Below are 144179 nucleotides of genomic sequence, written 5' to 3'. Positions count from 1 at the left end.
GGGAGTCAGAGCCCCAGGAGCCAATGGCAGATGGGAGCTAGAGGTAAATACTCTAGGCTTGCCACCTGGGGTGTGGTGAGGGGACTTTGAGATGTGTTCTACAGCGGCCCCCAGGGATGTTCATGTGGTGCATGGCTTCACAAAGCTTCCTTTTATTCCCCTCCCGTGTCTCTCCCATCTCACATTCTCGTTCTGCCTTGGTACTTTCTGGGGATCACCTGCCAACTAAACTACTTGAACTCACATCTTGTCTCACTGTCTGCTTCAGGAACCCAACTTAAGACAAAGATCCAGCTTACACGCAAGGGATACATGCACCCCTATGTTTATTGAAGCATTATTTACAATAGCCAAATTATGGAAGCAGCCCAAGTGTCCATCGAAAAATGAATGGATAAAGAAGATATGTATAAAAAAACGAAACCCTGCCATTTGCAACAATATGGATGGAGTTAAGAGAGTATAATGCTAAGTGAAATAAGTCAGTCAGAGAAAGACAAATGCCCTATGACTTCACTCACATATGGAATTTTAGAAACAAAACAAAGGAGCAAAGGGAACAAAAAAGAGACAGAAAGAGACAAACCAAGAAATAGACTCTTAATTATAGAGAACCAACAGGTGGTTACCAGAGGGGAGGTGGGTGGGGGGATGAGAGAAATAGGTGATGGGGATTATGAGTACACTTATCGTGATGAGCACTGAGTAATATATAAAATTGTTGAATCATATATTGTACACCTGAAATGAATAAAACACTACATGCTAACTATTTGGGAATTAAAATAAAAGATTAATAAAATAAAATAAAACACAATACAATTAAATTAAATAAGTAGGTGCTCACTGCTCATGACCACTTCAACAAAATCAGCCACATCTCTCTGATGGCATGATCTGTTCAATGGTTGATCCTGCTGCTAGTTTGGCCACATGGTTAGCAGCCCAGTCCTCTGCTGATGGGGACTGTTGTACCCTACCTGTAAGACTCTTGCTCATAGTCTCCTCCATACTATCCAGGCACCCACAACTTGAGCATATTTGGGAACTGGGGAGCTGGGATCTCTCCTCATCAGGATGGTAGTGGAAACTGTTCTCACTGAAGAGATTATTCCAGCAAAAAGATTTCAACCTAGGGCTCCCTCCTCTTGAGATGTAGAATTCTCTACATGAGGGCCAGAATTGCTCAAATTGTCCCATCCCCTCAAGACCTCACTGCCCATCTTCTTCCTGCCTTTGAACTCAGTATTTAGCCCAGGGCTCCGCAGAAAACTCTGCACTGGTTTCATTAACACGGATAACAACTGACACTTCGCATTAAGCTGATCTCCCCTGTGGAAGTAAGCATCCCTTATCCATGGGATTGCTTCCTGGACCACACACCCAGGGCCACCAGGCAGCCCAGTGCCCTAGGCACTCTACTGAGCACAGGGAGAAGACAATCAGTTACCTAGGGCTCTCTGTGACAAGTCCTGCTGCCCATCTTCTTTCTCAAAGGCAACTGCATTTCCTAGAATCTACCATCTTTTGAGAACTCCATTTAGTTTTCTTGGACATATAGTGAGTGAGAATATTTTTTAAAATTAATTGTATTTTTATATCCTAGGAGCCAATAGTCAAATTAAATTTAAGAAAATAATGTCATTTACAATAACATAGAAAAATATGAAATCCTTACAAATCCAGACAAAAGCTGGGTGAGACCAATACCCTAAAAACTAAACATTACTGAGACAAAGTAAAGACCTAAGTACATGGAGATGCGTAGCGCACTTATGGATTGGAAGACTCATTGTTGAGGAGTCCATTCTCATATCTATAGACCCAGCACAGTCCTTTTCAAAACTCTAACAGGTTTGTTTGCAGAAATATAAAAGCTGATTCTAGGGTGCCTGGGTGGCTCAGTCAGTTAAGCGTCTGCCTTCAGCTCAGCTCATGGTCCAATGTCCTGGGATCAAGTCCTGCATCAGGCTCCGTGCTCAGCGGGGAATCTGCTTCTCCCTCTCCCCCTCGCCCCTGATTATGCTTTCTCTTTCTCTCAAATATATAAATAAAATCTAAAAAAAAAGAAATTTAAAAGCCCATTCTAAAATTCATATTGAAATACAAACGACCTTAATGGCCAAAAGAACTTTGCAAAAGAGAACCAAATCAGAGAACTCAAACTTTTTGACTGCGAATTATTATAAAGCTGCTGTAATGGGGGCTGTGTGTGGTATTGGCTTCCTAATAGGCAAATTGATCAATGGAACAAAATGGAGAGTAAAAAAATAGACCTTTATACATATGATCAATTGATTGTTAATAAAAGTGCAAAGACAATTCAGTGGAAAAAAGATACTCTAACAAATGGTGCTGGGACAATTAGATATCCATATGCAAAAAAATAAAATACGAATTTCCATGCATGCCTCATACTATATACAAAAGTTAACTTAAAATGGTTCATAAGCCAAAATGTAAAATCTAAAATTATAAAATTTATAGAAGAAAACATAGGTGATAATCTTTGTGGCTTTGAGTTATGGATTCCTTAGATATACCACTAAAAGCATGATCCGTAAAGTGAAAAATAAGTTGGTCTTCATAAAAATTAAAAACGTCTAGTCTTTGGAAGATACCATTAAGAGAATGAAAAGTCACACCTCTGTAGGAGAAAATATTTGCATTTGAAAAGCATATATCTGATAAAGGACCTGTATTTATATACATATATGAATTATTATATATAATATATAACATGTTTATATATATATAATATAATATAATAACATGGATAAACCTCAACATAATTATGCAAAGTAAAAGTAGCCAGATTAAAAACTGGTATATACTTTTGATTCTAATTATATAAATTTCTAAAAAATGAATACTAACGTATGGTATTGAAAGCAGAGCCATGGTTACCTGGGGTTAGGGGATGGAGTGGAGGGGAAGGGATGGAGGTCAGGAGGGAGGGATCAAAGTAGCATGAGGAAATCTTTGGAGGTGATGGGTATGTTCATGTCAAAAGTTATCATACTGTGCACTTTAAACATGTGCAGTTTAGAGGTGCATGGGTGGCTCAGTTGATTAAGCAGCCAACTCTTGATTTCAGCTCAGGTCATGATCTCTGGGTTATGAGATTGAGCACCGGGTTGGGCTCCACACTCAGTGGGGAGTCTGCTTGAGGATTCTCTCTCTCTCCTTCTCTCTCTTCCCCCAACTCGTTTGCACTTTCTCGCTCTCTCTGAAGTAAATAAATAAATCTTAAAAAAAAAAAAAAAAGCATGGGACACCTGGGTGGCTCAGTCGGTTAAGTGTCTGCCTTTGGCTCAGATCATGATCTCAGGGTCTTTGGATCGAGTCCTGCATCTAGCTCCCTGCTCAACGGGAGTCTGCTTCTCCCTCTCCCCCTGCCCATCCCCCATCCCCCCAGGCTCTCTCTCTCTTTCAAATAAATAAATAAAATCTTAAAAAAAATAGGTATGTGTAGTTGATTTTATGTCAGTTTAGCTTCAACAAAACTGTTTAAAACAAAACACACACACAGCACCCATCTTAGGATATTATAAAACAAATCCCTTTTTGCTTTTCCAAGGTTTTGATATAACATACATACTATTAACACCCCAAGGTCCCTTGGATCATGACCTGAGCCGAAGGCAGCCGCTTGACCAACTGACCCACCCAGGTGTCCCTTCTGTTCATTTTTTAAATATTGCATTTTAAGGATGTATCAATTCACAACCACTTGAAAATTAGAAAAACAAAACAAAGTGTAAGACACAAAACTGGACCTTTACCGCAGATAGTTTGAGGGACGCTGACTTAATGGGGCTTGTTTATCTTTCCCATACATCTGTAAACTGAGCCACAGGAATGTTCAATGACTTGCTCAAAGGCTAACAAGTGGCTAGATCATAGGACCGGCAGATCATAGGACTGACAGATCCCTGGACCTGGGCCTTGTGTTATTCACTCCCCTCTCGCTATGGAATCACTTGCCATTAGCTCCATAATACATTGAGCTTCTTAGGTCATTCAAATGTGTGAGTTGTTAAACTCTGGCTCACGGGGGGACCAACAGTGTGCCCTTACTCTGAAAGTTTCCCCAGATCACTGTGACAGATGACACCCCAGAACCTGTGCAGCAACAGCGGGGTTCTAGCCCTGACTGGCTGGAGAGCAAGGCCTGGAGTTTCATTAGTGCTGGATTCGCCTTACTAAGTAAACATGCTTATTTGGTTTTAATATATTAGGCTTTGCTATTCAGAACTAGATTAAACTGTCAATCATCTCCCCCATATTTCATATTGTTTCCTCTGGGCAGGGACATGCGTGATGTTACACATGTCTCGCCAATAAAACAGCCCTCTGGATTGAAATCTGTTCAGGACTTATAGCAAGATGTCAAATTAATTGTACCGAAATAATGAGTTAGCACCAAATGCTAATTAAATATTGATGAAAGTCATACTTTCAATTATCTTCATTATGGCCCCATGTTTTATGTAGGCATTAAATGCTTGCAGTACGGCTATGTCTGGTAATTAGCTCTGCACTATGAAAAAAAAAAGCTCGAGTTATTGCCCTCCATATTAAAAGCACTTAGAAACCACTTGGAAAATGGAAACTCTGAAAAGAGGCAGTACTTTTTTTCTGAAAATGTTTGAAGTTCTCTGAATTCTGTACTTCCTGTTCATAGTAATGGATACTCTTTATTTTTTTTTTTTTTAACTTGGGCAGATTAGAAGTCAGAAGGTCCTTCAGAGTCCCCACTGAACTCTGCTGAGTCATGGCTTTTTCCACTCTGGTTAACTTCTGGAAGCCTCTCCTTTTAACCACCTACCCTGCCTTTTACCCTTTTCCTGCCTGGAGGTACAATGGCTCCCTCTGGCAAATATGAACACTGCTCCCATTTATGGAGTCGTGATTCAGCTGTTCCTCAGAGCACAGTCCTGGCACTGTGAGCATTAGAGTCACCGGGGTTAATATTTAACATGTAGACTCCCCAGCCCCCCACAGGGGACCCAACACAGAGGAGCAGGCCAGGGATGTGGAGGGTACAGTTTGATAACTCATACATCCCAGCATTTTCCATCTTGGCTGCATAGTTGAATAAACCTGGGGTCTTTTAACAGCGACTTCACCGATCTTACTAAGGGCCACGGTAAATATGTATATGTGTGAACATATGCGCGCACACAAACACATCTTACATGATTCTAATGTGTGGTTAGGGCGGGGAACCAGTATAATGGTCCTTTAAATAGTATGTATACTCTGCAATCCTTTCTGCTTGGAAGGTTCTTCCCACTTCTATGCTTGAAGATTTCTCTTTCCATTCACTGTTAGTGATGCACTTTTTTCGGAAATGTGAACATACTCTGCACTGGTTGGTCATTGCCTGTCTGTTTTCAGAACCACTCCTTTCAATATAAAACACCCTCAGGGGGAGAATCAGGTGCCACCAGGACATCTTATCAAAGAGCCATGGAAGTAAGATTTGGGCACAGGCGGGGAATCCTGACTCTACCATTTATTGGCTGTGTGACCTTACATAAGTTATTTAACTTCTCTGACTCTCAGTTTCCTGATCTGGGAAAGGGAGGTAATAAAATCCACTTCCTCGGTGGACATGAGCACCAAATGTGATACTGTACAAGCGCGTGAGCCAGGTGGTTGATCTCCAGCTAAGGTGTAATGCAAGGAGGCTGCTATCTGAACCACTTGACATGTGTGAAAGGGCCTGGAAGAGATTCATAGTAAATACTCCATAAATGTCACTTAAAAAAATTAATTGGATTCTACAGCTGTTCTATATTCATTCACTGAGTTGGCAGAGAAATGGGGGGAAAAAGGAGCATTAGAGAGAGCTGGTTCTGTCGATGAAGACTTCTGCTTCTGGCACAGCTAAAACATTCTGTCCTGTAGAACATGGCTCTTGCCACTCCCCAGCTCACAGTCCTCCAGTAGCTTCCGTGTGAAAACCAAAGTCCTCACTGTGTATGGTCCAACCCTGACCACTTGTTTAGCATCAGCTCCACCAGGCTCCACTTGCTCACTGGTTTCAAGCCACACAGGTCTTTATGCTGCTCCTAGAACAAGCCAAACAAAGGCCTCTCAGCGTCTTTATGATTTTCGGTCCCTTCTACCTGGACCCCTCTTCGCCATCATTGCATTTATGGCTGGCTTCCTCTTTTCATTCCGGTCTGCACGTAACTGTCACAACCCCAGAGAGACTTCCTTGGCCATCTCTCCTCCTCACCTTGCCCTATTCATCACTCATGTATCTAGAAGACTGCTCAGCAGGGATGGAATGAATTAATGACTGAAGGCTGGAGATGAGAAGGGAAAGCGAAGTACCAATTCTGAGCATCTGCAGGCTTTATAATCATTCTTCAGGATAGTCATGTTCTCACCATCGCACACATGGGCTAAAGACTCACAGGCGAGAAGTGGCTGCCACTGCAAAGTCACAATGTCCAAAGTCACGAGTATGATCTTTCCCCTCAGCCTGCCCTGCTCCCAGTGGATCCTATCTCAGTGAATGGTGGCAGCATCTTCCCCATTGCCCAAATTAGAAAGCCAGGAGTCTAAAAACAAAAACAAAAACAAATTAAAAAAAAAACCCAAAAACCCAAACCAGGAGTCTTGCTGGGGGCACTCCCCTCCCTCACTGCCCATGTCCAATTCATCAGGAGACTTAGTGACTTGCCTCCCAAATATCTCTCAAGTCCATCTGCTTCTCACCATCTTTAATAACACTCTAGTCCAAGAAATCATTACTTTTTTCCTGGATCTTATAGTTTTTTCTACCTGGTTGACCCTCTTTCCCAGGCTTGTTCTCCAACACCCCATCCTCTTCACAAAGACCTGAGCAATCATTATGAAATGCAGAACTGATTATGTCCTGTTGTCCTTCCCTTGCTTAAATATTTCAATGATTTCCCATTGTTCTTAGCACCCTACTGAAGTCCTAAATTTGGCCTGCAGTTTGGGTACCATCTTGCCCTTGCTTCCTTTCCACTGGTTTCCACTCTGCTCACTGTGTGCTGGCCAGTCTGGCCTTGGGCCATATTTCTAAATAATCCAGGCACCTTCCCAGCTCAACCTGCATTCTCCTATCACCCTCCTGCCTTGTCACCTGGTTGTGAATAGGTAAGCTCTCATCCTTTAAGTTTCAGCCCAGTTATATTTCAGAAACGTTTTCCGATCCCACAGGCTATGGACCGAAGTGAACCTTCACAGAGCAAGTGGCTTCTTCATCAGGGAGTTTACTACGGTTGCAACCAAGAGCTTGTGAACTTATGCCTGTCTCTCTTACTAGATTATAAACTCCTAGAGGCATACTACACATTTATCTTGTGGGTGTTATTCCATCACTTAGTATAGAGTTGTGCATAGAAAGCACTCAATAAATATTGTTGAATTAATTAATATGACCTCACTTTGAGTGGTGGACCTGCTGGGGTTAGAACTTGGCTTTGAACCTAAGGCTGTCCAACTCTTAACTACACTAATGTTCTTTCAACCAAGGGGCCAGAGAGAAGTGGGGGATTGGAAAGTCTGCCTGGAAGCTAGGGCTGGGAAGCATCTACCGCGGGGGCCCGTCTCGGCCCAGGTGTTTGGAGGCTGCTTGCTGTGTTCTTCTTCATCCCCGTCAGACTCTTAGACTGCTTAGAGTCTCACTCTTAGACTTTACCTTTGCTTTTTCACTTCTTTCAACTTTTAAAGCCATGACAGAATATCACCTTTCAGGAGGCACACTGCCTCATTTGGAGCTGGTAAGATAAGGGAAGAGAAAGCTTAATTGATGGTGAGTGACGAGGTAGATGCTCCTGTGTATCCGAAACTGAGGTGTGCGAGCCGAAATTGGATTTGCGGGGTTAGTGGCAGCTAAAACAGGGCCACGCTGCTAAAGAGCAGCTAAAACCTGCTCGTTCACTCATTCACTCATTCAGTCACTCCTTCAGGTAGTGATAGAGCTCCTATTATGTATGAGGCACTGATCTAGCATGAAATATACAGCAATGAAAAAAAAAACAGCTGGCACTGTCCTCATGGATCTTATATTGCAGTGTGAGAAAGACAATAAACACATAAAAATTAAGTATCTCACAATATTAGATGATGGTAAGCACTTTGAGGAAAATTAGTGTAAGTTAAGGAGATAGTAGAAAGGGAAATGGGGCTAGATTAGTTTATATTTATTTATTTATTTAGGTGAGTTTAGATGAGTAGTAGGAGAAGGCCTCTTGGAGGAGGTGACATTTAAGCAAAGATCTAATGAAATAGGTCACACGAATACAGAAAGAATTTTCCAAGCAGAGGAGGTAGGTGATATAGGAAAAAGTTTGGCTCACACTTTAGTTAGGGGAGGATACATGTTTTAACAAATGTTGGAGGAGGTCACAGAGAGTATACGAACACTAGATAACCTTGGAACTGGACCCCAGCAGTCAGAGACTCCTCACTCCCTTCCCTATCCTTGAAATGTGCGTTCTGCTTGCCCTCTCCGGTCCTGGAAACTGTCCAGGGACACAGCCTCAAGACGACGATGTGGTGCTGAGACTATCTGGATGGTATACATGACTGAATCCAGTTAAGACCGCTATGTAAACTTCTAAGATTTGACAAGTGGATGCAGAGATCTACTTGTCATGTGGCCACCCAAGACAAACCTCGTAAATAAGTTCCCTGCTTATTAAACCTGCCACCTACCTCTCTGGAGTGACCTGCCTCTCTCTTTGGCCTCTCCTGGCCCTACACATGGGCTGGTTTTAGATTATACTGGGGAATTTCCTGAAGAGATTAGGACCTATATGAACACCACCCGTGCCCATCATGGAAACTCAGTGGTTTCACACAGAAGGTGCTTATTTCTTGCTCATTGCAGAGGCCAGTGTGGCTCTAGGAGATGTGCTTCCCCATATTGTTTCCGGGACCCAGGACCCTTCCCCCGGGGGCTCTACCACCCTCTAGCGTCCTGAGTCCTCTGTATCCCATTGGCAGGTGATGGAAATGGGTTATATGGGAGGTTTCTACTGGCCAGGTCTGAAAATGGCACGTTTCACTCATTTTCTTGTTTCATCAGCAAGAACCCAGTCACATGCCACTTCTACCAGCACAGGAGGCTGGGAAATACAACTTAGCTGTGTGTTTGGGAAGAAGAGGATCCAGGTTTGGGAAGCAGCTAGCCCATCTCGTTCCAGCATACATAAAGGACATAGAGGAGCCAGAGTGACTGTTGCTGAGGGAAGACGATATTTGAGAGGTGGGCACGTGCTAAGGCAGGTACGGTTTCAAGTCATAGAATGGACTTTGTGTTATTTTCCGGAGTATGTCGGCATGATACCAAAGGATTTTAAACAAGGGAGTGATATGCTTGGATTTCAATTTTCAAAAAGAACTTGAAAGCTCTTCGGAGACCATAAAGTAGGGACAAGAAAGGCTATGATGATAATTCATGGAAGAGGGGCTGAGAGCGGGGACTAAGTCATGGCTGTGGTAAAGTGCTGAAAATGGTCTGACTGAACAATTTTGAAGGAAAAGCAAACAGGAGTTACTGTTAAATTGAATGTGGAGCCTGACAGAAAGAGAGGAATCAATAAAGTTTGCTCAGTGTTTTGTCTGAGAAACTAGGTAAATCATTTTGTCCTTTACTGAGATGGCAGAGACTGGAGAAGGAGGAGGGGACAGAAATGGAGACTTCTCTTCTAGACATTGTGTTTGTAACGCCTGTTGAACAGCCAAATGAGGCTATCAAGCAGGCAATTGCAGATGGGAAGCTCATGATGGGAGGAAAGGGTGGATAAGGGCTGGAGATATAAAATTTGGGGTTATCAGGGGGTGGGTATATGAAACCATTAGGACGTCCCTAATGTCAGTAAAGAAGAAAGAAGTTTGAGGACCAAGCTCAGGAGCATTTCAATATCTAAAGCTCAAGTCACAGACTCATGGACTCAGAAATAAAAAAGCTCTAAGTTGTTAATAGGTCAAACCTCTCATTTTTTCAGGGAAGAGACTAAGCTTGAATGATTCCATTGCTTACCTAAGATCGCATCATTTGTGTTCACGGAATTCAGCTACAATCCAGATGCTAATGGCGACTTACTCACTGCTTCCTCATCTATCTCATAATCAAAATATTAATTCCTGTGGTGAAAGATAAGAGAGGGGACTCAGTGAGATGCTAGAAAAAAGGAGGGAAATAAAATGTGCTGGAGAATATACTTGCCCCCCCCCCCCCATCCTGCTCGTCATTGTTCTAATCACTGTAGAACACATTTTATGTAAAGGTTAAAGTATTAGGTCACTTTCATATTATTTCAACTCTGAAGAGACTGAGAGAGTACTGAACAGTAACCAATCCTGAAACACATTTCAGATGGAAGGGGGGAAAATATGATGAGCTATTGGAAGAAAAAAAAAAGGGAAAACTGCATCCATTGTCCTTATATAGAAAGCAGAAGTTAATCAGTTTTGCCTTTTTTTCTGAGAGTTCTGGATTTGGGCTGTGGTTGGGGATTTGGGATGAAGGAAGGGAAGGCAGGTCAGACACGTGATGGAAGTGGTGGGGGAGCCCAAAGAAGTAGCATAGTCTCAAGGGGCTGGCCCCATTTAACCATACTGGGAAGGAGTCAAATTAGGGGACTGAAAAATAATACAGATGATAGTGGAAGCATAGATGGCCCGGGAAGACGATATCCAGAATGATAAAGAAACTACATATAGTGAAGAGAAAGATGAACCTTGCCAAGGAAGAGAGGAAGAATAACCCCATCTATCTGCTGTCTTTTTACCATAGTGGTTGAACCGTGCAATGTTGAATGGTCATTTTCTGACTCCATCATCCCTTCTAGATTTACTAATTGGCAATCTACTGTAAGGTGAAACTTTCCCTTCTTCTTTTATTTATTCATTTCTATCGGCATGTACTCATGGCCTCCTATTTTACTCAAGGGGTTGCAGCATGTTACAATGATTCTTTATTTTCATATTCTAATTGTCCCAGGCTATACCAATGGGAGCCCCTTTAAACTGATTTGTGTGGCCTTTTGATGTCTCCATCATTCTTGAGTGTTTCATTACTTTCTGGCACAAAAAGTTTTAGTTTTACTTTGTATTTTTCTTGTCCTAGTCCCGGAGAGAGCCATTTCTTCAAGAAGCCCTGGTTCCTTTTAATGGAGGATGGTATTAAGAAATCTAGATCTAACCTTCAGAATGTTCTTGCTCCTAGAGCCTCTCATAGGGCAGCACTAGGAAATCTACATATATATGTAGACATATACATCTGCATCTCTTTATCTCTTTGTCTATCTATCTATCTATCTATCTAGTACAAGGTGGTTCAATTTAGCACTATAACATTTATTAGCAGTCCCCTCTCCTTAATTGTAACTTCCTTATCTGGCAATAAAATACCTGGCTTCCATTATTCTCAATGTGTTTATTTATATGCTCAAACTCCTGACCATACCAGGTGAAAATTTGACCCTAGACACATTGCCCCTCCTATCATACCTCAAACCCCACTGAGCACAGTACCCCAAAGCTTGGACTCAAAGAAGGGGAGGAAAGAAGTCCCCTGTGTCTTCTAGGAAAGGAGTCATTGAAGGGGTTTCTCAGATTTGTTGTCAGCTTTACTGACACGTATCTACTATATGTTGTCAGTTGCCCTACTTACCCTCTGTGGTTCCTCCTCTATTACCCACTTTCACTGCCTGCAGATCCACCTGCCAAGGCCTCACTGTTACAACTGCCACAGGGTGCACAAGAGCTTGCCTGTCAGGAGCCAGTGTTGCTCAGTGAGCCCTCTGCAACCATGGGGCACGGTACTCACCTGCACTTCTCTGCCTTGGTTCACCACTCAGCCCCAAGGCCACTCAGCTTAAGCTCAGAGGTGCAGGGTTCCATCAGCTTCTGGCTCTCACCAATGCCCTGATGACTTTTCAATGTTCTCATTAAATAACAAACACTAACAAAGACAGTTCTGTCTGTTCTTGCCTTTACATTTTTGTCGTAGAGACTCAAGTGTAGCTTATTGGCTGAATGGGGAATGATGTCCTTCTGCTCCTGGTTTTCTAACTTCCCCCTCAGGTTTCCCCATCCATTCCCACTTTTACTAACATTCAAATTCTCCTGTCTTTTCTGAATAAGAAAATATGTGCCAAGTATATTGATGAATGTGAACAGGTCCTGGAAGAAAGAGGTTGGAGACACATCTGGTCTAGAGCTCTGCCAATCCCCAGTTAGGTCCCCATCTCCTTGATCTGATAATCTCTTCTACTTTTAATACTCAAAGGACAGGCTAACAACAGCTCCTAAAGAATGGACTGGGTAGCTTCTTATAACTGGCTGGGTTCTGTGGAACTCTCAAGAGAAACATTCCTCTCCAGAGCTCTGTCAACCGTATGTGACTCACACACTAGAACCAGGCTGAATGGAACAACAGAGGTGTGGGGATTGATGGATCATCCTTGGATCATACTATGAAGGTGGTCAGTTTCCATATTTTTTTCACTTAAAGCACAGCTCTGCGTATGTCCTACATTTCAGACAGTGCTGAGTAATGATGTTACAGAGTTGAATATTTATACTACCACTATTAATAAATCATCCTTTTCCTCAATAATAATTCACTGCCTAGTTTAAGAGACAAACAAATGAACAAATGATTGCAATGCATTATACCTGGTGAGGTGCCAGGAGTATGATAGAAATGTAGAACAAATAGGAGCTGGCAGAGACGGGTGAGAAATTGCTCTCAAGACGAGGTCATGAGCATTGGGAGGACAGCAGAGTTAGTCAATATAAAATAGAAATAAATAGAATACATACCATATAATGGAATATGAAGAGCATATAATAGAAATAAATAGAAAAATAGAAATAGAAATAGAAAATAAAGGTGACAGAGAACTTGACACCTGGAGGCGAGGGTGTTAATTAGCAAGAATGTCAAGAAACAGCACAGTCATACACTAAGGATCTGTTTGTTGTACAGTATAAATTGGTACACTCTTCCTGGAGGGCAAGTCATATTTCAACAGTCTTGGCCTGTGACCCAACCAATTCTACCATTATGAATATATCCTAGGAAAATAATCAGAGAGGTATAAAAATATGCACAAAGATGTTTATCTCATTATTATTTTTAATAGCTATTTATAATAGATAAAGTGCATAAAGTGAAGAGAGATGTTGGGATATTTCTTTCTCTGTTTCCTTCTGCTCCAGGCTAAGACTCTGGCGTGTCTTCATCCCTTTGTGGTTCCAGCTCTTATTTAAAACATCTCTTCTTCTGTAGTAGTTCCAACTCACTGGGTTTGTGTAACACTGTTCCCTTTCCTTCCCCTTTGGGCCGAAGAATAGTAGGCATTTCCCACCGATGCCTTCTCTGGGTACCTCAATATCCCTTGGTAGCTCCTCTCCCCTTGCAACACCTCCAAAAATAGTCCTTTTATTAAATTTTCTTCAAAATACCTCCTCAGGGTATCTTCTGTTTCCTGCTGGAATACTGACTAATAGATACATCACCTAGGCTTTTAAAGAACCATTTTGAAAGGTAGACTTTTAATAATTCTAAGATTATCGTCCTAAACGGATGGACCCAAAAGGTAGTCCCTCTTATTCTCAATTGAATATAACACAAGTAAGTGAGCCTACCAGGGGTCAGGAGCTTTTCTAAGTGATAGGGAAGAACAATGAACAAGAACAACGAAAAAAAGATCCGTGGTCCGAACAAGTTGACAGTCTAGTCACAAGGACAGTGCTTTGCTTATACAAATTATTTATCCCTTCTTTACCATTGCATCTACATTGTACCCTGGCCAGATATCATGTAACTAAGGTTGCATCTCAAGACAACATCTATTAACAAGCACATGGTCTCTAGACACAGCTGTTGTGCTATAGACTGTGTTATTCATTACCACCTCATAGAAAATCAAGTAAAAATAATATTTGATGATCTGTAGTTTCATAGACCTGTCCTTGGACTAAGGTGCTAATATTCAGTGTGGGATCTTCTATGTTGATACTCAGACAGGATCTATGTATGAATCAGTTGGGAAGTTTGGGGATGAAAGAGTTAAAAATTTTCAGTGGGGGAAACACCAGGATGTGTTTTTGAAATGTTTTATCCTTCACTTGTTTATTACACACATATTATTTGTGAGTGAGTTAATTGCATTTTGTCTTTTTTCTCCTCACCTCTCACTGCAGTGAAGAGAAAGGTGACCATTCTTTTTTTTTTTTTTTTTTAGATTTCTTTATTTGAGAGAGAGAGAGAGAACAGGGGGAGGGACAGAGGGAAAGGGGGAGAGAGAATCTCAGGCTGTGTCCACACCCAGCATGGATCCCGAAACAGAGCTCAATTTCACAACCCTGAAATCATGACCTAAGCCCAAATCAAGAGTGGGACGATCAACCAACCGAGCCACCTAGGCGTCCCAAGGTGACTATTCTTTCATTTGCAGCTGATAGAATTTTATTAAATTGAGTTAGAAAAGACCTGAAGAAACAACTGTTTTTGATTTTTACCAGAAAGAAGGCTACAGTTTATTTCTTAACTAAAGTTATCATTTTTGGTAAATGTCCTCCATGAGTAAAAATGCTTTATTGTGATATATTGAAATATGATAGCATTAAACTGGAACCTTGGGGCCAAAACATATGGAACCTTGGGGCCAAAGCAAATGGAACTCTGCATGTTTAGGATGATAAATATATGAAAGTATTGAGTGTTTGTGTTGATAGTAAACCTACATGATTTGTGTTGGGGTTTGTGTTGATAGTAAACCTACATGATTACTAAGAAAATTGGTGTGATCTTGGGTGACATTAACTCAAGAAGAGCATTGAAGATGACTGCTACAGGGTAACTTTTAAAAAAGAAGCACAAATACATTGTACTGCATTTGAGGAGAGGCATGGGAATGGATGAGGAGGCCTGAGAGTATGAAACATGGGGAACATGTGTTTTGGCTGCTCCTTCTCTCAGTTTGGTCCTCTGCAGAGTTTCTCCTTGCCTGCAGTAGGGGGTGTTTGGACCTTGTCCAGCACCCTATGGCAAGTTTTAACTAGGCGTGTTTGGTCTGCTTGTTAAAAGAAGCTAGACCCTATTTCCCCTAGAGCTGAAGTTTTGCAGCACTCTATGATCAGTAGACTTGGTGTGTGCCAGGGGTTTGTGCTGGTCTTCTGGGGGAGGGGCCGGCTGCGCAGATTTTAGGTGGCCCTGCCCTAGTGGAGATAAACCCGCAGGGTGCAGGGGGGTCGTGGCTTAGTGTAAGTGGCTCCAGCCTCCACTGGGGGGGTGCCGTGTTGCTCACTGAAGTGGGTCAGTGGGGAACATGTGAAGGACAAGCAGAAAAGACAAGAGAGGGCAAATAAGAGAGAGGTTTTTGAGTTTCATAAAGGTGGTCATGTTGATGAGTCTGCAGATGTGTAGTGTGGAAAGCAAGCACCATGACTACTGGGTGAGGGCTAAAGATAGGCAGAGAGGGGAAAAAAAGATGCTTTTTTGCAAATAACTTTTTTTCCCTTGGCATACATTTTGAAAACAGTTCGTTTTGTAGACTACATCAAAAAATAGCATTGCCAAAAAGTGGACAATCGGTTCTTTATTGAAAGTTTGTTTGGTGAAGTTCAGCTGTCTGATTTCCTCTGCTTTAGAATCAATGATTTTGAGGTTCAAACTATTGCAACCATGCTTGTGGAATAAAATGTTGAGGATCCCAAAGCTCACCATTTTATGTGTTGAAAAGAATTAAAAATAACCTTTGTAAGCTACTGTTCACCTGCCTTTGATGAACTTGTCCCAACAGGATCTTCTTTCATACCATCATTTTAGATGATTACACAAAATCCTATTGCATAGATGTGCCTCATTTTTCTTAACCAGTGTCCTATCTGAAAATCTCCGTTGTTTTAGTATTTCATATTAGTAATGGTGCTCCAGTGAATATCCTTGTTGCTCAGTCTTTGCTCTTATCTATGACTTGCTCCTAAGCAGTCCACTAGCAGGGTCAAAGAATAAGCAAAACCGTAAAGGCTTTGAAGATATTGCCAAATTGCCTTCAGGAAAGGCAGACTATGCGTACTTTTCTTTCCTGTATACCTTTTAACTTGAATATCAAAATCTGTTTTTAAATTTCCAATTTGTTATGTGAAAAAAAATACCTTAGTTTGTATTAATTCGATTAATGATGAGAAAGAAAACTGTTTTCACATACTTACTGTCATTTTTCTTTCTAACCTTCCTCCTGCCATCCCTCTTAAGTTTTTTTCTCCTTCTTTCATCCATCCCTTCCTCCCTGGTCCCTGTTGGCAAGATTACATCATGATGCTTCCATAATAGCCCAGATCACTTACCTCCAGATTTATATTACATGAGAAAAATAAAACCTCCATTTCCTTAAGCCATAATAAGTTGGGTTTTCTATTAGGTGCAGCTGATAATATTCTCTGTCCATATTTAATTGTGAAGACCATAATTTGGTTATTGATCTAGAAGAGGTCTTTAGACTTAAAGGGTATGAATGCCTGTTTAATAAGTTTTGTTAATCAATGATACTGTAATAGAGCTATAATGGGACAGATGATGACTATGCTTGCGGTGAACATAGCATGATGTATAAACTTGTCAAATCATTAGGTGTGTACACCTGAAACTAATGTACCATTGTGTGTCAACTATACTCACATTAAAAAAAAGTATTGGCAAATATTTTTATCTTTTTTGGGTGGTCTGTTTCAATTAGCAATAATTGCGCCTCGGATAAACCTCATTGGCTACGATACTGCCACTGCACAAAGCTGGGTGGTCTGTTCCAATATTAAAACATTCAATTATCAATTTTACCATCTTTCTTTATGGTTTCTGCCTTGGTGTCATATTTGGGAAGACCTTTAGCACATAATCATTTACTTATATTTTCATTTGAAGCTTGGCTTCATTTTCTGCATTAAAAAACTAGGATGGCATATCCATATTTTCCCCTCCCACACTCATGGCAGACACTGCTAACTGAATGTACCACTCAGTTTATTAGCCATTAGACCTATCTGGGCCTCTTTTACCAAACAATAAAGTTTCATGTAGCATAAAACTCATTTGCTATTCTTGATTTATAGTAGTTTATATTGTTAAAAAATCCATTCCTGTAAGCCACCTTAAATAATTTCTTGGACAAGTTGGAGCATCAGTAAATTGAGAGATAGACTGATCTACTAGTATATTAACAACATTGGTCAGGCATCACTAAGAGCAGATGACTGCTATTAATAGTTCATAGACCAGAAAAGAAATTGAGAAGAAATTTTTTTTTTAATTGAGTAGCTTCCAGTTTAACAAGAAAGTCAGTACAATTCAAATGATGATATCTCTCAAATGACAAAATCACTCTTCCATCTAAGGGAATCAAAAGCAATTATTTAGACAGGCGCATTTTCTTTTGGCCTCTTGCTTCTACTGTATATGCTAGTGTTTGGGTATTCTAAGTCTTTGTGGAGGAGTCTGAACACCTGGGTATTCAGAACCATGCCAAACTTATGGGAGGATATAAAGGGGAGATGAGCCTCTCTGCATAATAGTTCAGAAATAGGAAGCAATGATTCATGAATTAGAAACAGTAAGTACAAACCTTTAGGGAGCAATAAGTTCTTCAGCAGGATTCAATAAACTAAAACTAAAGGAAACAGTGTCCATGGACCCTAGAAGTAAATTATCAGGATTATGGCATTTGTGAGTCACGGAGATTTTTCTTTGACCTTCAGTTTGGCTCATTCTTTTCCTTCTTCCTCTTGTAACTTACCAACCTCCTATTTAACATACAATATGCTCATGCTTATTAGATTTTCCTTCTTGCTTTTCTTAGAATGGCAAACAAAGGGGCAATGTAGTTGTGGATAGACATAAAATGTAAAGGAAATACTTTTTTAAAATATGCATTCTATAGTTATTTTCAAGGTTTAATTTATATTATTGGGTCCTGAAAGGAAATGCCTAGAAAACCTCTAAAAGCTTCTCTCTGGCTAGGATTTGCCACTGTGTTGCTAACCGAAGATGAGTGGCTGGCTGGTCTGATGTTATCGATGGTGATACCACAGCATAAAGTAGGAAGAAATAAATGGGACTGGGCTTCATTGGTTTAACCTCTAGAAGAATCATGGAGCTAAGAAGAGAGGTTGTGGGAGGGGATCAATAGTTGACAAATGAAAAGAGTCTCGGTCAGTTGGAAAGGACATTTATTTTCCCATGACGTAGCAGAATAAATCACTAGTAGAATCCCACATCTCAGGATTGTCTTTTGCAAAATAACGCTCTCTGTTTTTCTTTACCTAAAATCTTTGAGTACTACAGTACAAAGTTTTTTCCTATGTTGAATAATCAGGGAAAATAGAAATACACCACCTAAACTGATGCTGGAAGGGAAGCGAATCTATCATCACCATCATTGTCCTGATCAAGTACTTATGCAACATATAAAGTATGTGGAACAATGCTAGGGATCATGGAATCTGCTTAATACGATGTGATTCCTGTTCACATCAAGTTGTTTTCCCCCAGTAAGGTAGCTGATAGCCCAGGAGTAACATGTGGTCTCTATGTTCTTTTCTATGGAGAGATTTATCTGAAATCATTATGTTTCTCTCACGTATTCTTTATGTAAGTCAAATTTATCTTTCACATTAAGAGGACTCTTGGTTGCATATAGTATAAATCTATTTGAGCTATTTCCTGGTTTATTCTGCACTTGCCATTCCCACTGTCTATCAACCCAAAGTCATTTTGGCTAGTGGTTAGTGGCTGCCATTGTGTTTCTCTATGCTCTGGGATGCTGAGCCCTGGGGACTCATTCTCTTGGACTATCTTGTTGATCGACTTCTGGTTGGGTTCGGCAATAGGAGGCGCTGTCAGATATGAAGGAGGGCAAGAAGAGAGCAAGATCTGGATGTTCATTTCTTCCCTCTGTTCTTCTTTGAGTTGGTGGCTGCATTCTTTTCACCACCACACCCACCAGGCTACACACAGCCCTTTCTTTACTACTCGAGCTCCGGCTGGCAATCAGCGTACTATTTCTTTCCTTATTTCTTTAGCCTAATGATGGTGATGGCTTCCAGCTGTTGTGCATCTATCACGATATTTGTCAGCTTTTAATGTGTTAACAAACAAAGGCAAAATTTCAGCAGCTTAAAATGATAGACTGGTTTTTTGCTCATGTAACATGAGGGCTCTGGGTCAGCTGTGGCTCAAATCCTGGGTGTCTTTTCATTCCAGATCCCTGGCTGAAAGGATACAATGTTTTCATGATAAAGGGCAGAAACTCAAGGAAGAGCCCAACCCAAACCCCACAATTACATGTAAAACTTCTGTTTGGCAAAAGTCAAGTCTACTCACATCTGAGTGCCCAAAGAATGTAACTTGACTAAGCTTAAAGTCAAACAAATGGGGATATACGCTTTTCCCACCGGATTCTTAGACTGAGTGATTCTGCTTTCTCCTGGGACTCTAATACAGTTATCTCTAGGGGGGAAAAAAAGGACATTTATTACAATGATATATAGAGTAGACTTACTGAACCCAAAGGCAGAGATTGCAGCCTGCCCTGGAAATAAACCAGAATGAGAGACTTAAGTACTCTCAGGACTTGCCTTTTCTCTTCTCTGTTCCTTTCTGTTTGCTTCTCTCTTGCTCTTTCATAGGATAACTTCATTTGCTTCTTTACCTGTATGTTAGAAAACATCATGGCCAACAGTCTTTAAGGGTAATATTCCACAATGAACTGTCTCTTGGTCCCAACTCTAAGTTCCTAGAGAAGTCTTCTGACTGGCCTAGTGGGCAAAAGATGCTCATTCCCAGTGCTACTGAAACAATCCAATGGGCAAGGTCATATTGTACAAAATAGCTGCTGGGATCCAGCAATGTCACTAGGTCGATTATACCAAAATAAAATTGTTAGGAAAAGAAGGGCTGGCAAGATCATCCACTAGGTGCCCACTACATCTGGACATCATTTTAGTTAAAAGTTTTCCTTTTGTGATGATTATTTTGTTAAATAGCTTTTATTCATTAAGTAAAATTAGTTTACTTCTGTTTAGGGCAATATCGAGTCTCTACTTAAAAGAAATCTGGGCTTTATATTATGAATATTATGAAGACAATTATCTCTTGTTTTTAAAATCTTTGATTTTCTTTATACAAGACACTATGTCTACATTTAAATTTTTTCTCAAATACAGAAAGAAAGGATACACCTTAAGTAGATACCTCTCTGCAGACACCTGAGAAGTCCAACTACCAGTCTACCTGCATATACAGTTTTGAGCCTCGTAATAAGGATGTTTTCACTGATACCAGGTAAGTTTGGAGATGGATTTTGAATAAAAACAATGAAGTCTAATCATTTGCACTGACTTTGGCATATCCACAAGGTATAAAAGTATTGGTAGCAAAAAAAAAAAAAATCATAAAAAAAGGGTTGTGCTTTAAAGTTCTTGTCATCCCTTACTGTTCACAATCTATGTGATACTTACTTTAACCTCAACACCACTATGAGCCAGGCATATAACTTCATTTTGTAGATTAAAAAAAAACCCAAGCTCAGAGAGGTTGAGTAATTGGTTCAAGTTCACACAGCTACGTGTGAATTTGCTAGTGGCAAATTCAAGTCATAAATCCAGGTTACGCTAACTCTAAACTCTGTGCTTATTTGTAAAGTATCTAGGATTGTACTGGACCCATAGCAGGCATTGATAGACATTAGCTCTCTTTCTCTGTAAAGACTCTCCCTTCTATAATACTATGATTTGCATGGTTCTTTCAGAAAATGAGTGGGGTGGGACTGTCATAATGACAGGCTCCACTTGCCACGTTAGATGCCACAGGGGCTCTGAGAGTGAGTTGGCTTCCTGGATTCTACTGTGAGTGGGATCCTCTTAATTAAGCTTTGTAATATATTCTTTGACACAGCAAGTTCTGCAGAACTGTTTTATGTTTCAGGGACTAGAATGCTTCTACACTCTATTTGTCATAGGGTAGAAGACAAAAAGAGAGAAGGCAGAGGGCTTCCCATTACATGCTTAGTCCCAGGGTATCCCATTTTTGAGTTCGCATTAAGCCATACACTAATTCCTACATGGTTTGTTCAGGAAATGTTCTTAGTGTCTTTTTATTCCAGCCAAGAGTTATGTTTATAGATAAGATATAATGCTTTATTTATTAATTACCATGCTAGACATAATTACAACTACATAAAAGCTATTCACATATATTCACACATACCCATATATGTGGATAAAGATGAGAAGGAAAATAGAAGAATAGATTTATCAGTGATGGAATTGTGGATAGCATTTTTAATTTTAAAAATTTGGGTATTTGAAAGTGATTTCTGAAATTAAAAAGGAAACAATAGCAAAGAAATGCATCATAATGCTTCAGCTAACCAGAATACACACCAAAGGGAGCATCATGGAAAACTGAAGAAAACATTTGTAATCATTTCAAACACTCCAAAACATATTAATATATCTCTGCCAGGATACACAAAAAGTTTATACTATGATTTTCCTCTCGAGATGGGAAAGGCTGGCTATAGAAAAGGGGTAGGAGAGAGGTCTTACACTGTCTACTGTGTCGATAAACTGGGAATTATAAATCCATGTAAGTGGATTACTAACAAAAAATAAAATAGAAAACAGACTTCTTCCCTGTCTCAGTGGGTGAAGTAGAATTAGCATGACCCTTAAATTGTTTCATTCTAAGAATTTTCCATCACTATTTTATGTGGGTCATTCTTAACACCAATTTTTCAAGTAAATAACTTCCTATGTTATCTTTGAATGCAACTTATCATGTATATACCACTTAAAAGGCAATGGCTTTATCTGGGCATTGTGGGACATTCAAATTAAGTACAAAATGTAATCTCTGGCTTTCCCAGAAAGATTTTCTTTCTAGGACACATGAAGAAGTACAAATAATAAGACAAGCTAAAACTGTGTGTACAGAATTATTACTGCAATGCCTAGCATAGACTGAAAGACACAATTTAAACAGATGGAGATCAGAATGGGCTCGAGTCCACAGAGAAGATTTTATGCAGTGTTTGTATTCGTTAGGTCAAGCTGAGGTGCAGTAACAAATCCAGCCTAATAATTCAGTGACTTCAAGGGGGATATATTGGTTTCTTTCTTTTTTTTTCTCTTTAAAGAATTTCTTTATTTATTTGAGAGAGAGAACGTGAGAGAGGTAGAGTGAGCACGCGCACAAGATGGGGGAGGGTCAGAGAGAGAGGGAGAAGCAGGCTCCCCGCTGAGCAGGGAACCTGACGCGATGCGGGACTGGATCCCAGGCCCCTGACATCATGACTCAAGCCGAAGATAGACACTTAACCGACTGAGCCACCCAGGCGCCCCTATATTGGTTTAAGTCTTACGTCGCAGTCCAGGGTGGGCTTTTTGTTAGCTGGGTGGCTCTATTCCATGGTTGGAAGGGCACTCAGACTGGCAGTTGCTTTGCCTCCTTCACTCTTCAGTATCTCAGGACCCTCGGGTCATCTTTCTGAGGCAGCCAAAGGGCAGAGGGCACAGAGACGCCTGAGTGCACTGTTATTTGAGTCTATTCCTGGAATGAGCACATCCCTTCCCTTCCTCCCATATTCCATTAACTGTAGCTCACTGCATGAGAGGCAGGGGCACACAATCTAGCTGGCCAGACATGTACTTGACCTTCTAGTGCAATGGGACAAGGAGGAAGGTCCATTCTGGTGGGCCGCTGACAGTCTCTGTCACAAATGTGGGGAACGTGGATGACTGGGAAAAATAAAAAAGAATGAATGGCTTTAGCCAGGCAGGAAGGACAATAACAACCATGCTGTTAAACCTCATCAGGCCTCCATTTCTTTATCTAAGAAGCAAAACGTATTCCAGATGATTTCTAAAATTGTTTCCAGCTTTTATGTTTCTGTAGTTCTGGGAGCTAGCATTCAATGGGCATTGCGTTCAGCTGGAGCAATGTGTTCATGTTAGAAACGGTGCACGATAACTCTTGTGTTATGTGGGAAGAGTGGGTCTTGACTAATCCTTATATTGCGCTTGAAATTTTTTAAAAAATCAAGTGACAGATATTGATCAAGTAACCACTCTATACCAGCTAGGTGATGTCGAGGACACAAAAGAGTTAATTCAGTCTTTTTGAGAATAGATTACATACTATTTATGAAGGAGCTGAGCTGGATGAAGAAAGGGGAAGATTAAAAATGAAGCAGAAGGTGGGGCGCCTGGGTGGCTCAGTCATTGGGTGTCTGCCTTCGGCTCAGGTCATGGTCCCAGAGTCCTGGGATCAAGCCCCGCATCGGGCTCCCTGCTCTGTGGGAGGCCAGCTTCTCCCTCTTTCACTCCCCCTGCTTGTGTTCCCTCTCTTGCTGCGTCTTTCTGTCAAATAAATAAATAAAATCTTAAAAAAAAAAAAAATGAAGCAGAAGAGGTTACATGCCTAGGATTCCGGAGCTCACCATATGGGGTAGGAGATGAAGGTAAATATAAAATGACCCTTTATCTTCTATAAGATTTTTGTGAAGAAACACATCTCTAAGGAGACCTTGTTTCCCTATGATTTGTCTCTTACAACTGCACATATTACATTTCCATTCATTGAAAGTTCTGATTAATTAAACTGGGGTTAACTGTTTTTACTGCAACTAAAAATGCATGACTCCATTCTCTATTTTATAGACCAATTAATTTAAGATTCTTTATAAGGTAAAATTGGACCTTCAGGCAATTAAAGTATTTCACACAATTTACCTAGTTCTATGAAAATATATTTTCAGGTGTTACAATCACTGGAAAATTCTGCCAAATGTGGCGTTTTACTGCTGTTAATTCTTAGCCAGTCATACCTCTAATATATCCCAGGACTCTTATCTTTGGATATAATCGCTCTATCCTGACTTTATTTTTCTATAGTGGTTAGTTTTTAAAAATTTTATGTTCATAGGGAAATTAAAACCCTGGCGGTTTTGGAGGGAGAACATTTCATTTGCCTCCTGCATCGTGTCTTGTTATACATTCACTGCAGTTATTTTCGTTTTGTCTTGAATATCAGTTTCAATTACTTTTTTTATGTATCAAAACCTGAGATTAGGAGTCAGGAGACCCTCATTTCAGTTGGGTCTGCCACTTACTACTGGGCATATTCTTTACTATGATGTGCCTCGGTCTCCTTCTCTGTCAAATGAGGGAGCTGAACTACAAGATAGGCAGGTTGCACTCTCTTTGAAATATTACTCTTCTATATCTTAATATTAGGTTGATCACTTTTTATTTGATTATCAATCTATTATTTTAATTTTTGTTGTTAAAAGGGTCTGTTCCTTTATTTATTCATTTATTTATTTTTGGGGAAGTATTTTCAGAAGCTTACTTGAACCAGCATAACCTAGGATGCTTATTAAGATGCAGATTCCTGGGCGCCTGGGTGGCTCAGTCGGTTAAGCATCTGCCTTCAGCTCAGGTCATGATCCCAGGGTTCTGGAATCGAGCCCCACATCAGGCTCCCTGCTCAGCAGGGAGTTTGCTTCTCCTCTCCCTCTCCCCTTCCTCCCTGCTCGTTCTCTCTCTCCCTCTCAAATAAACATAAAAAAAAAATCTTAAAAAAAAAAAAAGATGTAGATTCCTATAGTCAATGATATTGTAATAGCATTGCATGGTGACAGATGGTAGCTACACTCATGGTGAGCATAACATAATGTATAGAGAAGTTGAATCACTATGTATCTGAAACTAATGTAACATTGTGTGTCAACTATACCTAAAAAAAAATTTAAAGGTTAAAAAAAAGATGTAGATTTTCTATAAAAAGTATATGATCCCTGTAGTACATTCACTAAATCAGACTTTCTAGGGAAATACTTCTCTTAGTTGTTAAATGTATATACAGGTCACATGCAGATCTTGTTAAAAAGGAAAACTCTTAATTCAGTGTGTCGGGGGCTAGGACCTGAGATTCTGCATTTCTAACAAGCTTAGAGGTCACACTGCGGATCTGCCCACCGCACTCTGAATAGCAGGGCTCGCTCTGGGAACTGTTACTGCAGCTCCAACCCAGCAGAACCATGTCTTGAATGAAGACAGAATTAGCCAGATTGTGGAATGTTTAAAACATAGCAATCATGCCTAAAATGTAGCACGTAGCATCTGAGTCATATAAAGTAAAGAAGAAAGGTGTTGCAGAATGAAGATTAAAGACTATCATGCAATATGTATCAGGTGCTCTTATGGGTGGTCGTATCAGAGAACTACATCCTTTGTTGCTGTTATTCTAATCATGAGAATGTATCGCAATCCAAGTACCGAGCAGTAAGAAGAAAATTGTTCCCTTTTTACTGATTGCTGCTTTGCTGCGTGCTGTCCACAGGCTCTTTCTCTCATTTCCCTTCCACAGATCTTATAGAGTCTGTGGCTGGTGTGATCACATTGTTCTTAGTCATGGAAATATGGTCTCTCTCCTGATTCAGTGTGGTGAGTAAAAAGATTGTTTCTGCTGAGGGTGAAAAGGTCTTCAAACTAGTTTGCTTTCTAGTAAGCAGCAAGCCTGGAGAGCCCCCAGAAAGACGCCCAACATCTCCCTGAAGATTAAATTTCTGCTGTTTTTTTTTTTTTAACTTAAAAATTTTTTTATTGAAGTATAATTGACATGTAACATTATGGTAGTTTCAGGTGTACAATGATTAAATTTTCGTTTTTAAAAGCATCTATTCTTTAACTTTTGAAGAATTTGTAATTGAGTATAAAGTTAGCTTACATGAATGTCCTTTCCCTCAATTGCAATATTCAAAGGCAAAAATGGTTTTGTAGAAATGTATGCATTTGCATGTTTAAATGGGATCTGATTTATATTGTGCCAAGTACCATTACTGACAATTATGTAGTCTTTGAAATGAAATTATGACTTAAAAATGCATGTGGCATATGTTCTACTCCAATTAAAAAATATGCCTAGGGAAACTTTCTTTTTTTTTTTTAATTCCACAAACCCTGCTAAAATCTAAGAATTGTGTAAACGGTGATCTCCATTTTTACCCTTTGCATGGATATGTTTATATCACTCAACATTTGAACATCAGAGAGTTCTTAATCATATTTCATGTTGTAATAATAATATTAATTAATATCAATCATAATAGAAGCTCACACTCGTGGAGTTCTCACCAGGTGCCAGGCTATATGCCAAGTACTTTATATGAATTATCCTTTTACTCTACATTAACATCTTCATAGCCAAGGTGCTTTGTTTGATATATACATAAGGAAAATCTTAATGCTCACTTGGTGTTTTACACACATACACAAAAAACCCTTGTGAGAATGAAACCAAGAAGAGTCTTAGAAAAAAACACCCTGAAGTCATGTGACAGATTTAGCAAATTCTTTTTATTTACATAGAAATGTGTACACATACTTTCTCTGTACACAGAAAATTCCAAGTATATATACATATATGGTTCCCACATATTTTACAATAAATAGTATTTTAATCCTGTTTCTAGATGAAAATAAAAAGATGCCTTAAAATATTTCACACCAACCACAAAATTACAAAAGCACCTATGAACTGCAAGCTGTACTACCACACGCTAAGCCTAGTACATTTTTTACAAAAGACAAAATCAAACACTGTACAGAGATCACCAGTAAACAAAGGAATGGAGATGCAGAATAGAGAACAGAGCTGTTGGCTCTTCAAACAATGTAGTAAGAGCATTTTTGTTGGTTAGACTGGTCTTCTTTCAGTTTAATGTTTTACTTCAACTGATATTTTACAAATAAAGGGGCAAAAGTGAACACCTACTGTAAAAACAGTAACCACTCCTTGAGTCTTAAGAGTTCTAGAAACCTTATTAATGGCCAGCCAGACCCTCTTTCTGTGCTGATGCAAAGTTCATCCAGTTCTACGTCACAGGATGCCTGTTCACGCCCCCCTCCAACCCCATCCAGAGAAGATGATAAGGACTCCAACTGTGAAGCCACATTAATTTGGAAGTGATTTCAAAAGCCTGGTGAGCCAGGTATCTTGGTTGTTAGCACTTAATAATCAGTCATGTTTAAATATACTCTTTATTTCCACATAGAATTTGATCCCTCACTCAAATAATTAACTAAACACAAAGAGGACTTGAACTGGGAGGCTAGAAATAAGGAAACCATAATCCTGGAATTTTGTCAGTCCACTTCCAATTTTTCCCCCCTGTCCTTGCCTAGGGAAGAGTCACTTTCTCTCAATTTCAGAGATGACCTATGTGTGTATATAAACTCACACTATCAAATGAATAGAATGAGGTTACAGGTTATAGGTAGAATACAGATCTTACGGTATTTTTGGCAATCTCACGGCATTGAATTTGGCAAAAGAATCTAAAAACATCATGATCTTCATGATTGTGGGACTGACTTAAAATATATCCAGATTCGCTTTCCCAATGAGTCAATATTACTACTCGGATGAGAATCCTAAAGATGGTGACCAACACAGGGCTAAGTGTCTAAGTCACACCCCAGCCTCACTCAGATAACAATGTGTTTAGTTCGACTGGGCACTGCAACCGCGCACATGAGTTGTGAAACAGATTTACCCCTTCATCTCTCATATCAATAACAGCACAGATGTGGGGGGAGAGACCGCGATAAAAAAAGAATTTGATGGCAGAAATGTGATTCATCTATCAAATGCAATCTTTTCAGTTACTTTACTGAATCTGCTATTTTTAAGGTAACCTTCCAAAACATATTTCAAAGGCAGGCTCATTTCAAGAGCAAGCAATGTTTATCACATGCATAATTTGGTTCTTTCTCATTACATGTTGCTAGCATCGATGCTGCTTTTAGAGAAACAACAGTATTTCTAGGACTTAGCCATCCTACATGAAAGAGATGGCTTCACACACAGTTTGACTTTTTGGATTAAGGTACGACCGAAACAAACGCATTTCACGTTTAAAGGTGTTTCTTTCTCTTTTTCTTTCTTTCTTTCTTTTTTAAATTTGAAAACCTAATAGGGAACTGAGGTTCACTGCCAGAAACAAAAGGGATCCTTTACCATGAAGAGCTGGGCTTGGTTCTTGGTCATTCTAATTAAATATGTATTCACCTCTCGTTTATATCACTGTGGAGAGATTCAGCCAGAAGATAAGTATGGAGTCTCGCTATGGTAATTGTAGTCAGGACAGACTTTTTGCACAAGTTTATAGTCAACGCTGTAAAAGGCAATGTAAATGCAGATGACCTTGAAGGGTTTAGAGCACAACCAAGACACGTGGCTCTGAGTTTGCTCCTGGTAGCAGATCTTCGATGGGTCAAAGTTGCACAGGGCAGTCTTCTTCGCCCGATCTGTTTTCTCATATTCAATGCGACAATTGAAAGATTTGGATTCCTTGGTCTCCAAGGGAGACTGCGGGGAAACTTCAAATTCCACTACTTTGGAGGGGGGTACCAAACTCACTGAAACATTGCCTAGGCCTGTGGAATTATGTCGGAAATAAACACTGAAGGTTCCATTTCCATGGTCAACAATTTTCCCTGTGATGAGGAGGTTGAGTTTAACAGTTTTGATGTTGGAATGGAAGTCACCCCACCCGAACATCTTCTTAAATTTTCCCGTCTTTACTATCGGCCTCCGTTTAGTTCTTGCCGATGGCTCCTGAACCTCCGTGACATTGGCCAGCCAATCCCAAAAGTTTTCCATGCTGTCCGCATACGCCAAGTGTCCAGGCTTTGGGACTGGAGACTGTTTAACAAACAGGCGCAGAGGATTGATGATCCTTGAGTGCACCACGTTTCCAACCAATGTCCCGGGAGCATCTTTGTCTTCCCAGTCCAGCCCCTCTGTGGCATGCACCACCTTCTTACTGTCACAAAATAGCTGTTTGAAAAGAAGAAAGAGAAATAAATTTGAGTTTAGGCTTTGGGCACACATTTTAAAGCCAAAGCACAGGAGAAGTGCTTGCAGTATTACTTCAATTCTTGATAAATAGCATTTCACACACACAGCTGGCCTCAACAGTGTAACAAGATGAGCATCTCTTCAAGCAGTATAAAATCGTGAGTGCAAAATTCAAATTAGGAAGAAAGTATTGCATTGTAATGGGTTGATGTGGTTTTAGTCCCTGTTTCCTAATCTTTACAATACTATCATTCCGGATTAGAGGAAGTAATATATTTTGGTATCTCATTTGATAGAAACATTCAATTTGTGAAGTCTTCTCTTTCAGGTAGAAGACAACTCCAGAATGCTGAAGGTTTCTACCAAGAAGCTAGAAACCATCTGAATGTAAAATATTGGTAAGTCTCTTTTAAGTATACTTGGAAATAGTAAGAGTATTTTTATATTCAAAGGCTTATGTCAAATAATTTCATGGCTTTGGATATAACTCCATCTCAAACTCTGTAACAAAAAAAGGAGCGTGGATAGTAATAGAAAGTTCTACAAAAGTTTTAGTTGAAAAAACATAATTTCAAATTTTGTGGTCCTTAAAGAAACAGAAACAAATCGGAAACATCTATTTTGAATTAATAACAGACTACAGATTATCCGATAAATTTTATTACAATGGAATTATATACACTGAAAGAATTGCTAAGAAAGAATACAAATGTTTTATGGATTCCACAGAATGTGGTTCGGATCACACCCACTGAACCATAGTACTTTATCTGCATCTGATGTTTCTTTTTCTTCTTTCTGTAGTGTAAGAGTCCTCATAACTTCTAAAAATCATTTAGTTAAGCCAATATTGATTTTGAGGGACAGAATCATTATATATGAAACTGTTGCCTGGAGTGAATATTTATGGATGAGTTATAAAGTCCGGAAAATAGAGGTTTCTAGTGGAAACACAGATAGCCTCTTATCTCTAATGGCACAAACCACTCTGGTAATGATTCTCCAGAAAACTGTCAGCATGATGAAAAGGATGAGAGAGAAGTGAAGCTGTGTTTATGAACTGTTTCCCCAACCCTTCCAAACTTGGCAAAGCACCTGGTACAACTTGTCTCAGATTATTACAAAAATTACTGCTTTCAGTCCAATTTTTGAGAAAAAAAAGAAGACACAGCTTGGATTATAAATATTGTACTCGAACATACGGTAGAGCTTAATGACATGAGGTTATCTTCTATAGATCCATGGACCTTTAGGCGTTTAAGTTCTAATACAGCTTTGTGAAAACCGTTTTCACTATACCTTGTCCCCAAGACCAGGTTAGAGTCAGGAACCAAGGACTTCGATGTATCTGCGGGTTTTTTCTTTTTGTGTACTCTGGGTGGGGAGGTGGGGGTGGGGTGGGTTTCATAATATGTATTTGCCTCTGATTAATTTCCTGAAGGCTCTTCTTCTTAATGCCTAGTATTTTAAAAAAAAATTTTCCCCTTAAATTACTAAGATTTGGCAGAAGGGCAAATTGAAATGATGCACAGTCTTACTATTTTGAGAACATAAATCTGTATCCACCTTCTTAGGGGTTTAGGTATCCTGAGTTGATACTTCTTTCTTCTGCTGATGTCGAAAGGTGAGTATATTCACCAGGATAGGAAGAATCCTTACTCTGGATTTCTGGCTCAAAATATTCTGGGTATTTTTGACACTGTAGCTAGCTTCCTGCTTTTGAATAGTCTTTTTTTGTGTGTTTTTTTTTTTAAAGATTTTATTTATTTATTTAAGAGAAAGAGAGAGACAGCATGGGGGGAAGGGCAGAGGGAGAAGGAGAAGCAGACTCCCCGCTGAGCAGGGGGCCTGAGGTGGGGCTTGATCCCTGGACCCTGGGATCATAACCCAAGCCGAAGGCAGACGCTTAACCGACGGAGCCACCCAGACGCCCCTGATTTTGAATACTCTTAATTACAATGTGCAAATCTCATTCAAATCCTTTGCTACTAGCCCATGGGGTTCAGTGCTGGCTTCAATTATGACTTGAGTTTCTTAAGAACTGACTGATGAAGTCTGGTCCAACTGACATGGCCAGTCTCTCCCCAGCAAGACGTCCAAGGACACACGGGCAGATAAGAAATCCCTTGCTGATCAAGGTCTAATTTCTCTTTTCTATGGTTGTGATTCTTGTTGCCCAGAGCCTGCTATCTATTTTCCATCCATTTCCAGTATTTCATGAGATGTGCCTTGCTTGGTCCATGCTGACAGACATACCTTCCACTTGCTGAAAAGCTCATCCACAAGAACCTTACTTCATGATCTCTACTCCCCGACTTGGTACAACTTACAAACTTCTTTCCTCACTCCTGCTTTCCTTCCACTCCGGCATTTTCCCCTTCTAAATTGTTTTTAAAAAAAATCTCAGATCTTACCCTTATACACAGTGCTGCTGATCAATGCTTTATTAGCAGGACTAAGACCTTTTTTCCATTCAAAAATATTTTTTTGCTCAGAAGTATGAGAACATTCTTTGTTCCCAGCAGCAACATGATCTCCCCCCCCACCCCCCAAAAATGTTTGTTTTACATTATACATTTTCCTGAATTTTTTCTACCTGGATCATTTTTCCTCATTTAGTGCTTGGTCTGATTTTCTCCTTACTTTTCCGTTATTCAAAACCTATAAACAGTGAACCCATCATTCAATGACAAATAAGTTTGCAAGTTAACTGGCATTGGCCTTTTACTCATTGTAGATGCCATTATGAGACAGATGTTAGAAATCCTCTTATCTCTGGGACTTCTGCTGGGCTGGTTCTGAGATTACTCAATGATAATAACAAAAACAAGAAGAATAATACTAAATGATCGTTTATTGAATGTTAAAAAAATATGAAGACTTTCTTTGTAGTAATTTATGTCATAACAATTTGACCCAAACCTACGTGACTACCCTAAGAAATTAAAGTGTAAAAAAAAAAAAAAACAATTTTATCAAACATAACTTAGATGCAATTATTTGCTTTTAGAAAGCACCCTTCCCTGTTTATTACTTTAAAATACATGACAGTTGGGCGCCTGGGTGGCTCAGTTGGTTAAGCGACTGCCTTCGGCTCAGGTCATGATCCTGGAGTCCCGGGATCGAATCCCGCATCGGGCTCCCTGCTCAGCGGGGAGTCTGCTTCTCCCTCTGACCCTCCCCCCTCTCATGCTCTCTCTCTCATTCTCTCTCTCAAATAAATAAATAAATAATCTTAAAAAAAATAAAAAATAAATAAAATAAAATACATGACAGTTATCATGAATACTGATTTCCAAATCTAAACCCGAATCTCAGAAAGTTATCAGATAATGAGAAGAGTGTAATTAAATGGGTAAATATTTTGCTAATTGTCCTAAAAAGCTGACAATTATACCTCCTCTCCCAACTCACTCTCTCTTTGGTTTAACTTGTTCAGACTTCCCCCTGGAATATTTTGTTAAGATGACTGCGTCACTGCTGAGAGGGTACCCTCTCCTAGACCAGGTCTGCGAAGATGGTTGGATGATCTAAGTTCCCAAGGCTCATGCTTAACCTCAAAGACCTAATCAGGGATGACTAGGGGTTGGACGACCTATAACCCTGCTCCACACTCATCCCTACACTCCCAGTATGGAAGGAGCATGGTAGAAAAGGCACAAGGGTCCGGTGCCTGATGACCTCACATCCCTCACTTGAGTGTTTGACGCGAGCCCATTTTCTCACCTATATCTTCCTTGCTGATTGATTGTAAGGACCAAATAAAAGAATGGATGGAAATTACTGAGCCCAATCTCTGGCAAAAGGCATTCAATGACTGATGGCTCTTGCATGGTCCAGTGGATAGCACCATGTTTCCTATTCAAGAACTGTCTTCAAAGGTTTGTATGAACTCTCGGGCCTCCAGGAAACTGATTAATGGTTAATCAAGCAGCTTGTTCAGTGCCATATGATAAATTAGTGACCGAGTAGAAAACACCTTTCTCAACCTCAGAACATCAATCAATCGTTTCCTCATATGTCCAGTCTCACTGGCATCTGAGTCATAGCCAGATCACAGGCACAGGGGAACTCTCTTTGCCAACAGAATGTGTTTGTGGATCTTTGATTCCAACCTACTGAATGAGTCAGCAAAAGGACATACTGGGAGAGACTGGAGGTGGTTCTGAACCTGTTGGCAAACCACTCCGTCCAAGTCAGCGTTGTGAGATGTTATTGACAAAACACATGGCTGTAGCTCTTTGGTCATTTTTGTATTCGCTGGGGCTTTCGATGGCTATCACCGCTGCCATTGGTCCCATCGTATTACAGTAATAATGCAAAAGCATTTAACTGCAAGCACAAAATGGAGTTTCAAAAAGGGAGAAAAAGGAAGAATTGCTGTGCTTTATCTGTTTGAACATTCCTTGATTTCCACCCATTTATCAAAGTTTAAGTAATTTATGTCTTGGCAGGGTGTATCAGTTTCACAAAGCACACACATTAGCGAGATACAATGATATCATATTAGCTGTTTCTGCATCTTTGAGAGGCGCTCAAAAAGATTAACAAAAACTCAAACCTTCATCAATTAAATGAAGCAGGTGGAAGGAAGGGAGTAGAGGAAGGAGACTGTATTTCATTTCAGCTCTTTGTTTTTAGGGGGGAAAAAAGCCGACAGGTTCAAATCATTCATCATAACAAGCTGGAGTTGAATTTCGCTGATAATTAAATGCATTTTTTCCCAAGAGGCAGAGAAGCTGCAATGAATTTTATAGGAGCAGATGTGAGAACTGTCACGAATTATGGAAATAATTTATAAACTAAAAAGCATCTTCCTCTGCAAATACTATATCAGAAGATCCTTTTAAAAATTATATCTGTCATATACTTTTCAGTAAACATTTTATTTTAGAGTAGTTTTAGTTTATAGAAAAATTGTGTAATACAAGGGGTTACCATATACCCTGCACCCCATTTCCTCTACTGCCAACGTTCTAGCACACTTGTCACAACTAATGAACTAATACTGACACATGACTATGAATGAAGTCCATACTTTACGCAGATTTCCTTTGTTTTTCCTTCCTGTCCTTTATCTACTCGAGGATCCCATGTAGAATCCCACATTATGGTCATCATGAATTCTTAGGCTTGTCTTGGCTGTGACAGTTTCTCAGTTTTTCCTTTTTTTTTTTTTTTTTTTTAAGATTTATTTATTTATTTGAGAGATAGCAGGGGGGAAGGGAGGGAGAAAGAACCTCAAGCGGACTCCAGACCAAGCATGTAGCCTGATGCGAGGCTCCATCCCTTGACCCTGAGATCAGGACCTGAGCTGAAACCAAGAGTCTGATGCTTAACCGACTGAGCCACCCAGGAGCCCTGGTCTTTCCTTGTTTTTAATGAAACTGTATATTTTGAAGAGTACGGGTTAATGGCATTTTGTAGAATGTTCTTCAATTTGACTTTGTCTGATTTTTGTCTCATGATTGCAGGTCTGGGGAGGAAGGGCCATTTTCATCACTTCAGCTCAAGGGCACATGTTGGCAGCGCACTTCATTACTGTTGATGTTACTCTTTGTATTCTGGCGTAGGGAGAGAAGATCCGTCCTTTAAAGTTTTCCTTTCAGGATTTTCACAAGGCTTGTTCATTTTTGTTATCATAAGCTTAGTTTAATTCACATTTAGTTCAATGGCACTTGGTTTAGGTTTATTATTATTATTTTTTTAAGTCAGGAATTCTCAAGACTTTCAATTTATAACTATTGCACCACTGAATTATAAAATAAACTCAGAGTTGTTTAGGAAGTCATATGCTCCTTATAAAGTATTTCAGCAATATTGCATGCTATACATTTGTCTGTCCTCATTATTAGTTATTTTGTATTTATTTAATACTAATTTCTTAAACACTGGGTCCATTTCAGTAACTGCTAGCTCAGTCAGAAGAGCTTATTCTATCAATATCTTATAGAGAATGAGACGCTGACTGTATTAGATTCAAATGTCCCTTTTCTCAGGTTTGGAGCTCGCCCACCATACTTGACTCTACACACCCAGTGAGTCAGTATCAACTTTTAGATGGGGCTTTCTTTGCACCTGTTTAGCAAGGGGCATGGAGCTAATGAAAGAAAGCCTCACAAAATAGCGTTCTATATTCATAGTACTCTGGGTGCTACAGGATCATGAACATGGCACTATGTCCTCTCCCTTGGGATCTGGGGACAGTGAGTCCTGTGCCATAATTTTCTATATGTCCCTCATTGTGACAGCTTTGTTTTTTCTCCCTAGCTGCACTATATAGGGCTGGGGAGTGGGGAAGAGGGGAGATTTCTTGACACACAGTGAATAACAGAAAGGAAGTGAAGGGCATTTAAAGCTTTGAGTTTCTGGGGTTCAAATTCCATTCAATATATACCACGCCATTATCAGTCCAGGTAGCTCTATCTTTTTTTTTTTTTTTAAGATTTTATTTATTTATTTGAGAGAGAGAGAGAATGAGAGAGAGAGAGCATGAGGAGGGGAGGGTCAGAGGGAGAAGCAGACTCCCCGCTGAGCAGGGAGCCTGATGTCGGACTCGATCCCGGGACTCCAGGATCATGACCTGAGCCGAAGGCAGTCGCTTAACCAACTGAGCCACCCAGGCGCCCCAGGTAGCTCTATCTTATAGCACCTCTAACAGATGGTGTTTTCATTTGAAGAAATGCCGACGGAGGAGATATGTCCACCAGCCTCGCTATCCCAATCCGGTGTTTAACAATTATAACTGACACGCTCCTGTAGCACCCATGACTCTTCACTGATGTGACCCCAGGGGAGGAGGAAAGGCTTGAATTTCTTAAGCAATTGAAGCTTAGCACTTGAAGCTCGCTACCTCTATATGTAGTTCTCCTGACTTTGCAAGACCAGACTGGATGACATTAACACACCTTGTTTAAGAAAGTAAGAAGCGTGAAACAGCTTGGAAATATTTCCACACAAATTATTTTACTTTTGCAGGAGTAAATTTATTTCCTCACTGACTTTTGCCTATCCCTGCGGTCAGATGAATGCGACTGGACTCCCACATTGCATTTGCAAATGACTGGACTGGGAGAAAAAAATGAGGAGTCCCAAACAAGTCCGTGCATTGCAGAAAAGAATCTTTTGGCACATCATCCAGCAGCTGATTTTGCCCGAACTTTGCATCCAAGAGTGATGGAATGAATGAAAGAGGCAGGTACAAGGAATTCAATCAGAATAGGTTACGAATCACAGCAGGAAAGAACGAGGCACAGAAATAGCCATGCTTTGATTTGCGGGAAGGAGTTGGGGTCAGAGCACTGGGATGGCAATCTGGCACTGTCACTTACGGTCCCATCATCCTGGGCCAGTCAAGACCATTTTCTCAATGGTAAAACAGTCGGGCGGGGGTGGGGGAGTAGGTTGGAGTTGCACTTGGTTGAGAAAACAGAGATTGTGAGGTAGAAAGTGAATCAGAGTGAGGCCGCTCTGTGGGCAGGGCACTTGTAATGAGGTGAGTTCTGTAGTCCAGAGGATTGAGGTGACACAGAACCATGGCCGGAGATGCATGCATTCATCTTTAATCACTGACTCAACACCTATTGATCGAATGCCTTCCAGGTGTAGCATTTATGCTCTAGGTATTGGGAGCACATTGCTCAAGGGGCAGATAGAGTTTCTGCCTTCATGGGATTTGTAGAAGAGCAGGAAAAAGAAGCATCAATCATACATAAATAGCTCACTTATTTATAGTTGTCAGAAGGGCCTGGAAATCTATCTCTATCTCTATATCTGTATCTGTGTCTATATATCTGTATCTATATATCTACACATATCAGCACAGCAGGAAGTAGAGAGTGCTGGTCCTAAACAGGGCGAGCAACAGTGCAGGGAGTGAATAGAATTGGGTAATTAATAACCTTTATTCTGATGAGAGAAATGAAATCCAAGGTTTACCAGTTGATGGTTGATAATGAATGAATCAGTGACAAGAAAACGAATCGATCTTGGTATTTATACTCCTTTTTTCCTGCTCCATCCAAATTGTGTATTGATTTGTTTATAATTACTAATGAGAATGTGATAACATTATAAGACAACAGTTATATTTCTTCTAGTGAAAGGTTAATTTTTTTCGTTTTCTTCCCCCCCCCCAGCTTTACTGAGGTATAATTGACAAACAAAATTGTAATATATTTAAAGTCTTCCATGTGATGATTTGATACATGTTTACAGTGTGAAAGGATCCCCAGCATCCAGTTAATTAACACATCCATCACCTCGCAGTTACCTTTTTGGGGGGGAGGCGGGTGAGGACCCTTAAGAAAGGGTTCTTCGCAAATTTCAATTATACAACACAGTACTATCAATTACAGTCACCAAGCTGTACATTAGACCCAAAGAACTTATTCATCTTATAACTGAAAGTACATGACCACTTCTGTTAACCATAAGTGGACTCCAACGTTCAGTCAGTGCTGAATGCCTGATTAGGAGGTCTAGTGCTCGAAGGTGGCAACCCTAGCCGGCCTTGTCTTTCACCCTTAAACCTGAAGGTTTATAATACCATTGAGCCTGGAACAACAAGGGTTTGAACTCTGCAGGTCCATTTATATGCAGATATTTTTTGATAAGTACCGTAGAGGACTGTAATTATGAATTTCCTCTTCCTTATGATTTCCTTAACAACATTTTCTTTCCGCTAGCTTACTTTATTGTAAGAACACAATATATAACACATATAACATACAAAATATGTGTTAATCAACTGCTTATGTTATGGGTAAGTCATCCAGTCAATAGGCTATTAGTTCAGTTTTAGGGGAGTTAAAAGTTGTATGTGGATTTTTGACTGCATGGAGGTCAGCGCCCCTAAGCCCCCCTGCTGTTCAAGGGTCAACTGTATATATTCTTGGGTTCTGGGAGAGTCAGACTATTGCCATGATTATGTTATAACCCTTTCCTATAATACTATACAATTAATACAATATATATCAATGCTGATTGATAATGAACTAAGTATGTTCTGGATAAATAACAATATTCTGAAATAATGTAGGTTTGTCTTTATGTTTCTAGGTGTGTGAGAAGATGCTAATAGACACCAAATTTGGCTGATATCTATGATTTTCATAAGAAATAATGAATGTTCTAAATAAAAGGTAAAACAAAGCAAATAAGTTTTCTTTTTCCATAATCATAGCACTGAAGAGACATCTATACCTCAAGAAGATGTTTTCAGTTTTCTGTGTTTACACTGAATATAAAATATTTACAGCCTATCCGGCTTTACCATGAAACACTTGCCATAATATATATAACACACAATGCACAGATTGAATAGATCATCTCCCATTAACAGGGAAGGCCATACCCTTAACTGTTTTATACTGCACTGAACATACGTAGTCCTCTGTCCATTAAAGGAAAAATAAATTTCGACTTTCCAGGATCAGGCAGAATGAACTGAATGCCCCAAACCTGTGGATTTGTCCCAAGCTGGGAGGATTGGCTTTTCCTTCATAACAGGAGTGGCATACGCTACAAGAGAGAAATTGACACCAATCTGTACAAATATTTTTTAAAGGCAGCTGGCTTGCCCCCCTTGGACATCCTGGAAGCATTCATTCATGTTCTTTTCGAGTGACAATCATTGATAAGTGCCAGTTTGGGAGGAGAACTGGTTTGTTTAGTAGATCTGTTTATAATGTTGTTCAAGATGGAATCCATGTAGTTGGCCATTAATTATTTTACTTGGGGTATGAGTTTAAGCCAAGAACCCCCAAAGTGACCACTGTTATACAACCTAGAGGTGGCCTGCAGATCCCATTATAGAGCCAATAACGAAGGTGGTCTAAAGCCTCATCTTTGTTGCATCGATATAGCTTATATAATTGGATTGCTTTAACAATTCTGTCCTGTATCCTGTAGTTAAAACTAAAATGACAACCTGCTCAGCAGGAAAAAAAAAAAAAAAATCCCTGTCATGATCAAACTCAGCATCCCATTAAATTTTTTGCTTGTAAAGGAATCTTGGAAAGCATTTTCTCTGAGTAGAAATTTTACAGATTATTGTGGTTGCCGACGAAATAGGAGCACGTATCTGATGGACAACACACAATGTTATATTGATGATTAGTAGTCTGGCTGGCCCTAAAGTCATATTTCTGGGTCTCCATTACTGAACTGTCATAGCAGATTAAAAGAAGAATGACATAAAGGGAATGAAGGATGGTAGAATCAAACCTGTATCAATATACTAATTGTGCCTATTAATATTTTGTGGCAATAATGTGGCATTGTTTCAAAATTCATTTTGCAAGTTGGAAAACAAATGATTGCTTAGGAGAAGAAAGCTAAACAGTGGACATCTTTCCTTTCTGCTGAAAGTAGCAAATTCATTTTACCTTCCAGATAATCTTTTAATAGCTACCCTTTACATTTTTCTAAATTGATACAGGAACTAACAGGAAACATAAATGTGAAGACAGAAATCTTAGCAGTAAGAGCTAAAAAGCTAGATTGCAATGCTTGGCAGTAGTTTTATTGCTAAGATTAAATATGGCAATTCCTATTTTATCTTGATGACAGTAATCTGGAAAATCAATGACACAACTTCTGCAAAAAAATGTACACACACACACACACACTCTGATACACAGAAATATCACGTGTATAAACACATGTGTGCATGCACATGCCATAATTTCTGTAAACATTTAGGGGAAATGATGTGATAAGAAACTTAGATTTCATTTTGTATTAGCAAGCTGAATAAAAGGGGCTCTTAAACAAGCATGAACAGGCTAGAAACAAATGTTGAGGATGCCTCATGGAAGGGGGTTGCTAAGTGTCATGATATGACCATGTTTCCAGAGGGAAACGGGGTCAGATGTAGTCTCATTTACTGCAAGTTTTGCAAAGTCAAACAAGGTTTTTTTTTTAATAATCTAAGAGACGAAAAATAGTCCTTTTGCAGTTAAGGAATAAATGCCTTGGCATGCTAAGTGGTACTGTCTGTTTTCACCCATGTGTCCTTATAAACCTCACCCAAGTTTTTAATGAGAGAGAAGAGCTTCACGTGATAGGAAAACAAATACTTCTCAAATAAGATGCCTGGGAGAAACAACATGAATCTGTGTGTGTGTGTGTGTGTTTTAAGATTTTATTTATTTATTTGAACGAGAGAAAGAGAGAAATCACAAGCAGGGGGAGCGGCAGGCAGATGGAGAGGGGGAAGCAGGCTCCCCGCCAAGCAGACAGCCCGACTAGGGGCTCAATTCCAGGACCCTGAGATCATGACCTGAACTGACTGAGCCACCCAGGTGCCCCATGAATCTGTGTCTTGACCTCTAAAAGTTGACATTTGAAAAGGAAAGTTACAACAGAGGTAAAAACAGTCAAATGAGGAGTAGAAATGCCAGATATCATTATTTCTATCCTTTTTGGCAGAGTTTCAATGCGGGATGAGGAAACACGGTCGGGGGAGGAGTGCAGAGAGAGACAGGAGATGGGGGTTAGAAGTGCCCTTGTGCAGGGCTGTGTACTTTACCATCAAATCTGAACTGAAATTGATATTTCAGTCTTCAGGTACCATTAGTCTGGCAATTAGCATATACTGCCTGTGATGGTTAGTTTTAAAATTTCTTATATATTTTTATTTTTTAAAGTAATCTCTACACCCAGTGTGGGGCTCCAACTCATGACCTGGAGATTAAGAGTCACATCCTCCATGGACTGAGCCAGCCAGGTGGCCCCTGATGGTTAGTTTTAAGTGTCAACTCGGCTGGGTAATAGTGCTCAGTTATTCAAACACTAATCTAGGTATTGCTGTGAAGGTATAATGTCGATGTGGTTAAATCCACGATTAGTTGACCTTCTCTTTTTCAGTTCAAAATGTTCAGTGCTTATTGGTTACCTTCTTTCAACAAACATGACATTTATTCGTTTAAAATAAAGCTTCAAATGGTTTTGGATACGTAGTATGGTATTTGACTTAAATGCAAACATTCACAGTCTATTGGAGATTTTACATGATCCTACATAAATGTGCTGCTTTATTATGACCCAATATAACTGTTTTATAAAATCACTGATAATTTCCATATGATAAAATACCTATTTACTAAAGAACACAAATGCATATCATTGTGTATATGAAATTGATAATAATGTTAAAATTATTTTTTGCAATAATCATTCCTAACATTTATACTGAGAATTACGGTCTTCATAAATATCCTCATTTGATTCTTACACTTACTTTGTGAGGTGTGGAGGGTAGGAAATAGCCTTAGAGAGCTTAGGAGGGCTTGTCTACGGTCCAAGTATTGAAAGGCAGCAATAAATCTAGAAATCAAGTCTTTTTTTATCAAATGACTGTTTTTTCCACACTAATACTCTAATGGGTCTGACACCAAAAAACAACTTGCTCAATACAGTGCAAATAATATGATATAATATAACATATTTACCTTACAAATAAAAAATTTCTTTTCATTATGAAATGAAGTTTATTCTAGAAAATGAAACTAAGAAAACTGAAGAAAATTCAAGTCCAGTAACTGTGAATATTTTAATGTGTATTTATATTTTCTCCCTATGTAATATAGATAATACATCTTTTGTATAGTGTCTTTAATTGCTTTTAAGAAAATATATTGTATTCAGTTGCATAACAGTTTAAATGCTTTAGAAGAAAAATATCTCGCTATTACTAAGAGTAAAATCTAAATTCAAATCTGGGTCAATTTTCTCTAGACCTCCTCCCTAAATCTTCAACACTTTGCTGTTCCATCAGTTGTCACCCAAGGCCAAATCAGAATTATTTGGATCATTTTGGGCAGGAGCACACTCGCTGTCCTCTGGGGTGGCTCCACGCGTGAAGCCCAAGGAGGTCCTGTGGGCTCTGGTCTTTGCATCCATGGCTCTGCCCTCAGAGTCATTCTTTCTTCATCTTGTCCCTTCCCTCTCCTGTACCTTTCAGTCCAAGCTGGTGACATTTCTGGTGGTATGAATCTCTTAAACCTCATCAGTTTCCTGTGTCATTCACTGGGGTGCAAGCCATTAACAAGAGTGCCCTCCACATATCTTTTCTGGATAACTCTATCTCTATTGGTTTCTGCTGAGATAGTTTCTTGGATCCACAAGTCATACACCCAATGTCTTTAGTAAAAGTTGTCCATCCACACCTTCGGTGTTTTCTCCAGAGCACATCAGTTTGACTCTAAGTAAAGGAGATTATTTTTGTTGGTGTGAGTGGGCATTAACCAATCAGTTGAAATGTCTTAAAAACAAAATTGTGGTTTGCCCGAGGAAGAAGAAATTCTGCCTCAAAACTGCAGCATTAACTCTTGCGTGAAAGTTTCTGGGGTCTGTCCTCAAATGTTGGACTTGCCAGTCCCCACAATTGCAAGAAGCAATCCCTTGAAATACAGCTTTTTAGGTTTCCATTTATCTACCCACCCATATATCTTCTATTTATCATCTATCTATCCTGTAGATTCTGTATCTCTGGAGAACTCCAATACACTACCTTTTAATTTTAATAATTATGTTCATGTGTGAATAACTTATTTTCATGACTCATTTATGCCTCTTGCTTTCTTATATTGTAGGTAGTAGATGATTGTTGCAGTCATATCGGCCTCAAACCTAATAGAGGGGATACTTGATTGTGATTTCATCACAAGTTCAGATTTAGTGTCAAGTGTCTCCATGGTCTTCCAACAGTAACTGTACAGTACAGTAAACTGTAAATCACTTCACACCTGTCATGTTGTTTGTTATTATCATTATTATTTATTTTTTACTTGACTCTTCCTCCTGCAGACTCCTTGAAGGCAGCTACTCTATTTTGCCTGCCAATATGTCTCCAGTGCTTATCACAGTGTTGATTCATAATAAGTGCCCGATAAAAGCTGAGTACATAAATCTGACTGGCAGTGTGTAACATCCTGGACCTTTCACAACTTTTTATTCCCTTAGGCTTTATTCTTAGGCCACTTTGGAAAATGTTCCAAATCCTAAATAAAATGGAGTCGATAAAGTAGTCAAGTAGAAAAAACAGTGGAGATGGGGAAAGAGGAGCTATACTTTAGGAGTGTGGAACTGAATAAGCAGTAATGATAATGTGATAGAGGAAGAATGAAAACTAAATAGAAAAAAATTTCAAAATAGTATTTGAAAGAGTTGGCAGTAATTATTGAAAAACTTAATTTACCGAGTATTATAAAAAAAAGACTGAATTCTATTACTCTCAAGGGGTAATCATTACCGTGACTTTGTCCTCCACCTAGAAGCTGAGATTCACTAGCAGATCTCTACCTTTAGCCCCAACTTTACCTGCAGTTCAAGATCTATGGATCTAGCTTTCTAACAGACAGGTTCACTTTAAAGAAGGATAGTCAGAAGAAAAGCAGGCAAGGACATGGGGCCCCGTCCTAAGAGGAACACTACCCTTAAAAGGAAAAAGACCGCATCCTGTTATTCTAGGCTTTACTCCATGCCCCAGCTTTAAGTTTTCCTACTGGGAAGACTTAGAACATGTATTTAACAGTATGGAAGGGAATGGTCTTGGGTGTTTTAACCCAGGCCCGGGGGCCAGCTCAACAGCCAGTGGGATATTTAAACAAAGAACTTGATCTGGTGGCCCGTGGCTGGAAGGCATGCCTTAGGGCAGTGGCGGCCACTGCCCTCTTGATCCCCAAGGCTAGGAAACACCACCCTGGAAGGAGCCCTCCACCCTGTCCCACGTGAACAACTTCCTGATAGGTAGATGAGCTCGTGGACAAAAACCTGACTGGGTGATGAGCTCGTGGACAAAAACCTGACTGGGTGACAGGTACAGGGAGTGTTAATCAGATTAAAACAGCCCACACCAAAGAACCCATAAAACCCCCTAGATTTAAACACCAAATTGGCAACCCTCTAGGTCCCCTCCCTCTTTGGGAGCTTTGTACTCTCAATAAACTTTGCTTTATTGCTCACCATTCTTGTCTGGTCTACCTCTTCATTCTTCTAAGCGGCCTGACCAAGAACCGGGGGCACTAAAGGAAAAGAAATCCTGCAACAACTTTAACCATGGAAAATACACACCAGTTTCCCACTTTGTAAAACATAGTATTCCTCTGTGATGGTGTAAGTAGCAGTTAAAAATGAGGATAGAAGGTATTATTTAATGGGGGGGTAGGGAAGCTCTTTGTTACAACTCAAATGATTACAACGTTGCTTCATGTAGTCTCTACTGGGCAGAAGTTGTGCTCACAGGGCCCCATGGGCTTTGTACCTTGTGACAACTGGCACAGCTATGGACACCTAGGGAGCTGTCTTTCAGTCATCTGATACCGGCTAAGATCAGTCATGGCTTCTTTCTCAGTGTCTGCAATCATTTGCAAATAGGATCAAATCCAAGTCTTTTCTGTCTCTCTGGCAAATTCTTGAGTAGGCCTTTCCTCCAGTCTCTCCACCCCCTTCTCCCAACACATGGTTCAGAAGTCGTGGGGAAGGTCGAACAGGACTGTCCTGGGATGAGGAGCTGGTTTGGGCCCACAGGCAGTGGCCCTGGCTCCTTCTTGCCAACATTTCCGGTCAAGCCTGACCCATCAGGCATCTGGCCTAGTGCATTTTCTAAGATCTACTGTGATCTGATTGTGAGCCTTTAAAAAGCTCCTGGTTACCTAGGGCAATGTCTTCACAATTACAAAGCAATGGAGTCTTTTTTTGCTTCAAAGTAAGCTTTTGCAGAATTTTAATACATACAAGAGACACCAGTGTTATTTATTAATGCACAATTATATGTGAGTTCAAATGTGTAACAATTATTATAAGCTTCATGAATGAGAGTAATAAGGATCTTAAAACAAACATAAAATTTGAAATCAGAGGTAGTAGATGATTGTTGCAGTCGTATCGGCCTCAAAATAGTTCATGGCAATATCTCCACCATAGAGTGTCTTTGACAATCTAATGGACTTTGTCGTTCTGAGTAAGGGACAGGTGGTGCTAGGTAGGGAGAGACAGATAGGGAGCTATGTGATCAGGCTCACAGAAATCCCCAGAATGTGGAGGTGTGGGGAAACCAGAGATAAGGGAACAAACCGGACCACCCTGACCTAAGCATGTGGGATGGGTGTCTTTTTTATGATAATCACCTGTGACCAACAAAGAATAATCAGACCCTAAAAAGGACGTAAGCCGTTGAAGGTGTTATCACTAGTCCTTGCTCAATGGTGATACCAATAGAGATGTTAAAAGGATTTAAGTTCCCTGGTTAGCTTTCTGTAAAAGACCAACCCTAAAGGGCCCTCATTGGCAACCCTGTTGGGACCCCTCACTCTTGAGAGCTTTTTCTGTATCTTCACTTAATAAACTTCTATCACTTTACTCACTCTCCGTTGTCCGTGAGATTCATTCTTTGACTCCGTGAGTCAAGAACCTAGCTCTCCAGCTTCAATTCCCCACCTCTTGGTGGGCACACCATTATATTCCTATGAGAGCACCTGAGTTGGTTGGTGTCCCTTCATTAGGCTGAATTATTTTGAGATACAGACATTTTCTTAGCCTTCGTTATATTCTCAAGGCCCAGCATTTATTTTATGTCTAAAGTACACATGTGTAGTAAGCATACATTGCTGAAAAAGTGTAACCCTTCCCATAAAGTGCCAGTATAATTTCAATATTAACTGAATGACTTGGTTAAATTTTTTCAGGAGATTTCATATATTGTAAAATCATCCCTGGATTGTATCCAAATGACCATATCACATTTTTAGATTACTGGAGATCAAATTCAAAAGGTTTAACTGTTGTTTTTGTAGGAAACCTGGAAAGAAAAGCCATACTTGAGGAAGGAACAAAATGGGATGCTACAAACAATTTCTGATGGGATCCTGGCTACTCTGGGCCTTGGAGACTTAAGCATAATCCCAGCCTCTGGGATCCAGAAGACAAGGGTTGTTAGGCTTAGTTGAGGAGTACTGTCAGATTCAGGAAGGGATCTGCAAAAGGGATGTTGTAGCTTACCCCATTTAACCAGGGAAAGGGAAAAGACTACTGTGAAGAGTGTCCTCCAGTGACAAGGGGAGAATTGGTGCAGCATCCACTGAATTGCTAAGGAGAGAGTATACTTTTCTAGGAGTGGCCATGTCAAAGTAAAGGACCAGGGGAAAAGCTACTTAGATAAGTTACAGTGTCGTGGAGAGATCTGATTTTTTTCAGACTAAAAGTGCTCTGGACCTGAACCACATAGGTAAACGTTCCATTTCTCACTGTACTGCACTTGGCTTTGGTAGACATCTTTAACAATCTATGAAGTAAGCCAGAATACTTAATAACCAGTGGACACCTTCCCGATGTGTTATTGGGAAAGAGGAACAACCGGTAATTCACTAGGTCTTTACGTACAAGTAAGTATTAAGAAATAATCAACCTGTTAATTAAACTCGGTTCACATTAGTGCTTATTGAGCAACTATGATGTAAAGACCACTTGGGGAACATTCTCTCATTAAGAACTTGGCAGTGAAATGGATGGGGCACCTGCAGGTGGTGGCAGAGGGAGGAAGTGGTCAGAAAGCAAATAGCTAGAGACTGAGAAACTTGAAATGTAAACTTATCCTCAACAGTGCCCAACCCTTATGCAATAACTGGACATTTGTGCTTATTTCCTTTCTGATTTCTTTCTTGCAAATGTATTCTCCTCCCTTTGCTGCCTTATCTTTCCCACCTGGTGCATCTCCCTACACCAGTAATTCAACCCAGATCCTTGTGTTATCCTTGAAGCCTTCCCCCATTTTCATCTTCCCCCATCTAATTCATCACTAATTCCTGTATTCTGTTCCCAAATCTCTTTTATTTTATTTTATTATTTTTTTAAATTTTTTTTAAAGATTTATTTATTTATTTGAGAGAGTGAGAATGAGAGAGAGAGAGTGTACATGAGAGGGGGGAGGGTTAGAGGGAGAAGCAGGCTCCTCGCTGAGCAGGGAGCCCGATGCGGGACTCGATCCAGGGACTCCAGGATCATGACCTGAGCCGAAGGCAGTCGCTCAACCAACTGAGCCACCCAGGCGCCCCTCTTTTATTTTATTTTGTTATTTTATTTTTTGAGAGAGAGTGCGTACATGTCAGTGGTGGGAGGGGGGCAGAGGAGACAGAGAGAGACTCGCAAGCAGACTCCCCGCTGAGCATGGAGCCTGCCTCAGGGCTCAATCTCATGACCTTGAGATCATGACCTGAGCTGAAATCAAGAGTCAGGACACTTAACGGACAGAGCTACCCAGGTCACCCCCAAATCTATTTTTAAATCTGTCTCCCTCTCTTCACCTCTGCTGTCTCCTCCATCAACAAGGTGGTCTCTCTCCTGGACACCTTCAGAATCTCCCATGTCCCATCTTGACCTTTCACTCACTCTCTGCACGGTGACCTTTATACGACAGGGCCATGTCCTGCCACTGCTCAAACTCATCAGCATACTCCACTGCATTAAGAATAAAATTCAGACTCCTCAAATGGTGAGCAAGGTCCTCCGGCTATGGCTTCTTTTGCCTTTCCAGTGTGCATTCCACTTTCTCCTGGGCAGACGCCTTCTGTGACCGACCTTCTGTCTATTCCTCTTGAAAACCAACAAAGAACTTTCCTCATGGTTATCTTAAGGCACATTAATAGTCTGCTTCATTTTGCCTTCTCTCATTAGATTGCAAGTTTACTTTGGGTCTCCTATAACATCCCTTCCACACACACTTTGGGGGCACCCTGCATTGCAGGCACTGGGCTGGGCAATGAGGTGCAGTGGTAAGACAGTCCATGGCTCCCATTTTCTCGAGTGTTGTGTCTAATGGGGAAGACCGACAGGAAATTTCTAAACAAATGCATTTACAAAATAAATGCAAACTGTGGGGGAGTGCAGAGAGAAAAACCGACAGAAGATGCACCGGAGAATAGGGTAGGTCACTTTAGAGGGGGTGGCATTTAAGCTCACGTGGACAGAATTCCAGGGACATTGCAGACAGAGTGTTGTGGGCAGACGGGCAGCTTGTGAAAGGCCTCATGGCCAGGTAAAGCTCGGTGAATTCCAGGAACTATAATGAAGGTGGTTAGCGGCAGGAGGAAGGGCACGAGGTGATTTTGGAAGAGCAGGCAAGGGTCGGGTCATTTGGGCATCACGTTGAGCATCTTACTTGTAGGAAGTGCTTACTAAATATTTGTTGAGTTTTCATGAGATGACTATACACCAACTGCAAAATTCTACAGGTTAAGAAATCGAGACCCTTAAAATTAAAGAAGATCTAGAACTAAGGTCTCCTCATTCTCTGTTGAGAACCTTTTCTAGTACCCTTATAGACTATCAAATATAAATGAAGACCCAGAAGTAGTGTGGAGATGTGATTGCTCAGCCTCTGCCAAGGACAATACCAGCTTCTTATCACGCACAGATAGAACGTGACTGACGTGCATGAACCGACAGGCTCGTATCAGAATGTGTGACAGCTACTGATAGTTTCCCTGAGTCTGTCCTCACTCTAAAAGCAAATACTGCTCTCTGCCCGCATGCTCCCGCTTCCCCTAACTCCTTCGGGCTCATATGCCCTATGTTTTCTCTATCAGGAAAGTCTTTCCTCACTATTTGGGACCGAGTTACAACTCTCTAATCTATGCACTCTTGGAACCTGAGCAGGCAGGTAACAAGTCAAATTACTGTGCTGGCAAGACTGTGTGTAGACACTCTGAAATTACATGGTGAGGGCAAGGAGCCCAGTTGAGCCCAAACTTCCAAGGCCCCATGCACATGAGTAAAGCCATCCTGAGCTCTTCAGAGCCGTTCCAGTGCCACAGAATACCTCCAAGTGATCCCAGTAAATGCCACTCAAAGCAAGAGAATCATCAACTAAGCCCTGTCCAAATCTTGGATCCGCAATATCACGAGATATAATAAAATGGCTGTTGCCTTAAGATTTCCAAATGTTGAGGATAGTTTTTTAAGCAGTCAGTAATGGAAACATGGAGGGCGTGTGTAAGTCTGTGAGGGGACAGATTACGAGCCACAAGGTGCGAGCGCTAACAAGATCATCGGAACTTTGTCCTGTAGACGAGGTCGTCTGCATGTGGCGCGACCTGCAGCGTTAGCCTGGGTGATTCAGCCCCGACTCAGTCAGATTTATGGATCCCATACAGAGCCCCAAGGGCCTTCCTAAACTCTGCTTCCAGGATTTCACAGTCCTTGCTGAGATGGTTCTGGAAAAGCCCAGACTCAACCCCAGCCTCCCCTGAACATGACCCCCTGAGTCCAGACTGCTGGTCTGACTTCCACAAGACATGTTTGTACCACCAAGGAACCAAGGCTAGCTCCTCGCCAGCCAGTGCACAGGTCTGGTCAATTTATATGTTTCAAGGATATCAAAAAATGTGTACGGCAAGCTCCAATGCTAAGTAACCATCTCTCTGTTTTCTTTCGCTTAAGAATTCCTAGCTATCTTGGGTCTTAATCAGGCACCTTTTTGCCCTGAAAAGGATTCTTAAAGGTTAATTCTGAATGGATGTCTAAATAGAAGAAAATGATCGAGTATGTACTATTAAGTCAGGCCAGCAAAAAGCAGGTGAAATTCAGGATCGTTGGTTTTTATTTATTTAATGTACTCACAACAGACATTTTTATACAGGGCTTATTTGATCTTTATTTTTATTTATTTATTTATTTTTTTTTAAAAAGATTTTATTTATTTATTTGAGAGGGAGAATGAGAGAGAGAGAGCATGAGAGGGGGGAGGGTCAGAGGGAGAAGCAGACTCCCTGCCGAGCAGGGAGCCTGATGCGGGACTCGATCCCGGGACTCCAGGATCATGACCTGAGCCGAAGGCAGTTGCTTAACCAACTGAGCCACCCAGGCGCCCAGGGCTTATTTGATCTTTAACATATCTCACTTCTCATCTTGTTATGACCTAATTCTAAAAAGTGGGTGCTTCAGAATACTTGGAGATGTGCAATATTTATGAAGGAATCACATCAATAGAAAACGATAGCAGAGGAGAAAACATTTAGAAGAGGCCTGGTTTCTTGTTAGTTGTTAGAACCTCAAGAAAGTTTTCTTCAAGTAAGTTAGTTTTTCCCCCTCTTACACAGTGCAAGTAAGTTGCATTTCCATTTCATGCATATTTTTTAAAAGACGAGTCAAGCAAGGAATTAATGATTAATAACATTTAAAAACCCGCCTGTCTCTTTTCCATAGTATCTCCTTTTTACTGTCTTTGCTTGATTTGCTTTCATTGTTTGCCCCGTCAATGTACTTATGCTTCTCATACTTGGTCTCTCAACATAGCTCAAACACGTAGGAGCAGTCACCTGCTCTGGCCACCATGGTCAATGAAAAGGTGGCTAAAAAATAGAAATCACCCACTTCCTCATGACCTATGCACCTGTGGGAGAGAACTCACTGTTACAAACATGTGGGTGTTTCTCTATGACTGGCTTTTGGTCAAGTTAAAAATGTAAGGTTAAGGTCTATGCCTGTGAGTACGCTGGGTCAGGTATGATAAAGATCAATTCAGATACTCCAATATCATGCAAATCAGCAGAATTTGAGATTACACTCTAAGATAACTGGTGAGGATCAGGAAAAGGATATTGAAAACTCACAAGTCCTATCACCCAGCTTTATTATGTGCACCTCTGAAGTATCTTCTATCAACTGGTGATAAGGAGTTTCCATATAATTTACATATTCTTGATTGTGGCCAATTCTTGATGTCTTTCTTTCTTTTTCTTTTTTTTTTTGGCATCAAAGGTGTGACTATCTCTAAACAGTGAGCTATGAGGTTTTTGTACATCTGAAGGGCTGTCCAACAAAAGCCAGGTGAGATTTATAGTGGTTTGCCCTAGGTCTAAGTATGGAGACAAGAGGTAGGCAGACCATGGTTTGGTAAAAGGAAGGGATTTCTAACCAGAGGCCTACCCATTGATAGAACAGCCTGCTCCTATAAGAGTGTTATGGGTTGGATTGTGTCCCCCCAAAGACATGTTTGATATCCTAACCTCCAGTACCTGTGAATAGGATCTTATTGAAATAGGATCTTTGCAGGTATAATCAAGTTAAAATGAGACCATTAGGGTGAGCCCTAGCCCAACATGACTGGAGTCTTTATGAGAAGAGAAGAAAAAACACACAGGTAAAACTTGGGAAGGTAGAGACATACAGACGCAATCTCTCAAGACGGAGGCAGAATTGGAGTTACGCTGCCACCAGCCAAGGAACACCTGAAGCTATCAGAAGCTGAAGCAGGCAAGGAAGCATCCTCCCGTAGAGGCTTCCAAGGGAGCCTACTCTTGCCAACACCCTGGTTTCGGACCTGGAGCTTGCAGAGCGCTACGGAATAAATTCCTGTTGTTCTAAGCCACCAGTTGGTAGCACTTTTTTACAGACAGTGGATTCCTCTGTCCTCATCACTCCAGATATTAAAGCAGAGTGTCTGAGGTTGTAAGGGAAATTCATAAATTAACTAAGCATTAACTTAGACAAACTTTATATTTTTTTCCAGTCTCAAATTATCTTCATTTTTAATATACTTTCCTGTGGTCTGTAAATGATACTGGAGGCTTTGAGATTATAGAGCTACTATTACCGTTATTATTTAAAATTGTTGCCGAAGTTCTGACCAATTCAATAAGGCATAAGGAAGATAATTGGAAAAACTCTTGGCAATGAAATGACTACGTTATCACTACCTGCTGAAAAAAATAAGTTGCATAAATAAGGAATGCAAGGGAATCAAATGAAAGGATTCAAAATTGATACTAGTCCAACAAAGTAGCTAAATGATCAATAAATAGCAAAAATAAATAGTTTTCTATATTTTAATATTAAAAGCACTAGAATGTGATTTGAAAACGATGCTGTTCATGGTAGCAACCTAAATTTTGACATATGTAGAAGTGGCTTTAATGGGAAATATCTAGGACTTCTATGGGTAAATTTACAGAACTCTACCAAGAGAAACGAGGGAGGTCTGCACTCAGTGGAGACATAGCGTGTGCTTGACTGGGAAGAACGGATTGTGTGAAGAGATCATTTCTGGCCAAATAAATGTATGTATTTTACATCATTTGATCTACAAACCCTAATGGGATCTTTTGGAGAACATGAAAAAATGATTTTAAAGTCCATTCAGGGGGCGCCTGGGTGGCTCAGTCGTTAAGCGTCTGCCTTTGGCTCAGGTCATGATCCCAGGGTCCTGGGATCGAGCCCCGCATCGGGCTCCCTGCTCTGCGGGAAGCCTGCTTCTCCCTCTCCCACTCCCCTGCTTGTGTTCCCTCTCTCGCTGTCTCTCTCTGTCAAATAAATAAATAAAATCTTAAAAAAAAATCATTAAAAAAGTCCATTCAGAAATAAATATTAAACACCTCTTGATATAAAAAAAAGATTAATGAAGTTGAAATACAAGCACAAACTGATAAATTATTTTGAATAAATATGGTAGAAAAGAGATTCATATCTTACCATATAAAGAGATTTTATTTTATTTTTTATTTATTTTTTTAAAGATCTCATTTATTTATTTGTCAGAGAGAGATAGAGAGCACAAGCGGGGAGAACAACAGGCAGAGGGAGAAGCTGAGCAAGGAGCCCGATGCAGGATTCGATCCCAGGGCTCTGGGATCATGACCTGAGCTGAAGGCAGATGCTTAACCAACTGAGCCACCCAGGCGTCCCGAGATTTTAGATACCATTAGGAAAAGAGGTAAGAATCACGATGGCAAGACAAAGGATAAAAACATAAATTTCATAAGAAAAGATATACAAGTAGCCAATGAATATTGGGATAAATAGATAAATATCCACTTAAAAATAATGAGATAGTGTTTTCCAAAAGTTAAGTTGGCAAAGAGTTTTAAAAGTGACACAGTCAACATTGAAGGTTGGGAACATGTCTGGAAAAATAAATAAGATGCCATCTTTCTAGAGAGAAATTTAGGCACATTAACTAACAGCCTTAAAAACTTTGATACCCTCAAGCCCAATATTTCATGTTTAGGAATTTACCCTAAGGCAAAATGATGCCCAAAGCAATGGGACAAAATAGAGAGCGCTGAAATAAACACATATACATATATCTATAGGCAACTGATTTGCAATAGAAGTGCCAAAGCAACTGAATCGGAAAAAAGTAGTCTTTTCAACAAATGGTGCTGAAAAACCTGGATATCCACAAGGAATAAATGAATCTCTTACACCAAACACAATAATTAGATAAATCCAATAATTATTGGATCTAATGGATCTTAGATGTAAATATAAAAGTTAAAACTGTAAGACTTCTAAAAAAAAAGGAAATAATCTTCAACAGCTTGGCATAAGCAAAGGTTTCTTAGGATATAAAAAACAATAAGTATAAAAGAAAAAAATTAAATTGTATGTCACCAAAATTCGTATGGTCTGCTCTTAGCAAGATGCTGTTAAGAAAGTGAACAACAAGCCACACAGACTGGGAAAACATATTCACAATACATTTATCTTACAAAGGGTTTGTATCCAGAATATAGCAAAGAACCCATTCAACTCAATAATAAGACAAACCATTCCATTTTTAAAAATGGGAAATGGTTGAGCAAAAGAAGATATATTTCACTACAGAGATACAAATGGCCAATATGTTCATTACAAAATGCTCCACCTCATTAGTCTTTAGGGAAATTGAAATGATATCCACAAGAGATAGTACCACATATTCACGAGAATGGCCAAAATGGAAAAGACTGACAGTATCAGATGGTAGCATTAGAATTAGATGTGGATTCACTAAAATTCTTGTGCATTGCTGTTGGGGAAGTAAAATGTAAAATGCAGCTTTGGAATGCAATCTGACAGTTTCATATAAAGTTAAAGACATACCTATACTAAGATCCAGCAATTTTACTCCTAAGTATTTATCCAAGAGAAATGAGTATACAGGCATACCTCGCATATATTGTGGGTTTGGTTCCAGACCACTGCAATAAAACAAATATCGCAATAAAGCAAGTCAAATAAATTATTTGGTTTTCTAGTGCATATAAAAGTTATGTTTGAAAAAAAAGTAATGCTTATACTCTACTGTAACCTATTAAGTGTGCAAAAGCATTGTGTCCAAAAATAGGTATATACCTTACTTTGAAAATACTTTATTGGTAAAAAATGCTAACTGTGATCTGAACTTTCAGTGAGTTGTAATTTTTTTTTTTTTAAGATTTTATTTATTTATTTGACACAGAGAGAGAGAGCACAGGCAGGGGGAGCAGCAGGCAGAGGGAGAAGCAGACTCCCCGCTGAACAGGGAGCCCAATGTGGGACTCGATCCCAGGACCCTGGGATCATGACCTGAGCCGAAGGCAGATGCTTAACTGACTGAGTCACCCAGGTGCCCGAGTTGTAATCTTTTTGCTGGTGGAGGGAGAGTGGAGGGGGGGTCTTGCCTTGATGTTGATGGCTGCTGACTGATCAGGGTGGTAGTTGCTGAAGGTTGGGGTGGCTGTGGCCATTTCTTAAAATAAGACAATAGTGAAGTTTGCCATATTGACTGATTATTCCTTTCATGAAGAATTTCTCTGTAGCATGCAAGCTGTTTGATGGCATTTTACCCACTGCAGAACTTCTTCCAAAATTGGAGTCAATCCTCTCAAACCCTGTCACTGCTTTTAGCAACTAAGTCTATGCCATATTCTAAATCCTTTGTTGTCATCTTAGCAATTACCATAGCATCTTCAGGAGAAGTAGGTTCCATCTCAAGAAACCACTTTCTCTGCACATTCAAAAGAAGCAACTCCTTACCTGTTAAAGTTTTATCATGAGATGGCAGCAATTCAAATATAATAATAATGAAAAAGTTTGAAATGGTGCAAGAATTACCAAAATGTGACACAGAGACATGAACTGAGCAAATACTGTTGGAGAAATGGTGCTGAGAGATTTGCTCAACAAAGGGTTGCCACAAGCCTTCAATTTGTTAAAAAAAAAAAAAAGTGATTATCTGTAAAGTGAAATAAAGGGAAGTACAATAAAACGTGGTATGGTGTGCCTGTATATATCCAGACAAAGACTTTTACACAAATATTTATAGCAGCTTTCTTCATAATAGTCCCAAAGTGAAAACAATCCAAATATCCAAATAATGGACAATCAAATATGAATAATTAAATAATGGATAATCAAATGGAAAATAATGGATAATCAAATTGAAAATAAAAACAATAAAACCACTAGATAAAAAAGTAATTCTCCAAAGAGGAATATAAATGGATAATTTCATACAATGAAATACCACTTAGCATAAACAACAAACTACTGATTCAGAAAATAAAAGAGTCTATATATACTGCATGGTTCCATTGATAAGAAATTCTAGAACAGGTAAAACTAATCTATAGGCAGATCAAAGGTTGCCTTTCAGCAAGGGGGTGGTGATGCTGATTTCAAAGGGACTTGAGAGAAGTGTTCAAAGTGATGGAAAAGTTCTATACCTTGATTGTGGTGGTAGTTACACATGTGTACATATCTGTTAAAACTCTTGGAACTGTCCTCTTAAAATAGTTAAATCTATTATATGTAAATCATACCTCTTAGAAGTTGATTAAAAATTTAAAAGAAGGGGCGCCTGGGTGGCTCAGTCAGTTAGATGTCTGCCTTCAGCTCAGGTCATGGTCTCACGGTCCTGGGATCGAGCCCCACATCAGGCTTCCCTGATCAGTGGGAAGCCTGCTTCTCCCTCTCCCACTCCCCCTGCTTGTGTTCCCTCTCTTGCTGTGTCTCTCTGTCAAATAAATAAGTAAAATCTGGGGCACCTGGGTGGCTCAGTCCTTGAGCGTCTGCCTTCGGCTCAGGTCATGATCCCAGGGTCCTGGGATCGAGCCCCGCATCGGGCTCCCTGCTCTGCGGGAAGCCTGCTTCTCTCTCTCCCACTCCCTCTGCTTGTGTTCCCTCTCTCACTGTGTCTCTCTGTCAAGTAAATAAAATCTTAAATAAATAAATAAGTAAAATCTTTAAAAAAAATTTAAAAGAGGTGATGCACACAATTTATGTACAAGCATATCAATTATAGTATTATTCATAAAGGCAATAATATACAGTATATACATCTAATGGAAGCAATAAAATATAATTGATATGAGGATCCATTAAAGTAATGTAAATAAAGAAAATTTAATAACATGAAAAATGAAATACTACTAAGTGGGAAAAAGCAACACATTTTTGGAAAAAAATAGTTTATATACACATTAAAAGTTATTGGCAGGACCAAACAAGACGTACAGATGGCCAACAGATACACAAAAAGACACTCAACATCACTCATTATCAGGGGAATGCAAATCAAAACCACAATGAGATATCACTTCATACCTGTTAGAATGGCTAGTATCAAAAAGTCAAGAAGGAACAAATGCTAGCATGCATGTAGAGAAAAAGGAACCTTCATGCACCATTGGTGGGAATGTAAATTGGTGCAGCCACTGTGGAAAAAAGTATGGCGGTTCCTCAAAAAATTAGAACTAGAACTACCCTACAATCCAGTAATTGCACTGCTGGATATTTACCCAAAGAAAACAAAAACACTAATTCGAAAAGACATAATGTGCCTCTCTGTTTATCACAGCATTATTTACAATAGCCAAGGTATGAAAGCAACTGAAATGCCCACTGATAGATGAATAGATAAAGAAGATGTGGTATATATGTGCAATAGAATATTACTCAGCCATAAAAAAAAGAGTGAAAATCTGGCCATTCACAACAACATGGATGGGCCTAGAGCATATCATGCTAAATGTAAGTCAGACAGAGAAAGACAAATACCATATAATTTCCCTTATATATGGAATCCAAAAAAACAAAACAAATGAACAAATAAAAACACAGAAATAGATTAATAAATACAGGGAACAAACTCTGTATTGTACAGAGAACAAACTCGGGGGGATGGGTGAAATAGGTGAAGGGGATTAAGAGGCACAAACGTCCAGTTATAAATAAGTCATGAGGATGAAACGTACAGAATAGAGAATATAGTCAATAATACTGTAATAACTTTGTATGGTGACAGATGGTAAGGACACTTATGGTGAGCACTGAATAATGTACAAAATTGTCAATTCACCATATTATATACATTGTACACATATAACATTATATGTCAACTATACTTCAATTAAAAAAAGTTGGCAAGAGTAGAAAAAAAATATTGGCAGGACATATACCAAGACACTAATTGGTTGTCTCAGGATAATGAATTCTTGGTATTTCTTCTTTGTAGTTATGCTATGTTTCATTTTCTACATTAAATCTGTATTTCTTTTCTAATTTGAAAAAAATTTAAAATGCTGGTATTGAAGAAAAAATAAAAATTGTAACTGACAAAGTAATTCTCTTTAGACTAAGTATAAATGGATAATATTAACATTTAATAAAATATTCAACATTATTACTAATGGAACAAGTACAAATTAAGCAACAGATGCTTTTGGGACTAACAAATCAGCAAATATAAAATGTATGAAAACAAATTATGCTTTCAGAATGAGAATATCTACTGCTGGAAAGGATATTTTCCCTACTTTGTTATGGCAATATAAATTAATAAAGCATTTCTGGAAAGCAATTTATAATATGAACAAAAAACCTTAAAATTCCTTATTCCTTTTGATGTAATAATTGCACTTCTGAAGTACTAGCCTTAGGGAAATTTTTCAAAATACCAACTGTGATGTATGTACAGAGATGTCCACTACAGTGTTATTTATACTATGATAAGCTGCACACAACCAAAATCTCTAAAAATTTAAGAAAATTGTCAAGTGATTTTGATACAACTATTTAAAAGCTTATTAACTGACATTTAAAAATGATATGGATTTTAATGACATGGGAGAATGCTTACTTCTACAATGTTAGGTTAAAAATGCTACAAAATTGTCTACAGGTATTATTTCAACTACATTACATTAAAAATAAATGGAAAGAGGTTAGAATAAATATCCTAAAACACTTATAGGTTACAACTAGGCAGAAAGGTCACTGATAATTTTCCCCCATTTCTAAAAAAATGATTTTATTTATTTTTGCGAAAGAGAGAGAGAGAGCACGAGTGGGGCTGGGGGAGGGGAGGGAGAAGCAGACTCCCCACTGAGCAGGGAGCCCGATGTGGGACTGGATCCCAGGACCCCGGGATCATGACCTGAGCTGAAGGCAGACGCTTAACCGACTGAGCCACCCAGGAGCCCAATTTCTCCCCTATTTTTAATGTATTTGTATATTTTGAAAATAATCAACAATAAATATAGGTATAAATATAACTACTCCCAAGTAAAATTCTGGAGTTAAAATATGCCCAGACCAAGGTTAACAGATAGCAAATTGCTATCTAAGGTAGAATTCTTTAGTCTTCCAGAGTCTGATGAAATGGAAAAAAGTAATAAATTTTAGGAATCAAACTACTTCAGTGCCTAGACAGAAAACAACAAGGCCTTAAACAAAGATTTGCATATATGATGCCTAGCATAATATCTGGGACAAGATGGTTAAATAAGTGTGAGTTACAATGAATAGAAATGAAAAAAAATATTGAAGATGTATATGAATGTGTATGTACATAAATACACACACGATATAAAGCAATCTCCCAAATGAATCAACAGTATGTAAAGGGTTTCAACCCTATATGTAGAGAAAATTGGAATGAACACAAACCCCTTCCGTAGTTGTCAATGAGGTGCAAGTGTAATCTTTTGTGGGCAGAAGGAGTAAGTGTCTACTGAAACGCAGGCATTCCCCCAAAGCCCTGGGAGGAAGGTGCTTTTCCTCATCCAATCCCACCAGGGAGCTGTTGAAAGTAGAGGAAGTCAAAGAACAATACAACCTTGGTTATCAGTTGACACCTTGTTAGGAAGAATCATCCTTAATAGAGCAGAGGAAGAGAGGGCAAAATATTCCCTTCTTTGCTTTGTGCTTTATCTAATCTAGAAAATACTTCCTGTTCCAACAGCATCCAGTCCCTGGGATGAGAGCTGGCCTAGAAACATGGCAGTGAGAACAGATGAATAGGGTTCAAGATTTAAGTAGGTTAAGGGAGCTAGTCTATGGTGAGGTAAGAGTGAGGACAGATCTTGCTGTGCCCAGCTTCTGAGAGGGCAGATGAAAGATGTCAGCACAAGGGGGCAGAGTCAGAATTTTTGTGCGGGGATGAGACAGAGTCAGAATTTTGGGGGCGCAAGTATCCTACCTGATCCCAGCCAGTCTCCTGCTGAGGTGCAGAGCACGAGCTGGGAAACACATTCATTCTTATTTTCTTGTTCATAGCAACATTTAATCCAAAATTCTACAGGAGGCCAAAACATATTCAAACATAAATTGAGGCTTTTGTGGCAGATCTCATCAGTGCACACTCTATGCAAGAATGCCACACCGTTCCACACATGTGTTGGATGTGTCCTCGCGCCGGCTGGTGCTGTTGGAGGACGTTACTTAATTCCATTTTCCCTATTTCCCAGTAAGCCATGTAGGCAAATGGTAATAGCCTCATTTTGCAGATGAGAGATCAGGGCACAGAAAGTTTAAGGAACGAATCCAAGTTCTCTAAGCAAGTGAGCCCCGGAAAACAAACAGAACCCTGCTCTTTTTATGGCCCCTACAGGGATGCATCTAATCGTCCATTTTAGTCCAGCACTCAAACCATTTTTAACATGATCTATGCCTTTTCTTTTCATTGAATAGGTGGTATAACACCCAAGCCCTTAGTAAAATACGTATTTAGCACTATAAACATTTAAACCTTAACAATTTGACGATCTCTTCCCCTACTAACATCTGGTTTCTAATATTTCTATTTTGCTGAAACAGTTTATAATATTGCTAACAGTTACTGCTGGGTATCAGGCTGCATAAATATTTAATGATGTCATTAATTTCTGAAAGAGAAAAAGAGAACCTTGACATTAGGCTTAAATGAAGAAGGGATTTATTTCCCTAGATTTTGCACTGATATTTAATTTGAAGTTCTTGGATTGAAGCCTCAGATCTATGATTGATTCGACTTTGACACTGGTTTTTAGGTATTTCTGTTCACCTTTAAATATGGGCTTTTCCCTGCCTTGTGCAGCACATAAAAACTGGAACGTTCAACACTCTTATCAGACCAGCACCTGCTGACCATCCGTCTGTTGGATTTCTTAGTTAATGTTCTCCCTCCTGCTCCTTTCTTGAAAGCCTGGGAGATTTCACTTTACATTTGCTAAGACTGGTTCATTAAAATACTAATTTTAAACTGTAATTATCTGTGGGTTCATATCAGCGATTGAACCGCAGTGGTGCTATCTCCCAACTGCAGGAGAATTTCACATCTGTTCTCATCCCCTGGAGCCTCGAGCAAGAGTTACCTTGGCACTCAAATAAGGAGGCAGTTTGAAAGAGATGTAGAGGACTGTGTTTTAAGAAAAGCAGCAAAGACAGGCAGGAAGAATTGTAAATATGGTAAATAGACTCAATTGTAAAAAACTATTCAGGATCATACCTTCTGGGGGAAAACAAAACAAAACAAAACAAAAGCAATCAAATAGGAAGCATAGCAGGTAATAGTCCTGTTGTCAAGTTGGGAGGATTTTAACTGTGCATCAGCTGATCTAACTCCTGGAGGATTTGCAATCTGCTGGCCCACGTGGGTGGGAAGTGAGGTGGTGTCGGTTATTCCTTGCTTTTGGATAAAAGTCAATGATATCTTTACCCTGGGATGGCATCAACCAGCCTAGGAAATGCCCACTGGTTGGCAGAACTGAGTGCAATTCTCAGAATTATGGTATAAAATATGTGAGAAAGGAAAAAATAAAAAGCAAACTAAGGAAAACAGAACAGGTTTAAGAGAAGGGACCAGGAATAAAAGATGGACAGCATAGAGGATGACTGCAAGAGGAAGGAAAAACACATCCCTAGGAGCTGCTATAGTGTTTTCTGAGCACCCACTACTCACAACTCACTGCAGGTGTCAGACCAGTATGAAGGAGCACTTCCTGAATGTTCATTGTGTGCTTGAGTAAGGTCTTTGGGTTGGATGAGGAAACTGAGGCTTGGGGAGATGAGAATCCGGGTTTAAGACCCTGGTTGTCCAACACCAAACTTTAGGTGTTTTCCATTAAGTGATGCTGATTTTCAATCTTTCAGAGAGAAAGAGATGAGTAAGACACAAATCCTTCCTTAAAGATCTCTTGGCCTATAGTACACATCTTTTTTTTGTTTGTTTTAAGATTTATGATTCTATTTTATGGGGGCGCCTGGGTGGCTCAGTCAGTTAAGCGTCTGCCTTCGGCTCAGGTCATGGTCTCATGGGTCCTGGGATCAAACCCCACTTCGGGTTCCCTGCTCCGCAGGAAGCCTGCTTCTCTCTCTCCCTCTACCCCTCCTTCCGCTTATGTGGCTCTTTCTTGCTCGCTCTCTCTCAAATAAATAAATAAAATCTTTAAAAAAAATGTGTATTTAAAAAAAGATTTATTTATTTATTTGAGAGAGAGGGTGCACACACGTGTGCTCCTGCAGAGGGGAGGGGCAGAGGGAGAGAAAGAATTCAAGCAGACTTCACACTGAGCATGGAGCCCGAAGCGGGGTTCGATCCCAGGACCCTGAGTTCATGACCTGAGCCAAAATCAAGAGTGGGATGCTCACCCCACTGAGCCACCGAGGTGCCTCTGTAGTACAAATCTTAAAGCAGTGTCATCTGTATACTACAGAAACTCACCTCACGCAGCTGAGGGCTCTAGCCTGCTTATAGCACCTGTGTTGAGGCATTTAGGGAAATTCGCTAGATAACATTTCACTTCCATGTGAATGCTCACATGCAGGGATCCACAGAGCTAGCTTTGGGAGGGAGTAGGTCCTGCCTGTTGCCCATCACAGGAGAGGAGAGGTGGAGAGGCATGGTCTGTTACTCCGGTTTAGGGCAAGGCTAGTATGCAGGAATATTGAGAGAATTCTCTGCAATGCAGAGGTTACTTTATGATTTTTCAGAGGCAGTTTCTTTATCTTTTAATATATTCCAGACTCAGGTCCTGACTTGCGTAAAATTATAAATTTGGCCTTGGCGTCATATTGCCACGTGGCTCCTACCCACAGCATCCACTCCCAGAAGAATTACAGATGATTCAAAATTTTTCTTGAGTTTCCTTTCTATTCCACCCCCACCTGCCCCCTGTAACCTGAATAAATTAATTTGGGGAGTGAAAACTCATGGTGGAAGCCCAGAAACAAGGGGGCCAGAGGGACAGACTACTTTCACAGGGAATATCCAAGGCTTCAAATACAGTGTAAAATGTTGCTGCTTTTGTCCACATATGAGGAGCAAGCTGCCAGGGAACAAGAACAAGAGGCGTGAAAGATCTCTGCCCAGACCAGTAAGAACTTTAACAGTGGACAACTAAAGGTAGGACAGAGAAGCCTAGGAGGGCAAAAGACCTCTCCTCTGTTGCGAGTATAGAACGTAAAGCAAATGAGAGTTAAATCAAGCTTAATGAGAGCTGAATCAAGGAATGTTCTATTGACCAATTAATTTGGAAATCATTCAGGAAAAATAGGGCGCCTGGGTGGCTCAGTCGTTAAGCGTCTGCCTTCGGCTCAGGTCACGATTCCAGGGTCCTGGGATCGAGTCCCACATCGGGCTCCCTGCTCGGCAAGAAACCTGTTTCTCCCTCTCGCATTCCCCCTGCTTGTGTTCCTGCTCTCGCTATCTCTCTCTCTGTCAAATAAATAAATAAAATCTTAAAAAAAAAAAAGAAAAAGAAAAGAAATATTTATTAAAAAAAAAAAAGAAAGAAAAATTGTGCCTCAGCCCTTATTTATATCTGCCGGAGAGAATGGGCCATGTTCTCTCCCCTGTGTTAGATAACAAGTATTTAACCCAGGAACTAAAAGTCCATTTTTCTTTTATATCTCCAGGACCCGGGGACTTGGTTGTTAATAATTTAGCTAATTGAGTAAAACCTAATGCTTCAAATCTTGAAGCAGGGAAATAGAAATTCAAGATTTCCTGTAGATATGGGATGCATAATATTTAATGCTTCAGAGATCATTAGTAAAAGAAAATATTACAGCCATACACACCCTCTGAGAGTCTAACTAATGAACGTCTCCCAGCTGCCGTTGAAAAATCAGCAGCAGCCGACAGATGTTTGAAGGGATAAATCAGGCTGTACAAGGATTAAAATAATAAGTCCCCAGCGCCTTTTAAAGGCAGAGGTGCCACAGCAAACTGTTCTCAGCCACTTGAGTACAACTGAAAGACCGGGGGTCATTACCCAGCAGCCTGGTCGGCGCGTGAGCAGTATATGACTAAAACCTAGCACAGGCTCTAACCGCACCAAGTTTTAAGTAAGGAACAGCTTTTACTGTTACCTCTGTTTTAAGGGAGTCTCAAGGATTCTACTTCAGTTACAGTGTTTGGGATCTGACGTGACAAATGTGAAGAGGGCCGATTAACGAAACACAAATGACAGCGATCCTTCATACACATTGTCATGGGTGCTCAGCATGGTGAGGCACCTATTGTCCAAAGGGTGGCAACGACCTCCTAACTGAGAAACACGTGCCTACGGGGGCTCTGCTCTGTGCCTCTGCCTATTTATCATTTAACAAGGTAGGTGAGGGAGACTTTTGAAAAAATACGAATGGTTCGGCTTCATTCAAAACTTATAGAACCCTTGGGAGCTACGGGCCTCTCCTACCACAACACCCTGGATACGACCTCATTGCAACATGTACTCAGTTGTGTTGTGACGGTTCGAATGCATGTTAGCTACATTCCCCTCGCTCATAGCCCAGTTCACGCAGTGAAGTGACGGTCGGTGAAACCCAATCTGAGTCACCTTGTGTCTCTCAGAGCCTTAGACAATGCCTGTGGTGCAGCATATTTAATAAAGGGCTAGCATTCTGTGTCACAAAGCGACGGTTACTTTTATGGTCAACTTGACTGAGCCACAAGGAGCTTAGATATATGGTCAGACATTCTGGGCATTTCCTAAGAGCGTTTTTGGATAAGATGAGCATTTAAGTTAGTAGACGGAGTAAAGCAGATTTCTCTCCCCAGTGTGAGTGGCCCTCATCCAATCCGCTGAATAAAGCAAAAAGGCTGACCCTCCCATGAGTAAGAGAGAATTCTTTCCGCCTGATACCCTTTGAACTGGAGCACTGGCTTTTTTCCTGCCTTCAGACTTAGACTGGAATGTTGGCTCTTACTGGGTCTCTAAGGTGCTGGCCTTTGGACTGGAGCAACACCATTGGCTCTCCTGGGTCTCCAACTTGCCGCCCCACCCTGCAGACGTTGGGGCTTGCCAGCATCCATAACCACGTGAGCCAATTCCTACAATAAATGATCCCGACTGAAAAAAAATGACTTCGGGCTATTGAAGTGTAAAATACAAGTAGGTACGTAAGAAGTTACATGGAAGGGGGGGGCGCCTGGGTGGCTCAGTCGTTAAGCGTCTGCCTTCGGCTCAGGTCATGATCCCGGGGTCCTGGAATCGAGCCCCGCATCGGGCTCCCTGCTCAGCGGGAAGCCTGCTTCTCCCTCTCCCTCTCCCCCTGCTTGTGTTCCCTCTCTCGCTGTGTCTCTGTCTGTCAAATAAATAAATAAAATCTTTAAAAAAAAAAAAAAAAGAAGTTACATGGAAGGCAATGACTGGCAGACAAGGCAGGCTCTCTAAACCTGTGGTTCCTTACTCCGGCTTTGGTTAGAATCAGCGCTTCTTAAAGTATGAGCCACAACCTGTTACCAGTCCAAGATAAACTCTTCTGTGTTTAGAAACTTTTATAGCCATTTGACATTGCAACAACACTCAGTTGTATGGCTTTTCATTTTACACAAGTATCAGAACTTAAAACAAGCCACAGCAAAAACAACCACTGGTCATTTACAAAGATGGTTTGAGAAAACTGACCTAGAAAGCTTATGTCACCTCAGACCGATTAAATCTGAATGAGGGAGATGTGGAGCTGGAGCATCTCCTGGGTATTACCCTTCTCAGGGGATTCTAATGTGGCGCTGCTAAATAGGTCCAACAACTGGTTCGGCACAGTTCCTAACCGGCTGAACGGAAGCTGGTCAGAACCCACCGATCAGAGCTGACACAGCTGTAAACAATCGCACTATCGTACCAGTACCAGTGGAAGATCAGCCTTTCCTGTTACAGGGTCCAAATGGCATGAATCACTTCATGAAGAAAACTGAGTTAGTATGGACAGGTGCAGCCACATGTGATGGGAAGATATTTTTCCAGTCCATATAGATGTGCTTTAAAGGGATTCAAAATTGGAAATTTATAGCTACACACTGGCCTTGAAGTAGAGTAAAACTCCATTATGGCACGGAGCGAAAGATATACTGGGGCTCAAATTATAGCCCTCAAAATGTGACGACCACCCAGAGTTAAAGACTACCATAATGTAGCTATTGTGTCTTGTCTCCTAATAAAAAAGTAAAGGGATGTCTATGCTTTTAGATTTCTATACTCTGACAGCTGCAACTCTATCAAGTGGATTTTTTTCAACAGAGTAGGACCCATCATAGTTTTCAAAGTAAGCATGATTAAGCATTATCAGACTTACATATTTCTTTTTCAGATTTGTAAGTCATTTTAAATTCATATAACAGATTCATTTAACATACCTTCATGTAGTGGAGATGTAAAACTACCCTATTCCAGGAAAAAATTATTGTTAATAATATTAATAGGATCTGTGTTTGTTTCTTTTGCTTTGATTTGAGATATGGAATTCTCATACTGAAAGAATATATACACACATAGACTCATACATATGTGTGTATACATATACGCATGTATAGTCTTAGTTTTATTTCCAGTATCTTGACACAATAATTATTCTTTTGAAGAGAAGTTTTTTTTCTTTTATAAATTAAGCTAAAGCCCAGTGATGGGCATTAAGGAAGGCACATATTGCATGGAGCCCTGGGTGTTGTACGCAAACAATGAATCATGGAACACTACATCAAAAACTAATGATGTACTGTATGGTGACTAACATAACATAGTACAATAGGAAGTGAAAAAAACAAACAAAAATTAAGCTGAAGCAATGACATTTAGGACTGCCCTTATTTTGGCAATGTAAAAGCCCAAGGAGTGTCTTCTGCTTAATCCTTTTTAGTACAGATTGTCCTAAGTTATGATTTCCTGGCATTGCCATTATGATTTGAGAAGTTACCGTCATCTAATTGAATTTCCCACGCTATCCTGTATTTGTTCTATATCATCGCTGCCAAGATGGTCATTCTGCCTGTGTTTGAACATATCCAGTGACAGATATCTCCAAGACAGCCTGCGTCATCTTTAAATTCTCTATTAAAATTCATACTGGTATGAACTGAAATTTGTCTGCCTATAACGTTATTTGGTGATCTGTGTTCCCTTGCTCTTTCTTTCTCTCTCTCACTCTTTCTCTGGAGTCCTAGAGAAGAAGCTCAATGAGTCTTCCATGTAATTAACACTCCAACAGCTGAGGATATCTGTGAATCAGCCCCTTTTTAGACTAAATGCCTCCCTTGATCAACTATAAGCCGCCCTTCGATTGCCATACCCATCCTGGAGCCTTCCCTCTGATTACGATTCTGTTTCACAGTACCCTGACTGCTCACACCTTGTGGGCTCTTCTCTGGTACCCACCTACTTCTTTTGAATTGTAGGTGAGACAGCTATTTGTCTCCATCTTGTTTATGCTAGTTATATTGGTCATTTTAATTATGTAATTTAATAAAATATTATATAGGCTGATGAAATATGAGTGAGAAAAGAAAATTATGTAAAAATTAAGTTGAATGCTTAGAGAAACTTTGCGGATGAGTCTCTTAAAATATTGCTGTTAAAATAAGTGAGAACAAGAGAACTGTAAAAGGAAAAAATGTAAAAATTGTAGAATGATTTGGATTGATTAAAAGATGTCTTTAAGTACATGCTCCATTAAAAAAAAAAAAGCAGCAGCTAGAAATCTTAGATAATTCATTAAGGACGGGGTTTATTTAAATGAGAAAATGAAAACTCCAGTCGGGGGACCCATATTTAAGGGGATGATATTACGAATACCGTTATAACCAACAAGAACACACACCTAGGGACAGAAGTCCCACCAACTGTAGGCATGGCCATAGCTGTGTGCACCAGCTGAAGGTACGATCCACCTCCAAAGGGAAAGGTTTGACCCTACACCAAAAAATCTATGGAAGAATGAACATGCACAGTGTAATTTATTTATTTTATTTATTTTTTTAAAGATTTTATTTATTTATTTGAGACAGAGAGAATGAGAGAGATAGAACACATGAGAGGGGGTAGGGTCAGAGGGAGAAGCAGGCTCCCTGCCGAGCAGGGAGCCCGATGCGGGACTCGATCCAGGGACTCCAGGATCATGACCTGAGCCGAAAGCAGTCGCTTAACCAACTGAGCCACCCAGGCGCCCATGCATAGTGTAATTTAAAAAGTTTAATGTACATTTGATATTTTTATGAAGCACTCCTAAAGAGCTTCTACTACACGATGAGCCGGAGATGATATCTGAAAAACGGTTGTCTGATCCCAAAGAGCATGTGCTTGACATCTGTCTATAGTGCCCGCAAAGGCTTTCTGCTCTCGCTGTTCTCTTACTAAATACCATAGTCTATTAATATAGTCTAGGATTGCATAAGCATTCTGGAAAGCTCAAGCACATTTGAAAAGTGTTCACCATATTGATGACTCACAACTTTAGTTTATTTCAGCTAAAACTTTTCCGTACTTGCTAACCATACATCCTTCATCCCCTGTTGGTGGTTCTTTCTGTATCCAAGTACCCGACATCAAAATGGTCCCTTTTAACTTTCTTCCTTGTGGATTTTCCCCATCATTCTAATCTGCTGAGATCCTTTTGAATCCTGTCAGCCAACACATCCCGCCCCCCCCTCCCCGCCCCGAGCCTCAAGTCATCAGCTAATTTAATAAGTAAGACTTGCGTCTTGTCTGCCCTTTTAAAATCTGACCTTGTCAGAAGGCTCCCTGGGCAGTCAAGATGATTACTATAGATACTTCCTCCATTTCTTCCTCACTGGAATCATTTGTGATTACAGTCACAACTCTGGCTGCCCCAAGATGCCAGGGCTGTCTTCCGGCAGAGCCTCATGCGTGGCTCTGTGCTTTTCTCGAGCCCGAGTGCATGTAGTCTAAACGCAGGGCATTTAATAAGTGCGTTTAAAGCAGAGAACTTAACTCTTTTTCTGGCATAGGATGACAAGGAGGGCCTATTTGGAAAAAAAAAAAAGAAAAACAAAACAGCTGCTACCTTCTCCAGCTGTCATACACACAAACCGCTTTGTGACAATCACCAAAGCCATGAACCTAAACGCGGGAGAAGAATGAGCATAGACTAATTAAGACGTTTTAACAAGTATCTGAACATGCAATTGAGCCAGTGCTATCTCTTACACCGTGACTTGAATATCGTAGAAGACTGTATTGATTGCTTAAATCTAAAAATAATTTCATTAATGGGGGCAGATGTAATATGCAAATTAATGCTGCACTCACTGAAAAATACTAAATCACCCCACTTAGCAATTTGACTGAAATTAACTTATAAAATTCAAGACAACTTTGTTTTCCTTCACAATCTTACTGAAAACTCTTGAAAGACAATAAATGTCTTTGAGTTCTGAATATTCTACACAGCAGTCTAGAAATAGGCCCAAACTAATGTGAGGTATAGTGCTCATTACTCTTTGAATGTTGTTCTAAATTAAGGAGACAAGTTGTAGAAAAGTTAACTGCTGTGAACTGGAAAACCTCCAATTAAGTGGTTGGATTCCAACCTCTCCTTGACTCAGAGGCTGGAGGGCGAAGGGAAATCAAGACTGAAAGCAAGGGCTGGCTTATATAACAAAAACCCCTGATTCACTTTTGCCATGTTGACAAAATATATTCTATGCCCACAAACGTAGGCTGTGTCCACGCATCCACAAACCAATTTGAAACAAAAACAAGTGAGTATTTAAATTTAGACCAATTATGACAGCAAAAGCTGTGTTCTCTGGCATTCTACCAAACAAAAGCTGCGGAAACCAGCACTTCCAATATTCCCCTGGTCCCCATGTGTATTCTAGCAGCAGGGACTGGCAGTGGAGCTAATTGCAATCAAGATGAAGCTATTTAGACCCCACAGAATTGACTCTGGGAGCCGCTGGGGGGAAGTTGGAATGTGGGCTGGTGGTTCCCATTGTGGTTATGGTGGGACAGAGGGCGCCTCCCATTCTCTCAGGCAATAGGGGCAGCTGTGGGGCCCGGCATCCCTGAGGAGGGCCCCTTAGGAACTGGCAGGCTCAAACTGCATTTTCTCTCTCACTCTTCCCCCCACAAACAGCCTTTGCAGCTTCTCTTAAAAAAAAAAAAAAAAAAGTTTTTAAATTGCAGTAAAATAGACATAACATAAAATTCACCATTTTAATGATATATAAGTGTATATAATTTAGTTGCATTAAGTACATTTCACGTTTTTGGGCATGGAACCATCACCAGTATGTCCAAAACTTCTTCATCACCCCAAACAGAAATGCTGTCATCTTTAAGCAATGAATCCATACCAAGGCCCTGGTAACCTTCTTTCTGGCTCAAAGAATTTGCCTCTTCAAGATATTTTTTATAAGTGGACGCATACAATATTTGTCCTGGCTTATCTTACTTAGCATAATGCTTTCAAGATTCATCCATGTGGTAGCATATATCAGAACTGTATTCATTTTTATGGCCAAAGAACATTCAATCGTACCTATGTACCATGTGTTGTTTATCCATTCATCTGTCGTGGACACTTGGGTTATTTCTACCCTTGGTTACCATGAATAGCTTTTTCAATGAACGTTGGTATACAAGTATCTGTTTGAGTTCCTGTTCTCAATTCTTTTCAATTTTCTTATTTTTCAATGTCTAGAAGTGGAATGCTAGGTCACATGGTAATTCTATGTTTAGTTGTCTGAGGAACCGCCAAACTCTTTTCACAGAGAATGCACCATTTCACATTCTCACTAACAATGTACAGAATTCCAATTTGCTGCTGATCTTGAGACCCAAGCAGAGTGGTAAGTTCACCCGCGGGTTACTTTGAAGTTACCTGGCATCCTTACTCCACCTCAGATTCTGTAAGATACATTTTACCATAAATTATTATCGTTTACCAGCCCTACACCTACAGTTCTCCCCTGGAGTTCTCCTCACTGAGACCTCCTTTTTTGTGTTTCCGGTCAATCACTGTCCCACTAACACAGCCTTCATTTTCTCACTCTCCATCTGAAGTGTCTAATCCACCTCAGACTCGAATGCATCTAAACCACCCAGGCTCAACACAGATCCAACTTGGGACCCCCTCACCCCTCCTCAGGCTTTGCCTGATCTCCCTTGGGCTACTCAGCGCTTCTTGCTGATATGTTCCCTGCTCCCTAGTTCTATGCATCTTGCTGCCCTCTTCCTAGAGCCAGCTTCTCACCTACTAAAATGAAGTGAGATGCTCCTTTTGACTCTGATATGGCACAATGCTGTCTTATGACTGGCATAATTCTATTTAAAAATCTTAGCCTGAGAAAGAAGGCTGACTAATTAACGAGCATTTCGATAGGAATTTCCTTTATGTTTCTTCTAGCATTTAGACTTTCCTTTCAGTCATCCATCCTACTTGATGGCGCATAGTTATCTCACAACAACAGCTTCCAAACTTGTCCAAACCTGTCCCTTAGCCTCTAAACTGCACCTGAGTCAGATACATGACCTGAGCTCATGGAGCTGGTGCTTGTGTGTATGTATGTGCACTGCAGAATGTCATTACATGAATTAATTCAGTTGAATCCATCCTGTCGATGGCAATCATAGCATATCTCTTACAACACACATTGTTTTACTCAAACTCTTCAATTGTTCCTTAGTTCCTATTCAGAATGATTCAAACACCTGATTCTAGAGGCTCAGTCCTCCCACAGTGGCCCAACACACCTGTCCCACACTAGCTCCCACTATTTCCTAGCAGCTCCAATCTGCACAGCCCATGCATGTCCCTCTGCATCTGGCTCATGACTTGGCCTTTGGGTTCCCGTTCACCAAAGCCCTTTGCTTAATGAACCTCTACATTTGTTCAAGGGCAGAGCTTCTGTGCTAATTCCAGTTAGAGGAGAAATGTATACCCTTTGCTGGTCTCATGTACTTTGTAGCACTTGGTTTATGTTTTAGCTTGATCTGAAAAGCATCCAGTGAGCTTGGGGTGTCACTACAAGAGGGCAGATGGCTGTCTGCCAAATGGTCTCAATCAGGAGACCTTGGGGCATTCACCAATGTCAGGGTCTAATCCTCAGTATGGGAGGTGGGGAACCTGACTTTGAACAGTGCATGCTGGGAAGAATTGTTTCTTAGGAGATGCACATTACATGAGCTCATGGAACTGGTGTGTGTGTGTGTGTGTGTGTGCGCACTGCAGAATGCTATTGCGTTATAACCTACATGGATAGAAACATGTATGTCACATGAGTAGGAAGATTCTCTCCCTGATGGATAGACTTAAACTAGAAGCCAATTTATAATCAGAATATTAAGTGAGTATAGAATCAAAACAAGATGCTGGGGGCGCCTGGGTGGCTCAGTCGTTAAGCGTCTGCCTTCGGCTCAGGTCATGATCCCAGGGTCCTGGGATCGAGCCCCGCATTGGGCTCCCTGCTCGGCAGGAACCCTGCTTCTCCCTCTCCCACTCCCCCTGCTTGTGTTCCCTCTCTCGCTGTGTCTCTCTCTGTCAAATAAATAAAATCTTTAAAAAAAAAAAAACAAAAAAAAAACAAAAAAACAAGATGCTGGTTCATTGAAGGGACTCATTCTTCTGCCTAGGGTCTGAACTGCTCATCTTCTTAGGCCAGTGAGCACTGGATTTTGGAGTTCTCTCCTCTCTGGGCTGACTGTATTCTCTTGATTCAGTTTTACTCTCAACAGCCTAAATACAATTCACCACAATATTATCCCACCTGTCCTCCTCCCACCCTCCATCCTCCATCCTTGAGATATTCAGACACCGGTGAGTCTTGTTTTACTTTTCCCCAAATCCACAGCAGTGTACCATCTTTGGTTTATCCTCAAATCAAGTTCAACCTTGTGAATGTGGCTAAGTGTATCTTCCTAGTTTAGCTCCGAGAAAGCAAAGCTTATTTCTCTGTTCTTTATGTTCTTAGGTATTATTTTACTCTTCTGCCATGCACTGATTACTCTGTGCCACTGAGCAGAAAATCCATTGCACTATATGTGCTTGGGTTCAGCCCTTATTTCCATGTATGAATGGAAAACTCCTTGAAGACGAGGTCCATGTCTCATATATCTGTCTACACCCTACCATTACTAATTGTTTTGAGACAGTTTCAAATGTTGGATGTTCACAAAAAAATGCTCCAAATGAAAAATAAATTAAATAAATTATCCAGTGCTTCCAAGCCTTACATAGTTGACTGTGGAGAAACAACTGCTGCTAATTCCAAAAGGGGTTTCCTGCTGGGAGAAAACTGGATTGGGAGGACACTCAGGGTTTGTCCCCACCCTGCAAGGTGGCTCTTCCTTGGAGTTGCTGCTGACCTTGACTTCTGCCCTTCTTTTTTTTTAAGATTTTATTTTTTAATTTATTTGAGACAGAAAGAGAAAGCACGCACACGAGCAAGGGGAGGAGCACAGGGAGAGGGATAAGCAGATCTGATGCTGGGTTCGATCCCATGACCCTAAAGACCTGAGCTGAAATCAAGACTCGGTCACCCAGCCCACTGAGCCACACAGGCGCCCCGACTGCTGCCCTTCTGATTGGGGTCTGACCTGCCTCAATTCAAGTAGCAAGCCTCAGAAAGTCACAGGAGAGCATGCTGAATGTTCTTGGCTCTATGGCTGGCCCAGTCTGAAGAGGAACCCTTATCCACTGGGAGCAACAGATTAAATTTTATTGTTTCCTCTGCCATCTTTAGAAAAGCCTCCAAATGAAGGGAGACAAAATAAAAATGGAGCTAACTCTGGTCACAGCTTTGCTGCTTAGTGCTGGGTTATCCGGCGTGCTCAGTGCTCATCTCTTGATTTCAGTGAGGGAAACGGAATGAATCGGAAATGAGAACAACAGAAATATAAAACCCTTTCTAGAGACTGGTTTAACTGCAAAGTCAACGGTAGAAGCCTTTTTTTTAAAACTTGCAAAATTAGTGCAAGCAAAATCTCCATTTGCCCAGGATCCCAAGAGAAATGGTGCCATGATGTGTGTTCTGTGATTAGTCTGTGGACCTGGACAATAGGACTGGGACAAGACGGTGGGCACAGGGGATCCTTCCCAGCCTTTTGTTTCACACAGACTCACAATGTACTCGCCAGGGGAATCCAATGTGTTTCTTATCAAAGCTTTCTGTTTTCAGTGTGAATTACCAAACAATCCTCCAGATACTGATTTTTATCTCCTCACAAGATAAATTTTAGTTCCTACTGGCACATTCCTAGTCAGTGCACCACTCTCAAGTTATGTAAAATCAAAACAGAACAAAATAAAAAAGCTACAGTCAGTAGAACAAAATAGGCCAGAAAAATCAGTGAGAAGGGCTTCTTTCTTTTTGTTGTTGTTATAAAAGTATATGAGCTTAAATATATGTCCTAATGCAATAGGTCACTTATTTGGACTATAATTATTGGTTATTTCTGGCCTCAAAATTCACGCTGGAATAAATTAAATTTATTTTCTATCCCTGCTTCTCTTGCTGTGTGTGTATGTATACGTGTGGTGGGATGGGAGCATACTAAATAAAAGAGCAAATAAAATCTCTCCATGAAATCACTACTAGTAGGATAGTTTTGTATTATTGGTTCTCTATTTTAAAAGAGTCATTCATTTATTTTTTTCATTCATTCAACAAATAATAAATATTAAGTGTCTGTCATGTACCCTACTCCATGCTGAATATGCTCTCATTTAGGTAAAATTCATATCCTGAATTTCTTTGAATTCCTAGAAATGGAGCAACCCTTCTCACATTGATATAAGATTTCCCTATTCCCAGCACTTTAGGAAGAAATTTCAAATCTTTTTGAAGATGGTGTGCCGAGAGAATGCTGGACTCTTCTAAATGCAGAGGCAGGAAGCAGGCTGTGTTCACTTCCCCACAAATTGGAAATGGAACACTTTGCTGTTACTGGCCTGATAAAAAATAAGAGGTGAGGTACTGAAGAACTAGGTCCACCTCTGAGATAATGGTGTTAGGTCCACCTCTGAGATAATGGTGTTAAGTCATTTGGATTACTTTACTTCCACCATGGGCAAAATAGCACAAGGACAAAGGTCTAGCACCTGAAAGAAATTAGACCATGTGCTAAAACAACCTAACTTCATGCCATATATTATAACATCAAAAGACATATATATATATATATATATATACAATATAGATAGATACAGTGGTGGATGCTGATACTTTTCTCTTTTCAAATTGTTGATGTCTATTAGCATAACCTCTATGTTTTTTTTTAGCCAGAGAAACACAGAAATCAGAGGAAGCATTACATATGTGCCATAAAGTTACTTGCCACCTTAGTTAAAAGGCTTACTAGCACTTTTGTCACACTTTTTAATGAAAATCCATAAAACACTGTGGCCAAACAAATTAATTTAGGAATTAATTAGAGATGTTAAAAAAAGAAATGTTGGACTGATACAAAAGAGCTCAGACAGAAAGTTATTTTCACTATATTAATATGATAACCAGCTGATTACAGTTTATCCTAATCACCAAGCACATTCTCCCTTGCTGTGCTCATTTACTTTTGATACAATCATGCTTGGCTCCCCCAGAACACTGCTGAAAATATTTCATAAAGATAACTGCTTCCAGCAATATGGTTGACTGTAATTGTTGGGAGGGACCCTCCTGCTGTAGAAAAGACCCTAGCTGGGGCATGCTTCCTGGTGGTCACAAAACCCCAAACCACAAGCCATTGGGAGTGGCAGTGGCAGGGAGGGGCATGGTTGCCCTGAGGTCTTATGCCATAAATTAGATCTTGAGCCTTGGGCCAACACCATAAACAAGCTGAGCCTGAGAATCCTGCTTTGAACTCTGATTCTCAGAGGCACCACATGGTCCCAGGTTGGTGCAGATCCTTAGTTCACAGCAGAAGCAGATATAGGAACTCTCTTCGGGAAAGCATCCCCACAGGATCCCCACAGAAGAAGAACAAACAGAAAGCTTAAAATCAAAGCGCACCAAGCACAAGAGAAGGCAAGCTCCAGGAACAAGAGTCAGAGCAAATGACAAGGAACAGAGGTGACCCTTGAGGATTGCGGAGACTGGAACTGTCAGATATAAAATGTAGAACAGTTATGTGTGGACAATTTAAAGAAATAATATAGGAATTAAAAAAAAAAATCAAGAAAGAAGGAATTACCAGGAATGACTTTGTAGACTTGTAAAGGAATCAAACAGAAACTCAAAAAATGGCAAATATTTGGGGGAAGAAAAAGGCAAGAGTGCCATTTGGATAGAGCTAAAGAGAGAAACAGGAAGAAACATCTGAAGAAAAGATCAGCATAGAGAGAAAAAAGATGGAAATATGAAAGGTTCAAAAATATGACGTGAAGAAAAGTTTTAGCGTATGTCTAATTAGAATCTCAGAAGGGGAGGCGATTAGTGTCTTAGTGTCTTAACATTATATTTCTTTCTCTCTAAATCAAACAGCATAATTTGTTCTGTAGTAAATATTGATAGGAGCATGATCTCATCGATGTCTCTTAAATCTAGGTTAAAAGCTTTGCATTGACTGACAGACTAAACAAGTAATACATAATCATGGTCACAGAACAGCAGATGTAAGGAAGTGGAGGAGGTAGGAGACTGAGCAGACACTCAGTAGATGGTATAGTTTTTGTACTAGGAAGGCAAGAGCTACTCTCTAAGGTCAAAACAACAACAACAACAAACAAACAAACAAAAACAAAATGCAAAGAAAGAGGAAAATGTCATTTAAGCTGCAATGGTAATCCCAGAACTATAACACAGATCCATTTTGTGTTTATTCCTGGGGAAGAATGTTGGAAATAGAGCCAGAGGGAACTTGACTTTTCATTTTTGTTCCTTCTGTATGATTTGACTTCTAACAATATATTAAAGACAACCTTATCGATAAAGGACTACTTAAATAAATTGAAGTTAAAATCATATAATGGAATACTGTCTGTAACCTTTGGAAAGATTGAGATTTGTCAATATATATTTTTTGTGGAAAGTCGTCCACAATAATACATGTAATGTAAAAAATATAAAATTTGTGAAATAATATCATGTCATCCTCATTAAGGTAAAAAAAAATGTCCCTCTGCATGTGTATATGTAAATGCATATAAAAATATTAGGGAGGAGAAATTATAAACTGAGGGTACTATAAAAAGGAGTTTTTCAGTATTTACTTTTATAACCTCTGAATTGTTTTAATGTTAGGAACATGCAATATACAATATGCAATATGTAAATATTACTTTTAAAATAAATCCTAATTCTTTTAAATTACAAAGGTAATATGTGTGGTAACAAGTCAAAAATGTAAATTTATAAATGTATAGTGCTATTCTTTCTTTCTTCGGTTAAGACTAAATTATTAAAATTCAAACTATTTTTTGATTTTGATAACCAAATAATGCCAATATTATTTATTAAATGAACTCTCTATTTCCCCTGGAATGGAAATACTCTCATTATCATAGAGTAACTTCCCACATTCACTTATACACGTTTCTAGATTTGATTCTATTCCACTGCTCTATTTGCTTTTTCTTGTGTAAATAGCATTTTTTTTTTATTACATTAGCTTTAAGGTAAATTCCAATATCTGGTACTACCTGAACCACCTCATTATTCTCTCTCCCTCTTAGATTCTTGAGAATTCTTGCATTTATTTTTCCATACGAACTTTCAAATCATCTAGTCCCGTACAAAAAATAAATCTATTGAATTCTGGGGGGAGTCACAGGAAACATACATTATCAGTTATAAAAAAATTTAAATAAAGCAGTATGTTTGAATCAACAGAGGTCATTTGAAAGGACAATGCAAAGCAGGTGTGAGGGTGACTGTATGAAGAGTACCAGCAATAAGTATTAGAGAACCCTATCTTTGTACATAAAACAAAATCCTCAGTAACAGAAAAAAGTATGTCTATAAACGTCCTCATAGACAGACAAGAGCAAGCATGAGTGTTTATGGATGGCTGTGTTCATAGATCTGTGGTCATCAAAAACTGAATGAGCAAACTTCTGTGAAGTGTGAGCATTTGTTAGCTCTGAATGGGTGGTGAGGGACAAGGCCACACAGTCAAGATGAGGGCTGACTGCCCCAAAGCTGTTGGTGTTCACACGTAATCCCTAGTCACGCTCTTTTTCACAGATAATTAATCCTATTTATGCAACTGCAAAGTTGATGACCCTGTCACTGAGGCACTATAGCTACAAAGAGAACGAGAAAGCTCTGCCAGAAAGGGGCCTGCAGTGTTAGCAGGAGATGCAATCACAGGCACAGACGCGTGGCACCCAGCATGGAAGAAGGATGACACGCACTGGGGTTGTGGCAAGAAAGTGTGGCTCGGATCCCTGTTCTCCCAAAGTTTAGTCATGGGGTCTTGGGCTCTCTGAGCTGCACGTCCTTCATCTGTAAAATATGGGCTAAACATGCTTGTGAGCAGCGCTGTTGTGAGCATGAAACAATATATACATTTATGTATATGGACAAACTCCACCTGATAGACGCCAGTGTTAATGACAACAGACAGAAATTGGGCAGAGAAGGTACTGTTTCAGAGTGTCTAGAGTAGAAGAAAGTGTTGAAATGTGACACTGAACGATGCATGCAGGGCCTTATAAATACTTTTGGGTTGTAAAATTAAAAGTTGCCAGAGGGGGCAAGCCTAGGCAGAGGGCTGTGAGGGACGTGGGATTTCAATTAGCAAGGGCCTCACATGCTAGTGTGCTAGGTCAAGCAATCTTGATTGTAGATTATAGCAGGGTTGTTTTTTTTTTCCTTTTTCAAAACGGAGTAAAATAATAAGATTCATGTCTTATAAAGATCCTCCTGGCAAGAGTACGGAGGATGTGCTACAGGAATCTGGAGGGAGGGCTTTTCAGCAATATTGGAGGCAGAGGATCATTGTATTTCAAAAGAAGCATCTAGGCCTGTTCTTCTTCTTCTTTTTAAATTGCAATGGGAGAGAGGTGAAGTGTGCAGAAAAAAAGCTACTAAAAAAAGAGTATGCTGATTAGCTAGAGAGGTGACACAAGCTCTCGGAACTAAGGAATTCCGTATTGTGTCCGGTCTTGTTCTCTTAACCTTCTTTCTTCTCCTGCAAACCTAGGACTGACAAAGGCTTCAACTTCCCCAGGCTGAGTAACCTTGTCAGCAAGTGGGTAATGCTGGAAGTTTGCAGGATTTAGATGCAGCAGGTAGGTAGAAAAGTGTAGTGCACTTTGAGCATCCTGTCTTCACTGAATGTGCAGACCCACAGTAGCGATGGATGGAGCATGGCTAGTTTTGCTTCAAAGTCAGCGGCTTGATGGAGCAGAGAGCGCACAGGCGGCAGAGACTGCCAGACTGGAGGCTGTGGTCCCCCTGCTCCATGTACATCATGGGGAAGTTCGAGCCTCTCAAACTTAGTCTCATTTGTTGGTGTCTCTTTCATGAAGTTTGCATACGAGTGGATGCGGATGGACACAATAAACAAACATATGCCAAAGATGATGTGTGCAGTAAAGAGGAACAAAGCAGCACAAGGGATTAGAGAGTAACTGAGAACTGTTTTTTGTGTAAGGCGGTCAATGAAGGTCCCACCTGAGCACGTGCTTGCAGGAAGTGAAGAAGTGAGTGTTGAAGACATTTGGAAAAAAAGAGAATTCTGGGCCTAGAAAACAGCAAGTACAAAGGCCCTGGTGTGTAAGCAAGCTGGGCACGGGGGCAGGAACCTTGAGGAGGTGAGTATGATCGGAGTAGAAAGCCGTGGATGTGGGAGCAAGCAGGTGGGATGTGTGGGCTGCGTGGAGGCTCAGCCAGTCAGCACAGATAGGCATCCAGTCAGCCCCTCTCTGAGTGCTCAGAGACATGGGAAGCCGTCCTGAGCAGAGTAAGGCATCCCCTGACTTGCATGAGCATCAGGAGGCTGCCGTGCTGCATACCGACTCCAGACGTGTCGGAAGTAGAGACCATTCCAACCATGAGGAGAACTGTGATGGGCCAAACAATGGAGATGAGACTAGGAGGTGGAAGGGTGGAAGAGTGGTTATATCCTGGATTTTTTAGCAGGTAGTCCTACCAGGATTTGCAGACAGGTGGTCAAAGTGTGATCTTTGGCTCAAGAAATTTTGGCTGGCCTTATAAGAATAAAACAAAGTAAATAATAATAATAATAATAATAATAATAATAATAATAATAATAATTCCTAAAATTTGATAGTTGCCCAAAAACTCAAGTTCACATCCGTCTTCCTCGGGAGTTCTTTAGCCTCTCCGGCTGTTCGTAGTAGAACAGCACAAGGGGCAGAGGGGGAGAAAGAAAGAACAGTATGAAACCCCATATCAATTAGATCTGAGTTTAGATTTTTCACCAGAAGTTCCTCCTCATCAGTAGATGCCCAAATTAAAAATGACACAGAGAAGGGAGAATAAAATAAAGGTGGTGGGGTGGGGGGCGGAGTGCCATACGGCCCTTCTTTGTTTCTTCAGCTCCTACCTAACTGCCTCCTGTGTCTTTGACTGCTTGTTTTCTGGGTGAAGAAAAATGAAGAGGTTAAACACCACATTATTTAATATCTATCACTAGGGCAAGCAGAGACAAGAACTGCTCGAGACAAGATATTTTCTTTCCCAGAACAACACTGAGGAAATGCATTATAGGCTTTCACATTAAAGCACGGCCAAGCAAAGCAAACAGTGTTTCTCAAGGCTCAAAGCCTTAATCCAAGTGGCTTTAATGAAGCCTTGAAAAGCAACAATTGACAGTGGTAGTGGATTTCATTCCAGAAGGAATCGATGAAAAAAAGAAACTCATTGAACATTACAAATACTGGAAAATGGATGGAAAAGCTATGGTTAAGTACTTAGCAGAACACCTGGCATTCGGAAAGAAACCAAACCATTTGGCTCAAACCTGTCCCTAAAATCTAGTTTTCAGTGATTAAACTGTAGGGCCTCTCTTCTCCAAGTGAGGTTTTCATGCTAAGCCAAGTGTTAGGAGCACAGCCTTGGGTCTTAGCATCCTAGCTTTTCCTAGCTGTTTCTCCTTGGAAAACACTGAACCTGGCCCTTTCCTAAGGCATCTAAAAAGGTCCTTAGGTTTTACATCCAAAAAGAAAACCTACATTTACTGGGCATCTGCCTCCTGTCAGGTCCTTGGCATCACTCTCAGCTCTCACAGTGCCACTCTGGGCTGACTTTCACTATCCCCATTTTTCAGAGGGGGTACTTGAGACTCGCCCCAAGCCTCGCAGCTGTTACACCATGAAGCTGCGGATGGCTGAGCTGACGTGGAGCCCAAAGCCTCTCCTCTCTGGCCTCACATGTCCTTCTCTCCCCGTGGCTTGGATTTACGCTCCCCGAGCCCCTGGATTCTTTCACCATTCCTCCAAAACCAACACTTCATGGTTTACTAATATTTTTATGAGGCACGACTTCAGGTACGTAAGGACATTTTATCAACTTTAGGGCACGCTGCATCACACTTAGCATGACTGTTTTCCCTCATGTCTTCAGTTTGCAGTGCGTGTCTTGCAGAGCGAGTCACGCGCTCGCGTTGGCCCTAACTTCACCAAACCCCCGCTGTCCGACGGGATGAGTGTAGGAGTGTGGTCTTCCGGACCTTGGATATGGCAGTGTGATGGCTCGATGGGGCAGAGCTCAGCAGATCATTGCTCGCTGTTCAATACCTGACCCTTCCATCCTGATTGTTTTTCCCCCAAAACTATTTACTGTTATTTCCACCTGTAAGAAAAGCACAGCCTCCCCAGAGAAAGTGGGGGATACAGTGAATAGCTCATAATATGTGACTGCTTCAATACTAAAGGGATTTGGTGAAATGACAAAACTCCACTACTGATAATTGTTTGTGTGCATGTGTGTCTGTTTCTTGTCTAAATTAGTCTGTTAGTGGCTCAAGAAGATGAATATTATAATTGATTAATTAAACAAGCAGCAATGGAGAGCTTATTATGCTGTCTTTGGAACCAGGCACTCAGAACACAACAGGATTACACATAGCTGAAAATCAATCTGTGAATGGAAGAAGCTACACCAGACAGCCCGTTGCTGTGCTTGCTATCACTACTGAGCCCTCCCTGCTGGGGTCCCACGTTGTGGAGGCGCCACGATTTTTTTGTGCTAACAAGTGGGAACAGTGAAAGATGAGCTAAGACATAGCGTGGTTATAATACAATTGCTATTTGCTTTGAAAAAGTAGTCTGAAAGATAAACATGGATTAGGTCTGTTCCATAACAAAAGAGTTGAGAGGACAGTTAGTTACTGAATATTTTATCCTACTGTTTTAAACCTCTCTAAGTTTTTAAATGTGCAGGTATTTGAGGCAACTCACTACAAATATTTACTAAGTGGCTGCTTTTTAATTTTTTCATCTGATGCTGTGTTAAATGGATTCTGCATCCCCAAAGAGGTAAGACTAACCCATGTATCTACCCATCCTCTGCTCAGATTTTACCATATTTTACTAATGTTCCAATCTGGGAGAGATAGGAGGTCTGTGGGAGGGAATAGAGAAAGGAGATGAATCCAAAAAGCTATGATTTCTCATCTGAGGGTCTGAGTCAGTAAACGTGTGTTGACCTGAAGGCAAATAATTATTAATAGATGTTAAATTGTGACTCTTTGTTTTAGGTAAATTTCATGAAAGCAAGCTTTTTTACATAAATAGTTTTAATTCAAGATTGTAACAAAAGGATATTCTAGGCTTATGTTACATAATATTTGGCATTGTAGATACACTGCTTTCTCTTCTTGAATTTATCCCACATTTGTTCCACCAAGCTATGTATATAGTTGCTCTTTGTGTTTCAAAATAGTCTCTGACAATGAATTGTACTTCCCAGCTTCAATGATCAGTGGCTTTCTCTGACATTCTCTGTGCTTTTTTAATTTTCTTGCATTAAAAAAACCATTTACTGTGTGTAAAGAATTTTCAAGTGCACAGGTAAGAAGTATTATCATTGTTCCAGTATGCCTGCTTCTAGTATTTACTGCCACTCACATTATCTACATTTATATTCTTTCATGCATGTATGAGTTTGTCTCATCTGTGCCACAATTTCCTGACTATACCTTGATGCTGTAACTATTTGCATATTGACTCTTTCTCTTCAGCACCATTCATAATATCTCCCAAGGTACGGCAAACTAAGAGTTTAATTAACATAATGTTGATATATTGCCCTCTAGATTATTAACCTAGATACAGAAATTGTGTTACTGAAATGGACTATTATTATTACTGCTATACCTTCCTTAGGATTTCTGGAGATTAAAAATATTCAATCCATACTGAAGTAAGTTGCTTTTTTGGCATCAATTGGAAAAAATAAAACACACACACACACACACATACACACAATATCTTCAACACAGAATGAAAGACCAAAATGATTGGTTGAGTACATGAAACATGTTTTCATGTTATTTGACCTAAATAAATTTTTGCTGATTGCATTGCTTCTAATTTTTGTGTACCTGCCAAGGTTTCTGGAAGACAGAGACAGAGATTACCATATCAGGCAAAGTGAGTGAACACGTAACACAGAGCTCTACAGTTAGACTTGCCTGGGTTCTAAATCTGGCTCCCATATTTCCTGGGTATATGACCTTGGATGAGTTTCTTAATATCTCTGTATGGACTGTACTGGGTTCTTCAAAAAACTCACATGTTGAAGCCCTAACCCTCGATGTGACTAAATTTGGAGATAGGGTTTTCAAAAAGGCAATTAAGATTAAATGAGGTCATAAGAATGAAGCTCTACTGTGAGGGCACTGGTGTCCTTGTAAGAGGAAGAGACTCCAGAGCTCTGTGAGTCTTAGACGCTGACCCTCTGAGGAAAGGCCACACAAGGACAGAGAGAGAAGATGGCCACCTGCAGGGCCATGTGGAAGAGAGGTCTCACCAGAAACCAACCCTACCTCGATCTAGGACTTCCAGCCTCCAGAACTGTGAGAAATTAATTTCTGTTGTTTAAACCATCCGGCCTGTTGTATTTTCTTATAGAGGCCCTAGCAGACTCACATAATCTCTAAAATGGAGTTTTTAATCCTCTGGATACAAAAATAGCACACACCTGATAAGAAGTATTTGGATGAAAAAGAAAGTCATTTCAATTACTTAGCATAGTACCTGACATATAGAAATGTCCCAATAAATATTAGCTATTATTATTTTTAATGAGCAGGTGCTTAATCTAGCAGAAGTCAAACAGAAGTCTTTTAACTGAAATATATTTTTCCTTAAGACATAAAATGATGCTTATAAACATAAAGTATACATAAAAATTCCTATCTGAAAATACCGCTGTAACAACAATGTAGACATACTTATTCCCTCATAAAAAATGTCTGCCATTATCTAGACATCAAGCTGTGCATAGTGAACAAAGTCAAAATTATAGATTAAAATGGAAAAAAAATCAGTAAAAAAATCCAGATGTGGCTTTATAAAACATTTTAATCACTTTCGTTTTCATTTTTCAGTCTAAGTGTTGGGAATCATGTAGACACAGTTTTGCTAAAGAGTTTTAGCCATTTCCTTGTAGATATTATTATTTTATGACTCTCATTAGTTTTCATTAGTTTTCTAGGGTTAAAAAGATCAAAACTTTACTTGTATTTCTTTTTTATATTTCCTTTGATGCACATTGGCCTAAATATTATACTAAATTACCCGCTTTCCAAAGAAAGTCATAGACTGTGTCTGGGTCCATTCTTCTCCCAATGTTCAGAACTCTCTTTATGTTTTGCTAAGTATTTCATTATTGAACAGCTGATACCTGTTGTTCTTAAGAAGAAAACATCTTAGTTCTTCTTTAAAAAATGAGTTGATATTGAATTCTACTTAGAGTTCTATTCTTTTCTAGATGTATAGAGAGTTCTAATATATTCTGATTATTTTCCTGGACAAATTGGATTTACTTGTTTCTTAAAAAAGTGGTAGTCCTTCTTTTATAAAGTGAGACTGATATTTTTCAACAGGTCTAATCTTTTCTTTTTCTTTTTTTTAATTAAAAACACAGTTGTTAGTACTTACTTACATACTTGGAGTCCACCTTCAACTGGGGATGAAGGCAGGCAGAGCTCTTAGAAGCTGGAGATGACATTTGCCTTGGGTAATTCCAGCTAATTTCTTTCTACTCTACTTATGTTAAAAGAGAGAAACGGGGGGGCGCCTGGGTGGCTCAGTCGGTTGGACAACTGCCTTTGGCTCAGGTCATGATCCTGGAGTCCCTGGATCGAGTCCCGCATCGGGCTCCCTGCTCGGCGGGGAGTCTGCTTCTCCCTCTGACCTTCCCCTCTCTCATGTGCTTTCTCTCATTCTCTCTCTCTCAAATAAATAAATAAAATCTTTAAAAAAAAAAAAAGAGAAACGGGAATAAAATTATGGGCGCTTTTTCACTTTTGGATATTTTTTCTGGGGAGATTTGTTAACTTCCATTTGAAGAAAGTTCAAAAGATGCTTTATGTGTCCAAAATAAAGCCTTTAATTTGCATTCACCTTCCTATCCGATCTATCTTGTTTTTCCCATCCCAGAAAATAGCATCTTTAGTTTCTCAAGCCGTAAATCTGGTAGGTGATCCTCTGTACTCAGTTCCCTGCAAACTCACATTCAGTTCTTCATCAAGTCTTGCCAGTTTTACCTTCAAACCCTCTTTTGTACCTACCTGTTCCTCTCTATCTTCACCACCAGTCCCTTCCTCCAAGCCAACGACTTTGTTCACCTGAACCCCTCAGTTCACGTAATAATCAGTCACTCTGCTTCCAGTTGTCCTCTTCCTCACAGCTGCGTTAGTGCTTTTCAAAAATATAAATCAAAACATCCTTCTCCAGATTAACCTTCTAAAATCCTGCTGTACTTAGAGCACAATCTGAATTCTTTGCCAGGACAAAAAAGTCCTCAAATCGTTGATCCCTGCCTACCTCCTGGCGTTTACTTCTTCCCACATGACGCCTTGCCCACTGTGTCCAAGCCACATTGGCCTTTAGGTCCGCCAACTGCCAAATTCCTTCTGAAACGCTGCAGTTTTAAAACACTGCCCCATAACTTTCAACATTCCTGTCATGAAGAAGTGAGGTCCACGTCTCCCTTGTTTGAATTTGGGTGGCTTTGTGACTGCTCTGACCAAGAGAATACATGAGAAGAAATGCTATGTGATATATCAGTTTGCTAAGACTTTTGTAACAAAGACCACAGACTGGGGGTGCCTGGGTGGCTCGGTCGTTGGGCGTCTGCCTTTGGCTCAGGTCGTGATCTCAGGGTCCTGGGATCGAGCCCCGCATTGGGCTCCCTGCTCCACGGGAGGCCTGCTCCCTCTCCCACTCCCCCTGCTTGTGTTCCCTCTCTCGCTGTGTCTCTCTCTGTCAAATAAATAAATAAATAAATAAATAAATAAATACCACAGACTGGGTGGCTTAACCAACAGAAATTTATTTCCTTGCAGTTCTGGAGGCAGGAAGTCCAGGATCAAGGTGTTCGGAGGGTTGGTTTCTTCTGAGGCCTCTTTCCTTGTCTGTCTAGACATGGTCTTACTGTGACCTCACTTGGTTCGTCCCTTGGTCTATGTTGTCTGTGTCCTAATTTCCTCTCATAGAGACACCATTCATAGTGGAAGGCCACTCATATGATCTCATTTTACCTTAATTACATCTTGAAAAGCTTTATCTACAAAGCTTTATCTCCATTATCTTCATCTGAAGTACTGGAGCCCAGGATTCAATATATGAATTTGGAGGGACTTAAGTCAGCCCATAACACATCTGAGGCCAGGTTCTAGAAGGCTAGGCATCATCTGTTGTTTACTCTGAGGCCCTAAGCCACTATGTAAGAAATACGACTCCCCTGGGGCACCACAAGTGGAAGTCCAAGCCACTGGACAGGTCACGCGTAGATACCCGGGGGCTCATGGCCCCAGCTCCGCCTAGACCTTGTGTTGTGCCAACACAAGAGCCAGACATGGGAGCGAAGTCCTAAAAACTCCAGCTGATTTCAGCCCCTAGCCATCCAAGTCACCCAGATATTTTAGTCTTCCCAGATGAGGCCCCATACTTTGTGGAGCAGGAACAAGCTATCCTGGCTGCAGCCCATCCAAATTCCTGACCCACAGGACCTACGAACACAGTAAATTGGTTGTTTTATGCCACTAAATTCAGGGTGGTTTGTTACACATCAATAGATAACAGTAACTCCATCTCGGGGCTTCACATATGTTCTCTTCTCTCCCTGGAATGCTCTTCCCTCTGCTCTTGGTCATCGTCCTCTCTCTCACCTTAAACATCACCTCCTTAGAGAGGTCTCTTCTGATGGCCAGTATAAAGTGTCCACCCCCTTTCATTTGTCTTAGAGTTCCTTATGCTTCCCCTTCAGAGCATCCATAGATACTTAAATGGCATTTAATCATTTATTTTTATCAGTCAGTTTCTGCCTTCTCCATGAGACTACTTGCTTTTTAAGAGCAGGAACCACTTTCCATTTTTTTTTTCCCCAGATCAGATATGTTGTATGTGCTCATAATCAGAGGTTGCGCAATACTTGTTGAATAGATAGATGACTATCGGTTCAGCATTACTGTTTTTGTTGGAAAAAAATCATTGAAAGTAAACTGATGGTATTTAGGAAGAGGTTTGCTTCAATTTAAGCAGTGCACTTTGATTGAGGACCTGTTCTTGCTGGCTCTAATCTAGGAGCTGACAATGCAGTGACAACCAAAGAAACCCAAATGTCAAATAAATCCACCAGTGGACAGCATTGTGGCAACTCACAAATAGTCTGTTCTTTGGCACAGTCTCCCCAGGGCTTTGGCAACTTACCGTGGGAGTCAAAGTGATGAAACTACTGGCTCAAAATGTCCATGACGGTCTGCCCTTGGTGGGTGAGGCTGTTTCCAAGTTCTTCCAGAAATACTAGGCTGAGCCTTTAGAAGTCTATGCACAGTACGGATGATGAACAATTTAAGCAAATCTTTAGGGAGATCTGTTAGAAATCACAGAGGTCAACCCGAGGAGAGGGCTGGAGTCTTAGGGCCCAAGGGCAGCATTCTGGTCTTAACACAGAGCAGCACCATTAAACCATCACAAGGAGGGGGCAGTATCATGGCCTTGACAGGCCCAGCTTCACGATTCCTAAAACTCACTTCTTTTCGTAATAGTACCTCTTTGTTGTTTTTGGCCAGAAGTTTTGCAGTTGTTTCTAGTTAAGCTTCTTAGGTCTCATGATTTATATATTGCCTCAACCTATGATCTGTGTGTATGCACCTCTGCCAAAATCTGAAAATGATGTCTGCGTAGGCTGTTATGAGTAGGCAGGTGTGGATGGTATGTGGATAAAGAGGAAACAGAAACAAGAAAAATGTGACTAATGAGGCAAAGAAGGTTAAGGAACTAGCTGATTCTTCTAGACATCTTGGTTTACATCCAAAGTATGCCAAATTAGAAATAAATCATGGACTACATTGCTTTCCAAGTCTGCTGATCTCGTACGTGCTGTGTCATAAGGGGGGTTCTATGATTAGGGATACAATCATCTCAGGCAATCAAAAATGTTTCCAGAATCCTGTAGAGACATTTGGCCCATGCAAAGTCCTAGAGAAGAGGAGGGGGTTGGGAAGCTCCTTAGGTGACCTGTCATATATATGGCCCTGGAGGAGAGTCAGATGTCTAACTGGACTTTTTAAAAGGCACCCGCATGGTGAGGTAAGGAGAAACAGTTAAAAAACTAACTTTGTTAAACTGTCAAGGAGGGAGCTCCTTTCAGGAGAAGGTCTCATCGAAAGTTCTGTCAGTGTCAGACCTGAGGATGTGGACTTCTTTCTAATGAGGGGAGATCCTCAGCTATGCTGACCCAGCCTTTTGAGTCCTGCACTTTAAAGCTGCACTAGGCGGGCTCTGCCCTTCTCCCACGTTGCCATGTTGGCTTTATGAACGTGTGCCGTGATCTCTTTGACCTTTCTTTTGGAGCCCATGGTCTTCTCAGTGTTCCTTCTGCTGGTATTCTGGTTTTAGTTTGTGCCCTTAATCTTTTATTTAAAGTCTTAATAACTGGCTCTTCGTAATTCTAAGTAATATGGCTCTTCCTAGTTCCATTGCTTAGTCTTTTTATTTCACTTGTAGAGGTTTGCTCACTGTCATTGATTATATACATCATGGCATATTTGACATAAAGCCTCCAGATTAAATAGAAAAAACCTGAGGCAAATCACAAATATTTGGTATTGTGCAAAACAGGCTTTCAAGCAATTGACTACATTTCCTCCTTTTCAAAATGCAGCTTCTATGCTCTTAAATCATCTCTCGTCCTGTTTAACGTGCACAAATCCTTCAAATACCTTACAGGACTTGTTTCTTTTTTCTATCTTTAAGAACTTGAGAAAAGTGAATTTATTGAAATAAGCTGTGTTGTATGTTCTAAAAATTCTTTCTCATTCCCTGTATCAACATGGCCTATAATGAAATGATATGAAGGAGAAATTCCCTTAAAGATGATTTTTCTATTGACTGAAAAATTTCTATGAGCTTGTTTAGTAAGGGTGGTCCAGTGATAAGTGTATTTAAAGAAATCAAGATAAACAGAATTTTATTAACTGGGGATAGCTTAGAAAGAAAGAATGGAAAGTTATAAAGACTTAGAGAGAATATCTGACTTAAAACAGGGGTTGAATAAATATCTAGATATTTTATTTCTGTGTAAATCAAGGGGGAAACCGCTTATTAAATCTGCAGGTGACTCCAAGCTGGGAGAGATTATTAATCCATCAGATTACAGAACCAAGAATCAGAAAGATCTTGAAAGACAAAAAGGAAAGATAATGAAATTAATGGAGAGAAATGTGAAGTCTTTGCACTTAAACCTGGAAGATTTTTCTGTGGAAATTGTCATTTCATGTGAAGAAATATCTGTATGTTTGGTTGTCCTCTAGCTATGCTTAAGCAAGAAGGGGATATAACATCTAAGAAACTGTCCCAAATACTGGCTGCATTATAGAAGCAGATTATATGGGGCGTTCAAAGGAGGTTACTGTACCCATGGACTTCAGATCATATCTTGATATTCATACTTGGTTCTAAAAGGGGCATTAAGTAATGAGCTGTCTCCAGAAGATGAAGACCAGGATCTGGAAGTTTCCAGAAATTAAAGTCAGGGGTAGTGAAAGGATTTGCAGTTATACATCAGGAAACAAAAAGACTTCAGAGACAATCAGAATGTTGTTTGTAAATACTAGAGGAAGTGTCAAATAAAAGAAGGAGACATTTGGGTAGTTGTAAAGGGTAGGTCTAGAAGAATGCATGGAAGTTACTGAGAAGCAGAACTCAGCTTGGGGATATTTGATTTAATAAAAGCTTAACTACCTATTATGTTCTGAGCATCAGGAATACAAAGCTCAAGAGGGCTCCATCTCTGTTCTCAACTTTGTATTTTAGAAGGGGAGTAAAGTTCTAAGCACCCAATTTCAATGTATGTGGGGTTGTTTTCTCCCCGCCAATAAGCAATGCTCTGGCACCAGCTGGGTGTCCTCCAATTTAACTCAAATCTGACACTATTGTGGAATTATATAAAACTTCCAGGCATGAGAGAAAAGCTTCATTTCCCTTTCTAAAACAAATGGCTAATGAACTCTTTGTGAACTGGGCAAAAAGACCTTTGGACTGGGCCAGAAACAGCAAGTATTTTACAAGCAATTGTTTATAAAGTCAACAGGACAATGGGCATTCTGATCATTAGACCGTGGGTTGTAGACAATGAGATAAAGTAACTATTCAATGTGATTGGTGACAGAGAGGAAGAAATGTCCAAGCTAGGGGAAGCTTTATGAACACGGTTGTGTTTAAGCTAAACCTTAAAAAGTGATTGTGTGCTTGTAGAAGAATGGAATATGGACTAGAGGGAGTGAACACCAGTTAGAAAGATGACAGTAAAAAGCCAGATGCCAGGAGTGGTAGGAGATTTGGACAGGGCAGAATGGATAGGACCTAGTGCTGGTGGGGGTGGCTAAAGGAAGTGAAGGAGAAATGCACCCAGAGTGGTTCTAGGAATTTGTATTTGGATGCTCAGATGGCTGATGGTACCATTAATGAAGAGAGGCAATATGGTAAGCAGGGGATGTTCAGGGACAAGAAGAGAAAACAGGAAATTCACTGAGCTTGTGGTAGCTCAGAAGCATCTTAATAAAAATGTAGAATCAAGAGATGGAAATCAGAAAAATGGTCAAAGTCAGAGGTATAGATCTAGAAGCCCTCAGTTTGTAAGTGGTAACTAGTCTTGATAGTGGGTGGTATTATCTGGGGTGTGGTAGAGAAGATTTTACTAAGTGAGAAAGCCAAGAATAAAATCTTGGGGAAGTCAGTTGTTTGAGGTCAGGTGGGAAAGGAGTTTGTGGCAGGCAAAAAGCCGTGCTTAAACTTAAATATGGTACTATTCTGGAAAATCCATGATATCGGATATCTGAACTTGGATACTGGTTTTTATTGATCTAAAGGGTCATAAATAAAAAAAAAAAATTAAAAAAAAATAAAGGGTCATAAATCTCCTAGGTACTATAAGTACCAAAAAAAAGCTGCTGGTTGAGACTGATTTTTGTAGGAGGTTTTAGAGTTAGCATCCCACTATGGTATGCTTGTTTTTTACTTTCCCACATCACCAATCCCCACACATTTTACTACATATTTCAGAGCCAATCTGTCTCTGGAATGTCTTGGCCTTCCAGGGATATTCTCTCTCAAGTCGAGAGCAATGTGTTGGAATTAGTCAGAACTGGATGGCCCCTCCAGCCCTCGAAATTGCTGGTATCCTAATCACTATCGGTAAAATACACAACACACAACTTTCAGGCAACTAATGAGGAGAGTGCTTCCTTGACTCATTATGTAGTGTGTCATCCTTTGAAAGACACTGCCAGTCTAATCTGTGGTTAATAATCCAGTGACCAAAACAAAGGAGTTGTTCTACTGTCTGGTTCAACTGAACACCTTCATTCTCATATGTAGACGAAGTCCAGTGTAGTAGAAAGAAAGCAGAGTTTGGATTAGGTTTTGGATTCCAAACCCACTTTATCACTTTCTAAAACTTATTTTCTTTATCTGGAAAATGGTAACGATATGGGGCTTATGGGCTTGTTCTTGTAATTAAATAAAACAATGAAGAAAAGGGCGCCTAGGTGGCTCAGTTGGTTAAGTGACTGCCTTCGGCTCAGGTCATGATCCTGGAGTCCCGGGATCGAGTCCCGCATCGGGCTCCTTGCTCAGCGAGGAGTCTGCTTCTCCCTCTGACCCTCCCCACCTCATGCTTCCTCTCTCTCTCAAATAAATAAATAAAATCTTTAAAAAAAAAAAAAATGAAGAAAAAAACACTTGGAATAGTGCATGACAATTAATGCCCCCCCCCCCGCAAATGGTAATCACTATTTCTAATTTTATTTTCATCTTCCCTCACTGTGTGCAAAAATCTTTATCTAACCTTTAGAGATATACCTATTACCTCAGACTACAAGGGATAAAAGACTTTAAAGAAAACAAAACACTGTGGTTATTCAAAGGATTTTCATGGCACTGATAAATGGGTCTTTTGTCCAATATAGATTTCCTCGATCACTTCAATGCTCATTATAGAAGCACCTCTGTTCTATTCTCTCTTTTACGGTTTTGTTCCTACAACAAAAGAAATCAAAGCACCCCAGTTCAATGTGATGCAGTGCAACCCTAATCTAACTTCATTGAAACAAAGAGGCAGCACCGAGGGGACTGCCTGCATTTGCTCCCCTGGCTCTGCCCGGTTAGTGCTGCTTGCGGGAAATATGTTATCACACATGCCATGTGCTGCGGCATCAAAGGGGGCAGAAGCAGGTGAACTGGGCATTTTGTCTCTCATCGGATTCTTTGTGGATGGACACACTTGTGACACCATCCTAAGAGACCTTATCTGCCTGCAACCCACAGACTCACTACACAGTGCAATGGGGGCCAGCAAACGCTCAAAGGCTTCAAAGGCTTCAAAAATTAACAAACTCTGGGGAAACAGGGTCTAATTTGTTAAGAGGAAAAACTTCTTAAAGCAATAGGTTAAAGTTCACACTGGATACAGGATGGTGAATAAGGTAGCAATGATTGCTTCCGTGAGCAATGTTTTATTGCCCGAGGAGCAGAAACTACAAAACAACTGTATAGTCATACCTCATTTTATTGCACTTCAGTTTATTGCATTTTGCAGATATTCTGGGGTTTTTTTTGTTTTTGTTTCTGTTTTTCTACAAACTGAAGGTTCGTGGCAACCCCGCATTGAGCAAGTCTATCGATGCCATTTTTCCAATAGCATTTGCTCATGTTGCGTCTCTGTGTCTCATTTTGGTAATTCTCACATATTTCAAACTTTTTCATTATTACTGTATTTATTATGGTGCTCTGTGATCAGTGATCTTGTGTGTTAATATAGTAATTGTTTTGGGGCACCATCAAACATGCCCACATAAGACAGCAAACAATATATAAATGTGTGTCCTGACTCTTCTGCCAACCAGCCAGTCCCTTTTCTCTCTCCTTCCTTTTGGGCCTCCCTACTCCCTGAGACACAACAATATTGAAATTAGACCGGTCAATAACCATACCATAGCCTCTAAGTGTTCAAGTGAAAGGGAGAGTCACATGCCTCTCACTTTAAATCAAAAGCTAGAAATAATTAAGCTCAGAGAGGAAGGCATGTTGAAAGCCAAGACAGGCTGAAAGCGAAACCTCTGGTGCCAAATAGCCAGCCAAGTTGCAAATGCAAAAGAGAAGTTCTTGAAGGAAATTAAAAGTGCTACTCCAGTGAACACATGAATGATAAGAAAGGGAAACAGCCTTATTGCTGAAATGGAGGTTTCCTTGGTTTGGATAGAAGATCAAACCAACCACAACATTTCCTTAACCAAAGCCTAATCCAGGGCAAGGTCCTAGCTCTCATTTCCATGAAACCTGAGAGAGGTCAGGAAGCTGCAGAAGAAAAGTTTGAAGCTAGCAGCGTTTGGATCATCAAGTTTAAGGAAAGAAGCCATTTCCATAATATAAAAATAGAAGGTGAAGCAGGAAGTGCTGATGCAGAAGCTACAACACATTATCCAGAAGATCTAGCTGAGATAATGAATGAAGGTGACTACACTCAACAACAGATTTTCAATTTAGTCAAAGCAGCCTTCTACTGGAAGATGCCTTCTCAGACTTTCATAGCTAGAGAGGAGAAGTCAATGCCTGGTTTGAAAGTTTCCAAGGACAGGCTGACTCTCTTGTTTGGGGTGAATGCAGCTGGTGACTTGAAGTTAAAGCCAATGCTCACTTACCATTCTGAATCGTAGGGCCCTTATGAATTATGCCAAATCTACTTGGCCTGTGCTCTATAAATGGAACAACAAAACCTGGATGACAGCACATCTGTTTACAACACAGTTTACTGAATATTGTAAGCCCACTGTTGAGAGACTTACTGCTCAGAAAAAAAAGATTCAAAATATTACTGCTCGGTGACAATGCACCTGGTCACCCAAAAACTCTGATAGAGAGGGACAGTGAGATTAAGGCTGTTTTCATGCTTGCTAACCCAACATCCATTCTGCAGCCCTTTGATCAGGGAGTAATAATAAGACTTTCACGTCTTATTATTAAAAAAAAAATATTTGCAAAGCTATGGCTGCCCTAAATAATGATTCCTCTGATGGATCTGGGCAAAGTCAATTGGAAACCTTCTGAAAAGGATTCACCTTCCCAGATGCCATTCAGAACATTCATGATTCACGGGAAGAGGTCAAAACATCAAGCATCTACTGGGTTTGGAAGAAGTTGATTCTAACCATTGTGGATGACTTTGAGGGGTTCAAGAATTCAGTGGAAGAAGTGACTACAGATGGGTTAGAAACAGCTAGAGAACTAAAATTAGAAGTGGAGCCTGAAGATGGGACTGAACTGCTGCCATCATGAGAAAACTTTCACGGATGAGGGATTGCTTCTTATGGATGTGCAAAGAAAGTGGTTTCTTGAGATGGAATCTATTCCTGGTAAAGATGCTGTGAAGATTGTTGAAATGACAACAAAGGATTTAGAATGTTACATAAACTTAGTTGATAAAGCAGTGCCAGGGTTGGAGAGGACTGACTCCAATTTTAAAAGAAGTTCTATTGTGGGTAAAATGCTATCAAACAGTGTCACATGCCACAGAGAAATTGTTCATGAAAGGAAGAGTCAATCAATGTGGCAAACTTCTCTGTTGTCTTATTTTAAGAAACTGCCACAACCATCCCAACCTTCAGCAACCACCTCCCTGATCAGTGAGTAGCCATCAACATCTTGCTGAAAGTTCAGATGATGGTTAGCATTTTTTACCAATAAAATATTGCTTAGTTAAGGTATGTACATTTTTTTAGATGCAATGCTATTGCACACTCAACAGACCACAGTATAGTGTAAACATAATTTTTTTAAGATTTCAGTTTTAAGTCCTCTCTACACCCAGTATGGGGCTTGAACTCACAGCCCTGAGATCAAGAGTTGTACGCTCCACTGACTGAGCCAGTCAGGTAACCCCTAAACATAACTTTTTTAGGCACTGGAAAACTAAAAAAATCATTTGACTCGCTTTAATATGATACTCGCTTTACTGCAGTGGTCTGGAACCGAACCCGCAGGATCTCTGAGCTATGTCTGTATCAGTGATAAAAACAAAGTAGCAACAATAATAAGCATAACCACAACCACAGTCATAATAATGTGCTTTAATTTATGCAAAAAGTAATCATCGAATACCATCTCAGGTTCCAGATTTCATTGCCGTACTAGGAGGCATGGGGGTGGGGGTGCGGGGTGGGGAGAGAAGGAGGGCCACAGCACCCGTGTAAATAAAACTAGTAGACACAAACAAACATTCACAATATTTGCCCCCCAAATTTTACACACACATACACACACACATGCAGAAGAGGGAGAAATAAGCATTGACCCCGATGATCAGAAAAGGCTTCCTATGGTAAACAGCAATGAAATGTGGTGAGGAGCTACTGTGGAAATAGAATAAGGAATGAGCTAAGGTATGCAGGGCACAAAGGAGGAGGAAGGGAGTGGCCGAGGGAGGAAGGGGCAAGAAGTCCCACATGCCTGTCACCCGCAGCGGGGTCATGTTAGGCAAGGCCAGAGGAATATGGTGGGAGCAGGTTACAGAGGGACATGAATACCAGGTTAAAGAAATGTGATTTTTTCCTCTGCAGTTGAGCTGATGAAAAGCCATCTGCTCTCAAGTAGGGAAATGACGTATGATCAAAGATGCAGTGTAAGATTAACCTAGCAGTAGTGAATCTGCCTCAGGAACGAGGCAGGAACTGTGCATATGTATAAAGAAACAAAAAGATATAGCATATATATCGGCACTGTATGGAATAGGTTAGAATGTGAAGGGGGAAAAAAACACAAGCAGGGAGAACAGACAGGGTGTAGGGGAGAAGATATAGTTCTGACCCTAGAATTATTAGGATATGTACACTTTGAGTTGCTTTTGTAACAGTTGTGGCAATTTTTCCCTAATCCATCCATATCTGCTCCCTAAAATCCTCTTTTGCTGATATGGTACAAATCTGCACACCGGTGTTGTTAATCCACAGAAAAGAACCATGCACACTGGGCTCAAGTCCGTGCTCAGTTCTTCGCCTTAGGGCCCTGGTGGCATGAAAGGCCTGACCACCTGGAGATCATGACTGCAATCTGCAGTAGAAAAAGGAGGGACAAGTCAGGAGTAGATTTTAGTAACTAGTTCCTGGTTAACTTAGGAAGAGAGGGTCCTAGAACTGCAGACGTCTTTGAGAAAATCTGTCCATTGGAAAACAGAGTTAAGAGCTTGAGTTAAAGTATTATTTTTCAACTTTTTGGCTACAGGTACTCTGCTACTCCATTTTTTTTCTCATTTTCTCTATTAATCAACATGCCACATCAGTATCCAATTGTTCTTGAACTTTGCTTGTTTGCCTGCACACCTTTTCAGAAGATTATCAAAGTGTGATGAGGGGTTCTAGTCATCCTGAAATGAATCAGCTAATTAAATAAATTTTATCTCAGGTATATTGCTTTAGTTCAATTAAGTTGCTAAGCCAATCACATCAGAATAAATCAACCATACTGTTAAATAATTCTTTTTTTTTTTTTTAAAGATTTTATTTATTTATTTGACAGAGAGAGACACAGCGAGAGAAGGAACGCAAGCAGGGGGAATGGGAGAGGGAGAAGCAGGCTTCCCGCTGAGCAGGGAGCCCGATGTGGGGCTCGATCCCAGGACCCTGGGATCATGACCTGAGCCGAAGGCAGACGCTTAACGACTGAGCCACCCAGGCGCCCCTACATAATTCTTTTTAATAAACAGAGTTATAATTATATGAAGGCAATTCTGAGGATTCCATATGCTACAGAGCAGGGAACCTAATTTATTTCCTTGATTCGGAGAGACAAACTCACTCATGTGTAATAACTTTTATCATCCAAAATTTTAATTCTTATTGTATTATAAAGTTTAGAGTCTCTTGCTTGCTTTATAGATCACAGTAAGAATGAGTTCACGCTGGGGCTTGTGGGGGAAAGGGAGGCTTTGACACAGATCTGAAAGGATGAGCATAAAGCCATGCTGCAAATTCGCTAGGCAGTGTCAGAAACGAGTGCTGATGCCTCTGGTGCTTTTGAACAGCCAACGTAAGGAGAGAAGTGAGTGGGGGTTGGGTGGGGAAAAGATACGAAAAGAAACAGATCCGTGGAGAGAAGAGCCATGTTGGGACAATCCCCTTGCTTCCCACATCACCCTCCACGTTTTCCTGGCAAGTCATAGGCGTCATTATCAACTCCTGGTGAAAATGACTTATTTTAAAATATAACAAAACAGAAATCCACTTAACAGATCTGAGACCAGGAATGAAAACACCTTTGTTTAACAACTTGGCCTGATTCTCCGCGCATGTTGCTGACGGCTCGGCTTTGTTGTGGATGGGAACGAGTGAAGCTTGCAAGGGGAAGCTTGGTAACATGATGTTCAGAGACAGCTACCGTCTCCAACCAAGATGGTGTTGGCGGAGCGGCAGTCACCACTGGCCCAAGGGATGGATGGCCTGCACAGCCGTGCACACACTCATTCTTCCAGCCACTCAGACAGGGATGAGCGCTGGGGAGCTCCGAAATAATGAAGAAATGGTTGGCCGGGGTCCCTGAGAGCTACCTTGGCTTACCTTCTCTTTGAAGTGATTTTTTGGGAATGTCAGAAAAATAGGCAGTCATCCCCCACTTTTTTGGTTCCTATTTCTCACTATTGAAGTTCTGAAATTGTATGATCTAAATCCCAGTTATTTCTGGAAGAGATGGATGAATAACCCAATTTCTCAGTTGGGGATGGCACCTCTTATCATTTAATTTCCCTATGTGCAGAAGTTGTACCACTTGTAAATGAAATGAAATGAAATAACCTAGACACAAATATCCTAATTTCACGAGAAAAAATCTAGGTTAAGGCAACAAAAGTAGCAAAAATTGATGTGAAAGCAAGGCATTTAGTGTATTATATACTTTCTGTAGTGGTTACATTTAATTCCATTCTGGATGGCTACTAGAAATGTTTGGATATCAACTACATTTACTTCCGTTTGCTTCCAGCCCTTATATAATTACCTAGATGCCGAACAGAGAGAAGTAGAGGATCCCCAAAGCAGAGAAAGCCCTGTGTTGCACTCGATTTGAGCATTAATGGGTAGAATGTTACCATGGTAAAATGCACTATTGTTAATTCACGGTTACACATTCCACAGAAGCTAGCATATTGCTCTCTATTTATGAGCCTGAAAAGTCAATCCCATGCCATCATTAGCCCATAATTCCAGCCAACTGTCAGCATTCCAAATGAAAGAGAGCAACACAAAATTTGGCTCGAATTAAACCAGTTCATTACTAAGGTATTAATCCCAGGAATAATGAGTCTTGGGCTCAGAATTCAGATTGTTTTATTTATCCTCCACAACCTCAGAGCTGGGTGTCTCACAGCCTCGTAGATGTGAGATGTGTCTGAGCTAACACTTGAATCTATCTTCAGGTGCTCCTCTGGGATGAGGGGCTGGAGCCCTGGAGGAGGTGTGGATTTTTTTCTGGAATCTACATAGGTTAAAATACTGAGGAATCCTAGGAGAAAGTGAGTGCTCTCTAACAGAGCATAGTGAGAAAAACAGCAGTTGTTTTTGATAACGAAGAGATGAATTTGGATCCTGTGGGAAAGTATCGATGCATTTTTGACAGGAATTTTCTTGCTAATATTTTTGCTGAATATTCATTTCAAAAACACTCTGGTATGCTATTGTAATAGCAGGGTATGGTGACAGATGGTAGCTACACTTGCAGTGAGCTGTGCATAGCATAACATACAGACTTGTCAAATCACTATGTTGTATACCTGAAACTAATGTGACATTGTGTGTCACCTATATTTCAATTAAAAAAAAAAAACTCTGGCATTATTATAGAGTCATATAAAATGGGATTAAAGGTTTCTTCCTAAGATTCCCAAAACATCGTAAGTGTCTGCTGACAACAGTCGATGCCACGATGTATGAACGTGACAGGAGTGTGTGTAAGACACCGGCTGGACACCCCAATAGCAATGCAGATCCCTCGCTTGGCTGAAACTGTATTCACTCCCAGCAAGGAGGCACAACCGCCACCCCGACCCCCACCTTTGCTGGGCCCAGAGCAAGCCAACTTTATTCCATGAACTCAAAGAAAAGGAAATAGTGACTTTTTAAAATCTCGACTCAAGTTTTGCCATGCCGACAAAGTGTTTTTAAAGTTTAGGTTCCAAAGGTATCCAGGAGCCATACAGACTGATCTGGAACAGAACTGTCTACATCACAATAGAGACTAGAGATATGGTAGTGATTAAAAGTAACAAATATTGCTTGACCTTGGATATGGCAAACACAAACAGCAATAATGTTTTTATCATGCCTTTTCACTTCTAAATCAATGTGAATTGGTATAAGTCCATGAGACCATTTCTTATGATCTTTCTTCTAGTAAATATTGGTGATTCACATTTCAAAGAGCTGGCCAAAAGAAAGCATTCTCAAATATATTTCAAGGGAGTTACCATAGCGTCAAAGTAGTTCTTTTGATTGCTTGTGACTAAGGCCGTTAGTCTGTACCCAATGCAGGGAGAAATGGATTTACAAATGCCATGAGGTATCTCTTTGAGATCATAATTATCTGGCCAAGACCCACTTCTAATTGAAAAAGACAGCTAATGCCCATCGACTGGTGAATGGATAAACAAATTGTGGTATATCTAGATAATGGAGTATTACTCAGTCATACAAACGGATAAGTACTGATACCTGCTATAACATGGATGAACCTTGAAAACATTATGCTCAGTGAAAAAAGCCAGCCGTAAATGACCAGAAATTATGTGATTCCATTTGTATGAAATGTCCAGAATAGGCACTCCATAAAGAAGTAACTTGAGTTGTCTAGGACTGGAGAGAGTGGGCGATAAAGAGTGACTGCTAATGGGTATAGGATATCTTTTGGAGGTAATGAAAATGTTCTAAAATTAGATAGTGATGGCTGCACAACTCTGTGAATATAATAAAAAAACACTGAACTGTACATTTTTGAAAGGGTGAATTTTATGGTCTGTGAATTACATCTTAATGAAACTGTTATAAAAATGACTAAAGCTAGGGGCACCTGGGTGGCTCAGTCGGTTGGGTGTCCAACTCTTGATTTTGGCTCAGATTATGATCTCAGGGTTGTGGGACTGAGCCCTGTGTCTTCGGCTCTGTGTTCAGCGGGGAGTCTGCTAGAGATTCTCTCTCCTTCTGCCCCTCCCTCCCACTTGCTCTCTCTCAATAAATAAATAAATAAAATCTTAAAAAATGACTGAAGCTATCCTGTTATTTTATTTTTTAAACCATATCTTTGAATATCTTACTCTCTTTATGATCATTACTAGTAGAGGAGTGGCTTGGCCATTAAAAAAAAAAAAAAACTGTATGTTTTCAGTAGGCATAATGTTATGGATTGGCTGTGACTATCAGAATATACTGTTCTAAGGATTTTGTCTCCATACATAAAATAGATGACAGCATTTTTCCCCTAACTAGTACAGACAAATAATCTGTGAATTGGTGACTGACTCAAGAACGGATGTCTTTTCTGTCCAAAGAAAAGAAACTGAAAAAAAAAAAAAAAAGGACAAAAAGAAAGGCTCTCTCAGAGGGAAGGAGGGGAGTAATTCATTGTTATTTTTGGCACTGGTCCTACTGTTTCACATTAGTCTTTAGAGGCCTGTATAAACAGGTTGTTCTATCAGTGTCCACCACCCCCTCTTAGACTGAGCTTTGCTTTGATTAGCTCAATGTTTTGGCATTGGCTAGGTGTCCATCTGATCCTCCCTGCAGTTACTGATGCCCTCAATCTGCTACTCCCTGCCGTCATCTTGCCTAGGTCTCCCTCCTTCTGGTGTCCAGACGCCCTTCCTCCTCGTAAGCCTCCCTTCCTTTATGGACCAGCTTGAACCTGTTTCCAGGGTACTCTCTCTTGGGCACAACTCTGGTCCTTTTGGTCTGGCTTTTTCCACTGCTGTGAAGGGAATAGTTCTTCCTGGCTCTAGCCCCACCATGGGAGGACCGACGAGCCAGGCTCATTCTTCCCAGGTTGGGTGGGGATCTCTGAGTGCAGACTACCACTTCCAGAGACTTCCTCCCATCTCCATGTCCATATACAGTGGACAATTAAGTGGTCACCTGTTCCTCAAGAGTCCAGGACTCTTAGGCATGCAGCCCTTAGGGTGCATATGCAGACACATGCATCCAGTGGTCACTTTTCCATGTGTGGCTGGCAAAGCTACAGAAACAGCTGCATCTGCTATGATGCCTCTCTTTTCTCCAGTTTTAACTTACTCTCTTGCTCTATCCTCGCTCAGACTTGATTCTGCCTCCACGCCTCTAGCTCTTAATCCTCTCACCCCGAAGCCCTCCTTGCTCCTCTCATTGTTTCTAGGTGATGTTCACAGCCTCCCTCTGACATGATATATTTGAGGTTAGGTGACTGGGTTTGGAATCAGATGCCATGGATTCCTTTTGGCCTTGACATTGACCAGGGCAAGTGACTTCATGAAGTCATTCATCCAATGTCACAGGGATGCTGCTAGGTACCTGCTACTGTACTACATGCTAGTGACCCTGCCGTGTGTCAGGAAGGACGAGGAATGACAAACAATTAGTTTGTTTAACCTCACCAGCCTGTTTCCTCCTCTGTGGCACAGGGACAAAAGGGTTATATCAATCTCAGAGGACTGCTGAGAGGACTGCCAGAAAGTTCTTACTTAGCTTGGTGTTTCAGAGTGAGCGCTCATTAAAAGCTAGCTCAGTGTCATCATTTATGTATCCTTTATAAGTCTGCATGGCATGAGTATCCTGTTGCCCAGTGGGCCACTAACAGGGCTGCCTCCCCATCATGGTCCAGTCGCTGGACGAGAATGACAGAACAAACAACAAAAAGGTGTGCAAACGTTATGGTGTCAGCTAAAAAGATATATTACTAAAATGCGTAGAGATGAGCTGGAAATGGAAAATGCCTGCATTTGAGATGTATGCTCACATGCGCACACACACACACACGGTAATATATGTGGAAAATGTATCAGGAGAGGAAGAAGAAATTGCCATATCTAAATAGTGGACATGAAACTTCTACTTACTACCAGATTTGCTTTTAGAAATCAAAGATGGCATCTTACTGCAACCCTAAGAATAAGGGGAGTCAATATACAAAACAGAGCTCATGGAGAAAGGCAGTTTTTTTAGAAAAGTATGCACTGTGGTCAGCAAGCTTAAGGACTTCTCTGTGATTATGTAATAAAATGGAATAAAAGAAATGTAGGTTTGCATTCTTGCTCCTACTTCTTCTCTTACCAAAAGGCTGAAATGTATGACTTTGTTCATTTAGTCCTAATTTTCAGATTTGATTTAGTAAAGTTATTAATAATACTTTATATGTTCCTTTATTTTTATCAAATTACTTTCATATACTTTGCCTTATGTTATCAATAGGCTTTTGTATTTTCTAATGATGGATCCTGAACATATATTCAAAGAATAAACTCTTTATTAAGAAAACAGAAAATCGGGGCACCTGGGTGGCTCAGTTGGTTAAGCGACTGCCTTCAGCTCAGGTCATGATCCTGCAGTCCCGGGATCGAGTCCCACATCGGGCTCCCTGCTCGGCAGGGAGTCTGCTTCTCCCTCTGACCCTCACCCCCTCATGCTCTCTCTGTCTCATTCTCTCTCTCAATAAATAAAACCTTTGAAAAAAAAAAGAAAACAGAAATTCTAAAACAAATTCAAGAATTAGATGTTTCCCTATACCTTACCTTTCATTTGCCTCTTTATCCCAAGCTGAATTCTTAATTTAAAAAGTAAAACAGCAAAAACATTTAAAGTTTTGAGGACAGTTGCTTGAACTACAGGGGAAAAAGTAATAATTTTAAACCACAAATAGTTAAGAGTACAGTTTATAATGTCAGGATGCAATAATAAATTTTACCGACATGAAATATTTCTCTTATGAAAACACCACATTTAAGTTTTGTTCCTCATAAGGATGAATTTAAATGAGCAAACATTCCTCTACCAACTTAATTTAAGACCCGTGTGTTTCCTGGTATCTTAAATCAAACCAGTAGCAGGGACTGTGTTGCTTCTATAAAGGACTTGTTTTGTTTTTCATTTCAAAAGATGCTTACACGTCAGGTTGAAGCCAGAAACCTAAGGGACAGGTGTCCATTCCCTTTGAATCTCAGGGAAGATAGGGAAATGGTAGGCATTTCAGCTCAAACATTTTTTCCTTTTGGTCTTAAACAGGAAACACACAAGTGATACACACACAATGGGGTGATGTGAGGCTCATAAAGGATGAAAATAATAATGCAATCTTTTGTTGCATCCAAAATGTGGGTCTTATTTTATTCTTCTCTATGGTGATGACTGAAATGTTTCTTTTTATAGTTCACCATTTACTATGTTCAAAAGAAACATTTTGTGAATGTGAAAGTCATCCATGTATTCTGCTTTTAGTATCTCCCACGGAATAAAGATTTCAAAAGCCCCAAACTTGGAATGTATGCAAATGATCTAATTCTAAACATTAATATACAGTCCAAATTCAGCCAGTGACATATGTAAATGAAGAATTAAATAATTCGATTTAGGCATTAAAATAAAAGAAACTCATGAAATAAGAAAAAAATCCATTTGGAATATATTCTAGATATCACCAACATCATGGATCTAGCCCAGCAAGCAGAGCTATAACTGGGTAGCAGCAGAGTGGAGACTCATCCATCTGTCCATTCATTCATTCACCAAACACTTATTGAGGACTGCTACGAGGACAGGAACTATGCTTAGGTACCAGTGACACAAAGGTGAATAAGAACCAGTGTTTACCCATGAAGGCCTTTCAGACAAGTGAATGAATAGATATTGTCCCCAAAATCTATCGGGCAATAGTATGACTTCAAAAATTAAATTAAAGGGAAAAAGAGATGCATGCATAGCCTCAGCCACGTCAAGACAGCCAAAATTGGGGCGCCTGGGTGGCTCAGTTGGTTAAGCGACTGCCTTCGGCTCAGGTCCTGATCCTGGAGTCCCGGGATCGAGTCCCACATCGGGCTCCCTGCTCGGCAGGGAGTCTGCTTCTCCCTCTGACCCTCCCCCCTCTCATGCTCTCTCTCTCTCATTCTCTCTCTCAAATAAATAAATAAAATCTTTAAAAAAAAAAAAGACAGCCAAAATTAAAAATCTAAATATTACACGCTATGGTAAAATCAGAAGTGTTGGGGCCCTCATTCCAAGTTACAAATAATAGTGGTGGTTTCTATTGCCAGAGGCTATTTTGTGCCTTCTCACATTGTCTGGGACAGGACAGACCTTTCGGCTGTAGGACCTGGCAAGCCTCACTGAATGAGAACATTCTGTGGCCAAATGCACCCCCTGAACATGATCATACATTTTTAGGTTATTTAAAAAGCATACAGAAGAAACTAACCAAGAGTGAGTTGACTATACTGAGTTAAATTAAACAATTTATTTTACTCAATATTTTCTATCAAATGCTTTGTTACTTTAAAAAGTATAAAATAAACCCCCATGGGAGGCACTCGGCTTAACGCTTAGAACTGTAATAAGTTTGGGAATATATTTACTTGGTGAATGGTGTGTGACATAACCTTAAAGTAATGACATAAAGCTCTTTAGTGCATGGAAATATGCTTCAGAATCCATGGTCCTAAGCTTCTTGCTAGATAAGGCAAGAAGGCCTCATTAAATACTTCTTTCTGCTAACACCTAAACCCCTCTATTGGCCACTCGCAGATTATTTTCCTCATTTTACCCTTTAGTTCAGAGATAATTCCCTGAACATAAATTAAAAGTATAATTAAAATGAGCATACATTTTGGTGTTTACAATGGTAAGCCCATGAATTTACTAGATTCTTTCAATACTGCACTTCAGTATTATTCCTAGCTTTCAAAATTTTATTTTTAATAAGCAGCAAATTTACATCTCTTGATCCAATATATTTTTTTTAGAAGAAGCAAGCCTGTTCCCATTAATATCTTCCTCATCTTATGGAAAAAATATTCCCAGAAAAATGTAAGTCTATTTACATCTTTCAAGGACACAGTCTCCTGTTTTATTAAACTTCTCTTTCAAAAGCTGCATTGTGGTAACACCACCATCATGGGAGGCAAAAAGGCTTCCTGCTGAGCCAGATAATGTTAAAAGGTGCAGTGCCAGAATGAGTCTAAGCATCCTTTGTTTAACATTCATATTTTACTATTTCAACGTTGTTACACAACCTATTAATGCCTAAAATGGGCAAAAATGAGCAAAATGGGCATCACTGCATCTTCTGTTCCCTCTTTCTGGGAACAGATTCTCTTTTCTCAGGTATTTCCATGTCTGGCAACTTATTAATGCCTAAAATGGGCAAAAATGAGCAAAATGGGCATCACTGCATCTTCTGTTCCCTCTTTCTGGGAACAGATTCTCTTTTCTCAGGTATTTCCATGTCTGGCTTCTTTATTTCTCTCTGGCCTCGGCTGTGATGCTAAGTCAGAGAGGCCTTGGCTTACTACCCTCTATAAAACTTTGCCACCTGCTCAACCCTCCATGCATCCCACGGCCACCCCCCATCCCCCCTCTGTCTCATTACCCTGGGTTTTTTCTTGCACAGCACCTTTTACTGTCTGCCGAAATCCTGAGGGCTTATTTACTTGCTCTCTTCTGTCTTTCTCACTAGAGCACATGCTCACGAGAGCAAGCGTCTGTTGTCAAATGAACCAGGATATCCTGGGACACCGAAGCTACTCTGCAAGAAATATTTGTGCAAGAAATCAATGAGCAGTACAGATCACATAGTAGAGAATATACCATGCTCTCTCTGAGACCTAGCTACTCACAGAAACCCAGATGAGAAAGATAATATTTAGAGAGGATAATTTTAGGAACAAGCTATATATATATACATATATATATATATATGTATATATATACACACACTCTTACTTGTCTAACATATTTTCAAAGTGAATTAGGATTTGGAATCTCCTACACTATACATGGACTACATTACAATATCATCTCAAATAACTATGTGCATTGAATTACCTTTTATTGTTATGACTCCAGTCTTTTAGTCAGTTTTTATGAGAAACAACTATATAAATTTTATTTTCATAATGGCTGTGAAACTATTGTGAACAATTCTTTTATTTTACCCCCTCAAAATACCCTAAATAATAAATTCTTTCAGAATCTGAAACAAGGGAAAGTTTTGCCTAAGTATCTGGTATGTTCCCTCTTCAAAGGAGACATATAACTTAATCACATTTCCTTGTTTTTCTTGGCCACCAGATAAAACAGTGGCAGCTTTCATGATGAATTTTAACAACTCTATTAACTTTTATAGCTAAAGTATTTGTTTATCCCCTCATAACTCTGTTCAGGTTTTTCTTAAATTAATTTTACTATATTCTTCTTTCTAGGGTAACTTCAATTCTTATTTGAAAGGTTGTGAGGAATACTGAATTTAAATTGTAATGCTAAATATTAAATTTAATACTCAACACCAAATACTCCATACTAAATTGAGTAAAAGACATCATTGAGATTATGGGGTGATAACTTTAGGAATATTTGAGATGCCTAAATTACTTTGTGTTTGGTCTCAAAGATACATTAATGAAATGGAGGCCTGAAGGGATTAAAAAAATAAATTTTGAGAATAGAGCAACAAAGAATGATTTAATTCTAGCTAACAACATGGCTTTAAAAGCTTCCTGTATCTAACAGAGTGAAAAGGAAATGTAAAGCGAAAAAGCCCACATATGATTTCTTTTCCACCCAAATCTTATTTGTTAGAAATAGAATTCTGACAAGCCCCCCATTTTCTCTCAGCATCAGACTCCTTATTCGTAGATCTGAAGAAAAACACTCTCCCCACGGTGTCGTGGTGGGGACCGAATAAAATAACAAAAGGAAGGCCTCTAGTAGAATTTCGGGTCCTGAATTAATGGCAGAGCTTTCCGGAGAAGGCCTCTGATCTGATGAGATTAGGCCCTGCCCTTGGCCAGTTTAAAAGAGATGGATGTGGACATTATACATCACAAACACCTTAAATGTTTCTTAAAGAAACTTTTTAGTTTATAAGTTTTTAATTTACAGAAAACTGTGAAGATAGTACCGCATTCCCATCTACCCAGTACCTGATTTCCCCTATTATTAACATCTTCCATCAGTATGGCATATTTGTTGTATTTAAGAAGCCAATACTGGTACATTATTATTAACTAAAGCCCCTACTTCGTTCAGATTTCCTAAGTTTTTCCCTAATGTCCTTTGCCTATTCCAGGATTCCATCCAGGATACATGGTATTTTTAGTCATGGTGTCTTAGGCTCCTCTTGACTGTGAGTTCTCGGACTTCCTTTGTTTTTGATAACCTTAGTTTTGAGGAGTACTGAGCAGGTATTTTGTGGGATGTCCCTCCATTCAGATCTGTCGGATGTTTTTCTCACGATGAGACTCTGTTTTTAGGAGGAAGACTACACAACTAAAGTGCCATACGCGCCCCATTGTATCAAGGAAATACACTATCAGCATGACATCCATGTTGAGTTTAACTTGATCTGGCTGAGGTGGCATTTGTCAGCTTTTTCCACAGATCAATTTTCCCCTTTCCATGCAGTATTACTTAGAAGGAAGTCACTATGCACAGACCAAGCTTAAGGAGCGGAGCTATGCTTCACCCCTTCTTGAAGGTGGAGTATCTATATAAATCATTTAGAGCCCTTCTGCATGTGAGATTTGTTTATTCGGTAATTTGTATCAATAAAGACTCACTTATTTTAAGCGTTGGGTTACAATCTAATATTAATTTATCTTGTTGCTCACATTACCCAGCTTTAACCACTGGAAGTTCTTTCAGTTGGCTCTTGTGTCCTTTGGACATATGTTATCATTGAAGATTTCTTTTTTTCTCTTTTTGAGCACTTTCTTAACTCTCTGGCTGTACAAGATGCTCCAGATGTGAACTGTGTATCTCCTGCCTTAGTTCTAGAATTGGTTGTTTTTCTAAGAAGCCCTGGTTCCTTTTACTGGAAAAAATGGTATTAGAAACTAAGATGTGGTTGATAGGTGTGCTCATGGCTACTGGAGTGTTGTTGCAGCAAGGTCCTCTCAGCAGGCAGAGCAAGGAAACACATGTGTGTGTGTGCTAACCTGTGTATGCACATCTATAAATCTTTAATATTTCTATAAATCTATAAATCTATAAATATTTCTTTTTTTTTTAAAGATTTTATTTATTTATTTATTTGACACAGAGAGAGAAAGCACAAGTAAGCAGAGAGGCAGGCAGAGAGAGAGGGAGAAGCAGGCTCTCCACTGAGCAGGGAGCCGGACATGGGGCTTGATCCCAGGACCCTGGGATCATGACCTGAGCCGAAGGCAGCCGCTTAACCGACTGAGCCACCCAGGCGCCCCCATCTATAAATATTTCTAAGTACAACATCTGTATTTATACTAAACATGAGCTCATCCTGATGACTCCAATTCTAATCCATTACCACATGGATCATTCTAGCCTCCTCCCCTCCCTTATCTATAGATTCCAGCTCCTAAGTGAGAAATCTAGCTCCCACATGCACCACACATTTACTTAGTTGATTGATTCCAGTGTACATGTATAGTGATGCAAGGACTATTGACTTGGACCTCCAGGGGAAACAACTTTATCAACTAGAGTACAGTGCTTATGAACAGTTTCTTGCCTTTAGTTTTGCAGACCCCACTCATTTGTAGTTACTTAGGTCAGCAACTCCCCCTGACCCCCATCCTCTTCAGTGAGGTCACTTCATACATTTGTAATGCAGTTAGATTGTTTTGTCATATTCTGCATTCCATCCCAGAATCTCTTGACCTAAACTTTTTTTTTTTTTTTTTTTTTACATGCATGAAGATTCACTCTCTGTGCTGTAAAATTGTATGCCCTGTAACAAAGGCCTGGTGTCATATATTCACCATTATGGTATCATATTGAATAGCTTCACTGCCCTAAAATTTCTCCTATGCTTTGCCATTTGTATCCTCCCCTGCCCCCTGAACCCTTACCAATCACTAATCTGTTTACATTCTCTGTAATTTTGCTTTTTCCGGACTGTCACGCAATCATAAAGTGTGTGTCCATTTAGCCTGGCTCCTTTCACTTAGCAATATACATTTAAGATTCATCCATATATTTTCCTAACTTAACCACTCATTTTTTTTATTATTGAATAATATTCTATTATACATATGTGCCGTTATCTGTTTATCTGATCACCTATTGAAGGGCATCTTGTGTGCTTCCAATTTTTGGTGATGATGAATAAAGATGTCATAAACATTTACATGCAGGGGTTTGTGTATAAGTTTTTAATTCTATTGGGTAAATATGTAGAAGCTCAATTGCTGAATCCTATGACAAAACTATGTTTAGCTTTGTAAGAAGCTGCCAAACTGTTTTCCAAAGTGTCTATAGCCATTTCACATTCTCATCAGCAATGAATGAGAGTTTCTGTTGCTCCACATCCTTGCCAGCAACTGGTATTGGAAGTTATTTGGATTTTAGGTATTTTAATAGGCGTATAGTGGTATCTCATAATTGTTTTAATGTGCAATTTCCTATGACAAATGATACTGAGCATCTTTCCATATGCTTATTTGCCATTTGTAGGTCTTCTATAATGAGATTCAGACCTTTTGCCTATTTTAAAATTGTTTTTATTGTTGTGTTTCAAGAATTCCTTGTATATTCTGGATACAATTCCCTTATCAGATATGCACTCAGCAAACATTTTCTTTCAGTCTGTGGTCTTTCTTTTCATCTTTTTATTAGTGCTTTCACCAAGAAGTTTTAAATTTTAGTAAAGACCAAATTATCACTTTTTTCTTTCCTGGATTGTGCTTTTGGTTTTCTATTTAAAAATTCATCAACAGGCCCAAGATCACCCAGACTTTCTCCTGTTTTCTTCCAGAAGTTTTACAGTTTTGCATTTTATATTTAAGTTTATAATTTTTAGTTAGTTTTTATGAAAGATGTAAACTCTGTGTCTAGTTACATATTTTGCCTATGTATATCCAATTGTTTCATCATCATTTGTCGAAAAGACTGTCCTTTCTCTGTTGAATTGCCTTTGCTCTTTTTTTAAAGATTAGCTGGCAATATTTATGCAGGTCTATTTCTAGGCCCTCTATTCTGTTCTACTGATCCATGTGTCTATTGTTTTACCAGTTCCACACTGTCTTGATTACTATGGCCTAATAGTAAGTCCTAAAATTACAGTAGTATGAATCTTCCAACTTTGTTCTTCTTCAGTGTTATGTTGGTTTTCTGGGTCTTTGTCTTTCTATATAAACTTTAAGACCAGTTTGTCAATATCTACGAAATGGCTTGCTGGGTGTTTTCAATGGTATTGCATTAATCTGTAGACCAAGTTAATAAGAAATTACATCTTGGAGCACCTGGGTGGCTCAGTTGTTAAGCGTCTGCCTTCCGCTCAGGTCATGATCCCAGGGTCCTGGGATTGAGCCCCGCATCGGGCTCCCTGCTTGGCGGGAAGCCTGCTTCTCCCTCTCCCACTCCCCCTGCTTGTGTTCCCTCTCTCGCTGTGTCTCTCTCTGTCATATAAATAAATAAAATCTTTAAAAAAAAAAAGAAATTACATCTTAACAATATTGAGACTTCCAACCCAAGAGCACAGCATATCTCTCCATTTATTTAGCTCTTTTTTGTTTTCTTTCATCAGTGTTTTATAGTTTTTCACAGATAGATCCTGACATACTTTGTTCGATTTTTTTATATAAGTACTTCATTAATTTTGGTGCTGTTCTAATGATATTATTTTTTAAATTTCAAAGTCCAATTATTCTTTGCTGGTATATAAGACAGAAATTGACTTTTGTATATTAATCTTGTATCCTGAGACTTTGCTAAACTCAATTATTAGTTCCAGGATTTTTTGCTATTGTTGATTTTTTGGGTTTTCTAGTTATACAATCATATCACCTGTTTTATTCATCCTTTTCTAATATAAACACTACTTATTTTCCTTCTGTTAATGCACTAGCAAGGACTTCTAATATAAACGTATTTTTATTTTGATCAAAATGTAAATATGCCAGTCTTTCATTGTAAGATCAAGAACTTTTCTCTGAGAATGGGCCCATGATCGCAGTTACATGTCATATTTCTTATAAAAAAACACACTTTCTCTAAGATTTACAGTATCAATTCCTTTAAGTACCTCCCAAATGAACATACTCGCAAAGTAATCTGGATGCAGAACCTGTCCTTGTGAAATTACTGTAGAATCATAGAATTTTAGGTCTGAGCATAACTTTAAAGTTCATGTAATATTTTCAGGGAAAAACACCAAGGTTGAGTGATATGACTTGCTCAGAATCACACAGCTAGTCAACAAGAAGAATCTAATTTTCAAGTTTAAATTCCTGCCCCCAATCCAGAGATCCTTACACAATACTCTTTCTGTGCTTGACACATGTCTCTACTTGATTGAGCCCCGTGAACTCCTCCTACATAAGCCTTCTGGTTGAAACACGCCCTGCCTCACTACAAAACATCCTAAGTTTGTTAAGTCACATGCTTGTTTTTCTAAATTCCAGTTCTCAAAATTGAAAGACTCATAATTAGAGGTGCAGTTTGTAGATCTCTTTCTCTGACTGGTTTACCAAGTCTGGAGACTTCTTAGGTACTCAGATTTTGTTTACACCAATTGTACCTCACCAAGAACCCCAGCAAAAAGTTCACTGAAAGTTGTTCTGGAACATTCCATTCTCAGTCTCTGAGTCTGAGGGGATGAGAGCTGGTCCAGTTCTTACATCATAATACGTTTATGTCATGAAAGCGTTTTCTCTGGCTACTTTATAAGATGTAGAACTCACCATCTCAGATCCTGAGATATTTTGTGGCCACTACCTCAAGTTACAAAGCAATTTACCACCACATGTGCTATTAAGAGGAACAGATTGTCATTCAAAACTCCTTGTAATTCCTTCTGAATCCCACCAGGCTCTGGTGCATGGTCTGTAAGGACATTTTTCTTTCTTCCTTTCTTTTTTTTTAGATTTTATTTATTTATTTGACAGAGACACGGCGAGAGAGGGAACACAAGCAGGGGGAGTGGGAGAGGGAGAAACAGGCTTCCCACCAAGCAGGGAGCCTGATGAGGGACTTGATCCCAGGACCCTGGGATCAGGACCTGAGCGGAAGGCAGACGCTTAACGACTGAGCCACCCAGGTGCCCCTTCTTCCTTTCTTTTTAACTAAGGTGTGTCCTGTTCATAATGGTTCACAGCTATCTTTGATAATGGGTATTTTTATTTTTAGATTTTTTTTTAAGATTTTATTTATTTATTTGAGAGAGAGAGTGCATGAGCAAGGGGAGGGGCGTGGGGGGGAGAGGCAGACTCCCTGCTGAGCAGAGACAAAGATAATGGGTATTTTTATTAAGGTGGAACATTTCATGAAATGTTTTAGTATCCTGTATCAATTAGGACAATATGTGGCTTAAATAGGCAGGTACTCAAGAAACAAGAAGTCCTGAGACAGGCTGGCAATGGCGGACACAGATGCTCCACAAAGCCATATGAGACCCAGGCTTTGTCACCATTCCTCTCTGTTGTTCTCAAGATGTAGTTCTCTGACCATGCTTGCTGCCTCATGTTCATAGGATGGCTCCTGCACCCCTGAGCTACAATTGTATAATCCAAGTGGAAAGGGGGTAAAGTGTGAAAGGGCAAAAGGCATTCCAACCAAATCTATCCTTGTTTTAATCAAAAAAAAAAAAAGGTTTCCTGGAAGTAGCACTCAGCAAATTTTTACTTACATGCCACTGGCCATAGCAATGTCTTCTAGGAATTGTAAGAATTTTACAATTCTACTTGTGCCAGAATTTTACAAAGAACAAAGAGGTTATAGACGGTGATTATGACACCAGCCAATAGTGTCTGCCACAGACTCTTATGCCACTATTCTTCTATAAAGTGTTTAAATTAACAATCATCCCGAAAAAGCCTTCAAAATCATAACCCATTCTGAACTTTTTTTTTCCAAATCGAAAAGCTAAAGCTCACCTGCAATTTGTTCATTCTCAAAGACAAGTGAGACAATTAACAAGCCCAACCCTACCATATGTCTAAGAAAGACAACAGTAAAATAAATGGGCCACCACCACACCAACTACTGGTGAATGATAAACCTATCTGCAAGACACTCTCCTTTTTGCTCTGTTGCATATTCAGAGTCCGTTCACATACTCAATATCTGCTTAAGTTTTAAGATGACTCAGCCTGACCCTTCAAAACAGAAAGGACTATGTGTTAGAAACATGCTTACCAACAGTGAAATCCTGGGAAGTTATAATGAGTATGGGGAACTACATCTCATTCATTGCAGAGAGTCCCTGCTTTGGAGGACAAATTCTGTCAGGATCCTTAGGTAATGCTCTGTCACTAATGGGCTCTAGAGCAATAGTTTCTAAAACGAAGTAGAACCAGCTCCCTTTAGGCTAGTGTTTCTCCAGTTATCTCTAAAACCTGCGTTAGAAACCCTTTAGATGTTGCTTAAAATTCAGGCTCCTGGGCCTCACCTTACACACCTGGTATCTATCTCGTGGAGCGGCAGCTAAGAACTTGCAGTTTTAGCCATCTTCCCAGGTGGTCGCAAATTAAAAGTTGAGGACCACTCTCTTAGATTAATATGCCAGACTCAGGGACTGAGTGGACAGGCTGACCGAGTTCTCAGTCGGACCAGACCTGGACCTTCTTTCTGAAGCCAAATGCTGAAAGAGCAATAATTTCACTTTTTTACAAGAACCAGGCTGAGGATAAAGTCCTGAGCTCCCTTTGCTAAGCAAATATCCAGGGCAAGGGCAGACACTAGACTAAACCAGGCTGTGGCACGTACAAGCCTCCAACCGACAAACACTGCCACCAAGTAAACGCCTGCCCCACGGAGATTTTCAGGGTGCTGGAGCTAGCTCTGCCTGAAGCTCAGAGACCCATACGGTCCAAAGCTTTTGTCTTCGTGCCTGACCTACTGCCACTACCTGCCCCAACCGCCCCCCCCCCCCCCCATTTGAACCTCTCCAGATCATTCCAGTCTTCCCTGCCTATGCTCTGCCTAACCTCAGTCATTTCACCTGGCTGCCCATGGCTAACCCCCATACCACACATTTTTTTTCTGATCTGTAGTACCTGATCTTACCGCTCACCTATGGCTGCCCGTTGTTCTAGCAATGGGACAACCTTAACACACAGTTCCTTGGCCAGTTCCCCAACAGTCAGGGGCCACATCATACTCCCAGTCACATTTATGCGTCGGAGCTTTTCAATGTCAGGTGGCTGTATTTCTTCATAGTTTCGTAATTTCTGTGATTTACTAATACATCTGCTGTGCCTCCTGTTGGCTCTCAGCAAGAAGCTGAAGTGTGTTCTATGGCACAGAAATGAAAGCTATTCTGAGAGAGCATGCTGGAAATCTGAAGGGGGTTTCCTGTGCCATTTGAAGCTGAGAAAGGAGGATCCTGGCTTGGGCTTTAGTACCCAAGTACATCTTCCTCCACCCCCAAAGTTCACTAAAATAAAGTGGGGAAAGTGGTTTTCTGGCCGCTTGCAGATACAAGAATATTTAACTTTCAAAGATTCTGATTGAAGTACCTATCTAGAGCAAAATATGTTTCGTCGTGTGCATTCAAATGTATGGATTACCTGAAGATAAAAAAGAAGGTTGGCAGATTCAGCTAAAGAGAACCCTAGCAGCTCTGAGATTTAGAAAATTAAAGGCCAGGCATCTGAAGCTAACCTTTTAAGATGCTTGCAGGTGTTCAAGAGGGTGACATGGGAGTCGAGCTAACCACACAAAACGCCGTCCCATTTCCGAGTATAGGGTTACAAAGGTTGAAATCCTAGATTAGGCTTGTTAAAATCCAAAGTAGCGTACAGGTTAGGCACAATTGATATTTAGAAAGCTTTCTTTCTTGACTTAGAGAATTATGGTATATACAGAATTGGAAAATAGCCAGGACCACATGGGTCCCCGGAGAAAAAGCTTAGCAGAAGTTTCTCTTAGAAAGCATATTAAGTAGATTCAAAGCTGAGTGTATGTGAGGCGACAGAAGGCAACAGATGTAAAGAGAAAAAGCATGGCTTTTGCTTCTTTTATTGCACACCCTGTAACCTCTCTCTGACTTATCTGGAGACACGAGCCTTGAACTACACTGTATTATGTCATCAACAAGGTCAACTCGAGATAATGGGAGTCCACAAGCTACGACATGTATTACATCACTAAAGGAACCAGATTTCACACCAATACTGGCACATCTCTCCCCATGATTCACACTTTACCCAGAAGCCTCTAGCACCCCAGAATTCTTCACAAAAACTTTAAGTCTCTTGTTAATAACATTCAAAGATGACAGTTTTGCTTCCTGCAGGCACTCATCAACTACCGTTCTCCGGCTACGGGCATGTCATTTAATAACCACTTGGATACATTTGATTTGGTTCTACATCTCCCCAGTATAAACCCAAAGACAAACAAATCAAAACCAAATATTATAAAAGGAATTTGCTTAATGATTTGGTCACGTGCCTTCACTGAGTCAATTTTGATGTGCTAACTTAAATGTTTGACAACATTTAAAAAGGGCTTCTTATACCATAATATTCTGTTGTTCAGAACCCAGAAGAAAAGCTGTTCCAGAATGAAAATGCAAGAACCTTCCCTGACAGCCTTTATGGGGATGCTGTGGATAAACAGAGGATGCCTTTATCACACGGAGTTGATGAGCTGTATCCTGCTTAAACCGTAACTATCTACAAATGATACTCAGCTGAAAGTAGATCTGCTCCCTTATCTGCTAGAAATATGCTTATTTAGTATAATGAGATGAGGCACCATTCCCTACAGAGCCATGCTTGGCTCCTCAGGTCAGGCCATGCCTACTTACATGCACCATTATGTTACATTACATCTACTTATATACAAGGTGGGAGAATTGGGGCATATCTCATTGTTACAAGAAGGTTACAGTGCTTACTGATAGGTAAGGTGATGATTGTTAAAACCATATGTGGTCTTTGAAATTTTTTAAAAATCTCAATCATGAGGGGCACCTGGGTGGCTCAGTCATTAAGCGTCTGCCTTTGGCTCAGGTCATGGTCCCAGGGTCCTGGGATTGAGCCCCGCATCGGGCTCCCTGCTCCGCGGGAAGCCTGCTTCTCCCACTCCTGCTCCCCCTGCTTGTATTCCCTCTCTCACTATGTCTCTGTCAAATAAAATAAAATCTTTAAAAAAAAAAATCTCAATCATGAAATGATCACCTTAATTAACACTAAATAAAAATCTGATACATGGTGATTACAATTTGAAAAGAGGATAAATTAAACTATACTAAGAAAGTGGCCTTAGTATATAAATATCAACAAATTAAGCCTACTATCTCACAAAATAATAAATAAATGAAATAAGGAGATTCATGTGGAAAAGCACTAAAATAGCAGAATTAAAAACCAGATCAGAAAACTTGATCATAAATTTAAAATTGTTGGATGTCTAAATCCTTATTTTCATGATATTTTTTCTATCAAATGATTGATTCTAACCTTTAGAAATAAAAATTTTCCCATATTATCTATTTCTCTAATTATTTAAATACTAATATATTAAAAAGAACAATAGCAAAGCATACTTTACTAAAAACACATGAGTCACTGATAATGATAGGAAGAGATGATAAAACATTATAAAGTGCATATTTGCAAACGAATGTCAAATTTTAATTGTGCTTATCTATATTTACTTCTAAAAGAGTAAACTATGGAATCAATCAGTTCCTTGGCTATTGAGAATACCCTTCCTTCTTTCCAGTATAAGATAACAGACAGAGCAAATAAATAAATTTTTGTATGGTGCTGTAACCTAGGTGTATAAGTTTTGTCCCAAAGGATCCTTGTGATAATACCATTAAGAAAATTTAAGGGCCTTTTCCCATATAAATCCAGAGCTCCAAAACAAAGGGGCTTCAGGTACACTTTGAAGGAGGTCAATGACACTGACATCTAAGGGCTTAGATTTAATTTGCCACTCAAATGTCTTCCTTGTAGTCTGTCACAGGTGGTTTTCCATTAGCTTTGAAGCATAGCTTAGCAGGGGGGTTACTGAGTGATTTCTCTCAATAGTTCATTCATTCAGTCACCTGAGCATTTATTGGATGCCTACAGGGTGGTTGGCTGTGGATCGATGTCCACATGCTCTGTGTTTGTAGATTGCCCTGGAGTTGAGTGGAATATACAAAGGTTCACATCCGTAAAGACCGGACCATCACATAAACGCTCTCATGGAGGTGTGCCTCGTGTGCAGGAGCCCAGATAGAAGCACTTCACATGCCTTTGGAGGAAAGGTCTGCAAAAGCTGGGAAAACAGCTGGTGTGTGTCCCGAGGGATCTCCTTCCTGTGATGGTGGCAGTGTAATCAGGAGAGCTGCAGCTCCTTCCCTCAGGGCGGGCTTATATTCCACCCACCAGGGGCCATGGCTCCCAACAGCATCATAAATTCATAAAGCCAAAGAACATCTAGGAGACCATCTGGTCCAGGGGTTCCTAAATCTGGCTGGGCTCCAGCAGCACCTGGTGCCTTGGCCCCAACCCAGAGACACTGATGTAACATGCCTGAAGGCTCCAAACTGAATCCAACCACCTAAGAAGGAAAATTTTCGAGGAAATTCATACCTACAGGAGTGAAAAGACTCTCATCAAATTTCAGGAACGTTAGAACAGCAATGGAGAAACATCTGGCAAAGAAACTTTTAGCACAAATACTTTCAAAAAGTATTTTCAAGACACATGACCTAAACTATATATAATAGGACTGTATGTAAAAGAATAGAAGGTCAAGAACTATATAGTGGGAGAGAAAGACTTGAAGAAAATTGAGTTTAGTAAAGGTACTTGTTGCTATGAGCTGTAAATTAGCTCTGCTCTTCCTGGTAGAAAAAGTTAATAGGAAACACTGAATTGAAAATTCTCATTCTTGGGCACCTGGGTGGCTCAGATGGTTAAGCGTCTGCCTTCGGCTCAGGTCATGATCCCAGGGTTCTGGGATCGAGTCCCACATCAGGCTCCTGGCTCAGCGGGGAGCCTGCTTCTCCCTCTGACCCTGTCCCCTCTCATGCTGTTTCTCTCTCGCTCTCTAAAAAATAAATAAAATCTTTAAAAAATAAATAAAAATAATAAAAAAAATTTAAAAAAATATAAAAAAGAAAATTCTCATTCTTTAAGTAAGGATTTTTCTTTTTTTATATATTTATATATTTATATATATTTTTCTTTACCAGGAAAAATACTTTTGTCCCTAGGAATATATTCTAAGGAAAAGCTTGGCCTAATACTATGCCTACAGTAGACCTTTAAACTGGCAAACAAAGCAATGAATGAAAATATGAATATATGTGTTACCAAAAATATGTTTTCCTATGGCTATTTCCTACATTAACCTTTGAGGGAAGCTAAGAGTATATCAGTAAATAATGGCTTGTTTGGGCATTTGTAGAGAGTGATATTAGCACAATATGAGCAGGTCTATAACCGCCAAGGTAGAGACTAAACATCCTCCTGCCAATGAAAAGATACCACTTTTGACTGGCATGATAAATTCAGAGCACTAAATGAGAGAAATATGCAGCCAAGAATACTATATCCAGCTAGGCTGTCATTGAAAATAGAAGGAGAGATAAAAAGCTTCCAGGACAAACAAAAAATAAGGAATTTGCAAACACGAAACCAGCCCTACAAGAAATATTGAAAGGGGTCCTCTAAGCAAAGAGAGAGCCTAAAAGCAACATAGACCAGAAAGGAACATAGACAGTATACAGTAACAGGAACCTTACAGGAAATACAATGGCACTAAATTCCTATCTTTCAATAGTTACCCTGAATGTAAATGGGCTAAATGCCCCAATCAAAAGACACAGGCTATCAGATTGGATTAAAAAACAAGACCCATCGATATGCTGTCTGCAAGAGACTCATTTTAGACCCAAAGACACCACCAGATTGAAAGTGAGGGGATGGAAAATATTTACCATGCTAATGGACACCAAAAGAAAGCTGGGGTGGCAATCCTTCTATCAGACAAATTAGATTTTAAACCGAAGACTGTAATAAGAGAAGAGGAAGGACACTATATCCTACTTAAAGGGTCTATCCAACAAGAAGATCTAACAATTGTAAATAATTATGCCCCTAACATGGGAGCAGCCAATTAATAACAAAAGCAAAGAAACACATTGACAACAATACAATAATAGTGGGGGACTTTAACACCCCCCTCACTGAAATGGACAGATCGTCTAAGCAAAAGATCAACAAGGAAATAAAGACTTTAAATGACACACTGGACCAAACGGACTTCACAGACATATTCAGAACATTCCATCCTAAAGCAACGGAATACACATTCTTCTCTAGTGCCCATTGAACATTCTCCAGAATCGATCACATCCTAGGTCATAAATCAGGTCTCAACCGGTACCAAAGATTGGGATCATTCCCTGCCTATTTTCAGACCACAGTGCTTTGAAACTAGAACTCGGTCACAAGAGGAAAGTCGGAAAAAACTCAAATACATGGAGGCTAAAGAGCACCCTACTAAAGAATGAATGGATCAACCAGGAAATTAAAGAATAATTTAAAAAATACATGGAAACCAATGAAAATGAAAACACAACTGTTCAAAATCTTTGGGATGCAGCAAAGGCAGTCCTAAGAGGAAAGTATATAGCAATACAAGCCTTTCTCAAGAAACAAGAAAGGTCTCAAGTACACAACCTAACCCTACACCTGAAGGAGCTGGAGAAAGAAAAGCAAATAAAGCATAAACCCAGCAGGAGAAGAGAAATCATAAAGATCAGAGCAGAAATCAATGAAATAGAAACCAAAAGAACAGTAGAACAGATCAATGAAACTAGGAGCTGGTTCTTTGAAAGCATTAACCAGATTGATAAACCCCTGGCCAGACTTATCAAAAATAAAAGAGAAATGACCCAAATCAACAAAATCATGAATGAAAGAGGAGAGATCACAACCAACACCAAACAAATACAAACAATTATAAGAACATATTATGAGCAACTCTATGCCAGCAAATTAGATAACCTGGAAGAAATGAATACATTCCTAGAGATGTATTAACTACCAAAACTGAACCAGGAAGAAATAGAAAACCTGAACAGACCTATAACCACTAAGGAAATTGAAGCAGTCATCAAAAATATCCCAACAAACAAAAGCCCAGGGCCAGATGGCTTCCCAGGGGAATTCTACCAAACATTCAAAGAAGAATTAATACCTATTCTTCTGAAACTGTTCCAAAAAATAGAAATGGAAGGAAAACTTCCAAACTCGTTTTATGAGGCTACCATTATCTTGATCCCAAAACCAGGCAAAGACCCCATCAAAAAGGAGAATTACAGACCAATATCCTTGATGAACATGGATACAAAAGTTCTCACCAAAATACTAGCCAACAGGATCCAACAGTACATTAAAAGGATTATTCACCATGGCCAAGTGAGATTTATCCCTGGGCTGCAAAGTTGGTTCAACATCCACAAATCAATCAACGTGATACAATACATTAACAAAAGAAAGAACAAGAATCATATGATCCTCTCAATAGATGCAGAAAAAGCATTTAACAAAGTACAGCATCCTTTCTTGATCAAAACTCTTCAGAATATAGACATAGAGTGTACATACCTCAATATCATAAAAGCCATCTATGAAAAACCCACAGCCAATATCATTCTCAATGGGGAAAAACTGAGAGCTTTCCCCCTAAGGTCAGGAACGCGGCAGGGATGTCCACTATCACCACTGCTATTCAACATAGTATTAGAAGTCCTAGCCACAGCAATCAGACAACAAATAGAAATAAAAGGCATCCAAATCGGCAAAGAAAAAGTCAAACTCTCACTCTTTGCAGATGATATGATACTTTATGTGGAAAACCCAAAAGACTCCACCCAAAACTGCTAGAACTCATACAGGAATTCAGTAAAGTGGCAGGATAGAAAATCAATGCACAGAAGTCAGTGGCATTCCTATACACCAACAACAAGACAGAAGAAAGAGAAATTAAGGAGTCGATCCCATTTACAATTGCACCCAAAACCATAAGATACCTAGGAATAAATCTAACCAAAGAGACAAAGGATCTGTACTCAGAAAACTATAAAATACTCATGAAAGAAATTGAGGAAGACACAAAGAAATGTGTTGGAATGCTCATGGATTGGAAGAACAAATATTGTGAAGATGTCAATGCTACCTAGAGCAATCTACACATTCAATGCAATCCCCATCAAAATACCATTAACTTTTTTCAAAGAAATGGAACAAATAATCCTAAAATTTGTATGGAACCAGAAAAGACCCCGCATAGCCAGAGGAATGTTGAAAAAGAAAAGCAAAGCTGGTGGCATCACAATTCCAGACTTCCAGCTCTATTACAAAGCTGTCATCATCAAGACAGTATGGTACTGGCACAAAAACAGACACATAGATCAATGGAATAGAATAGAGAGCCCAGAAATGGACCCTCAACTCTATGGTGAACTCATCTTCGACAAAGCAGGAAAGAATGTCCAATGGAAAAGACAGTCTCTTCAACAAATGGTGTTGGGAAAATTGGACAGCCACATGCAGAAGAATGAAACTGGACCATTTCCTTACACCACACACAAAAATAGACTCAAAATGGTTGAAAGACCTCAATGTAAGACAGGAGTCCATCAAAATCCTAAAGGAGAACACAGGCAGCAACCTCTTCGACCTCAGCCGCAGCAACTTCTTCCTAGAAAGATCGCCAAAGGCAAGGAAAGCAAGGGCAAAAATGAACTATTGGGACTTCATCAAGATAGAAAGCTTTTGCACAGCAGAAGAAACAGTCAAGAAAACCAAAAGACAACCGACAGAATGGGAGAAGATATTTTCAAATGACATATCAGATAAAGGGCTAGTATCCAAAATCTATAAAGAACTTATCAAACTCAACACCCAAAGAACAAAGAATCCAATGAAGAAATAAGCAGAACACATGAACAGACATTTTTCCAAAGAAGACATCCAAATGGCCAACAGACACATGAAAAAGTGCTCAACATTGCTCGGCATCAGGGAAATCCAAATCAAAACCTCAATAAGATACCACCTCACACCAGTCAGATGGCTAAAATTAACAAGTCAGGAAACGACAGGTGTTGGCGGGGATGTGGAAAAAGGGGAACCCTCCTACACTGTTGGTGGGAATGCAAGCTGGTGCAACCACTCTGGAAAACAGTATAGACGTTCCTCAAAAAGTTGAAAATAGAGCTACCATGTGATCCAGCAATTGCACTACTGGGTATTTACCCCAAAGATACAAATGTAGGGATCCGAAGGGTACATGCACCCCGATGTTTATAGCAGCAATGTCCACAATAGCCAAACTGTGGAAAGAGCCAAGATGTCCATCGACAGATGAATGGATAAAGAAGATGTGGTATATATATACAATGGAATATTATGCAGCCATTGAAAGGAATGAAATCTTGCCATTTGCAACAACATGGATGGAACTGGAGGGTGTTATGCTGAGCGAAATAAGTCAATCAGAGAAGACATGTATCATACGACCTCACTGATATGAGGAATTCTTAATCTCAGGAAACAAACTGAGGGTTGCTGGAGTGGGGGGTGGGGTGGGAGGGATGGGGTGGCTGGGTGATAGACATTGGGGAGGGTATGTGCTATGGTGAGCGCTGTGAATTGTGCAAGACTGTTGAATCACAGATCTGTACCTCTGAAACAAATAATGCAATATATGTTAAGGAAAAAAAAAAAAGAAGAAGATAGCAGGAGGCGAAGAATGAAGGGGGGAAATCGGAGGGGTAGACGAACCATGAGAGATGATGGACTCTGAAAAACAAACAGGGTTCTAGAGGGGAGGGGGGTGGGAGGATGGGTTAGCCTGGTGGTGGGTATCGAGGAGGGCACGTTCTGCATGGAGCACTGGGTGTTATGCACAAACAATGAATCACGGAACACTACATCAAAAACTAATGATGTAATGTATGGTGATTAACATAACAATAAAAAATTTTAAAAAATGCTCACCATAAAAAAAAAAAAGAAAAGAAGAAAAGATACCACTTTTGATGTGGTGGGAAAAGTTCAGTAGGAGAGTGTTATCTGTGTACGTGTATGTGTGTGCATGCAAGGGCAGGAGCAAGAACATACTGGCCTGCCCAGGGTGTCTGCAACACACTCACTCCAGAGCCTACGGGAGCCTTTGCAGACGCTCAGCCACCATAGATAGAAAGGCCTAGAGCACAGTCCACAGTGGTTGTTAGACTTTATCCCGATAAGTAAAGTCATTATTTATACAGAGCTATAATTTCATGAAAATATACTGTACTTCAAATTTTAACACCAACAGGGGATCTGTTTACTTGTTTATTACCGTGTTTATCTCTGGGGGAGAAGATGCAACTCTTATAGTATACCTTCATAGATACCTTTTTTTAAAAAATGAGAATTGCCTTAAAGAAGAAATTTAATTAAAAGTGCATTCCAATGTAGAAGTGATTCATACCATTGATAAAAATAGAGTACCTCAGAGTTTACATTTTGGCAAATTTGAAAATCCCCAATTTTTCCATAAAAAGGAAATACATTCTAGCTCCTAAGAGCTGAATTTAATAGTTTTAAGCTACTTTTTAAAATCTCAAAAACACTGGATCAAATTTTCCATTCAAAAGTGCTACTCTCCAGTTTTGATACACATAATATAATCTGGGTTTGTGATAAACTCTTTGAAGACTGTAATCCCACTATGTTTTAATTGTAACAAATACATACATCAAGTGTGATTTAGTTCACATTTTTATTAGCCAACTATTATTGATGATCATCTTTTTCAGTTTTATTTGCTGTCTTTTAACTTCTACAAAGTATTTTTTATTTTATTACTGCATTTTAAAATATTGAAATTCAAAGGCTTTACTAAAATTCTCTGAGCCAGCCCTAACAACTGGTAAGAGCTGTACCAGAGGCAAAATGAAATATGTGAATTTCTACTAAAGAGGGAAATCTTATCCAGGAGGGCAATATCAGGAGGATCACTCATCCATTTCCCTTAAAAAGGAAAAGTTGTTAAATAGAGATGTGTACCCTAGGCAGACTGCCTGACAGAGCTACACTCAAAAACATTGTTTGAATTGAACTGAACTGAAGGAAACTGAGATGGGAAAAAAAAAAAAAAAAAAAAAAAAGTCTTAAGAAACTAGGTCTATCTGTGCAAAATGCTGACCCCTTCCCAACAATGCAAAGACAAAGTATTTAATTGGAAGAGGCCAAAGAGGTCACTTGGTTCAGCTTCTCACAGCCAGGAATCTCCTACGGCAGTGGGCCTCAGTCTGGCTGTGTTTGCTCCCAGGGCACATTTGTCAAAGTCTGGAGACATTTTTGATTGTCACAATTGGGAGAGTGTGCTATGGCATCTAGTGGGAGAGGCCAGGGATGCTGCTGAACATCCCACAATGCACAGGATGGCCCCTTTATCCCTACCCCTAACCCCTCACTCAAGTAATTACTTGACCCATAACGTCAACAGTGCTGAGACTGGGCAACCCTGCCCTACAGCATGACCCAAGAGATTGCCTCTGCTTACCCCTTTTTTTCAGATCACCTTATTGAGGCATGACTGACATACAAAAAGCTATACATTTATCATGTATACACTTGGAGATGAGTATACGCTCATGAAACCATCGCCGCAATCTGTGCCGTTAACATACCCATCACAGCCCAGTGAAGGCACATGCATGACCTCACAAGCATGCTTTCACAACTGCTGGGAAGCTCCCTCCACTAAGAAGACCTCCCTTATCTTGAAATTCATAGAGTGATAGTATTTGCCAAAAACACTACACAAAAAGAAGAGCACTTATACAAAATCACACTGGAAGGTCAAAATGCCATCTCCACTTTACTATTAAATGTATTCTTCTAATCTGTTTATATGACAGAAAAAGTAAAAGCACACTGTAAATAAATTTACATGCTGAATTTTTGTTTGTTGTATTATTTTTAATTCTTCTATTGTTTGGTAGCTTTTAAGACTTTAAGTCTATTTCTTAGTTTTTTAACATTCGACAGCTTCTCTTAACTTCTTCCTATGAAAAGATGAGGAAACTGGCATTCTTGCCTTTCTTCACCTGTGTATTCCTATTACCTCCAAATTTTTATTATATTCTATTACTTAAGTTCATTAATATTCATATGGTTACATTCCATTCTTAGACTATATTTAAATCATTCATGCTTTGTGTATAAATCCATTCTAAACATTCTAAAACTGGAAGGATTGACATGGAATTCCCTTTAGAACCACAGTGTGACCGAACTAGACAACGAAACGGAACCCCACGCCTTTCCAAGGTCACAGGCTAACGGATCTTTTTCTAGCTTCCTTCACTTCTGAGTCATACTCAGACACCACTCTATCCCACAGCATCCCCCTGTTCTATCTTTCTTCTTGCTTGGCTGAGGTATGTCTTTGAAGATTGTTCCATATGGCATGAGTGGTAACTCCCCTGGATCCTCACATGCCCCAAATGTCATTTTTTGTTTTCTCTGATTTTCTCTGCTTCTTCCTCCTCCTTTTTCCTTCATACTTAACAATTTGGCCGTTGGTTCAATATCCCTTGCCCCTCAGAACTATGAAGGCATTATTCCATTGCTTCTAACATCCAGTGTGGTTAATGAGATGTGTTTGTGTTTGCCAGTAATCTCTTGTTTCTCCGAAAACTCTTAGGATTTTCTATTTTTTCCTTCGAGCTCAGAAATTTCACCAGATTTTTTTTTTTTTAAATCAGCCCCTTCAACACTGTTTTTTTTGTTTGTTTGTTTTGGTTTCTGTTTTGTTTTGTTTTTTGTTTTTTGTTTTTTGTTTTTTACTAGGTTCCCTCCCCTCACAGTCTCTCTTTCTGGAGCTTCTCACTGGATTTTCTGAATTTGTCCTCTGTGTCTCTTCACTGTTTGCTCCTATTTCCTATTTTGGTCTTTTGGTTCTGTCGTGGCAGACTTCCTCTTAAAAGTTCACCAGCATGAACTTTAGCCCTGTTCTTTTCAAACTTCTTCCCAACTTTTAAATTTTGTCAGTTATATATTTCATTTCCAGGAATTCTTTCTCATGACCCAGTTGATCTTTCCTCATTGCAACCTGTTCTTATTTTCAGGATGCAATATCCTCCTGAGTTTCTGAGAATACTAATTAGGAATCCTTAAAATTGAAATCCATCTCCTATTATTATTTGTTTCCTCCAGCGTAGCTCCTCTTCTTATCCTCCTCCTCCTTTTTGCCAATGATTTCTCTTAAATGTCTGGTGATCTTTGCTTGTGTAAGTTTATGAGTGAAAAATCATGCTAATTAAGATGAAGAGCTGGAGGGGTTTGGGTCTCTTTCTCTAACAGAGTTCTTCCTTTAGTGGGAGTTCTGATCACAAGCTCTCTAATGGAGCACAGAGTGTTGATTCCCTACAATGTGTAGAACAGTTGATCAAAGTATCCCACCTTTTTCAAGCCAACCAGATGCTCTCAACCTAAATGTGACATCTTAAATGAAGCAAAACAAGGACTGGAGAAAAAAAAGGTTGGCATTTATTCATCCTCTTGCCTAATTGATACTTTCCTGATAGCCAGACCCTTGATTCTGCTCTAGACATGCCTGGTTCTCAAATCTTTTCTGTGAGTCGCCCTGTTCTCATGAATTTCTTCTCTGCTTAAGTTTGTCAGAGCTCCTGTTGTTTGATTACCAAGAAGGTAAGATGTTGCAGATGGAAAGGAGCACTGATCTTTGTTAAGCTAATGCTAGGTACTAGGCATTTTACATTTTTTGTATATAATCATCACAACCCTATGAAATAGCTATAATTGACATTATTTTATGAAGAAACTGAAATTGAGTAGATGTATTGGCTTGTCCAAGATGCCAAGAAAGCACTGAATCCAAGTCATTCTGACATGCAAACTTGGGCTTTCCCTCCACTCGGACATACTCATGGAGTATGAAGGGTACAGACCTGGCTGCAGTTTATAGTATGTGAGGAATATTGGACAAGAGATTTAAGGCTGAAAAAAGAGGCAACAAAATGTAGATGCGATGTGTTAAGAAAACGGGAATCACAATCTCATTCTTAAAAGTTGAGCGACATAGTGAATCAAAAGAGGATTTAAGAAAGATGATTCTGTGGCATGTGGAGTGAATTTAGAAGGCTTGTTTTGGAATAAAGTAGACCAGCTAGGAGGCTGCTGTAGTGATGAAATGGCAGCAGGTGGAGAGGAAGAGACAGTTTACAGAAAGATTTGGAAGGAAATTTCATAGGATTTTGCGAGTAAATGGATATTGTAGGGGATGAAGAAAAATGAGCCAAAAATGACTAAAAGATTTCCAGTTGCAATGGGGAAAGCTGAGTGAATGTATTTACCTTGCCTCCCTCCCAAATTTCCAATGACATGAACTAGGAATGCAAAAACAAGAATGAATGCATAGTGGTGCTAGAAAGAGGAAAGGATGCCAAGAGTCCACAAGATTTGAGAACCTCTAGAGGAAGGAAGGAAGAGTGAATCAGAACGATGCAAAAACCAGATGTGCTGAGCAGCCTGTAACCAGTCAAAGGCAAAGGAAAAGAGCACCTGAGCAGAAGCTAGGGTTTACACCCCCACCCCAACTGAGTACCATCTTCCCACCACCAAGCTCAGCCTAGGAGGAGCTGGGAGCACACACAGGCACCAGGGCAGCTCCCAGGAGGCTGCAACGTCCTCCAGTGAGCAGAAAGAGGGCTGAGGCTCTGGATGCTCACCTCTTAATGTGAGGCTCCATTCACCTTGGACAGCTTACAGAATTAACTATGGAATCTGCCACAGAAAGCTTCTAGTTACAGCTGTAGATCTAGAGAGAGAATGAAGGCAGTCCCCAGCTATTACTGTTCCAAAACATACAAACTTGGGGAGGGGGGGATATGGTGTAAATTCACAGGTATGAAGTAAATTTTTAAAAATTAAAGTAAGAGTATATACTATTTTATGCTAAATAAATTTGAAGATGCACAAAAATGCATCCTTTTCTTTTAAAATTAATAAAATGGAATCAATAAAGGTTGAAAAAAAAATCTAATAGCAATGAAATGTTTATAAAAGATCTCTCCTGAAACAAAAAGGCTCAAATGGATTAAAATGATTCCCGGGGCACCTGGGTGGCTCAGTCATTAAGCGTCTGCCTTCGGCTCAGGTCATGGTCCCAGGGTCCTGGGATCGAGCCCCGCATCGGGCTCCCTGCTCCGCGGGAAGCCTGCTTCTCCCTCTCCCACTCCCCCTGCTTGCGTTCCCTCTCTCGCTGTGTCTCTCTCTGTCAAATAAATAAAATCTTTAAAAAAAAAAACGATTCCCAACAAACATCCAAGGGAGAAGCAATTCTCAACTATCTTAATTTCTCCCAGAACTGAGGAAAAAATAGAAGTCTTTCTAATCATGATCCTAGAATAATCCTGATGCAAAACCTGATGTGTTCCACTTTTGCTATATTTTACTTATGAATAATCAATGTTTCTAAATAAAATACTAACAATATAAAAACACATGTACCAGTGTATTAAAATACAGATCATTTAACTTGGTTTAAACAGCTTAGTATTAGGAAAATATTAGGAAATATATTAGGAAAATTATGTTTCATAATTCAAAAATATGAAGAGGTTAGCATTTTAAAAATATATGATCATTTTGAAGGATGCTACAACATATCTGAAATCCAGTACCTGGGTGGCTCAGTTGGTTAAGCGACTGCCTTCGGCTCAGTCATGATCCTGGAGTCCTGGGATTGAGTCCCGCATCGGACTCCCTGCTCAGTGGGGAGTCTGCTTCTCCTTCTGACCCTCCACCCTCTCATGCTCTCTCTCTCCCTCTCTCATTCTCTCTCTCAAATAAATAAAATCTTTAAAAAAAAATTTAATAAAAAAATAATAAAAATAAAAAAAACATATCTGAAATCAACCTCTGATCAACAAATTTATTCTAATGTGGAATATAAAAGTATATTCTTGATAGATTATCAGAAGCTAAAAGTAAACATCATATTTAGCAAAGTTTCCATTAAAGTTGGAAATATGAAAAAGCTATCCTTCCCAGTATTGATAGTCAACAATATTCTGAAGGTTTTACTCAGTATACTAGGAGAATAGATTTTTTTTTTTAAGATTTTATTTATTTATTTGACAGAGAGAGATACAGCGAGAGAAGGAACACAAGCAGGGGGAGTGGGAGAGTGAGAAGCAGGCTTCCCGCCGAGCAGGGAGCCTGATGCGGGGCTCAATTCCAGTACCCTGGGATCATGACCTGAGCCGAAGGCAGACGCTTAACGACTGAGCCACCCAGGTGTCCCAGGAGGAGAATAGATTTTAATTCAAGAGGCATCAATGTTTAATAGAAAGAGCCAAATATAAGATTATTTATAGATAATATAATTATCTATATATAAAATCTCCCAGGAGAATCAAATTAAAGATCATTAAAAATAATCTAGTTCAGAAATAGAACTCATACAAACATAAATACACTAAAATAAATATCTTTCCTTGTATGCCAGCAAAAAATAATTTTAAAATGTCAGGCATAGAAACAGTATCCACAACAACGCCGTAATGTATAAAATATCCAGGAATAATAAAATAAACAATTGTGCAAGAGCGATATAAAAAAATTATAGAAATTTAAAGCTGTAGGAAAAAAATGGAAAAATTAAGAAAATTTATAAGAATAAGAAATACAAATGGTTAAATGTGAAAACACACTTCACCTTCCTAATAAACAATGAGGTATTTTACTCTAATAGATCAGCAAAGTTAAAAAGAAGGGAATACACTCTCCAGATAGGGACATAGATATGCAAATACACTGTGTGTGAGTCTGTATTTTGGTATAGTCAATTAGGGGACAATTTATATTTATCAAAAATCATATTGCACATTCCCAACATTGAACCAGTATTTTCAATTCTAGGAATTCATTTTGTATATTCACAAATATATTCAAAAAATTCAAAACAGTCAAAATATTAATAAGGGATTGATCAAATACATTATGGTATGTCAATGCTATAAAATACTATGAATCCTCAAAAATATAAGTTGTTCTATATTGCATAAAAATGGACACAATATATTATTGCATTAAAAATGTTATAGAACATTATGTCGTGTTGATATAATTATGATAAAAGCATACATATCCATAATTTCTGGAAAAATACACATTAAATTATTCATAGTGATTATCTCTCTTTGTTTTTTTAAAGATTTTATTTATTTATTTGAGAGAGAGAGAATGAGAGACAGAGAGCACGAGAGGGAAGAGGGCAGAGGGAGAAGCAGACCCCCTGCTGAGCAGGGAGCCCGATGCGGGACTCGATCCTGGGACTCCAGGATCATGACCTGGGCCGAAGACAGTCGCTTAACCAACTGAGCCACCCAGGCGTCCCATAGTGATTATCTCTTACTGTGAGATGGCAGAATGCAGACAGGGGTGAGAATGGCTATTTTAAAAATTTCTGAATATTAAAAAAAAAAACATTTAAACAGAAATCTTAGGTTGGTTTCCCCAGAAGCAGACCCTGAGACAGTGTTTGAATGCAAATAATTTCTAATGAAGGGGTTCCAGGAAAGTCCGGGAAGAGCATGGGGCCGCAGGTCAGAGAGTGGAAGGAAGCCACGGAAGGGTGTGATCTCAAGCAAAATCCACTCGAGAGTCAATCTGCTGCCTCAAAGGGAACTCTGGAATATTCCACCAAGTCTCAGAGCAAGACAACTCTGGCACCTGTGAGTCGTTTGTTAAGAGCTGGCTCAAGAAGGGGAGGGAAGGGACTGGAATGACATTCTGACTCTGAGTGCTTTCTGGCAAGGTGCATCCAACACCCACACCTGGGGGTGCTTCTCTGAAGAAGATTTACAGTTGCCCAGTGTTAGAACAGAAACCAAAAAGTGGAGGGGAGGGGGTTGTCCATAGAAATGTTAAAAAGAGATCCAAGGACATCTGGGTGGAGAGCCCACAAAATCCACTCTGATATACTACTATCTTTACAAATGTAGGAAAGGGAAGAGAGAACAAGAGGAAGTTTGCTACTGCTAAAGCACAATTATATACGAATGCTAGCAAGTTCCGCACAAGTTTAAGCACCTACTAGGTAGCCCGCCACATCCCCCAGGCTCCTTCTCATAGTCCAACCTGCCCCTTAGACAACCGGGATTAACTGGCCTTTAACAGAAATCAAGATCTTTTGCTCTCTTCCTGTTCATCTTTTCAAATCTCATGTGGTGCAGGTTGAGATCCTGAGAAATTAGAAGAACTCTCAAATCTTCTGTTGATCCTAACTGGAACTACATTTACTCAGCCAATAACAGTCCTAAAGCTATATGAAAGCCAAAGTACTTGGCAAACTAAACTCTGGGAGGCTAAATTCTAAATGGAACTCGTGGTTAAGGGGCATGATCCAACAATCTGTTCCTTGTGTTTACCTTCTTTGACTTTATGACAAACTTGTTTAAAACTTTCCTAAAATGAATGAGTTGAGGTTTTTACCTCAGCATGGACACTGAACAGAATGAGATGTTCCCTAGAGATGTTCCTTGAACCTATCGTTCTGGAGGTCAAAGACAGATCTCATGACCTTCTGCTAGAAATGGATGCTGCCCTGACCTAAGAGCTGGACTAGGTAGACAATTCAAGTTTTATCTTTTTCTGGTCTACAGCCCATCTCTGAAACTTCAATGCTTTTGTTCCTTCATCTGTAAAGTGGATGCAGTCACTACTGTTCTGCTTACGTTTTAGAGCTGACGTGAAGATAAAACACGAGATCACATATGTGAAAGAATCTAGTAAACCATGTAGCGCTTTATACCAAGTCACTTGTCTGAACACAAAGATACCAGACATTAAAAAGGGGGAGGTGGTGACTTTAAAATCTGAACCCATGAATATTAGAAGGCACTTGTTCAGGAAAGATATGTGTGACTTTGAACATGGTGAGTGAATGTGAGTTGGTAGTAAAACATCCAAGTCAAAATGAACAGGAAACTATGGAGATATGGTCTTGGAGCCTGAACAGCAGGGTAGGGAGTGACGTACAAATTTGGGAGTCATTGACAAGGGATTAACAGGTGAACTCACGATTATGGAAAACACACCTTTGAAAACTTCACCTCCCCTTTTTTTTTATCTCCGTAGCAATATTCCTTACACCGATCCCAACTGTCTTCTGTTTAGATTATCAAAATGTAAAACTTTGTTAATAAAAATTATTGTTATCATTACTACAAAATGTTAAATAGTTGTTTAGAGTCCCTATTCTCTTATTGTATTATAAGAGAATCCATTCACAATGTCGTGCAGATTGTTATACTCAATCAACCACTTTCACTAGTTAAGTCTGCACACAAAAATGAGGGATAGAATTCTGGGATGGAAATCCCATGGACTTTATAGAACCACATAAATTAAACATATGGTCTCTCCCTACTCATAATCTAGACTATTTCTTAAGTTACTGTTCTGAATGAATAAATACACATGCTATGTAACTTACGGTAAAACTGATAAGATTTTAAAATTGTTAGTATTATTACAATGCTTGAAACTCACTATCTTGCATATTTTTGCATGGAGAATTAAACAAGTGTTTTTATGACCCTAGAGTTACTTTATTTGGCCCTGAACAGCAATATCACAAAGTCAGGGTTCATTTCTAAAGACATTTACATTGTTTAAAGTGTAATTGGAGTGAACCCCAGGACTAGTCCATCTGTTTCAGATGTTTCCTAATGTTAAGACCACTGACATATTCTCCACCTTTGATAGGGTCTCACATGCCAGCTCTTTGTTGGTTGTCTTTTAAAAATTCCGTACCATTTACATCTGAATTCCTGAAACCTTTGTATTTAGTTAAAAATATTTCTGATTTAAATAGGCTAGATTCTATTGAGGCGTACAAAAGTCACATGATCATTTTCTGGTTGAAGTACAGTATTACACCGTTATGTTGTTTATCTTAATAATTAGAATTTAACTGAGAGTCAATTTACTTTTTATTTAAATTAAAGCAATGACTAGATGTTAGTAGTTTGCAATTTAAAAATAGTAGAGAGGGGAAAAAGCCTGAATATACCATTTTAATTTAAATTTTATTGATTTTGTTGATTATATGGGTTAAATAAATGCTCATCAATTCCCTTTGCCTACTTCCAACAATTTTCTCTTCCCATAAGCAGGGATACCATTAATCAATTTTGCAGTGTTTTAAATCTACTTCTAAATATACCTATCATTTGTGATGTGGTTACACAGCATAAACTCCATGTAAAACTTATATTTAGGGATTCCTGGGTGGAATCAGTCGTTAAGCATCTGCCTTCGGCTCAGGTCATGATCCCAGGGTCCTGGGATAGAGCCCCATATCAGGCTCCCTGCTCAACCGGGAGCCTGCTTCCCCCTCTCCCACTCCCCCTGCTTGTGTTCCCTCTCTCTGTCAAATAAATAAATAAAATCTTTAAAAAAACCCCAACATATTTAAAACAATTATGTTTGTATGTAAGACATACATCAAATTGTATAGTAATTAAAGATGTAGTTCATAAAAAGAAAAATCCAGAACACTGTTACCATATAATAAAAAAAGGAAAGTGATGCTAGAAATCACTTTTCATCCGTTTATCATTAATGACTTCATTTATAGATGAGGGGTTGAGGTTGTTAAGTGATTTGCCCAAGATATGTACACACACATGTGTGCGCACACATTCACACACACACACTCTCAGACCAGTCCTATTCTGCTTACTGCTATGTCCTCAACATCTGCTATAATCTCGGTGCATAGTCTGGGTCAAAATAGTCAGTATTTGTTGAACGCGCAATTTATTTAGAAATGGAACACCAAACGCATTGTTCATTCCAAACTACAAATGGAAACATTTAAAATGTCCTTCTCAATCTTATAGTTTTATATAAGGAGAGAAGAGAACGTGGTAAACTGTATGGAAGAAACTTGAAAACAGTAAGAATATGCAACTCTAAGACAGCATTATTATTGTAGTTTAAGTATACAAAACTTCCCTAGTTCCTTACCATACATCCATAAATCTAGGACAGACAAAATTTATAAGAATGGTAAGTTCAAAGACACTATTTTAACTTCTTGAATGATCTGGCCAGGAAAAAAGGAAAATACGTTCTATAGCTTTTGGGTTTAAATAATGACATTTTAATTTTTAATGGTCATTCTACAAAGAAACAGAATTCCTTATTACATATTGATCTTACATACATCAACCATACAGTTGTTTGAAGGTTTTTATCTAGATTTTCATAAATTAAAAATAACATAAAATGGAAGTTTTCAATCAATCATATCTTAGAATTCCTTCTATTAATATGAAAATCTATGCTGTAAATTGCTTTAAATCCTTTTTTTACTGAGCAGGGTTTTGAAATAAAGAATGGAGTTGTATTAACACCATTGGTCATTTCAAAAGTAGTAAAAAAATTTCAAGTAGATTGTTAGCAAATAAAACTCACAAAAATAATCATTAGGGCATCTGAATTTGGCACAATTAAAAACATTTATGATGAAATAGTGTTTCAAAGTCTTACAATGGTTCAATAAATGGGTTAATTGGGAAAGGATTATTTTAAAATAATTTAAACACTATAACCTCTGTGCCAGACTAATACAGAAATTAGTTTGTTAAGTCATTGTCTTGCATACTGTACGGATACTGAGAGAGTAACCTCACATGGATGAGTGCTCAAAATCATTTGGACCAATTTTTTAAAGCAGCTTTAAAATAATTGACTCCCAAATCAAGATATTAAATGCCAACTTCTTACCGGCAATAATGCTTATGGCTAAGATAGAAATGAGATTCTTTACGGAAACGCTGACACAGCCCTAACTGTAGGCACTTGAGTGTGCAGCTATAATTCTTTTTTCAAATATTAGCCAGCAATGCTTCAGGTAAAGGAATCCGCAGAATACGTAAACAGTAAGAGACAGTCTTAGAGCTTTTACAAAATCACAAACCTGTGACACATTTATATTCACTTTGGGTTGCTACTGCTAAACGTCTAAATCATTCAAAGTGTATTGATTAGCTCTTTAATAGGTAAAAGGTGGGCAACGTATTATAAAATCAACATTTCTTAACTCATTTGATTTGCGAGAGCTACACATTTTAAGCTGACAGTGTAAAACCTCTAAAAGGGTTTTCAAAAAGCCTTCTGCCTTATTTAGCATTTTGATCATTAATCAAAAACAATAAAAAAAGAATATTAAAAAAACACAACAAAGATTAAGAAAGCTTGTCTTTTCCATTTGGAAATCTATTAAGCTATAAAATAAGTTCCCAAGAGGGGTCAGTTTCCTATGGGGAAGGCATTTAAAACTGAACCAGATAACATAAATCTCAGGATAGGCCAAGGGAACACAACTTACACTGAGAGGTGAGTGGCTAGCATAGAGGACTTAGCTGTCTAATCCTAATTCTCATTTTTAAGAATGTCTAAGATAATGATGCTTTTAATGAGGAATTAATTTTAATGGCCTGTCAACTCTAAGTCGTAACCATGATATGGTGGTACTTTTACTCTTGTGCGTTGTCATCTCGCCAAGAGACCATTGATCCTACACTAGAAAATACTGCTTTGATGTTTATTGATCAGAACTGTATGAGAGAAATTATGATTTTTGAATGGAAGACAGTCATGAGTTACCACTTTTTGTAAATACGGAGCTGAGAATAAATATATGTTATGAATATCATACTAAACAAATATTAAAATTATTAATTTGTTAAAAGATAAACAAAATACACTTAATAAGTTCATGTGGGATGATACTACACAATGAGGATGAACTTAAAATTGTAACACCTTGCATCACAAGTGTTCTGGTTTTATAGAATTCTAAAAATTTGCTAACTTACATCACTTCTAATTTATATTTTACTTTATAAAATCATTATATCACAGAAAAAAAGTTGAAATGTATAACAAACTTATTTTAAAAATCATCACTCAATTTTATCTTAAACTCAAGCTAATAATCCACTTAAATTCAAATTTAATCTTTTTACAATCTGCATTTTACTTAAAGGCAAAAATCATACTTATTATGAGTTCCAAATTATCGTGTAAATCTGTAAGAAGTTGTCACCTGGCGAAGTCTTTACTTTTATCATGTCAGGAAATAACACTCATTATATTATAATATTAATTCCAAATGCTAATTTTCTCATCATTAGATGGCAGAAAAGAAATAATGTGCTGTTAATACTGTAATAAAGAATGTGTTGCTGAATAAGGATTTTGGAGAATATAATACATTCAGGATTGATATTTAAATTTTGCAACTGCCTAGTAATCCTATTAATTAGGTAAAGCAAGCTATCTGTTAAAACACTGGACAAAGGAAGGAGAACTGGACAAGGGCAGGTAACACACACACGTACTTCATAGGCTACCTGCAATATTTATCAATTCAGCTGACTGTTTTCTTACAAATTTTAAGTATTACAAAAACAAGTAAAAACATTCTAGTTATTGTACCAGTATGATGTGGTTAGTGACTTATTTGGACCCAACTCCTTGTGACTGTTTTTGATGAAACAGACAATTTTCTTAAAATTAAATTTCAAAATCCCCAAATGAATCCACTACTGGTTTAAAATATTTAGCATGTTTTAAAAAGTACATTCTTCATGTTGCCAGGGTGGATGAAAAAATAAAATCCAATTCCAGCAATAACCCAACCTTGCCCCCGCCCCTGTTCCCCCAATGACAGATCTACTAAATACATATGTTTCTAGTTCCTAGAAAATTAAAAGACTAGTTTCTAAATCAAGAAAACGTTTTATCCACTTGCTATTGGGACTTAGCAAATAAGTTCAATATCAGCTTGAAAAAGGTAGAATAAAACTGGGAGCCATCTAAAGGGCCAAATGATGACCTGCCCTCCTTGATACCTGCCAGGGTGGGGTACATGGTGGGATTGGGGAATGTTTTCATTGAGGTCTACCCTCCTCAGCCACTCTGTTTTCCTTTCACATTCTAACCCCCTTGTGTTATATGGCTGGGAACAGCTCTAAGAATGTGGAGAATGTAAACAGCCTTTTATTGTCCAAAATGATGGCGGTGTAAGGAATGTGTGCTTATCACACAGCTGCAGCTCTGACCTCACTTGCCATGATAAAGTGCTCCAGGAAAAAAACATTACAACCCAAGCACAATCCAAAAACGGATTAGAATTTGACATAAGCTTCCTTAAAAATGCATCAATCAATCCATGCTGTAATATTAGAATCTAGCTCTTAAGGAGGGTATATAATCCCTTCAATATGTATTTCCTATTTCCTGTTGACTATGGTGGTGTGAAAAAAAAAAAATGTAACATTTCCAATACGGTGCCTGATAGGAGAACTTTTCCCATCATATGCCCAAATATATTTCCTCATCTTTAAGAGTCTAACACAGTGGAACAGATACACAGTTCATGATCACTGAATGCAAAATTAAATTAACTAAGAGATTCATGAAGATAACCTGAAGATCTTACCTAAGTACCTGATTTCTCCAGGCTTTTGGAGTTTTACTTACACACACCATACAAATGCTGCTGGTTAGACCATCTTTTATTGGAATCCAGCTTAAACATTTTAAAAAGCAAGTGATACTAAGGTCTAAGGTGGCATATATGTTGCATGCACAATGCCTTAGATGTAAAATTTATTTTAACATGCAATATTGTATATAGGCAGGATGTGATGGCTCAGCAAAGGACATCTGGGAACATCACTGCATTTTTCCTCTTGACGCCACTGAAGAATTTCTTACCTAATGCTGTGCAAGTGAAGCTAATCTCTGTTGTAACCAGAATGGACAGGACTTTCCTTATCCTCTCCCCTTCACTAAGACCTTTTAGAATTCCCTTCCATCCTCAAAATTTGCAAGTACCTCTGCATCTACAGTATCATACATCTCACAGAGAAACTTTCCTAAGTTACTGAATCTCGCTCTCTTAAAGGAAATAACAGAGATAGAGGAGAGAAGAGGAGGAAAGAAAAGAAAAAGGAAAGGGAGAGATCATCGTTCTCTAAGTGCTTGGTTTCCCTAACCTTGTTTTAACAGCCCAGAGCTAAGTGAGCAAAATCTTAAGTATAAGGACCAAAGAAACCGTGGAATCTGGAGTAAACCCTCTTAACAGCACTGTATCAAGGTAAGTGCCTGGAGAGCAGGAGAAATCCATGACACAGGCGAAAGCAGTCCCTTTCTCTAATTTTACTTTAAAAGTTGTCTTCTGCAAGATTTTACTTGGGATCGCCCTTAAGTATAATTAACTAACAATACATACAGTATGGAGGTATATTTTGGAAGGAGGAGGGTGCGGCGCCACGCGGGAAAAGCGGGGAGAGAAGATAGTTACAGTGCGAACAGTCGCCCAAAGCCTCGCTGGCGAACCCGGAACCACCTTCTAATACCCTTCATACTCCTCAGAGCCCCCTCGGCCAGGTGAGGCAGGAGAGGTCTTTGGTAGCATACTGCTTAAGAGATTCCCGAGAGGGGGCTCCAGCGTGGATTTGGGCGTGAAAGTTACATCCTGCATCCCCACCGGCACAAAACCCCATCCCAGTCCCCAGCGCCAGACGCAAAACGAAGAGAAATCCAATATGCCCCCCCACCCCATCGGTCTTTTGCCAAAGTTTTCTCCTAGCAAGGAGCTACTCACTGACCCTGAGAACAAGGAAGCACAATGCCAGGGTTTGAAAGGATTGCAGGCATCCGGGCAAAATACCATGTGAAACATAAAAACCACCAAACCCCTCAAACTCTGGGCTGGAGGCAAATCTTTCAGACCATCCTCATCCTATCCCTCTACCCTCATCCCCTCTCGCACCTTCTTCCTGGTCACTTTCTGCCTACTTTACCCCAGCCCTCAAGTCCCTATCCTTGCTAAGCCCTTCATCCGCCTCAAGGTCCCCTCTATTAAATTCCGCGATTCTTCCCCTCCAACCCCTAAAGCAACCCCAAACTCCCTGCAATCCGCGCGCTTGCAGCCCCGAGGTCCCATGCAACCCCAGTCTCTGCTTCCGAGTCGGCCACGGACGCGGTTTTCCCGCCGAAACGCGTCCCCAGCGCGCGGGGCGCGCGGCGGGCCGGACACTCACCAGCTGCAGCAAGCCGGGGACCACGACGAGGGGCAGCGGCCGCAAGCGCATGGTGCCGGCTGGCGCGGCGTCTCACGAGCTGCGCGCCCTCGCCTGCCTCTCGCGCATCTCCACTTCGAGGGGCAGGACTGAGGACGCCGGGGACACCGCGCGGCGCTTCCCTCCCGGAATCCGAGCGCAGCGCCGCGCCGTGCGGGGCTGGTGGGCGGGAGGGGAAGGGGGAGGGCGGGCTGGCAGGAGGTGCTTCTGGGGCCCCCCGCGCGCCCCTCCTTAGAGGGGGCCTGGAAAAGAGCGTGCGGGGCCGCTCGAGACCCGCACGCCTCGCGGGGCTCGCGGGGCTCCAGGGGCGCCCGGGGCTCCGGCGTTCCGGGGTCGGGGTGCCCGCGGGCTGGAGGCGGCGGCTCCGGCGCTTCGGTGCCGGGTTCCCGCGCGAGGCTGCTCTAGTGATTCGGCCCCGCCGTGCGGCTGCCGGGCAGAGCGGAGAGCCCCCGGAGCTCGGGGAGGCCCGGAGCCTTCTCTGCCCCCGCCCCCGCCCAGCAGAGAGCCGGTCCAGTGGCTCGGCTGGGCCAGCCGCCCTACCCACTGACCCGCTCCCTTTTTACTGGGGAGGTAAGGGCGGGGTGGGGGGGGTCTCCTTACACGGACGCAAGAAAGAGGGCTCCGGGAGAACACTCAAGGAGTTTGGAGGGAAGGCGACAGCAGGGGTCTGGGCGGGGCGTGGGGGGCAGCGAACAAGAAAGGCTGATGCGGGGAGGTGGGGCTGGAGCCCGGGACACCCCGGGAGGGCGCCCCACTCCACGTCAGCGCCCAGCTCCAGAGCCCCAAGCGAGGTGTGCAAAGTGTGGCTGGCTCGGCTGGAAGGATTTCTGGAGGTGGGAAATAGTGGGAACCGAGAGGCACCCGGAGGAGGGGTGGCGGCAGAGCCGCGAGAAACCGAGCTAAGTGTGCGGTCCGGGCTTGATCGGGTTTAAAGATGGTATAGACAACTGGGTGGCCCGGAGACCCACAGAGCTGCGCCACACAAACCTTCTGCCAGGACGCGGGATATCTTGGAGAGGGGTGTCTGAGCCCAGGCGAGGCTGTAAACCTGCAGCCAGTGAGCCTCACCCCTTGTTAACAACTCGCCATTGGAGAGATCTTTAACCTTCAACTTCCTCTGTGCCGGACATTCGAGGAGTAAAGTCAAAGGGCAGTGGGCCTCAGACTCTTCCACTGTGTATGGTGGATGAGAATTTAACCATCGCTCATCAACCCATTTATTGAGCAGGTGGGAAATTCAAGGTCCAGAGAGGTAAAGCCCCTTTTCCAGGGATGAGTCTCTAGGCAGCTGCTTCAAGAAGAATGAGCAAAACAAGCTTATTTCCTACTTCCAGAAACACAAAGCTCTTACTTATGCAAGAAAAACATGTTGAGGCAAGGGAGAAGAATTGCAATTGGTTTCCAGTCTTCATAAAATAAAACAACAAAAAGTGAAGTTTGGGCTGAAATTTTAGGGGAAATTCCTCGGGGAAATTTAGGAAAACCTTTCTCCTCTTACAACCCACCTTCCACCCTAAAATAGAAATGAAGGGGAAGTCTGTAAGCCTTTGAATGGTTCAGGACTACGTTCGAAGCAGAGCAGCCTCCGAGGTAGGTCCCAAGGATAGTAGGATTGACTTGGGTATGGCAAGGTCCCACCTTTTCACTGGGCATGCCAAGATTCTACAGATGGGGAGAGAGTTTATTCCAAAGTATTCTGGGATCCCAGTGTGACTTAAAAAGCATGTTGTCTCTGAGGCTGCAAGTGGGGTATCTCTCTAGTACAATTCCATTCTGTGTATGGAAAGAAGGGAGGAAGATAAGTGAGGGCCATGTGTTCTTAACCCCTTGCCAAGCCTGACTGGGAGTTCCAGAACTCTATAGCAAAGGATGCACCAGCTCTGTCCCACTTCTGCTTGTCCTCAGACTCTTACTATTCCTTGCAACAAACTCTTAGACACAATCACTATTTGCATATTTAAATCTATAATTCACCTCCTATAGCTACCCCTGAGGTCCATAAAAATTATCTCTTTACTAAGGCTTAGAGGCCACTTCTAGAAAGTGATTTTATCTTAGAAGCATAAATAAGATCATTTCAAAAATTGGAAGAGATCTCTATGGGTTGATCTCCTTGTCCAACTTTAGGTCCCTGGATAAGGCTGCATGCTATTTACAGACAGTCTCTGGGAAACAAGAAGGACTAAATGGGGAAGGGTTTGACAGACATAGAGGCACCCCCTTTTAGAGAGGTGCTGCTAGAAGAGGAAGGGGAGGGCAAAGGACTTTGCAAGATTTAGATTCATTTAGATTTGGTGTCTGAGCTTCAGTTGACTCATCTATAAAACCAGAAGGTGGGCTCCCTTCCTGACTTAGTAGTTTCTAATTCTTTTATCCCTAACTCTCTAAATGATGAGTGGTTGACTTAACACATGATTGAAATAAATAATTAAGTGATTTAATTACTGGAATACTTAACTCTTTAAAGTGGTTCATATTTCTTAGACCATTTCTGTACTTTTGGGACACAGACATAAAATTTTAAAGGGACCTAAACTTGGACATGTGTCCGATTAGTACAAAGTATTCTCACAAAGGAACATGCTGAAAGGTGTCAAATTCCAAGCTAAAAGCTAGGGAACATGAGTGAACTTTTGTGTTCCATTGATAAGGCTGTGTAAGAGAGAAGCACCAAGGGCCTCACTGACTGTGTTTTTTATAAGGCTGTGTAAGAGAGAAGCACCAAGGGCCTCACTGACTGTGTTTTTTATAAGGTGACTACTGGTAATTTACTGTATTCCCCAAATTTTGCTGTACATACAATGGGAAAGTAGGAGAAAGGAAGGAAAGAAGGAAAAGAAGATAGAAAAGAAAGAAGAAAGAAGAAGAGACAGGCAGAAAGTAGCATTTAATATGTTGCTTTGTCCTTCAGAATATACAGTCTAATCAGGAAACATGCAATAAACAAAACATAATAGACATTACAAGAAAGTATAAGCTTAAGGGCTGCCTAGTACAATTCGAGGGAAGAAAGATCATTCTAAACCAATACAAAGGCTTCGTGACAGAGATGAAATGGGAGCTGGCTCAGTTTCCAAGAATGGCCAAGATGAGTCTATGTGGGAGAATATGGGAAGAGCTGTTCCATGTGGGAGGAAGAGCAGGAGCAAGGGCAAAGTGGAGGGACTTCATATGACATTAGAAGATGGACAATGAGTGGATCAGACTGGCTAGAGGAAATGTGTTGAGGAAAAGTGAGAGGAAAGTCAGGTTATGGGCTAGGCAGTAGAGATCTGAGAATGCCAAGCTGAACAGTTTAGCTTGATCTGCAGAAAATAAGGAGTCTTACAACTTTTTGGAGGAGGAAAGTTACACATCAAGTGACATAGATGTACACACGGGGTGGTCTTGAGGAGGAGGTCGCATGATGAGATGGTCATGGTCATTGGAAAGACAAGAATGGAGAGACGTGGGTGCATGAGCTGTTGTAAAGGAACAGCGAATTGAACTTGGGGTTGGAATATTTTTAAACTTTCCTGGCATATTGGAGGAATTTTTTTTCTTCACTTTAAACATCACCACTTTCCCTCGTATAGGCAATTTAACAGCTAGAGAATCAGATCATTGCCTTTTCATTTTGCAAGGGTGGTTTTCACAGTGTGAGGGGAGTGAAAATAGTCTTTTCATATAGACAAGTGGCAGAAAGTAGAACCTAACAAATTTTACTGCCATATGACTCCATTGTAGTCTTTCAAACAGGCAACCTACAGGGATGCCAACACTTTGAAAGCAAATTTGTCAACTTTTGCTCAACTGGACCATTAGCTTTCTTCTTATGCTTCTCTGTACTTACTTTCTCACTCTACTGTTCATTAGCATCATCACCAGCATGTGGATAAGAACATTCTATGCAGCGTAGCATTTCAGAGTCTTGGTAGATAGTAGACATTAACCAACTTTCTCCCTTATGTTTAAGGAAACAGAAACTCAGTGTTATATGACTTGCCGCAGGTCATCTGGAGACGTGTAGGCAAATCTGAAACTAGATTCAAGGCCTTCAGCTTCCTATGTGGTGCTCTTTCCAATTCATCACTCTGCCTCAGGTAGTTTTCAACTGGCCAGCAGTTATAAAAGTTTTGATGTAGTGAATGAATGAACGTCTAGCTAATAAGAGTTGTGGGAATGATCTATGGATGCTAAAAGCCCCAGAGTCTATCTTATTATTAGGAAAAGATGTTGGACTGACTGAGCCTGAAGCATTGATCTAGTAACAATTCTAGAAGAGTGAGACATGAGGAGAATTACATGGCATGAGGCTACTCTGCAGCCTTCAGGGAAGTGGGATTCAGGACTCAAGAATATGGCAGTACTTAACCCAAGGAAAGAGGGAATTCTCAGGGAGTCTTTGGAACTCTTAGACCTCTGTAATAAGCTGGTGAGCTTTTTTTTTTTTTTTAATTTTTTTTTTAAATTATTTATTTATTTATTTGACAGAGAGAGAGATAGCGAGAGCAGGAACACAAGCAGGGGGAGTGGGAGAGGGAGAAGCAGGCTTCCTGCCGAGCAAGGAGCCCGATGTGGGACTTGATCCCAGAACCCTGGGATCATGACCTGAGCCGAAGGCAGATGCTGAACGACTGAGCCACCCAGGTGCCCGAGCTGGTGAGCTTTTAGTAGCAATTCTTAACAACTTAAAATCCTTTTTAGTTGCCACTCTTGTTGAGTAATTGAATATTACTGAGTCACTATTTAATAAAATATGATGCCATATTACATTGTCTTTAAACCCTGACTGCACATGGCATCACTGGGGAATTTAACATCTCTAAAAGTAGGCTTGAGCACTGGTATTTTTCACCCAGGAGTTTTTATTATATAGTCATGGTTGAGAACTACTGCTCTATCAGAAACTTATTTTTTTTCTTCCTTCCTTCTCCCCTTCCTCCTTCCTCCCTCCCTTCCTCCCTCCTTCCTTCCTTCTTTCCCCTACAGAATTGTAGCC

General features: G+C 40.0%; 1 protein-coding gene and 1 non-coding gene across 2 annotated transcripts; both read right to left on the bottom strand.

The window, feature by feature from the left end:
• Positions 1 to 16668: 16668 nt before the first annotated feature.
• On the bottom strand, positions 16669 to 16805 carry LOC118012797. Its single transcript, XR_004679841.1, has one exon. It is a non-coding gene; the product is annotated as a U4 spliceosomal RNA (small nuclear RNA).
• An 11223-nt stretch (positions 16806 to 28028) lies between these two features.
• On the bottom strand, positions 28029 to 139273 carry NXPH2 (neurexophilin 2). The gene is made up of 2 exons (XM_035008123.1): positions 139160 to 139273; positions 28029 to 28909 (listed from the first exon to the last, which is right to left on the bottom strand). The coding sequence occupies exons 1-2, from the start codon at positions 139208 to 139210 to the stop codon at positions 28166 to 28168; spliced, it is 795 nt and encodes a 264-aa protein (XP_034864014.1). The 5' UTR covers positions 139211 to 139273; the 3' UTR covers positions 28029 to 28165.
• Between the last annotated feature and the right edge of the window lie 4906 nt (positions 139274 to 144179).

The sequence above is a fragment of the Mirounga leonina genome, unplaced genomic scaffold (genome assembly GCF_011800145.1).
Source record: "Mirounga leonina isolate KUSES-001 unplaced genomic scaffold, KU_Mleo_1.0 Mir_151, whole genome shotgun sequence".
NCBI lineage: Eukaryota > Metazoa > Chordata > Mammalia > Carnivora > Phocidae > Mirounga > Mirounga leonina.
Note: the sequence above shows the minus strand (reverse complement) of the source record. Positions and strands in the feature narration are given on the sequence as shown.

Excerpts from the sequence above, each read along its gene's own strand:
- NXPH2 (XM_035008123.1), bottom strand. The coding sequence starts at position 139,210 with ATGCGCTTGCGGCCGCTGCCCCTCGTCGTGGTCCCCGGCTTGCTGCAG. Across the intron at positions 28,910-139,159 it reads TCCCCGGCTTGCTGCAGCTG|CTATTTTGTGACAGTAAGAA; the intron begins GTGAGTGTCCGG and ends CTTTTCAAACAG.